The sequence below is a fragment of the Moschus berezovskii genome, chromosome 14, assembly GCF_049115385.1.
Source record: "Moschus berezovskii isolate FMDL1 chromosome 14, NW_MosBer_1.0, whole genome shotgun sequence".
Lineage (NCBI taxonomy): Eukaryota > Metazoa > Chordata > Mammalia > Artiodactyla > Moschidae > Moschus > Moschus berezovskii.
This window is the reverse complement of record NC_142473.1, coordinates 2,515,771-2,659,949: the sequence shown is the minus strand read 5'-3', so window position 1 is coordinate 2,659,949 and position 144,179 is coordinate 2,515,771. Positions and strand designations below refer to the sequence as shown.

Below are 144,179 nucleotides of genomic sequence, written 5' to 3'. Positions count from 1 at the left end.
TTGTCTCCGGGAAGTCAGAACGCCTTTCCATGTGCAAGGGATACCTCGGGATTCCATTTGAGTCGCTGCAGAGAAATAGGTCTGCATCTAGATTCGAGTCCATTTCCCTATGGATTCCTCTCCTGAAGCAACAGGGTCCTCCGTGTTGCTCTCCAAATTCCCCTGGGAGTCAGGCCTCGTCTCGTGTTCAGACATGGAACTCTGCTTTCATCTCAATTTCTAAAAGGGGTGTTAGGCCACAGTCGAGTTGGATTTGTACCTGGAGTTTGTATTGAGAATGTTCGGGTAGTCAGGTCTCCTCTCGTCTAGTGAGTTGATACCCGAGGATACATTTGAATCTGTGCAGTGGAAGTAGACAATATCTTGAGTGGGTGGGGAAATCGGTCCCTTTTCCAAGTGTGTCTTGAAATCCCGGGGATTCTGCTGAGTTTCACGATGGTAGCAACCTCCTCATAGTGTGCGACAGGAAAGTCTGGTTTCCATTGCAGACAAAGCAGTGAATTCGGCTGTCATCTGGAAAAGAGGACTGGAAATCAGGGCACTTTGTCATTTCTGGCGGGAAATTCGCTGTTCTTCTCTATTGGAGTGGAATAGGTTGGTGTAATTTTTGAGTCACATAAAGGATGTTAAGTAACGCTTCCTGTTTCATGCGGTGATATGGGCCTATTCTTGAGAATCCGCAACGGAAATGTTCCTCATTTCGCCTTGAGAGCAGAATATTGTGGTTTTTCTCGAGTTGCGGCGGGAACCTTGGGGTCTCTCTGGAATTGCGACGGAGACATAGGAACTCGCTCGTGTTGCTTCAGGGAAGTCAGGTCTCCTTTCATGTTGGAAGGGGTACTTCGGGATTACTCTTGAGACGTGGAATAAAAATAGAGCCTCATCTAGTGTTGAGCATGAAAATGGTGTCCTACTCTCTAGTGGGGTGGATATGTCGGGTGGTTTTTGAGTCACATGAAGGGTGTCAAGTACCCATTCGAGGTTGAAGCGGGAATGTGGGATTTCTCTTGAGACTATGCAGCGGAAATTTTCTCTATAAGCTTTGAGGGGAGAATCTTGTGGTTTTTCTCGTGTTGGGGCTGGAAGCTTGGGGTACTTCTCGAGTTGTGATGGGGATCTCAGAAACTCACTCGTGTTGATGAGGGAAGTCAGGTCTCCTATCGTGTTGGAAGGGCAACCTCGGGATTCCTCTCGAGGCACAACAGATAAATACGGACTCATCCAAGTTTGAGTCGATCCACTGTGTGTTGCTCTCCAGTTGGGAAAGGGATCTCAGGGTTGCTATGAAGGTTCTACTAGGGAGTCAGGTTTCGTCTTGATTTGAGGCATGGAATTCTGCTTTCCTATACAGTTGTAAAAGTGGAATCAATCCTCCTGTCGTGATAAGGTGGTTCAAAAGGCTTTTTGTACAGGCTCAGCATGACTGTCATGTGTCCCGTCATGTTGTGATGTCATAGTCGGTGTTCCCTTGGAGCTTTGCTAGATCACAGTAGCTACCTGGATTGGAGGAGGAACACATTGTCCTTTATACTTGCAGCAGGATCCACGGGTGTGCATTCTAGATTCATAGGAGAAAGAGGCCTCCTCTTTTTTGGGAGAAGAGGGAAGGATTCCTCTTGAGTTTAAGCATGGTTTGAATGCTCATATCATGAGGAGGTTGGGAATAAGGAGCCCTTCTTGAGGTGTGGAAAGAAACTAAAGTTTTCTCTCAATTGAAGACAGGTTTTCTGTGAGTCCCTTGAATTGTACATAGGAATTCAAACCACCTATCGTATGTCAAGAGTGAACTTCAGTCAGAATTGCTCTTTAGGCGCTTCAGGAAGTGAAGGGCCTCATGTGACGTTCTTGGGGGCATCTCGTGGGTTCTGGAGAGTTGCTGAGTGATGTTTGTCTTTCCTTTCGACTTACGATGGGCAACTCAGGTTGACACTCTGTTGCTTCAGGGAAGTCAAGTTGCGAGGGGATGGTCGTCATCGCTCTCCAGTCAATACAGAGGAATCGGGATTCAATTCTCATTGAAAGGGGTAATCCCATAGATTTTCTTGACATGGGGCAGGAAACTTTCGGAACCCATGTGTGGCAAAAGGGCCTCACGGATCTTCTCAAGTTGTCTTTGCGAAGACCAGAATCCTTTGAGTTGTGAGGAGGCTTTGGGATGCCTTTCGAGGCAATGCAGGGGAATAGGGTCTCTTGTGGATTTGAGGCGCCATCCTCAGGGTGCCTCTCCAGTTCCGACAAAGATCTCAGTAATCCTATGAAATTTCCTAAGGGCAGTCATGCCACGTCTCTATTTGAGACATGGAACACCGCTATATTTTCGAGTTATAAAAGAGGTGGGAGGCCTCATGTCGAGTTGCATTTCTGTCCTGGGGCTTTTTCTCCATGATGTACCTGGGAAGTCAGGCCTACCTCTGTGGTGTTAGTTGATCCCGGGGGTTCTCTTTGAATCGGTGCAGTGGAATCAGTCTTTATGTCGAGCGGATGGGGATGTCCGTGTCTTTTTGAATTGTGGCACAACTCCCCGGGGTCCTCTTGTATTTCAAGGGGAGATCGGCCTCCTCTTCAGATTCGAAGGGAACATCTGGATTAATTTCCAGACGAAGCAGGGGAATCAATTCACACCTGGAGATGACAAGTGGAATTCGGGTCACTTCTTGAGCTGTGGCAGGAACCTCGATGCTCCTCTCGAGTTGGTCCGGGTATCTCGGTTAACTTCTTGAGTACGGTATAGGGTGCCAAGTATCCTTTCGAGTTTGAAGAGCAAATGTGGGATTTCTCTGAAGACGCTGCACTGGAAAGGGGTGTCGTGTCTCGTCGAGTGGAGCATTTAAAAGTTTTTCGCGAGTTGCGTCTTGAAGCTTGGAGGTCTTCTTGAGACGACAGGAACCACTGGAACTCACTAGTTTTGCTTCAGAGAAGTCAGGTCGGCTATCCTGTGGAAAGTGGAACCTCCGGATTCCTTTCGAGTCGCTGCAGTGCATGAGGGCCTCATTTACACTGGAGTGGGTAAACTCAGCGTTCCTCTCCAGTGGCCACAGGGATCTGGGGGTTGCTATGAAGTTGCCACTGAAGAGTCAGGCCTAGTCTTTGTTGAGGATGCAACTCTGCTTTCCGCCTGGTTTAAGAGGATTGTCAGGTCTGCTGTCTTTTGAAGTGGGAAACTTGGGCTTTTTCCGAGAGTCGCAGCGGGGTATTCATGCCTCAAATCACATTGGGAGGTCAAACTCGGTGTTCCACAGGAGCAGCTTTAAGTGAAACATGACTCATCTCTAGTTGAGTGTTAACTCGGAGTCCTTTGACCTTGCTGCAGGATCCATGGAGTTGACATTGAGTGTCAATTGATGTGAGAGACTTGACACGTGGTGCGAGGACAAGTTGGAATTCCACTTCAGTTGAAAGTGGAATGGCCCATTATCTTCAGCTGAGGTGTGACCATGGGGCTTCTCTTAAATTGTGGCAGGAAATTCGGTTTTCTTCTCTCATTGGGACGGGTTTCTGTCGGCGACCTTATGTTGCTTCACGGAATTCAAAACTCATATCCAATTTGGAGAAGGAACTCTGGACTTCTGTCTATCTGCTGCAGAAAATAAAGGGCCTCATTCTGCTTTGAAAGAGGATCCTCGAGGTTTTTCTCCAGTTGCTGCTGGAAGTGTGCCGATCCTCTCGAGTAACAACGGGAATATCAGGGAGCCCCCCGAGTTGTCCCTGGGAAGTCAGAACGCCTTTCCATTTGCAAGGGGAACCTCGAGATTCCTTTGAAGTCTCTGCACAGAAATAGGTCTGCATCTAGATTCGAGTCCGTTTCACTCAGGATTCCTCTCCAGCATCAACAGGGTTCTCGGGTTTGCTCTCCAAATTCACCTGGGAGTCAGGCCTCTTCTCGTGTTCAGACATGGAACTCCGCTTTCTTCTCAATTTGTAAAAGGGGTGTTAAGCCACAGTCGAGTTGGATTTGTACCTGGAGATGGTATTGAGAATGCTCGGTGAGTCAGGTCTCCTCTCATCTAGTGAGTTAATACTCGAGGATACATTTGAATCTGTGCAGGGGAATTAGACAATATCTCGAGTGGGTGGGGAAATCGATCCCTTTTCCAAGTGTGTTTTGAAATCCCGGGGATTCTGCTGTGTTTCAAAATGGTACCAGCCTCCTCATACTGTGCGACGGTAATGTCCAGTTTCCATTCCAGACAAAGCATTGGATTCTGCTGCCATGTGGAAAAGAGGACTGGAAAACGGGGCACTTAGTCAGTTGTTGTGGGAAACTCACTCTTCCTCTCGATTGGGGCGGGGTAGGTCGCTGTAATTTGTGAGTCACATAAAGGATGTTAAGTAACATGTCCTGTTTCATGCGGGAATGGGGGACTTCTCTTGAGAATCTGCAAAGGAATTGTTCCTCATCTCGCCGTGAGGGCACAATCTTGTGGTTTTTCTCGAGTTGCAGAGGGAACCTTGGGGTCTCTCTCGAATTGAGCCGGGGACATAGGAACTCGCTCGTGTTTGCTTCAGGGAAGTCAGGTCTCCTTTCGTGTTGGAAGGGATACTTCGGGATTAATCTTGAGACGTGGAATAAAAATAGAGCCTCATCTAGTGTTGAGTTCGAAAATGGTGTCCTACTCTCTAGTGGGGACGGCTATGTCGGGCGGTTTTTGTGTCGCATGAATGGTGTCAAGTACCCATTTGAGGTTGAAGCGGGAATATGGGATTTCTCTTGAGACTCTGCAGCGAAAAATTTTCTCATCTCATTTGAGGGGAGAATCTTGCAGTTTTTCTAGAGTTGGGGCTGGAAACTTGGGGTACTTCTCGAGTTGCGATGCGGATCTCAGGAACTCACTGGTGTTGACGAGGGAAGTCAGGTCTCCTATCGTGTTGGAAGGGCAACCTCGGGATTCCTCTCGAGGCACAACAGAGGAATACGGCCTCATCCAGTTTTGAGTCGGTCCACTGTGTTCCTCTCCAGTGGCGAAAGGGATCTCGGGGTTGCTATGAAGGTTCTACTGGGGAGTCAGGTTTCGTCTCGATTTGAGGCATGAAATTCTGCTTTCCTATCGAGTTGTAAAAGGGGAAACAGTCCTGCTGTACTGATAAGGTGGTTCATAAGGTTTTTTCTACAGGCACAGCATGGTTTTCATGTATCCCGTCATGTTGTGATTTCATAGTCGGTGTTCCCTTGGAGCTTTGCTAGATCATCAAGACCTACCTCGATTGGAGGAGGAACTCAGAGTCCTTTATACTTGCAGCAGGATCACGGGAGTGCATTCGAGATTCCTAGGATAAAGCGGCCTCCTCTTGTGTGGGAGAAAAGAAAAGGATTCTTCTTGAGTTGAAGCAGGGTTTGAATGCTCCTATCGTGAGGAGTTTGGGAATATGGAGACCTTCTTGAGGTGTGGAAAGAAACTAAAATTTTCTCTCAATTGAAGACGGGTATTCTGGAGCCCCTTGAATTGCAAATAGGAATTCATTCCTCCTATCGTATGTCAAGTGAGAAGTCGACTCGGCATTGCTCTTCAGGCGCTGCAGGAAGTGAAGGGCCTCATGTGACGTTCTTGGGGGCATCTTGTGGTTTTTGGGAGTTGCGGGGTGACGTTTGGCTTTCCTTTCGACTTACAACGGGGAAATCAGGTTGACACTCTGTTGCCTCAGCGAAGTCAAGTTGCGAGGGGAAGGTCGTTATTGCTCTCCAGTCAATGCAGAGGAATCGGGCTTCAATTCACATTGAAAGGTGTAATCAAAAAGAGTTTCTCGAGATGGGGCAGGAAACTTTCGAAACCCATGCGTGGTAACAGGGCCTCACGGATCCTCTCAAGTTGACTCTGGGAAGACCGGAATCCTTTGAGTTGTGAGGAGACTTTGGGATTGCTTTCGAGGCAATGCAGGGGAATAGGGTCTCATGTGGGGTTGAGGTGCTATCCTCAGGGTGCCTCTCAGTTCCGACAAAGATCTCAGTGATCCTATGAATTTTCAACAGGGAAGTCATGCCATGTCTCTTGACGAGGCATGGAAATCCACTATCTTTTCGAGTTATAAAAGAAGTGGGAGGCCTTAGTCGATTTGCATTTCTGTCCTGGGGCTTTTTCTCCATAATGTACCTGGGAAGTCAGGGCTCTTTCTGTGGTGTTAGTTAATACCGGGGATTCTCTTTGAATCGGTACAGTGGAATCAGTCCTTATGTCGAGTGGATCGGAATGTCCGTGTCTATTTGAATTTTGGCACGACTCCCCGGGGTCCACTAGAGTTTCAAGGGGGATGGGCCTCCTCTTCAAATTCGATGGGAACATCGGGATTCATTTCCAGACTAAGCAGGGGAATTGATCCTCACCTGCAGATGACAAGTGGAAAACGGTTCTCTTCTTGAGCTGTGAGAGGAACCTCGCTGCTTCTCTCGAGTTGGGCTGGGTATCTCAGTTAACTTCTTTAGTTGTGTATAGGGTGGTGCCGAGTATTCTTTCGAGTTTGAAGAATGAATGTGGGATTTTTCTAAAGACGCTGCACAGGAAAGGGGCGTCCTGTCACGTGGAGTGTAGCATTTAATTGTTTTTCGCGAGTTGGGTCTTGAAGCTTGGAGGTCTTCTGGAGTTACGACAAAACCACTGGGACTCTCTAGTTTTGCTTCTGAGAATTCCGGTCTGCTATCCTGTTGAAAGTTGAAACTCGGCAATTTTTTTGAGTCCCTGCAGTGCATGAGGGTCTCATTTAGACTGGAGTGGGTAAACTCAGCGTTTTTCTCCAGTGGCCACAAGGATCATGTGTTTGCTACGAAGTTGCCACTGAGGAGTCAGGCCTAGTCTTCCTTGCGAATGGTACTCTGCTTTCCGCGTGAGTTTAAAAGGATTTTCAGGTCTGCTGTCTTTTCAAGTGGGATATTCTGAAATTTTCGAAAGTCTCAGCAGCGGATTCATGCCTCAGATCATGTTGAGAGGTGACACTCAGTGATCCACGGAGCTGGTTTAAGCACACATGACTCATCTCTAGTTGCGTGTGAACTTGGAGTCCTTTGACTTTCCTGCAGGATCCACGGGGTTGCCCTCTAGTGTCGATTGATGTGACAAGACTCGACACGTGGTGCGAGGGAATGTTGGGATTTCTCTTCAGTTGAAAGTGGAATGGCCCATTTTCTTCAGCTGAGGTGTGACCACGGGGCTCCTCTTAAATTATGGCAGGAAATTCGTTTTTCTTCTCTCATCGGGACGGGTATCTCTGGGCGACCCTTAAGTTGCTTCAAGGAATTCAAAACTCATATCAAATTTGGGGAAGGAACTCTGGACTTCTGTCTGTGCGCTGCAGGGACAAAAATGGCCTTATCTTGCTTTGAAAGAGGAACCTCGAGGTATTTCTCAAGTTGCTGCTGGAAGTGTGCTGATCCTCTGGAGTAGCAACGGGAATATCAGGGAGCCTCCCGTGTTGTCTCTGGGAAGTCAGAATGCCGTTCCACGTGCAAGGGGAACCTCGAGATACCTTTGGAGTCATTGCAGAGAAATAGGTCTGCATCTAGATTCTAGTCCATTTCACTCAGAATTTCTCTCCAGTAGCAACAGGGTTCTCGGGTTTGCTCTCAAAATTCACCTGGGAGTCAGGTCTCGTCTTGTGTTCAGATATGGAACTCCCCTTCCTTCTCGACTTGTAAAAGGGGTGTTAGGTCACAGTCGAGTTGAATTTGTACCTAGAGATTGTAGAGAGAATGCTCAGGGAGTCTGGTCTCCTCTCGTCTATTGAGTTGATCCTCGAGGATACATTTGAATCTGTGCAGGTGATTTAGAAAATATCTCGAGTGGGTGGGGAAATCGGTCCCTTTTCCAAGTGTGTTTTGAAAACACGGGGATTCTGCTGAGTTTCATGATGGTACCAGCCTCCTCATACTGTGCGACGGGAATGTCCGGTTTCCATTCCAGACAAAGCTTTGGATTCTTCTGTTATCTGGAAAAAAAGGACTGGAAAATGGGGCACTTTGTCAGTTGTGGCGGGAAACTCGGTGTTATTCTCGATTGGGGCTGGGTATGTCAGTGTAATTTTTGAAACACATAAAGGATGTTAAGAAACTTCTCGTGTTTGCAGCGGGAATGTGGGACTTCCCCTGAGAATCTGCAATGGAAATGCTCCTCATCTCGCCTTTAGGGCAGAATCTTGTTTTACTCGATTTCCGGATGGATGCTTGGTGTCTCTCTCCAGTTGCGAAGGGGACCTAGGAACTCGCTCGTGTTGCTTCAGGGAATTCAGGTCTCCTTTCATGTTGAAAGGGGTACTTTGGAATTACTCTCCAGACGTGGAATGGGAATAGGGCCTCCTCTGCTGTTGAGTCAGAAAATTGTGTGCTCCTCTCCAGTGGGTCAGCTATGTCGGGTAGTTTTTGAGTCGCATAAATAGTGTCAAGTACCCATTCGAATTTCAAGCGGGAATGTAGGATTTCTCTTGAGACTCTGCAACGAAAAATTTCCTCATCTGGCATTGAAGGGATAATCTTGTGGTTTTTCTCAAGTTGCGGCTGGAAATTTGGGGTTCTTCTTGAGTTGAGTTGGGGACCTCAGGAACTCTCTCGTGTTGCCCCATGGAAATTTCATCTCCTATAGTGTTGGAAGGGAAAACTCGGGATTCCTCTCTAGGCACAGCAGAGGAATAGGGCCGCATCTAGCGTTGAATTGGTCAACTGTGTGTTCCTCTCCAGTGGTGACGGGGAACTCAGTGATGCTATTAAGGTTCTACTGGGAGGTCAGGTTTTGTCTCGATTTGAGGCCTGGAATTCTGCTTTCCGTTCGAGTTGTAAAAGGAGAATCTGTCCTCGTGTCGTGATCAGGCGGTACATTAGGGCTTTTTCGATAGCCTCAGCATTGGTGTCAGGTATCCGTCCAGTTGTGATGTCATAGTCGGTTTTACCTTGGAGCTTTGCTAGATCCTCAGGACTTAGCTCGATTGGAGGGCGAACTCAGAGCAGCGGGTAGCTTGTGGTCTCTTTCGAGTTACGACGGGGACCTCCAGACTCGCTCGTGTTACTTCTTGGAAGTCAGGTCTCCTTACGTGTTGCAAGGAAAGCTTCCGGATTACCCTCGAGGCATGAAATGTGAATAGGGCCTCATCGAAGAATGAGTCTTTATATTGTGTTCTCCTCTTCTGTGGGGACTGCTATGTCAGAGCATTTTTGAGTCACATAAAGGGTGTCAAGTACCCCTACGAGTTTCAAGCGGGAATGTGGGATTTCTCTTGAGACTCTGCAGCGCAAAGTTCCTCATCTCGCATTGAGGGGATGATTTTTGGTGTTTCTCGAGATGCGGCGGGAAGTTTGGTGTTCTTCTCCAGTTGCAATGGGGACCTCAGGAACTTGCTCGTGTTGCCCCAAGAAAGCCAGGTCTCCTATCCTGTTGAAGGGGAACCTCGGCATTCCTCTCGAGGTGCAGCAGAAGAATAGGGCCGCATCTAGTGTTGAGGCTGTCAACTGTGTGTTCCTTTCCCGGGGCGCCAGGGATCTCAGTGTTGTTCTAAAAATTCACCTGCGCAGTCAGGCCTCGTTTCTTGTTCAGACATGGAACTGCGCTTTCTTCTCGAGTTGTAAAACGGATGTTAGGCCACTTTAGAGTTGAATTTATACCTGTAGATTTATCCAGTATGCTCTAGGAGTCAGGTCTCCATTTGTCTTGTGAGTTGATACTCGAGGATTCATTTGAATCTGTGCATTAGAATCAGACAATATCTCGAGTGGGTGGTGACCTCTGTACCTTTTCCATTTGTGTTTTGAACAACTGGGGATCCTCCCGAGTTTCAAAGTGGCACAAGCCTCCTAGGACTTTGCGACCAGAAAGTCCGAATTCCATTCCAGAGAAAGCAGAGGAATCGACTCTCTTCTGGAAAAGAGGACTGGACAACATGCAATTGGTCAGTGGGAAAGGAAACTCGGTGTTCCTCTCGATTGGGGGTGTGTATGTCGGTTTAATTTTTCAGTCACAAAAAAGGATGTTAATTAACCTTTCGAGATTCAAGAGGGAATGTGGAATTTCTCTCGAGAATCTGCAATGGAAATGTTCCTCATCTCCCCTTGAGGGCAGAATCTTGTGGTTTTTCTCGAGTTGCAGAGGGAAGCTTGGGCTCCCTCTGGAGTTGTGCCGGGGACCTCAGGAACTTGATCCTGTTGCTTCTTTGAAGTCAGGTACCTTTTTGTGTTGAAAGGGGAACTTCGGGATTTCTCTCGAGCAGTTAAATGGGAATAGGGCCTCATCTCGAGTTGAGTCTGTAAACTGTGTGCTCCTCTCCAGTGGGGACGGCTATGTTAGTGAACTTTATGAGTCGCATAAAGGGTGTCAAGTACCCGTTCGGGCTTCAAGCAGGAATGTGGGATTTCTCTTGCGATTCTGCAGCAGAAATGTTCCTCATCTCGCATTGAATGAGGAATGTTGTCGTTTTTCTCTAGTGGGCGGGGAGCTTGGGGTTCCTCTCGAGTTACAACGGGGAACTCAAGAACTCGCTCACGTTATTCCTCGGAAATTAGGACTCCTTTCGTGTTGGAAGGGGAACCGCGGGATTCCTCTCGATGAGCGATAGAGGTATATGGCCGCATGTAGTGTTGTGTACATAAATTGTGTGCTCCTCTTCAAAGTGGTGGGCTATGTCATGGAAGTTTTTGAGTCGCATAAAGTGTTTAAACTACCCCTTCGAGTTTCAAGCGGGAATATAGGATTTCTCTTGAGACTCTGCACCGGAAATATTCCTCATCTAGCATTGAGGGAATAATTTTGTGGTGTTTCTCGAGTTGCGGCGTGAAGCTTGGTGTTCTTCTCAAGCTGTGACGGGAACCACAGGAACTCGCTCGTGTTGTGTCAGGGAAATCAGGTTGGAAATGGAATTTCCTGTTGGAAGGGGAACTTCAGGATTCCTCTTGAGGTGCACCAGAGGAAGAGTACCGCATCTAGCGTTGAGTCGGTGAACTGTATGGTCTTTGCCAGTGGAGACAGGCATCTCGGTGTTACTCTAAATACTCACCAGTGGAGTCAGGCCTAGTCTCTTGTTCAAACATGGAACTGTGATTTCTCCTTGAGTTGTAAAACGGGTGTAGGCCACATTAGAGTTGAATTTGTACCTGGACATTTTATCGAGTATGTTCGGGGAGTCAGGTGTCCACTCGTCTTTTGAGTTGATACTCGAGGACAGTTGAATCTGTGCAGTAGAATCAGAGAATATTTCGAGTGGGTGGTGACATCCGTACCTTTTCCATTTGTGTTTTGAAAACCTAGGGATCCTCCCGAGTTTCAACGTGGTACCCTCCTCCTAGTACTCTGCGACCAGAAGGTCCAGATTCCATTCCATAGAAAGCAGAGGAATCGACTCTCATCTGGAAAATAGGACTGGAAATCGGGGTAATTTGTCAGTGTGGCAGATAACTCGGTGTTCCTCTCGACTGGGGTTGCATATGTCGGTTTAATTTCTGAGTTGCATAAGGATGTTACATAATCTGTCGAGTTTCAAGCGTGATGCGAAATTTCTCTTGCAAATCTGCAACAGATGTGTTCCTCATCTCGTCTTGAAGGTAGAATCTTTGGTTTTTCTCGAGTTACGGTAGGAAGCTTCAGTTCCCTCTCGAGTTGCAATGGGGACCTCAGGAACGCGCTCGTGTTGCTTCAGGGAAGTTATTTCCCTTTTTGTGTTGGAAGGGAAACTTCGGGATTACTCTCGAGCTGTTAATGGGAATAGGGCCTCATCTCGAGTTGAGTCCGTAAATTGTGTGCTCCTCTCCAGTGGCGACGGTTATGTTAGGGAACTTTGTGAGTCGCATAAAGGGTGTAATGTATCCGTACGAGTTTCAAGTGGGAATTTGGAATTTTTATTGAGATTCTGCAACAGAATTGTTCCTCATCTCACATTGATGTGGGAATGTTGTCGTTTTCCTCGAGTTGGGGCGGCGAGCTTGGGGTTCCTCTCGAGTTGCGACGGGGACCTCAGGAACTCACTCGCATTGTCCCAGTGAAGTGAGATCACCTTTGATTTTGGAAAGGGGACCTCAGATTTCCATCCAGGATTGGGAGAGAAATAGGGCCGCATGTAGTTTTTTGTTAGTAAATTGTGTGCTCCTCTTCAATGTGAAGGACTATTTCGGGGAAGTTTTTGGGTCGCAAAAAGTTGTCAAGTACACGTTCGAGTTTCCAGAGTTAATTTGGGATTTCTCTTGAGACACTGCAGCAGAAAATTTCTTCATCTCTCTTTGGGGGATAATTATCTGGTGTTTCTCGAGTTGCAGCGGGAACCTTGGGGTTTGTCTCGAGTTGCAACAGGGACCTCAGGAACTTGCTCGTGTTGGGCCCCACGGAAGTCAGGTCTCCAATAGTGTTGGAATGGGAATCTCGGATTTTACTCGAGGTGCAGCAGAGGAATAGGGCCGCATCTAGCGTTGAGTCGGTCAAGTTTGTGTTCCTTGCCAGGGGCGACAAGGAACTGGGGGTTGCTCTCAAAATTCACCTGGGGAGTCAGGCCTCTTCTCTTCTTCAGACATGGAACTGAACTTTCCTCTCGAGTTGTTAAACGGCTGTTAGGCCACTGTAGAGTTGAATTTGTACCTGGAGATTGTATCGAATATGCTCGGGGAGTCAGATCTCCACTCGTCTTCTCAGCTGATACTCGAGGATACATTTGAATATGTGCAGTAGAGTCACACAATATCTCGAGTAGGTGGTGACATCTGTACCATTTCCATTTGTGTTTTGAAAACCTGGGGATCCTTCCGAGTTTCAAATTGGTACCAACCTCCTCGTACTGTGCAACCTGAACGTCGGGATTCCATTCCAGGGAAAGCAGAGGAATCGTCTCTCATCTGGAAAAGAGGAATGGAAATCGGGCAGTTTGTCAGTGTGGCAGATAACTCGGTATTCCTCTCGAAGGGGGCTGTGTATGTCAGTTAAATTTGTGAGTCGCTTAAAGGATGTTAAGTAACCTGTCTTGTTTCAAATGGGAATGTGGAATTTCTCTTGCGAATCTGCACTGGAACTGTTCCTCATCTCGCCTTGAGGGGAGAATCTTTGTTTTCTCTCGAATAGCGGCGGGAAGCTTCGGCTCCCTGGATAGTTAGGCTAGGGACCTCAGGAATTCGCTCCTGTTGCATCAGGGAAGTCATTTCCCCATTTTTGTAGGATGGGGAACTTTGGGATTACTCTGCAGCCGTTAAATGGGAATAGGGCCTCATCTCCAGTTGAGTCCACAAACTGTGTGCTCCTCTCCAGTTGCGACCGCTATGCTCGGGAACTTTTTGAGTCACGAAAAGGGTGGCAAGTATCCGTTCGAGTTTCAAGTGATAATGTGGGATTTCTCTTGAGATTCTGCAGCAGAAATGTTCCTCATCTCGCATTGATGGGGGAATGTTGTCGTTTTCCTCGAGTAGCGGCGGAAAGCTTGGGCTTCCTCTCGAGTGGCGATGGGGACCTCAGGAACTTGCTTGCATTGTCCCAGGGAAGATAGCTCTCCTTTACTTTTGGAAGGGGAACCTCAGGATTCCTCTCCAGGATTGGGAGAGGAATAGGGCCTCATCTAGTGTTGTGAAAGTAAATTGTGGTCTCCGCTTCAATATGGACGGCTAAGAGACGCCGGCCCCGGCAGCGCAGACGCGACGCGAGAGACGCCGGCCCCGGAGCAACAAACCACGCAAAGAGGTGCGGCCGTGAGGAGCTAACCCACGCCTGAGGCCAGGGCCGGCAGCCGAGAGGAGCTACCCCACTTCCAACAGGCGGTGGCTGCGAGGGCACAGGAGGGCCGAGAGGAGCTACTCTGCGTTCAAGGTCGGGGGGGCGGCCTTGAGGAGATACCCTCTTCCAAGGTAAGGTACAGCGGCTGCACTTTGCTGGAGCGGCTGTGAAGAGATTTTCCACGAACAAGGTAAGAGAAACCCAAACAAGACGGTAGGTATTGCTAGGGGGCGTCAGAGGGCAGACACACTGAAATCATAATCACGGGAAACTAGTCAATCTGATCACATGGACCACAGCCGAATGTGGTCCACTGGAGAAGGGAATGGCAAACCACTTCAGTATACTTGCCTTGAGAACCCCATGAACAGTAACAAAGGGCAAAATGATAGGATACTGAATGAGGAATTCCCCAGGTCGGTAGGTGCCCAGTATGCTACTGGAGTTCAGTGGAGAAATAACTATAGAAGAAATAGAGGGATGGAGCAGGAGCAAAAGAAAAACCAATACCCAGCTGTGGATGTGACCAGTGATAGAAGCAAGTTCCGGTGCTGTAACGAGCAATATTGCATAGGAACCTGGAATGTTAGGTCCATGAATCAAGGCAAATTGGAAGTGGTCAAACGGGAGATGGCAAGAGTGAAAGTCGACATTTTAGGAATCAGTGAATTAAAATGGACTGGAATGGGTGAATTTAACTCGGATGACCATTATATCTACTACTGTGGGCAGGAAACCCTTAGAAGAAATGGAGTAGCCATCGTGGTCAACAAAAGAGTCCGAAATGCAGTACTTGGATGCAATCTTAAAAATGACAGAATGATTTCTGTTCATTTCCAAGGCAAACCATTCAATATTACAGTAATCCAAGCCTATGCCCCAACCAGTAATGCTGAAGAAGCTGAAATTAATCGGCTCTATGAAGACATACAAGACCTTTTAGAACTAACACCCAAAAAAGATGTCCTTTCCATTATAGGGGACTGGAATGCAAAAGTAGGAAGTCAAGAAACACCTGGAGTAACTGGCAAATTTGGCCTTGGAGCACGGAATGAAGCAGGGCAAAGGCTAATAGAGTTTTGTCAAGAGAATGCACTGGTCATAGCAAACACCCTCTTCCAACAACACAAGAGAAGACTCTACACATGGACATCACCAGATGGTCAACACCGAAATCAGATTGATTATATTCTTTGCAACCAAAGATGGAGAAGCTGTATACAGTTAGCAAAAACAAGACCAGGAGCTGACTGTGGCTCAGATCATGAACTCCTTATTGCCAAATTCAGACTTAAATTGAAGAAAGTAGGGAAAACCACTAGACCATTCAGATATGACCTCAATCAAATCCCTGATGATTATACAGTGGAAGTGAGAAATAGATTTAAGGGACTAGATCTGATTGATACAGTGCCTGATGAACTCTGGACGGAGGTTTGTGACATTGTACAGGAGACAGGGACCAAGACCATCCCCATGGAAAAGAAATGCAGAAGAGCGAAATGGCTGTCTGAGGAGGCCTTACAAATAGCTGTGAAAAGAAGGGAGGCGAAAAGCAAAAGAGAAAAGGAAAGATATAAGCATCTGAATGCAGAGTTCCAAAGAATAGCAAGGAGAGATAAGAAAGTCATCCTTAGTGATCAATGCAAATAAATAGAGGAAAACAACAGAATAGGAAAAACAAGAGATTTCTTCAAGAAAATTAGAGATTCCAAGGGAACATTTCATGCAAAGATGGGCTCGATAAAGTACAGAAATGGTATGGACCTAACAGAAGCAGAAGATATTAAGAAGAGGTGGCAGGAATACACAGAAGAACTGTACAAAAAAGATCTTCACGACCAAGATAGTCACGATAACGTGATCACTGACCTAGAGCCAGACATCTTGGAATGTGAAGTCAAGTGGGCCTTAGAAAGCATCACTACTAGCAAAGCTAGTGGAGGTGATGGAATTCCAGTTGAGCTATTTCAAGTCTTGAAAGATGATGCTGTGAAAGTGCTGCACTCAATATGCCAGCAGATTTGGAAAACTCAGCAGTGGCCACAGGACTGGAAGAGGTCAGTCTTCATTCCAATCCCAAAGAAAGGCAATGCCAAAGAATGCTCAAACTACCGCACAATTGCACTCATCTCACACGCTAGTAAAGTCATGCTCAAAATTCTCCAAGCCAGGCTTCAGCAGTATGTAAACCGTGAACTCCCAGATGTTCAAGCAGGTTTTAGAAAAGGCAGAGGCACCAGAGATCAAATTGCCAACATCCGCTGGATCATGGAGAAAGCAAGAGAGTTCCAGAAAAACATCTATTTCTGCTTCATTGACTATGCCAAAGCCTTTGACTGTGTGGATCACAATAAACTGTGGAACATTCTGAAAGAGATGGGAATCCCAGACCACCTGACCTGCCTCTTGAGAAACCTGTATGCAGGTCAGGAAGCAACAGTTAGAACTGGACATGGAACAACAGACTGGTTCCAAGTAGGAAAAGGTGTACGTCAAGGTTGTGTATTGTCACCTTGCTTATTTAACTTATATGCAGAGTACATCATGAGGAATGCTGGGCTGGAAGAAGTACAAGCTGGAATCTAGTTTGCTGGGAGAAATATCAATAACCTCAGATATGCAGATAACACTACCCTTATGGCAGAAAGTGAAGAGGAACTCAAAAGCCTCTTGATGAGAGTGAAAGAGGAGAGTGAAAATGTTGGCTTGAAGCTCAACATTCAGAAAACAAAGATCATGACATCTGGTCCCATCACTTCATGGGAAATAGATGGAAAAACAGTGGAAACAGTATCAGACTTTATTTTTTTGGGCTCCAAAATCACTGCAGATGCTGATTGCAGCCATGAAATTAAAAGACGCTTGCTCCTTGGAAGGAAAGTTATGACCAACCTTGATAGTATATTAAAAAGCAGACACATTACTTTGCCAACCAAGGTCCGTCTAGTCAAGGCAATGGTTTTTCCCGTGGTCATGTATGGATGTGAGACTTGGACTGTGAAGAAAGCTGATCGCTGAAGAATCGATGCTTTTGAACTGTGGTGCTGGAGAAGACTCTTGAGAGTCCCTTATACTGCAAGGAGATCCAACCAGTCCATTCTAAAGGAGATCAATCCTGGGTGTTCATTGGAGGGACTGATGCTAAAGCTGAAACTGCAATACTTTGGCCACCTCATGGGACGAGTTGACTCACTGGAAAAGACTCTGATGCTGGGAAAGGTTGGGGGCGGGAGGAGAAGGGGACGACGGAGAATGAGATGGCTGGATGGCATCACCGACTCTGTGGACATGAGTTTGAGTGTACTCCGGGAGTTGGTGATGGACAGGGAGGCCTGGCGTGCTGTGATTCATGGGGTCGCGGAGAGTCGGACACGACTGAGCGACTGAACTGAACTGAACTGATCATAATATGGATGATCTCTTATTGGCAGCTCCCTGTATCGCTGAACGTGATAAATTCTTCTGAAAAGTACAGGATGCTTTGAAATAATATAACTTGCTTATTGCGCCAGAGAAAATTCAAAAGGATTTTTCCCATTTCTTATTTAAGGACCATATTAGAACAACACCAAATTCGGCCTCAAAAATTGCAAATTAAAAGATACCATTTAAAAACTTTAAATGACTTCCAGAAATTATGAGGAGATATTAATTGGCTTCGCTTGGTACTTGGGATTCCTACTTATCAATTACGACACTTATTTTCTACTTTAAAAGGAGACACAGCTTTATGTAGTCCCCGAATCCTAACCCCCTTTGCTTTGCAAGAGCTTCAGTTTGCTGAACAAAGATTAAATGATGATTTTTTTAACATATATTTCTGCATCTCAACATACTGCATTCATAATATTTAATACCCCTCATTCTCCATCTGGTGCGATTGCTCAAGGAAAGGATTAATAAAATGAGGTTTTTTTACCTAATAGTTTCTCTAAAAAAATAACTATATATATGGATAAATTAGCCTTTCTTATACAAAAGGGTCACAATCATATTTTACAATTATCAGAAAAAAAACCACACCAAATTGTTACTCAGTTAACAAATGCTCAGATATCTTTATGTTTACAATTTAATAAAAATTGGCAAATCTCCCTTGCTTCATTTCCTGGTTCATTTGCAAATCATTATCCATCATCTAAATTGATTGATTTTCTTCGAGCCAACGCCATGAAATCTCCGATTTCAGATGTTCCAGTTAAAAGACCCAATGTTTTTAATGATGCAAATAAAAACACCGCTGGACATTGGACTTTTGAAAGTTCTAAAGTTCTTCCCCATTCATTCTCCTCTGTACAGCCTGCTGAGTTGTGGACTATTTATTTAGTTTTGAAAGATTTTCCTTAACTTCCTGTTAACATTGTTTCAAATTCTCAATATGCTGTTCTCTCTTGCCTTCAACTTCCTCAAGTTTCCCTGCCTATAACTCTTAAGACAGATATTGATAAATTATTTTATCAGGTGCAGCAATTGCTTCTACGACATTCAAAATCAATTTTCTTTACTCATATCCGTGCTCATTCCACCCTTCCTGGACCCTTGTCCTTCGGAAATGCGGCAATTCATGCATTACTTTATCATATAAAAGCAGCAAAGCAAGAGCATCATCCGCAACATTCTAACTCTAAAGGATTAAAAATATCTTATGATATTACTCAAAAACAAGTTGAAAATATTGTTCGCTCATGTCCCATATGTGCGCCTTTTACTTTACCATTTACCCCACCAGGTGTCAACATAAGAAGACTACAAGAAAATCAGATATGGCAAATGGATGCAATTTTTATTTCATATTTTGGGCAACAAAAATGCGTCCATCATACTATAGATACATGCACACATTTCCAATGGGCTACTGATTACATTCTGAAAAAGATGACACTGCTATTACTCATTTATTATCTTGTTTTGAAATTATGGGAATACCAATTGAATTAAAAACTGATAACGCACCTGCTTACCAATCGGCTAAATTAGCTCATTTTTTACCCCAATATCATATAACTCATACTTTTGGCATCCCTTATAATAGTCAAGTCTGAACTTCGCAATAAGGAGTTCATGATCTGAGCCACAGTCAGCTCCTGGTCTTGTTTTCGCTAACTGTATACAGCTTCTCCATCTTTGGTTGCAAAGAATATAATCAATCTGATTTCGGTGTTGACCATCTGGTGATGTCCATGTGTAGAGTCTTCTCTTGTGTTGTTGGAAGAGGGTGTTTGCTATGACCAGTGCATTCTCTTGACAAAACTCTATTAGCCTTTGCCCTGCTTCATTCCGTGCTCCAAGGCCAAATTTGCCAGTTACTCCAGGTGTTTCTTGACTTCCTACTTTTGTCCTTTTATAGGACAAAAGATGTCCTATAATGAAAAGGACATCTTTTTTGGGTGTTAGTTCTAAAAGGTCTTGTAGGTCTTCATAGAACCGATTAACTTCGGCTTCTTCAGCATTACTGGTTGGGGCATAGGCCTGGATAACTGTAATATTGAATGGTTTGCCTTGGAAACGAACAGAAATCATCCTGTCATTTTTAAGATTGCATCCAAGTACTGCATTTCGGACTCTTTTGTTGACCATGATGGCTACTCCATTTCTTCTAAGGGATTCCTGCCCACAGTAGTAGATATAATGGTCGTCTGAGTTAAATTCACCCATTCCAGTCCATTTTAATTCACTGATTCCTAGAATGTCGACGTTCACTCTTGCCATCTCCTGTTTGACCACTTCCAATTTGCCTTGATTCATGGACCTAACATTCCAGGTTCCTATGCAATATGGCATCTGGTCCCATCACTTCATGGGAAATAGATGGAAAAACAGTGGAAACAGTGTCAGACATTGTTTTTTTGGGCTCCAAAATCACTGCAGATGCTGATTGCAGCCATGAAATTAAAAGACTCTTGTTCCTTGGAAGGAAAGTTATGACCAACCTTGATAGTATATTAAAAAGCAGACACATTACTTTGCCAACCAAGGTCCGTCTAGTCAAGGCAATGGTTTTTCCCGTGGTCATATATGGATGTGAGAGTTGGACTGTGAAGAAGGCTCGTCGCCAAAGAATCGATGCTTTTGAACTGTGGTGTTGGAGAAGACTCTTGAGAGTCCCTTATACTGCAAGGAGATCCATCCAGTCCATTCTAAAGGAGATCAATCCTGGGTGTTCATTGGAGGGACTGATGCTAAAGCTGAAACTGCAATACTTTGGCCATCTCATGGGACGAGTTGACTCACTGGAAAAGACTCTGATGCTGGGAAAGGTTGGGGGTGGGAGGAGAAGGGGACGACGGAGAATGAGATGGCTGGATGGCATCACCGACTCTGTGGACATGAGTTTGAGTGTACTCTGGGAGTTGGTGATGGACAGGGAGGCCTGGCGTGCTGTGATTCATGGGGTCGCGGAGAGTCGGACACGACTGAGCGACTGAACTGAACTGAACTGATAATAGTCAAGGACAAGCTACTACTGAAGGAGCTAATCGTACTTTTCATAAATATATTGAAAAAATAAAAAAGGGTGAACAGGAGAGATTTATGAAACCAAAAGATATCTTGAATAAAACCTTCCGAACCTTCCGTTCTGTTCCGTTCCGTTCCGTCGCTCAGTATTGTCCGACTCTCTGCAACCCCAGGGACTGTAGCCTACCCGGCTTCTCCGTCCATGGGATTCTCCAGGCAAGAATACTGGAGTGGGTTACCATTTCCTTCTCCAGGGGATCTTCCCAACCCAGGGATCGCACCAGGGTCTCCCGGATTTGAGGCAGACGCTTTAACCTCTGAGCCACCAGGGAACCTTACTTACTTTAAATTTTTTGACTATTTGGCACAAAGAAAATCTATCAGCAGCAGAATTGCATTTTCGAAGAAAAGATGAGGATAAGAAGATCTTGAATACACTCATTTGGTATAAAGATAAAGAAAAAGGTTGGGTTCCAGCATCACTGATATATTTAGGATGAGGTTATGCTTTCATATCTGTTGATAATTTTAGGTTTTGGACACCAACTCGGTTGATCAAGATTCATCATGGATGACCGCTTTGTGTGAAAATTTGAAGAGCTTTCTGCACAGTGGAGCTTAACTTTCCCTACCCGATATGCGTCCCTTCCAACATGGGGGCAACTGAAGAAGCTTACACAGGAGGCTGAAAAAACCCTCGTTAATGCTGGTCAACCTCTCAATCCTACTCATTTGCTGTTGGTTATGATGGCTGTGGTTACCTGTCAGGTAACGTATGCGCAAGCGATAGAATATACTTATTGGGCTGATGTTCCTAATCCTCCTTTTGTGAGAGCTGTCTCTTGGGATGAACTTGAAGTACAGGTATGCACCAATGAAAGTGCATTCTTCCCACCACCGGCATGTGGATGAATTGAGCATTTGTATCATCATAATAATCAATATAACATAAATAATGTTACTGTTACAGTGGAGGGCCTCCCCTTCTGCATTAGAGGACATTCCTTTTGCCTTTCTACAAAAAAGCACAATCGTCACTCTTATAATACCTGGGGGGTACAATATAATAATTATCATCCTGCTGTCTTTACTGTGCTTGTTTCCACCAGGGTATTCAACACCTCTAAGACACCAATGAGTCATCATTCTGGTACCTTTATATCATTATGCCCTTCTAAATTTTTTATTTCTTCTCTAGAATCTTTGGAATGGGAAAGTTGCCGAGGTCATTGGCCTTTTAAGGTCATGAACTATTCTGTATTTGTTATTGTAGATAAGAGCCCTGATCATAGCCAAATTTTGGAAAAATGGTCTAACAAAACTCTCAAATGGCATCAAATTAATGGTACTTTAATGGGTAACGGTAATGAAACCGTAAAATTGAAGCAGTTTGCACTCGTTCCCCCTCAGTTGCAATTGTTAGGGTATCCCCACTTCCAAAGGAATATTTGGAAATTGTGGGCAGTTTCTGGAAATCTCACTATATGGTCGGAAAACTATACTTTGGATATGAGTGACAGTTCATTTCCCTTACATGTTAACTTGCATATTAAATATTAATCTGCTACGGCTTGTTTAAAATACCCGTTTGCATTGTTGTATGGGAATTGGACTTGGAATGCAACTGAGGAATCTATATCATGTAATCATTGAAATTTAACACAATGTGTAAATCAGTCATGGTGGAAAAATTTTGAAATACAAACTCGCAATTCTAAGTTTTCTATGGTGGTTGTTAAAACTCGAACCGACGTATGGCTACCTGTAAATTTGACAAGACCTTGGTCAGACTCTTTTGCTGTATCTCATTTTGTGACCGCTGTGCAGACTTTGCTTTGTCGATCCTGACGCATGCTTGGAGTAATCATAGCTTCAGTTCTTGCAGTGGCTTCAATTACTACAACCGCTGCTGTGGCTGGACTTGCTTTGCATCAAGGAATCCAAATAGCAGAATTTGTGCGGGAATGACATAAAGACTCTCATTTATTATGGCAACAACAACGAGATTTGGATACCCAACTTGCAACTGATGTGCACAATCTTCAACATACTGTTTCTTGGCTTGGGGATCAATTAGCTGTCTTATCCACAAGAAATGTGTTGAAATGTGATTGGAATTCCTCTCATTTATGTATAACACCTGTGCCTTTCAACATGAGTGAGGGTTGGGAAAAGGTGAAACGGTCTTTAACAGGGCATCAAAACCTAACCAGGGAAATTATGGAATTAGAGCAACAAATTTTGTCTACATTTAGCAAAACGCTACCTGACATTACTGTGTCTGATCTGTTAAAGGATTTGCAGGAAGGGATGAAAAATTTGAATCATTTTGGGCTTGTATCTAATCTAATTGGAACTGCTTTTGGGAATACTTTGTTCACAATACTATTATGCTGTTGTTATTCTAGTCTTCTGGTGCTGGTGGAGAAGGCAACAACTAAAAAAGGATAGACAACACATTATTGCTGCCTTACAGCTTGCTATTGCTTCTCAGAAAGAAGGGGGAAATATATGAGCCCGACAGTGACCACGAGAAAGAATGGTTAAGGAAACAGAGATGTGCCTGCAAACAAGACTCTCTGCTTGGGCAGAGCATGCTTGCAAACAGGATGTTCTGCCAGGAAGCCTGCACACAATATCCAAGGTTAATGGTCCGCTTGCATACGAGGGGACATGAGCTCCTTAAAAATAAGGAAGAGGCTGGAGTTCTGGGCAGGCTTCATAATAAACATGATGTTGTCACTTCCTCCCTTTCTTCCTCCCGTCCTTGAAATGTGCTTGGCTTTTTGTCCTCATTTGGTAGAAGAATGCATTGCTTAGATTTTGGTATGTGTCCAGCTACCGGGGTATAAAAATAAACCACAAGGGGTTTTGAGAAGAAATATTCCTCCGGCCAGAGTTGTGTCTTTGTCTGTCTTTTGTGTGTCTTGTCTTTGTGTCATTTCGCCCGCAACAACAGCAAGATCCCTGGCTCAACTGGAGAATAAAAAACAGTTGACAGACTCAGCGCTAGATGTGGCCCTATTCCTCTGCTGCTCCTTATAGAGGAATCCCGAGGGTCCCCTTCCAACACGATAGGAGACATGACTTCCTTGGGGGAACACGAGAGAGTTCCTGAGGTTCCCGTCGCAACTCGAGAAACACCACAAAATTATCCCCTCAATGTGAGATGAGGAATATTTCCGCTACAGAGTCTCAAGAGAAATCCCACATTCCCGATTGAAACTCGAACGGGTACTTGACACCCATTATGCGACCCAAAAACTTCCCAGACATAGCCGTCCACGTTGAAGAGGAGCACACAATTTATGTACACAACACTAGATGAGGCCCTATTCCTCTAACGTGCCTCAGGAAGAATCCCGAGGTTCCCATTCTAACACGAAAGTAGACCTAACTTCCCTGGCACAACGCGAACGAGTTCCTGAGATCCCCGACGCAACTCGAGAGGAACCCCAAACTTTCTGCCGCAATTCGAGAAAAATGACAACGTTCCCCCATCAATGAGAGATGAGGAAATTTTCTGCTGCAGAATCTCAAGAGAAATCCCACATTCCCGCTTGAAACTTGAACGGGTACTTGGCACCCTTTATGAGCCTTTAAAAGTTTGCTAACATAGCCGTCCCCACTGGAGAGGAGCACACAATTTATGGATTCAACTTGAGATGAGATCCTATTCCCGTTTAACGGATGGAGAGAGTAATCCCGAAGTTCCCCTTCTAACACAAAGGGGACCTGTCATCCCTGAAGCAACACGAGCGAGTTCCTGACGTCCCTGGCTCGACTCGAGAGGGAGCCCAAGCTTCTCGCCGCATCTCAAGAAAAACCACAGCATTCTGCCCTCAAGGCGAGATGAGGAACATTTCCGTTGAGATTCGCAAGAGAAATTCCACATTACCGCTTGAATCTCAACAGGTTACTTAACATCCTTTATGCGACTCAGAAATTAAACCGATATACACAGTACCAATTGAGAGGAACCCCGAATTTCCTGCCACACTGACAAATTGCCCCGTTTTCCAGTCCTCTTTTCCAGATGAGAATCAATTCCTGTTCTTTCTCTGGAATGGAATCCGGACGATCCAGTCACAAAGTACGAGGAAGTGTGTACCACGCTGAAACTCGGGAGAATCCCCAGGATTTCAAAACACAAATGGCAAAGGTACGGATGTCACCACCCACTCAAGATATTGTCTGACTCTCCTGAACAGTTTCACATGTATCCTCGAGTATTAACTCACAAGACGAGTGGAGACCTGTCTCACCGAGCATACTCGATACAATTTCCAGGTACACATTCAACTCTAATGTCGCCTAACACCCGTTTTACAACTCGAAACAAAGTGCAGTCACATGTATGAAAAAAAGACGACGCCTGAGTCCCCAGGTGAATTTTGAAAGCAACCGAGAGGTCCCTGTCACCTCTGTCAAGGAACACACAGTTGTCCGACCTAAAGCTAGATGCAGCCCTATTCCTCTGCTGCACCTCAAGAGGAATCCTGAGGTTCCCCTTCTGACAGGAGTGAGTTCCTGAGGTCGCAACTCTAAAAGAACCCCAAGCTTCCCGCCACAAATCGAGAAACACCACAAAATTTCCCCTCAATGCAAGATGAAGATCTTTTCCGCTGCAGAGTCTCAAGAGAAATCCCACATTCCCGCTTGAAACTTGAACGGGTACTAGACACGATTTATGCGACCCAGAAACTTCCCCGACATAGCTGTCCACATTGAAGTGGAGCACACAATTTACATGCACATCACTAAATGCTGCCCTATTCCACTCCGGTGCCTCGAGATGAATCCTGATGTTCCCCTTCCAACAGCAAAGGACAGCTAACTTCCCTGGCTCAACGCGAGTGAATACTGAGGTCCCTGTCGCAACTTGAGAGGAACCCCAAGCTTTCCACTGCAACTTTAGGAAAACGAGAACAATACCCCATCAATTGGAGATGAGGAATATTTCTGCTGCAAAATCTCAAGAGAAATTACAAATTCCCGCTTGAAACTCGAACGGGTACTTGACACCCTTTATGCGACTCAAAAAGTTCCCTAACATAGCCGTCCCCACTGGAGAGTAGCACACAGTTTATGGATTCAACTCGAGATGAGGCCCTATTCCCATTTAAGGGCTCGAGAGTAATCCTGAAGTTCCCCTTCCAACACAAAGGAGACCTCTCATCACTGAAGGAACATGAGCGAGTTCCAGACGTCCACGGCCCAACGTGAGTTGGAACCCAAGCTTCCCGCGGCAACTCGAGAAAAACCACAAGATTCTGCCCTCAAGGCGAGATGAGGAACATTTCCGTTGCAGATTCGCAAGAGAAACTCCACATTCCCGCTTGAAACTCGACAGGTTACTACTTAACATCCTTTATGCGACTCAAAAATTAAACCAACATGCACAGCTCAATCGAGAGGAACATCGAGTTACCTGACACACTGACAAATTGTCCCGTTTTACAGTCCTCATTTCCAGATGAGAGTCAATTCCTCCGCTTTCTCTGGAATGGAATCCAGACGTTCCAGTCGCAGAGTACGAGGAGGTATGTATCACGTTGAAACTCAGGAGGATCCCCAGGTTTTCAAAACACAAATGGAAAAGGTATGGATGTCACCACCCATTCGAGATATTATCTGTTTCTACTGCACAGATTCAAATGTATCCTCGAGTATCAACTCACAAGACGAGTGGACACCTGACTCAAGGAGCATACACGATACAATCTCCAGGTACAAATGCAAATCTAATGTGACCTAACACCCGTTTGACTACTCGAGAAGAAAGTGCAGTTCCGTATCTTAACATGAGACGAGGCCTGACACCCCAGGTGAATTTTGAGACCAAACCTGAAAACCCTGTCGTCACTGATAAGGAACACACAGTTGACCAACTTAACGCTAGATGCGGCCCTATTCCTCTGCTGCACCTCGAGAGGAATCCTGAGGTTCCCCTTCCAACATGATAGGAGACATGACTTATCTGGGGCAACACGAGGGAGTTCCTGAGGTCTCTGTCGCAACTCGAGGGGATCCCATAACTTTCTGCTGCAACTCAAGAAAAACGAAAATGTTCCCCATTAATGCGAGATGAGGAACATTTCTGCTGCAGAATCTCAAGAGAAATACCACATTCCCGCTTGAAACTCGAACGGGTACATGACACCCTTTATGTGACTCAAAAAGTTCCCTAACAAAGCCATCCCCACTGGAGAGGAGCATAATATTTAGGGACTCAACTCAAGATGAGGCCCTATTCCCATTTAACGGCTCGAGAGTTATCCTGAAGTTCCCCTTCCAACACGATAGGAGACCTGACTTCCCTGGGGCAACATAAGCGAGTTCCTGAGATTCCCGTCGCAACTCGAGAAGAACCCACAGCTTCCGGCCGCAACTCGAGAAACACGGCAAAATTATCTCCTCAATGCGAGATGAGGAATTTTCCACTGCAGAGTCTCAAGAGAAATCCCACATTCACGATTGAAACTAGAACGGGTACTTGACTCCATTTTTGAGAACCAAAAACTTCCCCAACGTAGCCATGCACATCTTAGGGGAGCACACAATTTAGGTAGACAACACTAGATGAGGCCCTATTCCTCTCCCGCGCATGGAGAGGAAACCAGAGGTTGCCCTTCTAACAGGAAAGGAGACTTAATGTGCCTAGGACAACGAGAGCAAGTTCCTGAGGTCCCCATCGCAACTTGAGAGGAACCCCAAGTTTTCAGCCGCAACTCGAGACAAATGACAACGTTCCTCCATCAATGCGAGATGAGGAACTTTTCTGCTGCAGAATCTCCAGAGAAATCCCACATTCACGCTTGAAAATCGAACGGTTACTTGACACCCTTCATGCGCCTCAAAAAGTTCCTTAACATATCCGTCCCAATTGGAGAGGAGCACACAATTTATGGACTCAACACGAGACGAGGCCCTATTCAATTTAACGGCTCGAGATTAATCCCCAAATTCCCCTTCCAATACAAAAGGGGACCTGACTACCCTGAAGCAACACGAACAATTGTCCACATGGCAACTAGAGAGAGAGCCCAAGATTCCCGCCGCAACTCGAGGAAAACTACAAGATTCTGCCCTGAATGCGAGATGAGGAACATTTCTGTTGAAGATTCGCAAAAGAAATTCCACATTCCGGCTTGAAACTAGACAGGATACTTAATATTCTTTATGTGACTCAAAAACTAAACCGACATACACAGCCCCAATCCAGAGTAACGCCAAGTTTCCTGCCACACTGACAACTTGCCCCGTTTTCCAGTCCTCTTTTCCAGATGACAGTCGATTCCTCTGCTTTCTCTGGAATGGAATCCGGATGTTCCAATCACACAGTACAAGGAGGCAGGTACCACGCTGAAACCCTGGAGGATCCCCAGGTTTTCAAAACACAAAGGGAAAAGTTACTTATGTCACAACCCACTCGAGATATTGTGTGATTCTACTGCACAGATTCAAATGTATCCTCTAGTATCAACTCACAAGATGATTGGAGAAATGACTCCCTGAGCTTACTCGATACAATATTGAGGTACTAATTCAACTCTAATGTTGCCTAACACCCGTTTTACAACTCAAGAAGAAAGCGCACTTCCGTGTCTGAACAATAGAGGAATTCTGACTCCCCAGGTGAATTTTGAGAGCAACTCCGAGATCTTTGTCGCCACTGTCAAGGAACACACAGTTGACAGACTCAACGCTAGATTCGGCCCTATTCCTCTGCTGCGCCTCAAGAGGAATCCTGAGGCTCCCCTTCCAACACGATAGGAGACCTGACTTCCCTGGGGCAACAGGAGCGAGTTCCTGAGGTGCCCGTCGCCAGTCACGAAAAACCCCAAGCTTCCCACCGGAATTCGAGAACCACAAGAAAATTATCCCCTCAATGCAAGATGAGGAAATTTTTCGCTGCAGATTCTCAAGAGAAATCCCACATTCCCGCTTGAAACTCGATCGTGTAACCCTTATGCGAACCAAAAACTTCTCCGACATACCCGTCCACAGTGAGCGGAGGACACCATTTACGTACACAACACTAGATGAGGCCCTGTTACTGTCCTGTGCATGGAGAAGAATCCTGAGGTTCCCCTTCCAAAATCAAAGGAGACCTACCTTGCCTAGGACAACGTGAGAAGGTTCCTGGGTCCCCGAAGCAACTCGAGAGGGAGCCCAAGCTTCCTGCCGCAACTCGAGAAAAAACACAAATTTCTGCCCTAAAGGAGAGATGAAGAACATTTCCATGGAAGACTCTCAATAGAAATTCCACATTCCCGCTAGAAACTCGACAGGTTACTTAACATCCTTTATGCGAATCAAAAACTAAATGGACATACACAGCCCCAATCGAGAGGAAAACTGAGTTTCTTACCACACTGACAAATTGCCCCGTTTTCCAGTCCTCTTTTCCAGATGAGAGTCGATTCCTCAGCTTTCTCTGGAATGGAATCCGGACGTTCTGGTCACAGAGTACAAGGATGCAGGTACCACATTGAAACTCGGGAGGATCCCCAGGTTTTCAAAACACAAATGGAAAGGTATGGATGTCACCAAACACTCGAGATATTGTCTGATCCTACTGCATAGATTCAAATGTATTCTCGAATATCAACTCACAAGACGAGTGGAGACCTGTCTCACCGAGCATACTCGATACAATCTCCAGGTACAAATTCAACTCTAATGTGGCCTAACATCTGTTTTACAACTCAAGAAGAAAGAGCAGTTCCATGTCTGAACAAGAAATGAAGCCTGAATTTCCTGGAGAATTTTGAGAGCAATGGCGAAGTACCTGATCGACTCAGGAAGAACAAACAGTTGACTGACTCAACACTAGATGCGGCCCTATTCCTCTGCTGCTCCTTATAGAGGAATCCCGAGGTTCCCCTTCCAATACAATAAGAGAACTGACTTCCGTGGGGCAACACGAGCGAGGTCCTGAAGTCCCCATCACAAGTCGAGAAGAAGCACAAGCTTCCCGCCGCAACTCGAGAAACACCACAAAATTATCCCTTCAATGCGAGATGAGGAATATTTCCGCTGCAGAGTCTCAAGAGAAATCCCACATTCCCGCTTGAAACTCAAACGGGTACTTTACACCCTTTATGTGACTCAAAAAGTTCCCTAACATAGCCGTCCCCACTGGAGAGGAGCACACATTTATAAGGCCTGAACTCGAGATGAGGCCTTATTCCCATTTAATGGCTCCAGAGTAATCCCGAAGTTCCCTTCCAACACAAAAGGGCACCGGACTTCCCTGAAGAAACTAGAGTGAGATCCTGAGGTCCCCATCGCAACTTTAGAGGGAGCCCAAGCTTCTGGCCGCAATTCGAGATAAAACACATGATTCTGCCCTCACAGCAAGGTGAGGAAAATTTCTGTTGCAGAATCACAAGAGAAATCACACGTTCCCACTTGAAACTCGAACAGGTAATAGACACCCTTTATGCGACCCAAAATCTTCCCCGACACAGCCGACCACATTCTAGAGGAACACACCATTTACATACTCAACACTAGTTGGGGCCCTATTCCTCTACCTCTAATGGATAGATATTCCGAGGTTCCTCTTCCAACACGAAAGGAGATCTAACTGCCCTGGGACAACACGACCTAGTTCCTGAGGTCCCCGTCACAAATGAGAGGAACCCCAAGCTTTCCACCGCAACTCGAGAAAAACGACAATGTTCCCCCATCAATGCGAGATGAGGAAATTTTATGCTACAGAATCTCAAGAGAAATCCCACATTCCCGCTTGAAACTCTAAAGGGTACTTGACAACATTTATGCCATTTAAAAAGTTCCCTAACATATCCTTCCCACCTGGAGAGGAGCACACAATTTATGGACTCAACACGAGATGAGGCCCTATTCCCATTTAACGGCTCGAGGTAAACCCGAAGTTCCCCTTCCAACACAAAAGGGGAACAGACTTCCCTGAAGCAACACGAGCAACTTCTTGCAGTCCATGGCACAACTCGAGAGGGAGCCCAAGTTGCCTGCCGCATCTCAGGAAAAACCACAAGATTCTGCCCTCATGGCGAGATGAGGAACATTTCCTTTGCAGATTCAAAAGAGAAATTCCACATTCCGGATTGAAACTCAACAGGTTACTTAATTTCCTTTATGTGAATCAAAAATGAAACCGACATACACAGACCCAGTCAAGAGGAACACCGAGTTATCTGCCACACAGTCAAATTGCCCCGGTTTCCTGTCCTCTTTTCCAGATGGGAGTCGATTCCTCTACTTTCTTTCGAATGGAATCCGGATGTTCTGGTCACACAGTAGGAGGAGCCATGTACCACGTTGAAACTCGGGAGGATCCCCAGGTTTTCAAAGCATAAATGGAACAGGTACGGATGTCACCACCCACTCGAGATATTGTCTGATTCTACCGCACAGATTCAATGTATCGTCGTGTATCAACTCACAAGATGAGCGGAGACCTGACTCCCGGATAATACCCGATACAATCTCCAGGTACAAATTCAACTCTAATGTGGTCTAGCACTCATTTTACAACCCGAGAGAAAGCTCAGTTCCATGTCTGGAGAAGAGACCAAGCCTGAATTCCCAGGAGAATTTTGAGAGTGACAGCGAGATCCCTGTCTGGACTGGAGAAAATAAAGAGTTGACCGACTCAATAATAGATTCAGCCTTATTCCTCTGCTGCTTCTTATATAGGAATCCCGAGGTTCCCCTTCCAACACGATAGGAGACCTGACTTTCCTGGGGCAAAACGAGCGAGTTCCAGAGGTCCCGTCACAACTCAAGAGCAACCGCAAGTTTCCAGCCGCAACTCGAGAAACACCACAAAATTATCCCCTCAGTGAGAGATGAGGAACTTTTCCGCTGCAGAGTCTCAATGGAAATTCCACATTCTTGCTTGAAACTTGATCGGGAACTTGACACCGTTATGCAACCCTAAAACTTCCCTATCAGAGCCTTCCACATTGAAGTGGAGCTCACAATTTCCGTACACAACACTAGATGCGGCCCTATTCCGCCTGGAGAGGAATCCTGAGTTTCCCCTTTCAAAAGCAAAGGAGACCTGACTTCCCTGGGACAATGCAAGCGAGTTCCTGAGGTTCCGGACGCAATTCGGGAGCAACCCCAAGTTTTCCGCCTCAACTTGAGAAAAACAAAAACATTACCTCATCAATGCGAGATGAGGAACATTTCTACTGCAGAATCTCAAGAGAAATCTCACATTCCCGCTTGAAACTCAAACGGGTACTTGACACTCTTTATGCAGCTCAAAAAGTTCCCTAACATAGCCTTCCCCACTGGAGAGGAACACACAGTTTACGGATTCAACTCGAGATGAGGTCCTATTCCCATTTAATGACTCGAGAGTAATCCCGAAGTTCCACTTCCAACACAAAGGAGACCTGACATCCCTGAAGCAAAACGAGCGAGTTCCTGACGTCCACGGTGCAACTCGAGAAGGAACCCAAGCTTCCTGCCGCAACTCGAGAAAAACCACAAGATTCTGCCTTCAAGGCTAGATTAGGAACATTTCCGTTGCAGATTCTCAAGAGAAATTCCACATTCCTGCTTGAAACTATACAGGTTCAGTTCAGTTCAGTTCAGTTCAGTCGCTCAGTCGTGTCCGACTCTCCGCGACCCCATGAATCACAGCACGCCAGGCCTCCCTGTCCATCACCAACTCCCGGAGTACACTCAAACTCATGTCCACAGAGTCGGTGATGCCATCCAGCCATCTCATTCTCCGTCGTCCCCTTCTCCTCCCGCCCCCAACCTTTCCCAGCATCAGAGTCTTTTCCAGTGAGTCAACTCGTCTCATGAGGTGGCCAAAGTATTGGAGTTTCAGCTTTAGCATCAGTCCCTCCAATGAACATCCAGGATTGATCTCCTTTAGAATGGACTGGTTGGATCTCCTTGCAGTATAAGGGACTCTCAAGAGTCTTCTCCAACACCACAGTTCAAAAGCATCGATTCTTCGGCGATCAGCTTTCTTCACAGTCCAACTCTCACATCCATACATGACCACGGGAAAAACCATTGCCTTGACTAGACGGACCTTGGTCGGCAAAGTAATGTTAACATCATTTATGCAACTGAAAAAATAAACCAACATACAAAGCCCCAATCGAGAGGAACAGCGATTTTCCTGCCACACTGACAAATTGCCCCGTTTTCAGGTCCTCTTTTCCAGATGAGAGTCGATTCCTCTGCTTTCTCTGGAATGGAATCTGGACGTTCCGGTCATACAGTACGAGGAGGCAGGTACCACGTTGAAACTCGTGAAGATCCCAAAGTTTTCAAACCACAAATGGAAAAGGTACGGATGTCACCACCCACTCGAGATATTGTCTGATTCTACTGCACAGATTCAAATGTATCCTCGAGTATCAATTCACAAGACGAGTGGAGTCCTGACTCGCCGAGCATACTCGATACAATCTCCACGTACAAATTCAACTCTAATGTGGCCTAACACCCTTTTTACAACTCGAGAAGAAAGCGCAAGCCCATGTCTGAACAACAGATGAGGCCTGATTTCCCAGGTGAATTTTCAGAGCAACCCCTAGATCCCTGTCATCTCCGTCAAGGAACACACAATTGTCTGTCTCAAAGTTAAATGCCGCCCCATTCTTTTACTGCGCCTTGAACATAATCCCGAGGTTCCCCTTCAAACACAATTGGACCTCACTTCCATGGGGCAACACGATTGAGTTCCTGAGATCCCCGTTGCAATTCTAGAAGAACCCCAAGTTTCCCGCCGCAACTGGAGAAACACCACAAAATTATCCCCTCAAAGCGAGATGAGGAACATTTCTGCTGCAGAGTCTCAAGAGAAATCCCACATTCCTGATTGAAAATCGAAAGGGTACATGACACCCTTATGCGACGCAAAAATTTCCCCTACATAGACGTCCACATTGAAGCGGAGCAAAAATTTACATACACAACACTAGATGCGGCCCTATCCCTCTCCCTAGATGGGAGCGGAATCCTGAGTTTCCCATCCAAAATCAAAGGAGAATGACTTCCCTGAGACAACCCAAGCGAGTTCCTGAGGTCCCCGACGCAAGTCGAGACGGAGCCGAAACTTTCCCATGCAACTCGAGAAAAACGAAAACATTCCCCCATCAATGCAAGATGAAGAAATTTTCTGCTGCAGAGTCTCAAGAGAAATTTCACATTCCCAATTAAAACTCGAACGGGTACTTGAGATCATGTATGTGACTCAAAAAGTTCCCTAACATATCCTTCCCACCTGGAGAGGAGCACACAATTTATGGACTCAACACAAGATGAGGCCCTATTTCGATTTAACGGATAGAGAGTAATCCGGAAGTTTCCCTTCCAGCATAAAAGGGGAAATGACTTCGCTGAAGCAACACGAGCAAGTTCTTGAGGTGCCCAGGGAAACTCCTGAGGGAGACAAACTTTCCCACCTCCATTCGCGAAAAACCAAAGATTCTGCCCTCAAGGCGAGATGAGGAACACTTCCGTTGAAGAGTCACAAGAGAATTTCCACATTCCCGCTTGAAATTCGACAGGTTACTTAACATCCTTTATGCAATTCAAAAATTAAACCGACATACACAGCCCCAATAGAGAGGAACGCCGAGTAATCTCCTACACTGACAAATTGCCCCGATTTCCAGTCCTCTTTTCCAGATGACAGTCGATTCCTCTGCTTTCTCTGGAATGGAATCCGGACATTCCAGTAGCACAGTACAAGGAGCCGGGTACCACTTTGAAATTGGGGAGGATCCCCAGGTTTTCAAAACACAAACAAAAAAGGTACTGATGTTGCCACCCACTCAAAATATTGTCTGATTCTACTGCACAGATTCAAATATATCCTCGAGTATCAACTCACAAGATGAGTGGAGACCTAACTCGCCGAGCATATTCTATTCAATCTCCAAGTATAAATTCAAATCTAATGTGGCCTAACACCCGTTTTACAACTCGAGAAGAAAGTGCAATTCCATGTCTGAACAAGAAACGAGGCCTGACTCCCCAGGTGAATTTTGAGAACAACCCCGAGATCCCTGTCGCCACTGGCAAGGAACACACAGTTGACCGACTCAACGCTTGATGTGACCCTATTACTTTCCTGCACCTCCAGAGGATCCCGTGGTTCCCCTTCCAATGCATAATCACCCCTCAATGCGAGATGAGGAACATTTCCGCTGCAGAGTCTCAAGAGAAAGCCCACATTCCCGCTTGAAACTCGAACGGGTACTTGACACCCTTTATGCTACCCAGAAACTTCCCTGACATAGCCTTCCACATTGAAGCGGAGCACACAATTTAGGTACACATCACTAGATGTGGCTCTATTCCTCTCCCGAGCCTGGAGAGGAATCCTGATGCTCCCCTTCCAACAGCAAAGGAGAACTAACTTCCCTGGGACAAGATGAGCAAGTTCCTGAGGCCCCCAGCGCAACTCGAGAGGGAACCGAAGTTTCCCTCCGCAACTCGATAGAAACCTAGGACTCGGCCCTCAAGGCGAGATGAGGAACACATCCGTTGCACATTCGCAAGAGAAATTCCACATTCCTGCTTGAAATTCGAAAGGATGCTTAACATCCTTTATGCGACTCAAAAATTAATCCGACATACACAGTCTCAATCCAGAGGAACACCGAGTTATCTGCCACACTGACACATTGCCCTGATTTCCAGTCCTCTTTTCCAGATGAGAGTCGATGCCTCTGCTTTCTCTGGAATCGAATCCGGACGTTCCGGTCGAACAGTACAGGAGGCAGGTACCACGTCGAAACTCTGGAGGATACCCAGATTTTCCAAACACAAATGGAAAAAGTACTGATGTCCCCACCCACTAGAGATATTGTCTGATATTACTGCACAGATTCAAATGTATCCTCGAGTATCAACTCACAAGACGAGTGGAGACCTGACTCCCGGAGCATACTCGATACAATCTCCAGGTACTAATTCAACTCTAATGTGGCCTAACACCCGTTTTACTACTCGAGAAAAAAGCAGAGTCCCATGTCTGAAAAAAAGACGAGGCCTGACTCCCCAGGTAAATTTTGAGAGCAACACAGCGATCCCTGTCGCCCCTGGCGAGGAACACACAGTTGACCGACTCAACAAAAGTTGCGGAACTATTCCTCTGCTGCGCCTCGAGTGGAATCCAGAGATTCCCCTTCCAACACGATAGGAGACCTGACTTCCGTGGAGCAACATGAGCGAGTTCCTGAGAGCCCTGTCACAACTCGAGAGAACCCCAAGCTTCCCGCCGCAATTCGAGAAACACCACATAATTATCCCCTCAATGCAAGATGAGGAACATTTCCGCTGCAGAGTCTCAAGAGAAATCCAACATTACCGCTCAAAACTCGAACGGGTACTTGATACCCTTATGCGACCCAAAAACTTCCCCAGCATAGTCGTCCACATTGAAGAGGAGCATACAATTTACTTACACAGCACTACATGTGGCCCTATTCCTCTCCCGAGCCTGGAGAGGAATCCTGAGGTTCCCATTCCAAAATTAAAGGAGACTTAACTTCCCTGGGACAATGCGAGTGATTTCCTGAGGTCCCCGTCGCAACTCGAGAGGAACCCCAAACTATACGCTGCAACTCGAGAAAAACGACAACATTCCTCCATCAGTATGAGATGAGGAACATTTTTGTAGCAGAATCTCAAGAAAAATCCCACATTCCCAATTGAAACTCGACAGTTTGCTTAACATCCTTTATGCGACTCAAAAATTAAACCAACATACACAGCCTCAATCGAGAGGAACACCGAGTTATCTGCCACACTGACAAATTGCCCTGATTTCCAGTCCTCTTTTCCAGATGACAGTCGATTCCTCTGCTTTTTGTGAAATGGAATCCAGACGTTCTGGTTGCACAGTACGAGGAGGCGGGTACCACCTTGAAACTCGGGAGGATCCCAGGATTTCAAAACACAGATGGAAAAGGTACGGGTATCACCACCCACTCGAGATATTGTCTGATTCTACTGCACAGATTCAAATGAATCCTCGAGTATCAACTCACAAGATGAGTGGAGACCTGACTCCCCGAGCATCCTTGATACAATCTCCAGGTAAAAATTCAACTCTAATATGGCCTAACAACCTTTTTACACCTCGAGAAGAAAGCACAGGTCCATGTCTGAACAAGTGACGAGGCCTGACTCCACAGGTGAATTTTGAGACCAACCCCGAGATCCCTGTTGCCACTTGCAAGGAATACACAGTTGACTGACTCAGTGCTAGATGCGGCCCTATTCCTCTGCTGCACCACGAGAGGAATCCCAAGGTTCTGCATCCAATACAATAGGAGACCTGACTTCCCTTGGGCAACTCGAGCTAGTTCCTGAGGTCCCCGTCGCAACTTGAGAAGAATCCCAGGCTTCCTGCAGCAACTCAAGAAACACCACAAAATTATGCCCTCAATGAAAGTTGAGGAATATTTCTGCTGCAGAGTCTCAAGAGAAATCCCCAATTCCCGCTTGAAACTCGACTGGGTACCTGACACCCTTTATGCGACCCAAAAACTTCCCCAGCATAGCTGTCCAGATTGAAGAGGCGCACACCATTTACATACTCAACACTAGATGGGGCCCATTTCCTCTACTGTGCTTCGAGAGGAATACCATGGTTCCACTTTCAACACGAAAGGAGACCTAACTTCCCTGGGACAACCGAGCAAGTTCCTGAGGTCCCCATCGCAACTAGAGGGGAACCCCTAGCTTTCCGCTGCAACTCGAGAGAAACGACAACATTTCCCCATCATCGCGAGATGAGGAAATTTTCTGCTGCAGATTCTCAAGAGAAATCCCACCTTCCCGCTTGAAACTCGAATGGGTGCTTGACACCCTTTGTGCGCCTCAAAATGTTCTCTAACATATCCGTCGCCTCTGGAGAGGAGCACACAGTTTACAGACTCAACACGAGATAAGGCCCTATTCCCATTTAACGGCTCGAGTTAAACCCGAAGTTCCCCTTCCAACACAAAAGGGGACCTGACTAGCCTGAAGCAACAAGATCGAGTTCCTGAGTTCCCCATCACAACTCGAGGGGGAACCCAAGCTTCCCGCCGCATCTCGAGAAGAACTACAAGATTCTGCCCTCAAGGCGAAGTGAGGAATATTGCCGTTGTAGATTCGAAAGAGAAATTCCACATTCCCGCCTGAAACGCGACAGGTTACTTAACATCCTTTATGCAACTCAAAAATTAAACCGGGGAGCACGGGAAGATGGCGGAGGAAAAGGACGGGACGACCACTTTCTCCCCTACAAAATCAACAAAAGAACATTTGAACGCTGATTAAATCCCACAAAACAACTTCTGAATACCGGCAAAGGACATCAGGCACTCAGAAAAGCAGCCCATTGTCGTTAAAAGGAGGTAGGAAATAGATAAAAAGATTAAAAGTGAGACAAAAGAGAGAGGGACAGAGTTCAGTCCTGGGAAGGGAGGCTTAAAAAAAGAAAAAGAAAAGTTTCCAAACACCTGGAAACACTGGCGAGTGTAATCTCAGAGGGCTGCATAACTGGGAGACAAAAGACATACATAATTAAAACTCACAGACTAAGTATCCAGAGGAAACTCTCAGCAGAGAAGCGGCTCAGACGTCCGAACCTCTCACTAGTAGGCGGGGGATGGGCAGGGAGGCGCGGGCAGTGGCGCTTAGAGTGAGAACAGGGCTTGAACGCCCCAGGGCAAACTGAGGGCTCAAACTTAAGATACCAAAGCAGAAATTACAGCTAAAAAGCTAAAAGGCTAGGAAAAGCCTGTGAAAAGCCCCAACCCAGAATTCCGCCAGCCCTGCCCACAGAACTGGGCGCTGAGTGGAGCGAGCCGCAGCAGGTGGCCCATCCCCCAGCTCCCGCTGACATGGGCGGGGAGGGCAGCCAGCGCTGGGGCGAGTGCAGCTGCGGCCCCAGAGAGGCTTCATGTGCCAAGTTGCAGGCAGGCTTCCTTGCTGGCTAGGACTTCTTGGGTTTGGGCCTGTCGATATCCGCCTGAGAAAGTGCTCCATTTGTACTCCCAGAAAACCGAGGGCAGGGACCATGATGGTGATAAGTTACAGCGACTGCGCTCTCCAAACGTCTGTTCACTGGGCTGCTAGGACCGGGGAAGGCACAAAACGCAGGCCCAGGCACATCTGTGCCTTTGTTGAGTACCCGAGGACCTGAACCTGAGCCGCTCAGACCTGGGAAGTGCATGCAACCCAGCGCCAGCCACGGACAGCTCCCAGCAGAGCAACCTAAAGCTTAAGCAGCATAAACAGGGAAAGCACACACGCTTCGAGTGGGAGCATTCCCAGTGTAGCCGAGACACTGCGAACACTCCCCACAGACAACAGGGATATTTGTTAGCTGTTCCTCCCTCCCCATAGCAGGACTGAATAGGTGAGCTGGGGAAAAAAAAAAAGTGTCCACCACTGCATCCTGGTGTCAGGACAGGAATTAGACTCGGAGGAAACCAGAAAACAGAAGAGCTTTTTCAACAGAAGGAACTGCCTTGGATGTAACAGAGGGAGAAGCCTTGAGCCTACTGCAAGAATAAGACTGAAAACCAGAGGCAGAGGCTTAAGGCCAAATCCTGAGAACACCAGAGTTCTCCTGTTCCAGAGAACATTAATTGATAGGTACTCATCAAATGCCTCCATACCTACACTGAAACCAGGCGCAACCCAAGATTCAACAAGTTTCAGTGAAAGACATACTAGGAAAACTATCCAGCAACACAGGGGAATAACACTAAGCTTCAATATACAGGCTGCCCAAAGCCACTCCAAACCCACTGACATCTCAAACTCATTACTGGACACTTCATTTCACTCCAGAGAGAAGAAATCCAGCTCCACCCACCAGAACATCGACACAAGCTTCCCTAACCAGGGAACCTTGACAAGTCACCCATCCAACCCCACACACAACCAGGTAACTACATAATAAAGAGAACTCCACAAACTGCCAGAAGACAGAAAAGTCACCCAGAACACAGCAATATAAGCAAGATGAAGAGGCAGAGAAATACCCAGCAAGTAAAGGAACAGGATAAATGCCCACCAACACAAACAAAAGAGGAAGATATAGGGAACCTACCCAATAAAGAATTTTGAATTTTACTTGTGAAAATGATTCAAAATCTGGAAAGAAAAATGGAGTTACAGATAAATAAACTGGAGAAAAGGATTGAGAAGATGCAAGAAATGTTCAATAAGGAATTAGAGGAAATAAAAGAGTCAAGATACAATGAATAATGCAACAGATGAGATCAGAAACACTCTAGAGGGAATAAACAGTAGAATAACGGAGGCAGAAGAAGGGATAAGCGAGCTAGAAGATAGAGCTGTAGAAATAAATGAAACAGAGACGGAAAAAGAAAAACGAATTAAAAGAAATGAGGACAATATTAGAGACATATGGGACAATATTAAATGCCCCAACATTCGAATCATAGGAGTCCCAGAAGAAGAAGACAAAAAGAAAGACCATGAGAGAATACTTGAGGAGATAATAATTGAAAATTTCCCTAAAATGGGGAATGAAATAATCACCCAAGTCCAAGAAACACAGAGAGTCCCTAACAGTTTAAACCCAAGGCGAAATACTCCAAGGCACATATTAATCAAATTAACAAAGATCAAACACAAAGAACAAATATTAAAAGCAGCAAGGGAAAAACACCAAATAACACACAAGGGAATACCCATAAGGATAAGAGCTGATCTTTCAGCAGAAACTCTTCAGGCCAGGAGGGAATGGCAAGACATACTTAAAGTGATGAAAGAAAATAACCTACAGCCCAGATTACTGTACCCAGCAAGGATCTCATTCAAATATGAGGGAGAAATCAAAAGCTTTACAGACAAGCAAAAGCTGAGCGAATTCAGCATCACCAAACTAGCTCTCCAACAAATACTAAAGGATCTTCTCTAGACTGGAAACACAGAAAGAGTATATAAACTCGAACCCAAAACAATAAAGAAAATGGCAACAGGATCATACTTATCAATAATCACCTTAAACATAAATGGGTTGAATGCCCCAACCAAAAGACAAAGGCTGGTTGAATGGATACAAAAACAAGACCCCCATATATGTTGTCTACAAGAGACCCACCTCAAAAAGAGGGACACATACAGACTGAAAGTGAAGGGCTGGAAAAAGGTATTCCACTCAAATAGAGACGACAAGAAAGCAGGAGTAGCAGTACTCATATCAGATAAAATAGATTTTAAAACAAAGGCTGTGAAAAGAGACAAAAAAGGAAACTAAATAATGATCAAAGGATCAATCAAAAAGAAGAAGATATAACAATTATAAATATTTATGCACCCAACATAGGAGCAACGCAATATGTAAGACAATTACTAACAAGTATGAAAGGGGAAATTAACAATAACACAACAATAGTGAGAGACTGTAATACCCCACTTACATCTATGGTTAGATCAACTAAACAGAAAATTAACAAGGAAACACAAACTTTAAATGATACAATAGAACAGTTAGACCTAATAGATCTCTATAGGACATTTCACCCCAAAACAATGAATTTCACCTTTTTCTCAAGCGCACACGGAACCTTTTCTAGGATAGATCACATCCTGGGCCATAAATCTAGCCTTGGTAAATTAAAAAAAAAAAACTGAAATCATTCCAAGCATCTTTTCTGACCACAATGCAGTAAGATTAGATCTCAATTACTGGAGAAAAACTATGAAAAATGCCAACATATGGAGGCTGAACAACATGCTGCTGAATAATGAACAAATAATAGAAGAAATCAAAAGAGAAATCAAAATATGCGTAGAAATGAATGAAAATGAAAATACAACAACTCCAAGCCTCTGGGACACTGTAAAAGCAGTGCTAAGGGGGAAGTTCACAGTAATAGAGGCACACGTCAAGAAACAAGAAATAAGTCAACTAAATAACCTAAAGCAACTAGAAAAGGAAGAAATGAAGAACCCCAGGGTCAGTAGAAGGAAAGAAATCATAAAAATTAAGGCAGAGATAAATGGAAAATAAACAAAAGAGACCATAGCAAAACTCAACAAAGCCAAAAGCTGGTTTTTGAGAAGGAAAATAAAATTGCCAAAGCACTAACCAGACTCATCAAGAAACAAAGGGAGAAGAACCAAATCAATAAAATTAGAAATGAAAATGGAGAGATCACAACCGACAACACAGAAATACAAAGGATTATTAGAGAATACTATCAGCAATCATATGGCAATAAAATGAATAACTTGGAAGAAATGGACAAATACCTAGAAAAGTACACCTTGCCAAAACTGAACCAGGAAGAAATAGAAAATCTGAACAGACCCATCACAAGCACTGAACTAGAGGAAGTAATCGGAAATCTTCCAGCAAACAAAAGCCCAGGTCCAGACGGCTTCACAGCTGAATTCTACCAAAAATTTAGAGAAGAGCTAACACCTATTCTACTCAAACTCTTCCAGAAAATTGCTGAGGAAGGGAAACTTCCAAACTCATTCTAAGAGGCCACAATCACCCTAATCCCAAAACCTGGTAAAGATCACACAAAAAAAGAAAACTACATGCCAATATCACTGAGGATTATAGATGCAAAAATCCTTAACAAAATTCTAGCAATCGGAATCCAGCAACACATTAAAAGATCATGCATCATGACCAATTGGGCTTTATCCCAGGAATGCAAGGATTCTTCAATATCCGCAAATCAATCAACATAATACACCACATTAACAAGCTGAAAACTAAAAATCATATGATTATCTTTATAGATGCAAAGAAAGCCTTTGAGAAAATACAACATCCATTTATGATAAAAACTCGCCAGAAAGTGGGAATAGAAGGGACATATCTCAACATAATAAAAGCTATATATGACAAACCCACAGCAAACAATATCCTCAATGGTGAAAAACTGAAAGCATTTCCCCTAAAGTCAGGAACAAGACAAGGGTGCCCACTCTCACCACGACTATTCAACATAGTTCTGGAAGTTTTGGCTACAGCAATCAGAGCAGAAAAGGACATAAAAGGAATACAAATTGAAAAAGAAGAAGTAAAACTTTCACTGTTCGCTGATGACATGATCCTCTACACAGAAAACCCTAAAGACTCTACCAGAAAACTACTAGAGCTAATCAATGAATATAGTAAAGTTTCAGGATATAAAATCAACACACAGAAACCCATTGTATTCTTATACACTAATAATGAGAAAATAGAAAGAGAAATTAAGAAAACTATTCCATTCACTGTTGCAACGAAAAGAATTAAATACTTAGGAATATATCTACCTAAAGAAACAATAGACTTGTACATAGAAAACTATAAAACACTAGTGAAAGTAATCAAAGAGGACACTTATAGATGGAGAAATATACCGTGTTCATGGATTGGAAGAATAAATATTGTGAAAATGAGTATAATACCTAAAGTAATTTATACATTCAATGCAATCCCTATCAAGTTACCAATGACATTTTTCACAGAACTAGAACAAATAATCTCACAATTTGTATGGAAATACAAAAAACCTCGAATAGTCAAAGCAATCTTGAAGAAGAAAATGGAACTTGAGGAATTAACCTGCTGGACTTCAGGCTCTGCTACAGAGCCACAGTCATCAAGACAGTATGGTAATGGCATATAGACAGAAACATAGATCAATGGGACAAAATAGAAAGCCCAGAGATAAATCCACGCACCTATGGACACCTTATCTTCGACAAAGGAGGCAAGAATATAAAATGAAGAAAAGACAGTCTCTTTAAAAAGTGGTGCTGGGAAAACTGGTCAGCCACTTGTAAAAGAATGAAACTAGAACACTTCCTAAGACCATACACCAAAATAAACTCAAAATAGATTAGAGAGCTAAATGTAAGACCAGATTCTATAAAACTCCTAGAGGAGAACATAGGCAAAACACTCTCCGACATAATTCACAGCAGGATCCTCCAAGACCCACCTCCCAGAATATTGGAAATAAAAGCAAAAATAAGCAAATGGGACCTCATTAAAATCAAAAGCTTCTACATAGCAAAGGAAACTATAAGCAAGGTGAAAAGACAGCCTGCAGAATGGGAGAAAATAATAGCAAATGAAGCAACTGATAAAGGATTAATCTCCAAAATATACCAGCAGCTCCTGCAGCTCAATTCCAGAAAAATAAGTGACCCAATCAAAAAATGGGCCAAAGAACTAAACAGACATTTCTCCAAAGAGGACATAAAGATGGCTTACAAACACATGAAAAAATGCTCAACATCCCTCATAATCAGAGAAATGCAAATCAAACCACAATGAGATACCATTTTACAACAGTCAGAATGGCTGCTATCCAAAAGTCTACATGCAATAAATGCTGGAGAGGGTGTGGAGAAAAGGGAACCCTCTTACACTGTTGGTGGGAATGCAAACTAGTACAGCCACTATGGAGAACAGTGTGGAGATTCCTCAAAAAACTGGAAATCGACCTGCCATATGATCCAGCAATCGCACTTCTGGGCATACACACTGAGGAAACCAAAATTGAAAGAGACACATGTACTCCAATGTTCATTGCATCACAGTTTATAATAACCAGGACATGGAAGCAACCTAGATGTCCATCTGCAGATGAATGGATAGGAAAGTTTTGGTACATATACACAATGGAATATTTTTCAACCATCAAAAAGAATGCATTTGAATCAGTTTTAATGAGGTGGATGAAATTGGAGCCTATTATACAGAGTGAAGTAAGCCAGAAAGAAAAAGATCAATACAGTATACTAACACTTATATATGGAATTTAGAAAGATGGTAACATTAACCCTATATACGACACTGCAAAAGAGACATAGGTATATAAAACAGTCTTTGGGACTCTGTGGGAGAGGGTGAAGGTGGGATGATCATGGCGAACGGCATTGTAGCATGTATATTATCATATGTGACCAGTCCAGGTTCGACACATGATACAGGATGCTTGGAGCTGGTGCATGGGGATGACCTGGAGGGAGGATATGGGGAAGAGGGAGGTGGGAGGGTGGTTCAAGAAAGGGAACACATGTACACCCGGGGCGGATTCGTGTCGATGGATGGCAAAACCAACCAATATATTAATGTAAGGTAATTTGCCTCCAAAAAGATAAATTTTACAAAAAGAAAAATTAAAAAAAAATTTAAAAAAATAAAAAATAAGAGAGAAAAAAAAAAAACACTATCACGAAAGAGGAAAAAAAAAATTAAACCGACATACACAGCCCCAATCAAGAGGAACACCGAGTTTCCTGCCCCACTGACAAATTGCCCCGTTTTCCAGTCCTCTTTTCCAGATGAGAGTCGATTCCTCTGCTTTCTCTGGAATGGAATGTGGACGTTCTGGTCGCACAATATGAGGAGGCAGGTACCAGGCTGAAACTCGGCAGGATACCTAAATTTTCAAAACACAAATGCAAAAGATATTCATGTCATCACCCACTCGAGATATTTTCTGATTCTGATTTCTGATTGTGATTCTGATTCTATCCTCAAGAATCAACTCACAAGACAAGTGGATACCTGACTTGCCAAGCATACTCGATACAATCACCAGGTGCATATCCCACTCTAATGTGGCGTAACACCCATTTTACAACTCGAGAAGAAAGCGGAGTTCCATATCTGAACAAGAGACGAGACTGACTCCCCAGGTGTATTTTGATATCAACCCCGAGAACCCTGTAGCCAATGGCAAGTAACACAGAATAGACCGACTCAACGCTATGTGCGGCCTTATGCTTCTGCTGGGCCTCGAGAGGAATCCCGAGGTTCCCCTTCCAACACGATAGGAGACCTGACTTCCCTGGGGCAACACAAGCGAGTTCCTTAGGTCCTTGTCGCAACACAAGAAGAAACCCAATCTTCCCACCACAACTCGAGAAACACGACAAAATTATCCCCTCAATGCGAGATGAGCAATTTTCCGCTGCTGAGTCGCAAGAGAAATCCCAAATTCCCGCTTGAAACTTGAAGGGGTACTTCACACCCTTTATGTGAACCAAAATCTTCCCTGACGTATCCATCCACATTGAAGCAGAGCACACAATTTACATACAAAACACTAGATGAGGCCCTATTCCTCTCCCGGGCATGGAGAGGTATACAGAGGTTCCCCTTCCAACAGCAAAGGAGACCTATCTTGCCTAGGTAAACTCGAGCGAGTTCCTGAGGTCCCCATCGAAAATGTTTCCCCATCAAAGGGAGATGAGAAAATTGTCTGCTGCAGAATCTCACAAGAAATCCCACATTCCCACTTATAACCCAAACATGTATTTGACACCCTTTATGCGACTCAAAAAGTTCCCTAACATAGCCTTCCCACCTGGAGAGAGGCACACAATTTATGGACTAAGCTTGAGATGAGGCCCTATTCCCATTTAAAGGGTCAAGAGTAATCCGGAATTTCCCCTTCCACAATAAAAGGGGAAATGACTTCACTGAAGCAACATGAGGAGTTGCTGAGGTACCTTTGGAAACTCCAGAGGGAGCCCAATGTTCCCGTCGCCACTCGAAAAATACAAAGATTCTGCTTTCAAATCGAGATGACGAACCCTTCCATTGCAGATTCGCAAGAGAAATTCCACATTCCCGCTTGAAACTCAACAGGTTACTTAACATCCTTTATGCAACTAAAAATTTAAACAGAAATACACAGCCCCCATGGAGAGGAACACCGAGTTATCTGCCACACTGACAAATTGCCCTGATTTCCAGTCGTCTTTTTCAGATGATGGTCGATTCCTCTGCTTTCTCTGGAATGGAATCCGGACATTCCAGTAGCACAGTAGGAGGAATCGGGTACCACATTGAAACTCGGGAGGATCCAAAAGTTTTCAAAACACAAATGGCAAAGATACGGATGTCACCACACACTCGAGATATTGTTTCATTCTACTGAACAGATATCCTCGAGTATCAACTCACAAGACGAGAGGAGACCTGATTCCCGAGCATACTCGACAATTCGCCAGGTACATATTCAACTCTAAAGTGGCCTAACACCAGTTTTACCACTCGAGAAGAATGGGAAATTCCATGTCTGAACAAGAAACGAGGCTTGACTCCCCAGGTGAATTTTGAGAACAACCCCAGATCCCTGTCGCCCCTGGCAAGGAACACACAGTTGACCCATTCAATGGTAGATGCGGCCCTATTCCTCTGCTGCGCCTCGAGTGGAAATCCGAGGTTCCCCTTCCAACAAGATAGGAGAACTGACTTCCCTGGGGCAACACGCGCGAGTTCCTGAGGTACCCGTCACAACTCGAGAACCCCAAGCTTCCTGCCGCAAATCGAGAAACACAACATAATTACCCCACAATGCAAGACGAGGATCTTTTCAGCTGCAGAGTCTCAAGAGAAATCCCACATTTCCACTTGAAACTCTATCGGGTATTTGACACCCTTTATGCATCCCAGAAACTTCCCCGACATAGCCTTCTACATTAAAGGGGAGCACACAATTTAGGTACACAACACTAGACACAGCCCTATTCCTCTCCCGAGCCTTGAGAGGAATCCTGAGGTTCCCCTTCCAACAGCACAGGAGAGCTAACTTCCGTGGGACAAGGCGAGACAGTTCCTGAGATCTCCATCGCAACTCGAGAGCAACTCGAAGCTTCCCGCCGCAAATCGAGAAACACCACAAAATTTTCGCCTCAATGAGAGATGAGGAATATTTTCACCACAGAGTCTCAAGAGAAATCCCAAATTCCCGCTTGAAACTCGATCGGGTACCTGACACCCTTTATGCAACCTGAAAACTTCCCCAAAATATCCGTCCAGATTGAAGAGGAGCACACCATTTACATACTCAACACTAGATGGGGCCCAATTCCTCTACCACACTTCAAGATGAATCCCGTGGTTCCCCTTCCAACATGAAAGGAGACCTAACTTCCCTGGGACAACGCGAGCAAGTTCCTGAGGTCGCCATCCCAACTCGAGAGGGAGTCGAAAATTTCCGCTGCAACTCCAGAAAAACGAAAACGATTCCCCATCAATGCGAAATGAGGACATTTTCTGCTTCAGAAACTCAAGAGAAATCCCACATTCCCACTTGAAACTCGAACAGGCAATTGACACCCTTTATGCGACTCAAAAAGTTCCCTAACATATCCGTCCCATCTGGAGAGGAGCACACAATTAATGGACTCAATTCGAGATGAGGCCCCATTCCCATTTAAAGGAACGAGAGTAATCCGAAAGTTCCCCTTCCAACATAAAAAGGGAAATGACTTCTCTGAAGCAATACGAGCGAGTTACTCTGGTACCCGGGGAAACTCCAGAGGGACCCCACGTTTCCCGCTGCCTCTCCAGAAAGACCAAAGATTCTGCCATCAAGTCGAGATGAGGAAAACTTCCGTTGCAGATTTGCAAGAGAAATTCCTCATTCCCGCTTGAAACTCGACAGGTTACTTAACATCCTTTATGCGACTCAAAAACTAAACCGACATACACAGGCCCAATCGGGAGGAACACCGATTTATCTACCACACTGACAAATTGCCCTGATTTCAATTCCTCTTTTCCAGATGAGAGTCGATTCCTCTGCTTTCTCTGGAATGGAATCCGGACGTTCCAGTCACACATTACGAGGAGCCGGGTACCACTTTGAAACTCGGGAGGATCCCCAGGTTTTCAAGACACAAATACAAAAGATATGGATGTCACCAACCACGCGAGATATTGTCTGAATCTACTGCATAGATTCAAATGTATCCTCGAATATCAACTCACAAGACGAGTGGAGACCTGACTCCACGAGCATACTCGATAAATCTCCAGGTACAAATTCAAATCTAATATGGCCTAACACCCGTTTTACAACTCGAGAAGAAACCGCAGTTCCATGTCTGAACAAGAGACGAGGCCTGACTCCCCAGGTGAATTTTGAGAACAACCCCGAGATCCCTGTCGCCCCTGGCAAGGAACACACAATTGACCGACTCAACACTAGATGCGGCCTCATTTCTCTGCTGCGCCTCGAGTAGAATCCCGAGGTTCCCTTTCCAACACGATAGGAGAACTGACCTCCCTGGGGCAAGAAGAACGAGTTCCTGAGGTACCTGTCACAACTCGAGAAGAACCCCAAGCTTTCCACCGCAACTCGTGAAACACCACATAATTATCCGTCAATGCGAGATGAGGAAATTTTCCGCTGAACAGTCTCAAGAGAAACCCCACATTCTCGCTTGAAACTCAAACAGGTACTTGACACCCTTTATGTGACCCGTAAACTTCCCCAACATAGCCATCCACATTGAAGCGGAGCACAATTTTACGTACACAACACTACATGCGGCACTATTCCAATACAGAAGTTTTCTTTCCAACAGCAAAGGAGAGCTAACTTCCCTGGGATGACGCGAGCAAGATTCTGAGGTCCCTGTGGCAAATCGAGAGGAACCCCAAACTTTCCCCTGAATCTGGAGAGAAACGACAACATTCCCCCATCAATGCGAGATGAGGAAATTTTCTGCAACAGAATCTCAAGAGAAATCTCACATTCCCACCTGAAATTCGAACGGGTACTTGACACCCTTATGTGACCCAAAAAAGTCCCCGACATAGCCGTCCACATAGAAGTGGAACACACAATTTACATATACAACACTAGATGCGGCACTATTCCTCTCCCGTGCCTCGAGAGGAATCCGGAGGTTCCCCTTCTAACAGCAAAAGAAACCTAACTTCATTGGGACAATGCGACTGAGTTCCTGAGGTCCCCGTCGAAACTCGAGAGGGAGCCGAAGCTTTCCGCTGCAGCTCGAAAAATGAAAATGTTTCCCCATCAATGCGAGATGAGGAAATATTCTGCTGCAGAATCTCAAGTTAAATCCCACATTCCCACTTGAAACTCGAACGGGTATTTGACACCATTTGTGTGCCTCAAATGTTCCCTAAAATAGCCGTCCCACCTGGAGAGGAGCACACAATTTACGGACTCAACTCAAGATGAGGCACTAGTGACATTTAATGGATCTATAGTAATCCGGAAGTTCCCCTTCCAACATAAAAGGGGAAATGGCTTCCCTGAAACAACACGAGCGAGTTCCTGAGGTACCCGGGGAAACTCCAGAGGATGCCCAATCTTCCCGCCGCCTTTCCAGAAAAAACAAAATTCTGCCATCAAGTCGAGATGAGGAACACTACCGTTGCAGATTCGCAAGAGAAATTCCACATTCCCGCTTGAAACTCGACAGGTTACTTATCATCCTTTATGCGACTCAAAAATTAAACCGACATACACAGCACCCATCGAGAGGAACACCGACATATATGCCACACTGACAAATTGCCCCTATTTCCAGTCCTCTTTTCCAGATGATAGTGGATTCCTCTGCTTTCTCTGGAAAGGAGTGCGGACGTTCTGGTTGCACAGTAGGAGGAGTCGGGTACCACATTGAAACTCGGGAGGATCCACAAGTTTTCAAAACACAAATGGAAAAGGTACGGATGCCACCACCCACTCGAGATATTGTTTGATTCTACTGCACAGATTCAAATGTATCCTCGAGTATCAACTCACAAGAAGAGAGGATACCTGATTCGCCGAGCGTACTCAACAAATCTCCAGGTACATATTCAACTCCAAAGTGGCCTAACACCCTTTTTACAACTCGAGAAGAAAGCGCAGATCCATGTCTGAACAAGAAATGAGGCCTGACTCCCCAGGTGAATTTTGAGAACAACCCCAGATTCCTGTCGCCCCTGGCAAGGAACACACAGTTGACCCATTCAATGGTAGATGCGGCCCTATTCCTCTGCTGCACCTCAAGTGGAATCCTGAGTTTCCCCTTCTAACACGATAGGAGAACTGACTTCCCTGGGGCAACACGCACAAGATCCTAAGTTACCCATCACAAGTCGAGAAGAACCCCAAGCTTCCCGCCGCAAATCGAGAAACACCACATAATTACCCCTCAATGCGAGATGAGGAACCTTTCCGCTGCAGAGTCTCAAGAGATATCCCACATTCCCACTTGAAACTCAATCGGGTACTTGACACCCTTTATGCGACCCAGAAACTTCCCCGACATAGCCTTCCACATTAAAGGGGAGCACACAATTTAGGTACACAACACTAGGCGTGGTCCTATTCCTCTCCCGAGCCTTGGGAGGAATCCTGAAGTTCCCCTTCCAACAGCACAGGAGAGTTAACTTCCCTTGGACAATGCGAGCGAGTTCCTGAGGTCCCCGTGACACATCGAGAGGAACCCCAAGCTTTCTGCTGCAACTCAAGAGAAACGACAACATTTCCCCATCAATGCGAGATGAGGAACATTTCTGCTGCAGAATTTCTCAACAGAAATCCCACATTCCCACTTGAAATTTGAATGGGTACTTGACACCCTTTATGGGACTCACAACATTCCCTAACATAGCCGTCCCCACTGGAGAGGAGCACACAATTTACGGACTCAACTCGAGATGAGGCCCTATTCCCATTTAATCCCGAAGTTCCCGTTCCGACAGAAAAAGGGAAATGACTTCACTGAAGCAACACGAGCGAGTTCCTGAGGTCTTCGGCTCAACTCGAGAGGGAACCAAAGCTTCCCTACGCAACTCGAGAAAAAACAAAGATTCTGCCCTCAAGGCGAGGTGAGGAACACTTCCATTGCAGTTTCGCAAGAAAAATTCCACATTCCAGCTTGAAACTCGACAGGATACTTAACATCCTTTATATGACTCAGAAATTAAAGCAAAATACACAGCCCCAATCCAAGGAACACAGAATTATCTGCCACACTGGCAAATTTCCCCAGTTTCCAGTCCTCTTTTCCAGATGAGAGATCATTCCTCTGCTTTCTCTGGAATGGAATCTGGACGTTTAGGTTCAACAGTACGAGGAGGCGGGTACCACGTTGAAACTCGGGAGGATCCCCAGGTTTTCAAAACACAAATGGAAAAGATACGGATGTCACCACCCACTCGAAATATTGTCTGATTCTACTGTGCAGATTCAAATGTATCCTCGAGTATCAACTCACACGATGAGTGGAGATCTGACTTCCGGAGTATACTCGATAAAATCTCCAGGTACAAATTGAATTCTAATGTGGCCTAACACCCGTTTTACAACACGAGAAGAAAGCGGAGTCCCATGTCGGAACAAAAGACGAGGCCTGACTCCCCAGGTGAAATTTGAGAGCAACCCAAAGATCCCTGTTGCCCCCGGGCAAGGAACACACAGTTGACCTACTCAACGCTAGCTGCAGCCCCATTCCTCTGCTGCACCTCGAGTGGAATCTCGAGATTCCCCTTCCAACACGATAGGGGAACTGATGTCCCTGGGGAAAAACGAGCGAGTTCCTGAGTTCCCCATCGCAACTCAAGAGAAGCCCAAGCTTCCCGCCACAACTCCAGAAATACCACATAATTATCCCCTTAATGAGAGATGAGGAACTTTTCCACTGAAGAGACTCCAGAGAAATCCCACATTCCCGCTTGAAACTTGAACAGGTACTTGAAACCATTATGTGATCCAAAATCATCCCCGACATAGCCATCCACATTAAAGCAGAACACACACTTTATGTACATAACACTAGATGAGGGCCTATTCCTCTCCCGAGCCTGGAGCGGAAATCCGAGTTTCCCCTTCCAAAAGCAAAGTAGACCTAACTTTCCTGGGACGACGTGAGCTAGTTCCTTAGATCCCCGTCGCAGCTTGAGAGGAACCCCAATATTTCCGCCGCAACTAGAGAAAAACGACAACATTCCCCCATCAATGAGAGATGAGGAAAATTTCTGCTGCAGAATCTCAAGAGAAATCTCAAATTCCCACTTGAAACTCAAACGGGTACTTGACACCCTTTATTCGGCTCAAAAAGTTACCTAACATATCTGTCCTCACTGGAGAGGAGCACACAATTAACGGACGCAAGGCGAGATGAGGCCCTATTCCAATTTAACTGCTCGAGAGAAAACCCGAAGTTCCCCTTCCAAAATAAAAGGGGAATTGACTTCCCTGAAGCAACACGAGCGAGTTCCTGGGGTCCCCAGTGCAACTCCAGAGGGAGCCCAAGCTTCCCGCCACCACTCGAGAAAAAACAAAAATTCAGTCATCAATGCAAGGTGAGGAACACTTCCGTTGCAGATTCGCAAGAGAAATTCCACATTGAAACTCGACAGGTTACTTAACATACTTTATGCAACTCAAATATTAAACCGACATACACAGCCCGAATCGAGAGGAACACCGAGTTTCCTGACACACTGACAAATTGCCCTGTTTTCCATTCCTATTTTCCAGATGAGAATGGATTCCTCTGATTTTTCTGGAATGGAATCCGAACGTTCCATTCACACAGTACGACAAGGTGGGTACCACGTTAAAACTCGAGAGGATCCCCAGGTTTTCAAAACACAAATGGAAAAGGTACAGATGTCACCACCCACTCGAGATATTTTGTGATTCTACTGCACAGATTTAAATGTATCCTCGAGTATCAACTCACAAGACGAGTGGAGACCTGACTCCCCGAGGATACTCGATACAATCTCCAGGTAGAAATTCAAATCTAATGTGGCCTAACACCCATTTTACAACTAGAGAAGAAAGCGCAGATCCATGTCTGAACAAGAGACGAGGCCTGAATACCCTGGAGAATTTTGAGAGCAACCGTGAGATCCCTGTCTAAACTGGAGAAGAACAAAGAGTTGACTTACTCAATGATATATGCGGCCCTATTCCTCTGCTGTTCCTTATAGAGGAATCCCGAGGTTCCCCTTCCAACACGATAGGAGACCTGACTTCCATGGGGCAACATGAGCGATTTCCTGATGTCCATGTCACAACTCGAGATGAACCTCAAATTTTCTGCCGCAATTCGAGAAACACCACAAAATTATCCCCTCAATGGTAGATGAGAAACTTATTCGATGCAGAGTCTCAATATAAATCCCACATTCCCAACTGAACCTCGAACGTGTACTTGATACGCTTTATGCGACCCAAAAACTTCCCGACATAGCCGTCCACATTGAAGAGGATCACACCATTTACATACTTAACATTGGATGGGGCCCTATTCCTCTACCGTGGCTTGAGAGGAATTCCGAGGTTCCCCTTCCAACACGAAAGGAGATCTAACTTCCCTAGGACAACGCAAGCGAGTTACTGAGCTCCCCGTCGCAACTCTAGAGGGAGCCGAAGTTTTCTGTTGCAACTCGATAAAAACGACAATGTTTCCCCATCAATGCGAGATGAGTAAGATTTCTGCTGCAGAATCTCATGAGAAATCCCACATTCCCGCTTGAAATTCGAAAGTGTACTTGACACCCTTTATGGAACTCAAAAAGTTCTCTAACATAGCCGTCCCACTGGAGAAGAGCACACAATTTACGGACTCAACTCAAGATGAGGGCCTATTCCCATCTAACGGCTAGAGAGTAATCCTAAAGTTCCCCTTCCAACACAAAAGGGAAAAAGACTTCCCTGAAGCAACACAAGCGAGTTCCTGAAGTCCCCGTCGCAACTCGAGAGGGAGCTCAAGCTTGCCGCCACAACTAGAGAAAAACCACGAGATTCTGCCCTCAAGGCGAGATGCAGAACATTTCCGTGGCAGATTCGCAAGAGAAATTCCACATTCCCGCTTGAAACTCGACAGGTTACTTAAGATCCTTTATGCGACTCAAACATTAAACTGACATACACAGCCCCCATCGAGAGGAACACCGAGTTATCTGCCACACTGACAAATCACACCGTTTTCCAGTCCTCTTTTCCAGATGAGAGTCGATTCCTCTGCTTTCTCTGTAATGGAATACTGATGTTCCGGTAGCACAGGACGAGGAGGCGGGTACCACCTTGAAACTCGGGAGGATCTCCAGGTTTTCAAAACACAAATGGAAAAGGTACCGATGTCAGCACCCACTCGAGATATTGTCTGATTCTACTGCACAGATTCAAATGTATCCTCGAGTATCAACTCACAAGAAGAGAGGAGAAATGACTCCCCGAGCATACTCGATACAATCTTCAGGTAACAATTCAACTCTAATGTGGCCTAACCCCCGTTTTCCAACTCCAGAAAAAGCGCACTTCCATGTCTGAACAAGAGACGAGGCCTGACTTCCCAGGTCAATTTTGAGAGCAACCCCGAGATCTCTGTCACCTCTGGCAAGGAACACAGAGTTGACCGAATCAAAGCTAGATGCAGCCCTATTCCTCTGCTGTGCCTCGAGAGGAATCCTGACCTTCCCCTTCCAACACGATAGGAGACCTGACCTCAATGGGGCAACACGAGCAAGTTCCAGAGGTCCCGTCGCAGCTCAAGAAGAACCCTAAGCTTCCCGCCGCAACTCGAGAAACACCACAAAATTATCCCCTCAATGCGAGATGAGGAACTTTCCCAATGCAGAGTCTCAAGAGAAATCCCACATTCCCAACTGAAACTCGAACGGGTATTTGACACCCTTTATGTGCCCCAAAAACTTCCCCGACATAGCCATCTACATTGAAGCGGACCACACAATTTACATACACAACACGAGATGCGACCCTATTCCTCTCCTGCTCCCCGAGAGGAATACTGAGGTTCCTCTTCCAACAGCAAAGGAGACCTAAATTCACTCGGACAACGCGAGCGAGGTCCTGAGGTCCCCCTCACAACTCAGGAGGGAGCCGAAGCTCTCCACTGCAACTCGAGAAAAACGACAACGTTTCCCCATCAATGAGATTTGAGGAAATTTTCTGCTGCAGAATCACAAGAGAAATCCCATATTCCCGCTTGAAACTCGAACGGGTACTTGACACCCTTTTGCGTGTTAAAAAGTTCCCTAACATAGCCGTCCCCACTGGAGAGGAGCACATAATTTACGGACTCAACTCGAGATGAGGCCCTATTCCCATTTAATGGCTCGAGAGTAATCCTGAAATTCCCCTTCCAACAAACAGTGGAATGGACTTCCCTGAAGCAACACGAGCGAGTTCTTGAGATCCCTGTTGCAACTTGAGAGAGAGCCCAAGCTTTCCACGGCAACTCGGGAAAAACTACAAGATTCTTCTCTCAAGGAGAGATGAGGAACAGTTTCGTTGCAGATTCGCAACAGAAATTCCACATTCCCGCTTGAAACACAAGAGGTTACTTAACATCTTTTATGCGACTCAAAAATAAAACCGACAAACACAGCCTCAATAGAGAGGAACACCGAGTTTCCTACCCCACTGGCAAATAGACCCGTTTTCCAGTCCTCTTTTCCAGATGAGAGTCAATTTCTCTGCTTTCTCTGGAATGGAATGTGGACGTTCTGGTCGCACAGTATGAGGAGGCGGGTACCACGCTGAAACTCGGGAGGATCCCCAGGTTTTCAAAGCACAAATGGAAAAGGAATGGATGTCACCACCCACTTGAGATATTTTCTGATTCTGATTTCTGATTCTGATTCTTATTCTATCCTCGAGTATCAACTCAAAAGACGAGTGGAGACCTGACTCCCTGAGCATACTGGATACAATCTCCAGGTATAAATTCAACTCTAATGTGGCCCAACACCCATTTTACAACTCGAGAAGAAAGCGGAGTTCCATGTCTGAACAAGAGACGAGCCTGACTCACCAGGTGAATTTTGATATCAACCCCGAGATACCTTTCGCCCATGGCAAGGAACACAGTGTAGACTGACTCAACGCTATGTGCGGCCCTATTCTTCTGCTGCGCTTTGAGAGGAATCCCGAGGTTCCCCTTCCAACATGATAGGAGACCTGACTTCCCTGGGGCAACACAAGAGAGTTCCTGAGGTCTCCATTTCAACTAAAGAAGAACCCTAATCTTCCCGCCGCAACTCTAGAAACACGACAAAATTATTCCCTCAATGTGAGATGAAGAATTTTCTGCTGCAGAGTCGCAAGAGAAATCCCACATTCCTGCTTGAAACTCGAAGGGGTACCTCACAACTTTTATGTGAACCAAAATCTTCCCTGTCATAGCCGTTCATATTGAAGCCGAGCACACAATTTACATACAAAACACTAGATGAGGCCCTATTCCTCTCCCGCTCATGCAGAGGTATCCTGAGGTTCCCTTTCCAACAGCAAAGGAGACCTAACTTGCCTAGGAAAACGCAAGAGAGTTCCTGAGTTCCCCATCACAACTTGAGAGGGAGCTCAAGCTTCCCTCCGCAACTCTAGAAAAAACACAAGATTCTGCCCACAAGGAGAGATGAAGAACATTTCCGTTGCAGATTAGCAAAAGAAATTCCACATTCCTGCTTGAAACGCGACAGGTTATTTAACATCCTTTATGTGACTCAAAAATTAAACTGACATACACAACCCCAATCGAGAGGAACACCGAGTTATCTGCCACACTGACAAGCTGCCCCAATTTTCAGTCCTCTTTTCCAGATGAGAGTCGATTCCTCTGCTTTCTCCGGAATAGAATCCTGACGTTCTGGTTGCAGAGAACGAGGAGGCAGTTACCACTTTGAAACACAGGAGGATACCCAGGTTTTCAAAACACAAGTTCAGTTCCATGTCTGACCAAGAGACGAGGGCTGACTCCCCAGGTGAATATTGAGTACAACAACGAGATCTCTGTCGCCCCTGTCAAGGAACACACAGTTGACCGACTCAACACTAGATGAGGCCCTATTCTTCTGCTGCGCCTCAAGTGGAATCCCGAGGTTCACTTTCCAACAGGATAGGAGACCTGACTTCCCTGGGGCAACACGAGCGACTTCCTGTAGCGACTTCCTGTAGTACCCGTTGCAACTCGAGAAGAATGCCAAATTCAGGCCACAACTCAAGAAACACCACCTAATTACCCTCGATGAGAGATGAGGAACTTTTCTGCTGCAGAGTCTCAAGAGAAATCCCACATTCCCACATGAAACTGGAAAGGGTACTTGACACCCTTTATGCGAACCAGAAACTTCCCTTATATATCCGTCCACATTGAAGCAGAGTCCACAATTTACGGACACAGCACTACTTGCGGCCCTATTCCTCCCCAGTGCCTCGAGAGGAATCCGGATATTCCCCTTCCAAAATGACAGGAGACCTAACTTCCCTGGGAAAACGTAAGCGAGTTCCTGAGTTCCCCGTCGCAAATCATGAGGGAGCCGAAGCTGTCCGCTGCAACTCGTGAAAAACGAAAACGTTTCCCCATCAATGAGAGATGAGGAAATTTTCTGCTGCAGAATCTCAAGAGAAAACCCACATTCGAACTGGAAACTGGAACGGGTATTTGACACCCTTAATGCGACTCACAAAGTTTCCTAACATAGCTGTCCCACCTGGAGAGGAGCACACAATTTATGGACACAACTCTAGATGAGTCCCTATTCCCATTTAACGGCTCTAAAGTAATCCCGAAGTTCCCCTTCCAACACAAAAAGGGGAAATGGCTTCCGTGAAGCAGCATGAGCGAGTTCCTGAGGTACCAGGGTAAACTCCAGAGGGAGTCCAACCTTCCCGCCGCCACTCGAGAAAAACCAAAGATTCTGCCCTCAGGAGAGATGAGGAACACTTCCCTTGCAGCTTCACAAGAGAAATTCCACATTCCCGCTTGAAACTGGAAAGGTTACTTAATATCCTTTATGAGATTCAGAAATTAAACTGACATACACAACCCCAATCGAGGGGAGCACCGAATTATCTGCCACACTGACAAATTGCCCCGATTTCCAGTCCTCTTTTCCAGATGAGAGTCGATTCCTCTGCTTTCTCTGGAATGGAATCCTGACGTTCCGGTCGCCCAGTTCGAGGAGGCGGGTACCACGTTGAAACTCGTGAGGATCCCAAGGTTTTCAAAACGCAAATGGAAAAGGTATGGATGTCACCACCCACTCGAGATATTGTGTGATTCTACCTCACAGATTCAAATGTATACTCGAGTATCAGCTCAAAAGACGAGTGGAAGTCTGACTCCCCGAGCATATTCTATATAATCTCCATGTACAAATTCATCTCTAATGTGGCCTAATAGCCGTTTTACAACTCAGGAGGAAAGCACAGTTCCATGTCTGAAAAAGAGACGAGGCCTGACACCCCAGGTGAATTTTGAGAGCAACCACAATATCCCTGTCACCCCTGGCAAGGAACACACTGTTGCCCGACTCAACGCTAGAGGAGGCCCTATTCCTCTGATGCGCCTCGAGTGGAATCCCGAGGTTCCTCTTCCAACATGATAGCAGACCTGACTTCCGTGGGGCAACAAGAGTGAGTTCCTGAGGTCCCCTTCACAACTTGAAAAGAACCCCAATCTTCCCGCTGCAACTCGAGAAACACCGAGCCTGGAGAAGAATCCTGAGGTTCACCTTCCAAAATCAAAGGAGACCTAACTTCCCTGGGACAACGTGAGCTAGCTCCTGAGTTCCCCGTTACAACTCTAGAGGAAGCCCAAGCTTTCCACCAAAACTCGAGAAAAACGACAATATTCCCCCATCAATGTGAGATGAGGAATATTTCTGCTGCAGAATCTCAAGAGAAATCCCACATTCCCGCATGAAGACGAACGGGTACTTGACACACTTTATGAAACTCAAAAAGTTCCCTTACATAGCCGTCCCCATTGGAGAGGAGCACACAATTTATAGACTCAAATCGAAACGAGGCCCTATTCCCATTTAATGCCTGGAGAGTAATCCCGAAGCTCTCCTTCCAACATTAAAGGGGAAATGACTTCCCTGAAGCAAAACGAGCAAGTTCCTGAGGTACCAGGGAAACTACAGAGGGAGCCCAAGTTGCTGGCAATCCAGAGAAACCAAAGATTCTGCCCCCAAGGCGAGATGAGGAACACTTCCCTTGCAGCTTCGCAAGAGAAATTCCACATTCCCTCTTGAAACTCAAAAGGTTATTTAACCTCCTTTATGTGACTCAGAAATTAAACCGACATACACAGCCCCAATTGAGAGGAACACCAAGTTATCTGCCCCACTGACAAATTGCCCCGATTTCCAGTCCTCTTTTCCAGATGAGAGTCGATTCCTCTGCTTTTTCTGGAATGGAATCCGGATGTTCAGATCGCAGAGTATGGGGAGCCAGGTACCACATTGAAACTCGCCAGGATCCCCGGATTTCCAAACACAAATGGAAAAGGTGCGGATATCCCCACCCACTCGAGATATTGTCTGATTCCACTGCACAGATTCCAATGTATCCTCGAGTATCAGCTCACAGGGCGAGTGGAGACCTGACTCCCCGAGCATACTCGATACAATCTCCAGGTACAAATTCAAATCTAATGTGGCCTAACATCCGTTTTACAACTCGAGAAGAAAGGGCAGTTCCATGTCTGAACAAGAGACGAGGGCTGACTCCCCAGGTGAAGTTTGAGAGCAACCACGAGATCAATGTCGCACCGGGCAAGGAACACACAGTTGACCGACTCAACCCTAGATGCGGCCCAATTCTTCTGCTGCGCCTAGAGTGGAATCCCGAGGTTCCCTTTCCAACATGAGAGGAGTCCTGACTTCCCTGTGGCAACATGAGCGATGTCCTGAAGTACCCGTTGCAACTCGAGAAGAACACCAAGCTTCAGGCCTCAACTCAAAAACACCACGTAATTAACCCTCAGTGGGAGATGAGGAAATTTTCCCCTGCAGAGTCTCAAGAGAAATCCCACATTCCCGCTTGAAACTCTAACGGGTACTTAACACACTTTATGTGACCCAGAAACTTCCCCTACATAGCTGTCCACATTGAAGTGGAGCCCACAATTTACATACACAACACTACATGTGGCCCTATTCATTTCCTGATCATGGAGAGGAATCCTGAGGTTCCCCTTCTAAAAGCAAAGGAGAGCTAACTTCCCTGGGACATCGCAAGTGAGTTCCTGAGGTAGCCATCGCAACTCGAGTGGAACACCAAGCTTTCCGCCGCTACTCGAGATGAACAACAACATTCCCCCATCAATGCGAGATGAGGAACATTTCTGCTGCAGAATCTCAACAGAAATCCCACATTCCCACTTGAAACTCGAAGGGATACTTGACACCCTTTATGCGACTCAAAATGTTCCCGAACATAGTGGTCGCCACTGGAGAGGAGCACACAATCTGCGGACTCAACTCGAGAAGAGGCCCTATTCTCATTTAACGGGTGCAGAGTATTCCCAAAGTTCCCCTTCCTACACAATAGGGGAAATGAATTCCCTGAAGCAACACGAGCGAGTTCCAGAGGTCCCCAGCGTAACTTTACAGGGAGCCGAATCTTCACGCCACTACTGGAGAGAAAACAAAGATTCTCCCCTCAAGGAGAGATGAGGAATATTTCCGTTGCAGATTGGCAAGAGAAATTCCACATTCCCGCTTGAAACTCGACAGGTTACTTAACATCCTTTATGTGACTCAAAAATTAAACCAACATACACAGCCCCAATCGAGAGGAACACCGAGTTATCTGACCCACTGACTAATTGCCTCGATTTCCAGTCCTCTTTTCCCTATGAGAGTCGATTCCACTGCTTTCACTGAAATGGAATCCAGACATTCCGGTCGCACAGTACGAGGAGGTGGGTACCACACTGAAACTCGGGAGCATCCCCAGGTTTTCAATGCACAAATGGAAAAGGTACGGATGTCACCATCCACTCGAGATATTGTGTGAATCTACTGCACAGATTCAAATGTATTCTCGAGTATCAACTCACAGACGAGTGGTGATCTGACACCCCGAACATATTTGATATAATCTCCAGGTACAAATTCATCTCTAATGTGGCCTAACAGCCGTTTTACAACTCGAGAGGAAAGCGCATTTCCATGTCTGAAAAAGAGAAGAGGCCTGACTCCCCAGGTGAATTTTGAGAGCTACCACAAGATCCCTGTCGTCCCTGGCAAGGAACACACAGTTGACTCACTCAACGCTAGATGCGTCCCTATTCCTCTCGTGCGCCTCAAGTGGAATCTTGAAGTTCCCCTTCCAACACGATAGGAGACATGACTTCCCTGGGGCAACACGAGGGAGTTCTTGAGGTCCCCGTCACGACTTGAGAAGAACCCCAAGCTTCCCGCTGCAACTCGAGAAACACCAGATAATATTATCCCCTCAATGAGAGATGAGGAACTTTTACCCTGTAGAGTCTCAAGATAAATCCCAAATTCCCTTTTGAAACTCATACGGGTACTTGACACCCTTATGCGACCCAAATCTTCCCCGATATAGCCGTCCTCATTGAAGTGGGGCACAAAATATACTTACAATACACTTCATGCGGCCCTATTCCTCTCCAGTGCCTGAAGAGGAATCCTGAGGTTCACCTTCCAAAATCAGAGGAGCCCTAACGTCCCTGGGACAATGCGAGCGAGTTCCTGAGGTCCCTGTGGCAACTCGAGAAGAAGTCCAAGCTTTCTGCCAAAACTCAAAATAAACGACATCATTCCCCCATCAATGCGAGATGAGGAATATTTCTGCTGCAGAATCTCAAGAGAAATCTCTCATTCCCGCATGAAAGTCCAACAGGTACTTGACACCTTTTATGCGTCAAAAAAAGTTCCCTAACATTGCTGTCCCCACTGGAGAGGAGCACACAATTTATGGACTAAACTCGAGATGAGGCCCTATTCCCATTTAAGGGCTCAAGAGTAATCCCGAAGTTCCCCTTCCAAAACAAAAAGGGAAATGACTTCCCTGAAGCCACACGAGCGAGTTCCTGAGGTACCCGGGGAAACTCGAGAGTAGCCCAAGCTTCCCGCCGCCACTCGAGAAAAACCGAAGAGTCTGCCCTCAAGTCGAGATGAGGAACACTTCCGTTGCAGATTCGCAAGAGAAATACTACATTCCGGCTTGAAACTCGAACGAGTAGTTGACATCCTTTATGCTATCCAAAAACTTCCCCGACAAAGCCATCCACATTGAAGTGGAGCACAAAATTTACTTACAAAACACTACATGAGGCCCTATTCATCCTCCGCACCTCGAGAGAAATCCGGATGTTCCCCTTCCAACAGGATAGGAGACCTAAATTCCCTGGGACAACTCGAGGTAGTTCCTGAGGTCCCTGTCGCAACTCGAGAGAAGCCAAAGCTGTCAGCTGCAACTCGAGAAAAACGAAAACGTATCCCCATCAATGCGAGATGAGGAAATATTCTGCTGCAGAATCTCAAGAGAAATTTCACATTCGAAAGTGAAACTCAAACGGGTATTTGACACCCTTTATGCGACTCACAAATTTCCCTAACATAGCTGTCCGACCTGGAAAGGAGCACACAACTTATGGACTCAACTCGAGATAAGGCCCTATTCCCATTTAAGGGCTCGAGAGTAATCCTGAAGTTCCTTTTCCAACATAAACGGGGAAATGACTTCCCTGAAGCAACACGAGCGAGTTCCTGAGGTACCGGGGGAAACGCCAGATGGATGCCAAGTTTCCCGCCGCCACTCCAGAAAAACCAAAGATTCTGCTCTCAACGTGAGATGATGAACACTTTCGTTGCAGATTGGCAAGAGAAATTCCACATTCCAGCTTGAAACTCGACAGGTTACTTAATGGCATTTATGTGACTCAAAAATTAAACCGACATACACAGCCCCAATCGAGAGGAACACGGAGTTATCTGCCACAATGACAGATTGCCCCTATTTCCAGTCCTCTTTTTCAGATGAGAGTCGATTCATCTGCTTTCTCTGGAATGCTATCCAGATGATTATGTCGCACAGTACGAGGAGGCTGGTACCACTTTGAAACTCGGGAGGATCACCAGGTTTTCAAAACACAAATGGAAAAGGTACAGATGTCACCACCCACTCGAGATATTGTCTGATTCTAATGCACAGATTCAAATGTATCCTCGAGTATCAACTCACAAGACGAATGGAGACATGACTCCCAGAGCATACTAGATAAATCTCCAGGTACAAATTCAACTCCAAAGTGGCCTAACACCCGTTTTACAACTCTAGAAGAAAGCGCACTTCCATGTCTGAACAAGAGAGGAGGCCTGACTGCCCAGGTGAATTTTGAGAACAACACTAAGATCATTGTCGCCTCAGGCAAGGAACACACAGTTAAACGACTCAACACTAGATGCGGCCCTATTCTTTTGCTGCACCTCGAGAGGATTGCCGAGGTTCCCCTCCAACAGGATAGGAGACCTGACTTCCCTGGGGCAACACGAGCAAGTTCCTGAGGTCCCCATTGCAACTGGAGAAGAACACCAGCTTCCCGCCGCATTTCGAGAAACACCAAAAATCATCCCCTCAATGTGAGATGAGGAAATTTTCCACTGCAGAGTCTCAAGAGAAATCCCACATTCAGCTGGAAACTCGAAGGGGTAGTTCACATCCTTTATGCTACCGAAAAAATTCTCCAACATAGCCGTCCACATTGAGCAGAGCACACAATTTACGTACACAACACTACATGCGGCCCTATTCCTCTACCGCTCATCGAGCGGAATCCTGCGGTTCCTGTTTCAACACGAAAGGAGACCTAACTTCCGTGGGATAACGCGAGCGAGTTCTTGAGTTCCCAGTCGCAAAACGAGAGGAACTCCAAGCTCTCAGCCCACTCGAGAAAAACGACAACATTCCCCAATCAATGCGAGATGAGGAACATTTCTGCTGCAGAATCGCAAGAGAAATCCCACATTCCTGCTTGAAACTGGAACGGGTATTTGACACCCTTTATGCGACTCAAAAAGTTCCCTAACGTAGCCATCCCCACTGGAGAGGAGCACACAGTTTACGGACTCAACTCGAGATGAGGCCCTATTCCCATTTACCGGCTCGAGAGAAAACCCGAAGTTCCCCTTTCAACACAAAAGGGTACCTGACTTCAAAGGAGCAACAGGATCAAGTTCCTGAGGTCCCCAGCACAACTCCAGAGGGAGCCCAATCTTTCCTTCGCAACTCTAGAAAAACCACAAGATTCTGCCCTCAAGGGGAGATGAGGAAGATTTTCGTTGCAGATTCTCAAGAGAAATTCCACATTCCCCCTTGAAACTCGACAGGTTACTTAACATCTTTTTTGAGACTGAAAATTAAACTGACATACACACCCCCAATCGAGAGGAACACCGAGTTTCCTGTCCCAATGACCAATTGCATGTTGTCCAGTCCTCTTTTCCAGAAGAGAGTCGATTCCTCTGCTTTCTCTAGAATGGAATTCGGACTCTCTGGTCGCAAAATCCTAGGAGGCTTGTGCCACGTTTAAACTCGGGAGGATCCCCAGTTGTTCAAAACACAAATGGAAAAGGTACAGATGTCACCACCCACTCGAGATACTGTCTGATTCTAATGCACAGATTCAAATGTATCCTCGAGTATCAACTCACAAGACGAATGGAGACCTGACTCCCAGAGCATACTAGATAAATCTCCAGGTACAAATTTAACTTCAAAGTGGCCTAACACCTGTTTTACAACTCGAGAAGAAAGCGGAGTTCCATGTCTGAATAAGAAAAGAGGCCTGACTGCCCAGGTGAATTTTGAGAAGAACACCGAGATCCCTGTCGCCCTGGGCAAGGAACACACAGTTGACCAACTCAACATTAGATGCGGCCCTTTTCTTCTGCTGCACCTCGAGAGGAATGCCGAGGTTCCCCTTCAAAAGGATAGGAGACCTGACTTCCCTGGGGCAACACGAGCAAGTTCCTGAGGTCCCCATTGCAACTGGAGAAGAACACCAAGCTTCCCGCCGCATCTCGAGAAACACCAAAAATGATCCCCTCAATGAGCGATGAGGAACTTTGCGCTGCAGAGTCTCAAGAGAAATCCCACATTCAGCTGGAAACTCGAACGGGAAGTTGACATCCTTTATGCTACCGAAAAAATTCCCCGACATAGCCATCCACATTGAAGCGGAGCCCACAATTTACGTACCCAAAACTACATGCAGCCCTATTCCTCCTCCGCGCCTCGAGAGGAATCCCGATGTTCCCCTTCCAACACAACAAGAGACATAACTTCCCTGGGACAACGCAAGCGAATTTTTGAGGTCCATATCGCAACTCGAGAGGGAGCAAAAGTTTTCTGCTTAAACTCGATACAAACGAAAACGTTTCCCCATCAATGAGAGATGAACAAATTTTCTGCTGCAGTATCTCAAGAGAAATTCCACATTCCCACTTGAAACTCGACAGGTTACTTAACATCCTTTATGCGACTCAAAAATTAAACCATCTTATACAGCCCCATTGAGAGGAACATCGAGTTATCTGCCACACTGACAAACTGCCCCGATTTCCAGTCCTCTTTTCCAGATGAGAGTCGATCATCTGCTTTCTCTGGAATGGAATCGGGACGATCCGCGCGCACAGTATGAGCAGGCGGATACCACTTAGAAACTCGGGAGGATGCCCAGGTTTTCAAAACACAAATGGAAAAGGTACGGATGTCACCAACCACTCGAGATAGTGTGTGATTCTACCGCACAGATTCAAATGTATCCTCGAGTATCAACTCGCAAAACGAGTGGAGTCCTGACTCCCTGAGCATACTTGATACAATCTCCAGGTATAAATTCAACTCTAATGTGGCCTAACACCCGTTTTACATCTCGAGAAGAAAGCGCAGGTCCATGTCTGAACAAGAGACGAGGGCTGACTCCCCAGGTGAAGTTTGAGAAAAAACCCGAGATCCCTGTCGCCCCTGGCAAGGAATGCACAGTTGACCGACTCAACCCTAGATGGGGCTCTATTCCTCTGCTGCGCCTCGTGTGCAATCCCGAGGTTCCCTTTCCGACACGAGAAGAGACCTGACTTCCCTGAGGCAACACGAGCGACTTCCTCATATACCCGTCGCAACTCGAGAAGAACCCCAAGCTTCAGGCCGCAACTCTAGAAACACCACGTAATTAAACCTCAATGCAAGATGAGGAATATTTCCGCTACAGAGTCTCAAGAGAAATCCCACATTTCCACTTGAAACTCAAACGTGTAATTGACACACTTTATGTGACACAAAAACTTCCCCGACATCAGTTCAGTTCAGTTCAGTCGCTCAGTCGTGTCTGACTCTCCGCGACCCCATGAATCACAGCACGCCAGGCCTCCCTGTCCATCCCCAACTCCCGGAGTACACTCAAACTCATGTCCACAGAGTCGGTGATGGCATCCAGCCATCTCATTCTCAGTCGTCCCCTTCTCCTCCCGCCCCCAACCTTTCCCAGCATCAGAGTCTTTTCCAGTGAGTCAACTCGCCTGAGGTGGCCAAAGTATTGCAGTTTCAGCTTTAGCATCAGTCCCTCCAATGAACACCCAGGATTGATCTCCTTTAGAATGGACTGGTTGGATCTCCTTGCAGTATAAGGGACTCTCAAGAGTCTTCTCCAACACCACAGTTCAAAAGCATCGATTCTTCAGCGATCAGCTTTCTTCACAGTCCAAGTCTCACATCCATACATGACCAACGGGAAAAACCATTGCCTTGACTAGACGGACCTTGGTTGGCAAAGTAATGTCTCTGCTTTTTAATATACTATCAAGGTTGGTCATAACTTTCCTTCCAAGGAGCAAGCGTCTTTTAATTTCATGGCTGCAATCAGCATCTGCAGTGATTTTGAAGCCCCAAAAAATAATGTCTGACACTGTTTCCACTGTTTTACCATCTATTTCCCATGAAGTGATGGGACCAAATGCCATGATCTTTGTTTTCTGAATGTTGAGCTTCAAGCCAACCTTTTCACTCTCCTCTTTCACTTTCATCAAGAGGCTTTTGAGTTCCTCTTCACTTTCTGCCATAAGGGTAGTGTCATCTGCATATCTGAGGTTATTGATATTTCTCCCAGCAATCTTGATTCCAGCTTGTGCTTCTTCCAGCCCAGCGTTCCTCATGATGTACTCTGCATATAAGTTAAATAAGCAAGGTGACAATATACAACCTTGACGTACACCTTTTCCTACTTGGAACCTGTCTGTTGTTCCATGTCCAGTTCTAACTGTTACTTCCTGACCTGCATACAGGTTTCTCAAGAGGCAGGTCAGGTGGTCTGGGATTCCCATCTCTTTCAGAATGTTCCACAGTTTATTGTGATCCACACAGTCAAAGGCTTTGGCATAGTCAATGAAGCAGAAATAGATGTTTTTCTGGAACTCTCTTGCTTTCTCCATGATCCAGCGGATGTTGGCAATTTGATCTCTGGTGCCTCTGCCTTTTCTAAAACCTGCTTGAACATCTGGGAGTTCACGGTTTACATACTGCTGAAGCCTGGCTTGGAGAATTTTGAGCATGACTTTACTAGCGTGTGAGATGAGTGCAATTGTGCGGTAGTTTGAGCATTCTTTGGAATTGCCTTTCTTTGGGATTGGAATGAAGACTGACCTCTTCCAGTCCTGTGGCCAGCGCTGTGTTTTCCAAATCTGCTGGCATATTGAGTGCAGCACTTTCCCAGCATCATCTTTCAAGACTTGAAATAGCTCAACTGGAATTCCATCACCTCCACTAGCTTGGCTAGTAGTGATGCTTTCTAATGCCCACTTGACTTCACATTCCAAGATGTCTGGCTCTAGGTCAGTGATCACGATAGAGAATATAATTAGGATATTCTTGACGGATAGATTGTAAGCAACAAGCTACAAACTCTTGATATAAGGTAGGATTATTTATCATTTCCTGTGGCAAGCCTGTCCAATGGAAGTGCTTAAAGGGGTGAGCGTGATAAAGAACAGGAAACGTGAAAGTAAATTTATCTCTATCTTGTAATTGTAAGGGAATAGTTAAAAAAAAAAACAATCTTTAAGATCTAATACCATTAAAGACCAATTTTGTGGAAAAAGAGCAGGAGAAGGAAGGCCTGACTGTAAGGCTCGCATGGGTTCAATACATTTATTAACTTCTCTTTAATCAGTCAACATTTTCCACTTTTCAGATTTCTTTTTTTATAACAAATACAGGAGATTTCCAAGGGGAAGTAGAAGGCTCTGTATGGCCAAGTTGAAATTGTTTGTTATTAATTACTCTAAGGCCTCGAGCTTCATTTTTGGTAATGGCCACTGCTCAACGCATTTAGGAGTATTAATTATCCATTTTAATGGGAGTGCTCGAGGAGTTTGAGCAGTGGCTATTAGTTTCCCGACGGAATGCTTACAGAGGCTCCCATGGGAGAGAGAAGATCTCTTCCCTATATATTAATAGGTATACTAACATTATAAAAAGTGACAAAAACTGTTTTTCCATTATGGAACTGGCATTGTAAAGGATGAACACTTTTTCAAACATCTGCAATGGAGCCTAATCCGGTCAACATTAGAGGATTCTTTTCTTTGCTCCAGTCTTGGGGCCATTGTTGGGAGGATATGACTGAAACATCTGCCCCGGTGTCTATTAGCCTTTCAAAGTTTTTTCCTTGTATGGTAAAGGAAAGGACAGGACGAGAATCCTTGATGAGCATCTCCCAAAATATATGTTGCTCAGTACTTCTAAAACCTCCTGACCTTTCAGTAGGAAGAGCAGAAAATGGAAGATAAGATAAAATAAGTATTTGTGCTATACGTTCTCCAGCCAATAGTGAAATTGTAACAGAAGTAGAGACCATAATTAAAATTTCTCCAACAAAATCAGAGTCTGTTACTCCAGGAATTATGGTTAGGTCTCTTAGAGCGGAACTATTGCGGCCCAATATTAACCCAAAAGTGCCTTTAGGCAATGGGCCAAATACGTTTGTTTTTAATTTATAAATGCCACAGCCTGGAGACAAAATAATATTTTCAGCGAGACGCAAATCAGCAGCAGCTCTTCTTGAAGTTGCAGAGCGTAAATCTGACACCATTAGAGGTTTGGTTATTCCTGTTGTAGTGGTCATCTCTAAGGATTGTTGGGAAACAAAGGAGGAGCAGGAGGCATGGTTAATTGCATTCCCGGCATTGTTCCTGGGCCCCGGGGACTGAGGCATGCTAAGTAGTTTTCAGAATGTGGGTTACCATTAGGATTGCCATATTTATTAGTTTTAGAGTGGCATTCATTGGTCCAATGAAGCCCTTTTCCACACTGGCAGCAAAGTCCAGGGGGCTTATTTTGTTTTGTATATCCTTGTTTTGCCTTTAATTTTTTGCAATCCTTTTTCATATGTCCAGGTTTCCCACAATGGTAACAATTTTTGCCCTTAGAGGGCTTCATAGTTTGAGCCAAAGCAGTAGCAAAAAGAGTAGCATTATGTTCAGTTCCTCCCACTCCAGAACAAGCTCCAATATATTTAGCTATAGAAGCCCCCTGTCCCCTTAAAGGACCTAAAACACGTTTACATTCCGGGTTTGCATTTTCGAAAGCAAGTGTTTGTAAATGTATCTCTGAAATTTCATCACGTCCAACAGCCCCTCAACAGCCACCCACAATCTAGCAAGAAAATCAGTATAGGGTTCATTGGGTCCTTGTAAAGTTTTTGTGAAAGAAGGCTGAGCGTGGCCAGTAGGTACAATATGGCGCCAAGCCCTAAGAAATACTTGGCGCACCTGTTGTAAATCCTGGTCAGAATATTGAGCCTTATCTCTTCAGTTCAGTTCAGTTCAGTCGCTCAGTCGTGTCCGACTCTCCGCGACCCCATGAATCACAGCACGCCAGGCCTCCCTGTCCATCACCAACTCCCGGAGTTCACTCAAACTCATGTCCACAGAGTCGGTGATGCCATCCAGCCATCTCATTCTCAGTCGTCCCCTTCTCCTCCCGCCCCCAAACTTTCCCAGCATCAGAGTCTTTTCCAGTGAGTCAACTCGTCGCATGAGGTGGCCAAAGTATTGCAGTTTCAGTATTAGCATCAGTCCCTCCAATGAACATCCAGGATTGATCTCCTCTAGAACGGACTGATTGGATCTCCTTGCAGTATAAGGGACTCTCAAGAGTCTTCTCCAACACCACAGTTCAAAAGCATCGATTCTTCGGCGGTCAGCCTTCTTCACAGTCCAACTCTCACATCCATACATGACCAACGGGAAAAACCATTGCCTTGACTAGACGGACCTTGGTTGGCAAAGTAATGTCTCTGCTTTTTAATATACTATCAAGGTTGGTCATAACTTTCCTTCCAAGGAGCAAACGTCTTTTAATTTCATGGCTGCAATCAGCATCTGCAGTGATTTTGGAGCCCAAAAAAACAAAGTCTGACACTGTTTCCACTGTTTTTCCATCTATTTCCCATGAAGTGATGGGACCAGATGCCATGATCTTTGTTTTCTGAATGTTGAGCTTCAAGCCAATCTTTTCACTCTCCTCTTTCACTTTCATCAAGAGGCTTTTGAGTTCCTCTTCACTTTCTGCCATAAGGGTAGTGTCATCTGCATATCTGAGGTTATTGATATTTCTCCCAGCACTCTTGATTCCAGCTTGTGTTTCTTCCAGCCCAGCGTTCCTCATGATGTACTCTGCATATAAGTTAAATAAGCAAGGTGACAATATACAACCTTGACGTACACCTTTTCCTATTTGGAACCAGTCTGTTGTTCCATGTCCAGTTCTAACAGTTGCTTCCTGACCTGCATACACGTTTCTCAAGAGGCAGGTCAGGTGGTCTGGGATTCCCATCTCTTTCAGAATGTTCCACAGTTTATTGTGATCCACACAGTCAAAGGCTTTGGCATAGTCAATGAAGCAGAAATAGATGTTTTTCTGGAACTCTCTTGCTTTCTCCATGATCCAGCGGATGTTGGAAATTTGATCTCTGGTGCCTCTGCCTTTTCTAAAACCTGCTTGAACATCTGGGAGTTCACAGTTTACATATTGCTGAAGCCTGGCTTGGAGAATTTTGAGCATGACTTTACTAGCGTGTGAGATGAGTGCAATTGTGCGGTAGTTGGAGCATTCTTTGGCATTGCCTTTCTTTGGGATTGGAATGAAGACTGACCTCTTCCAGTCCTGTGGCCACTGCTGAGTTTTCCAAATCTGCTGGCATATTGAGTGCAGCACTTTCACAGCATCATCTTTCAAGACTTGAAATAGCTCAACTGGAATTCCATCACCTCCACTAGCTTTGTTCGTAGTGATGCTTTCTAAGGCCCACTTGACTTCACATTCCAAGATGTCTGGCTCTAGGTCAGTGATCATGTTATCGTGACTATCTTGGTCGTGAAGATCTTTTTTGTACAGTTCTTCTGTGTATTCCTGCCACCTCTTCTTAATATCTTCTTCTTCTGTTAGGTCCATACAATTTCTGTCCTTTATCGAGCCCATCTTTGCATGAAATGTTCCCTTGGAATCTCTAATTTTCTTGAAGAGCTCTCTTGTTTTTCCTATTCTGTTGTTTTCCTCTATTTCTTTGCATTGATCACTAAGGAAGACTTTCTTATCTCTCCTTGCTATTCTTTGGAACTCTGCATTCAGATGCTTATATCTTTCCTTTTCTCCTTTGCTTTTCGCCTCTCTTCTTTTCACAGCTATTTGTAAGGCCTCCTCAGACAGCCATTTCGCTCTTTTGCATTTCTTTTCCATGGGGATGGTCTTGGTCCCTGTCTCCTGTACAATGTCACGAACCTCCGTCAAGAGTTCATCAGGCACTCTATCAATCAGATCTAGTCCCTTAAATCTATTTCTCACTTCCACTGTATAATCATAAGGGATTTGATTGAGGTCATATCTGAATTGTCTTGTGGTTTTCCCTACTTTCTTCAATTTAAGTCTGAAGTTCGCAATAAGGAGTTCATGATCTGAGCCACAGTCAGCTCCTGGTCTTGTTTTCGCTAACTGTATACAGCTTCTCCATCTTTGGTTGCAAAGAATATAATCAATCTGATTTCGGTGTTGACCATCTGGTGATGTCCATGTGTAGAGTCGTCTCTTGTGCTGTTGGAAGACGGTGTTTGCTATGACCAGTGCATTCTCTTGACAAAACTCTATTAGCCTTTGCCCTGCTTCATTCCGTGCTCCAAGGCCAAATTTGCCAGTTACTCCAGGTGTTTCTTGACTTCTCCCATCAATTTATCTTCTAAAGGACCAGGAGGGTTCTGTCCCTCATTAATTTGAGCCTGTGTTTGGGCTTTTTCTTCTGACCAACTCTTTAATTGCAACCATTGGGATCCTTTAACCACAGCCTGGGCTATGGACTCCAAATCGAAGGGAAGAATCAATTTTGTCTTCTCTACAGAATCTAACATAGCTAATACAAAAGGGGATTGGGGACCATATTGAGCAACAGCAGCTTTAAGATCCTTGAAAAATTTATATTTAAAAGGCGAATATTGAACTTTAATCATATTGTTGGGAGCTGCTTGCCATTAAATTGGAAATAACTGTGGAGGATCTGTAAAACCACCAGAGGGCGCAGGGATATCATCATCATAAATCATGGACTCGGGGAAATGAGAAAGAGGGCCCCTCTTGGCCTACATCTGGAGAACTATGTGATACCGGAAAAAGAGAAGCATAGGGAGGGTCTGTAGGAGTAGGAACTCTCTTTGTTCCTCATTCTGTGTTTTCCACCATTGTTGAAAATTTCGGGCCACTTTATCAACTTCGTCGTTCCCTTCGGACGAGGAGGAGGAATCACTAGCACTATCAGATTTGGTGTCTGATTCCCCATCCATGGAATGCAAAGCAGTCACCACGGAAGCGTCATTAAGCGGCAACATTTGATTTTTTTGTTTGTTTCTCAATAGGACTTCCTCATAAATTACCTCAGATTTTGTAGATTTAGTTTCACTATCGATGGAAAGCAATGCAAGTGCTTGAGTGATAGCACCACATAGAGTCCACAATTTCAAAGGAATTATGTTACCCTTCTGATGCTGTTGCCGTAATTCTTTCTGTATTAATTTCCATTCCTTTAAGTTTAATTGTACTTCAGGTTGGCACTTAAACCAATAACAATGCTGCTCCACAAGGTGAAATAACTCTGATAAACGATGACTAGATGCCTTTACCCAGATGGATTGAAGAAGTCCTTTGACTAGCTCCATGTATTGTGCCTTTGCTGATGGGGAATTCCCCATAATTTTCCCGAAAGTTCCCCTGCCTTGGACCTACAATCCCCGAGGGGGTACTCACCCTTTCAATTTCGCTTGGGCCCCATGTTGGGCGCCAGATGTTGTGGGCTAAATGACACAGAGACAAGACACACAAAAGACAAAGACACAACTCTGGCTGGAGGAAAAATTCTGCGCAAGGCCCCTTGCGGTTTAATTTTATATCCCGGTAGCTGGGCACATACCAAAATCTAAGCAATTCATTCTTCTACCAAATAAGGACAAAAAACTAAGCACATTTCAAGGACGGGAGGAACAAAGGGAGGAAGTGACCACATCATGTTTACTACAAAGCCTGCCCAGAACTCCTGCCTCTTCCTTTTTTTTAAGGAGGACATGTTCCCTCGTATGCGAGCGGAACATTAACCTTGGATATTGTGTGCAGGCTTCCTGGCAGAATATCCTGTTTGCAAGCAAGCTCTGCCGAAGCAGAGGGTCTTGTTTGCAGGCACTTCTCTGCTTCCTTAACCATTCTCTCTCGTGATCACTGTTGGGCTCCTAAACGCGGTTGCTCTCAAAATTCTCCAGGGCATTCAGGCCTTGTCTCTTGTTCAGACATGGAAATGCGCTTTCTTCTCGAGTTGTAAAACGGGTGGTAGGCCCCATGAGAGTTGATTTAGTGCCTGAAGATTGTATCGAGTATGCTCAGGGAGTCAGTTCTCTACTCGTCTTCTGAGTTGATACTCGAGGATACATTTGAATCTGTGCAGTAGAATCAGACAATATTTCCAGTGGGTGGTGACATCCGTACCTTTTCCATTTGTGTGTTGAAAACCTGAGGATCCTCCCGAGTTTCAAATTGGTACCCACCTCCTCGTTCTGTGCGACCAGAACATCCAGATTCCATTCCAGAGAAAGCAGAGGAATCGACTCTCTCATCTGGAAGAGGACTGGAAAAAGGGGCAATTTGTTCACTTTGGCAGGAAACTCGGTATTCCGCTGGATTGGGGTTGTGTATGTCGGTTTAATTTTTGAGTCACATAAAGGATGTTCAGTAACCTGTCGAGTTTCAAGTGGGAATGTGGAATTTCTCTTGCGAAGCTGCAACAGAAATGTTCCTCATCTTGCCTTGAGGGCAGAATCTTGTGGTTTTTCTTGAGATGAGACAGGAAGCTTGGGGTCCCTCTCGAGTTGCGCTGGGGACCTCAGGAACTCGCTTGTGTTTCTTCAGGGAAGTCTGGTCCCCTTTTGTGTTGGAAGGGGAACTTTGGGATTACTCTCGAGCTGTTAAACGGGCTTAGGGCCTCATCTTGAGTTGAGTCCGTAAATTGTGTGCTCCTCTCCGGTGGGGACGGCTGTGTAAGGGAACTTTTTGAGTCGCATGCTGCTGCTGCTGCTGCTGCTAAGTCACTTCAGTCGTGTCCAATTCTGTGCGATCCCATAGACAGCAGCCCACCAGGTTTCCCCGTCCCTGGAATTCTCCAGGCAAGAACACTGGGGTTGGTTTCCATTTCCTTCTCCAATGCATGAAAGTGAAACGTGAAAGCGAAGTCGCTCCATCTTGTCCAACTCAGCGACCCCATGGACTGCAGCCTACCAGGCTCCTCTGTCCATGGGGTTTTCCAGGCAAGAGTACTGGAGTGGGGTGCCATTGCCTTCTCCCTTGAGTCGCATAAAGGGTGTCAAATACCTCTTCGAGTTTCAACTGGAAATGTGGGATTTCTCTTGAGATTCTGCAGCAGAAAATTTCCTCATCACGCATAGATGGGGGAAATTTGTCGTTTTGCACGAGTTGTGGCGGAAAGCTTGGGGTTCCTCTCAAATTGTGATGGGAACCTCAGGAACTCGCTCGCATTGTTCCAGGGAAGTTGGGTCTCTTTGCTGTTGGAAGGGCAACCTCAGGATTCATCTAGAGGCGCGCGAGAGGAATAGGGTCTTTATCTAGTGTTGTGTAGGAAAATTGCGTGCTCCACATCAATGTGGACGGCTATGTTGGGGAAGTTTTTGAGTCGCATACAGGGTTTCAAGTACCCGTTCGAATTTCAAGCAGGAATGTGGGATTTCTCTTGAGACTCTGCAGAGGAAAATTTCCTCATCTCGCATTGAGGGCATAATTTTGTGGTGTTTCACGAGTTGCCGCGGGAAGCATTGGGTTCTTCTCGAGTTGCGACGGGGACCTCAGGAAATCGCTCGTGTTGCCTCAGGGAAGTCAGGTTTCCTATCTTGTTGGAAGGTGAACCTCCGGATTCCTCTCAAGGCGCAGGAGAGGAATAGGGCCGCATTTAGTGTTGATTCGGTCAACTGTGTGTTCCTTGCCAGTGGCAACAAGTGTCTCGGGGTTGCTCTCAAAATTCACCTGGGGAGTCAGGCCTCGTCTCTTGTTCAGACATCGAACTGCACTTTCTTCTCAATTTGTAAAACGGGTGTTAGGCCACATTAGAGTTGAATATGTACCTGGAGATTGTATCGAGTACGTTCGGGGAGTCAGGTCTCCACTCATCTTATGAGTTAATACTCGAGGATACATTTGAATCTGTGCAGTAGAATCAGACAATATCTCGAGTGGGTGGTGACATCCGTAGCTTTTCCGTTTGTGTTTTGAAAACCTGAGGATTCTCCTGAGTTTCAAGGCGGTACCCGCCTCCTCGTACAGTGCGACCAGAAGGTCAGGATTCCATTCCAGAGAAAGCAGAGGAATCTACTCTCATCTGGAAAAGAGGACTGGAAAACGGGACAATTTGTCAATGTGGCACAAAACTCGGTGTTCCTCTCGATTGGGCCTGTGTATGTCGGTTTAATTTTTGAGTCGCATAAAGGATGTTAAGTAACCTGTCGAGTTTCAAGTGGGAATGTGGATTTCTCTGGTGAATCTGCTACGGAAATATTCCTCATCTTGCCTTGAGGGCAGAATCTTGGTTTTTCTCCAGTTGAGGCGGGAAGCTTGGGTTCCCTCTCGAGTTGTGCCGTGGACCTCAGGAACTCGCTTGTGTTGCTTCAGGGAAGTCTTGTTCCCTTTTGGGTTGGAAGGGGAACTTCGGGGTTACTCTTGAGCCGTTAAATGGGAATAGGCCCTCATCTCGTGTTGAGTCCGTTTATTGTGTACTCCTCTCCAGTGGGGATGGCTATGTTAGGGAACTTTTGGAGTTCCATAAATTGTGTCAAGTACCCTTTCGAATTTCAAGTGGAAATTTGGGATTTCTCTTGATATTCTGCAGCAGAAAAGTTCCTCATCTCACATTGATGGGGGAACGTTGTCATTTTTCTTGATTTACAGTGGAACGCTAGGGGTTCCTTGCGAGATGCGATGGGGAACTCAGGAACTCATTCGCGTTGTCCCAGGGAAGTTAGTGCTCATTTGCTGTTGGAAGGGGAACCTCAGTATTCCTCTTGAGGTGCGTGGGAGGAAAAGGGCCACATCTAGTGTTGTGTACGTAAATTGTGTGCTCCAGTTCAAAGTGGAAGGCTATGTCCAGGAAGTTTTTGGGTCGCATAAAGGGTATCAACTACCTGTTCGAATTTCAAGCGGGAATGTGGGATTTCTCTTGAGACTCTGCAGCGGAAATATTCCTCACCTCTCCTTGAGGGCAGATTTTTATGGTTATTCTCTAGTTGTGGCAAGAAGCTTGGGCTGCCTCTCGATTTGCGACGGGGACCTCTGGAACTCGATGGTGTTGCTTCAGGGAAGTCAGGTCTCCTTTCGTGTTGAAGGGGAACCTCGGGATTCCCCTCGAAGTGCGGCAGAGAAATAGGGCCGCATCTAGCGTTGTGTACCTAATCTGTGTGCTCCTCTTCAGTGGGGACAGCACTGTCGGGGAAGATTTGATTCGCATAAAGGGTGTCAGGTACTTGTTCGAATTTCAAGCGGGAATGTAGGATTTCTCTTGAGACCCTGCAGCGGAAAATTTTCTCATCTCGCATTGACGGGAAAATCTGATGGTTTTTCTCTAGTTGCAGCGGGAAGCTTGGGGTTCTTCTTGAGTTGTGACGGGGACCATATGAAATCGCTCGTGTTGCCCCAGGGAAGTCAGGTCTTCTCTCGTGTTGAAACGGGACCTCGGGATTTCTCTCGAGGCACAGCAGAGGAATAGGGCCGCATCTAGCGTTGAGTCTGTCAACTCTGTGTTGACAGGGATCTCGGGGTTGCTATGATGGTTCTACTGGGGAGTCAGGTTTCGTCTCGATTTGAAGCATGGAATTCTGCTTTCCTTTCTAGTTGTAAAAGGGGAATCATTCTTTGTGTCTTGATCGGGAGGTTCATTAGGGCTTTTTCTCTTGGCTAAGCATGGGTATCAGGTTTCTCATCATGTTGTGAGGGGATAGTCAGTGTTCCATTGGAACTTGCTAGATCATCAGGACTTACCTCGAATGGAGATGGAACTCAGAGTCCTTTATCCTTGCAGCAGTTTCCGCGGGAGGGCACTTGAGTTTCAATAGGAGACAGAGGCCTCCTCTTATGGTGGGAGAAAAAGAAAGGATACATCTAGAGTTGAAGCAGGGTTTGAACGCTCATATCGTGAGGACATGGGGAATACAGAGCTCTTCTAGAGCTGTGCACGGAAACTGGGCTTTTCTCTCGATTGAAGATGGATATTCTGGGAGCCCCTTCAATTGTAAATAGGGATTCAAGCCTCCTGTGGTATCTTGAGAGAGAACTCGTGATTGCTCTCCGGGCGCTGTAGGAAAAAAGGGCCTCAAGTGACGTTGCCTGGGGCTTCTCGTGGTATATGGCGATTGCAAAGGGAAGTTTGGCTTTCCTTTCGAGTTACGCCAGGGAACTCAGGGAGACACTCATATTGCCTCAGGGAAGAAAAGTTGCGAGGGGAAGGTCGTGATTGCTCTCTAGTCAATGCAGAGGAATCGGGCTTCAGTTCACATTGAATGGGGGTCATCCCAAATTGTTTCTCGAGTTTTGGCAGGAATTTTCGGAACCCTCGAGTTGCAAAAGGGGCCTCACGGATCCTCTCAAGTTGTCTGTGGGAAGTCCGGAAACCTTTTGTAGTGTGGAGAGCCTTTGGGCTGCCTTTCGTGACCCTAAGGAATAGGGTCTGATCTGGAGTTGAGGCGCTAACCTCAGTATGCCTCTCCAGTTCTTACATGGATCACAGTGTTCCTATGAAGTTTCAAAAGGGGAGTCATGCCAAGTCTCTTGTTGAGGCATGGAACTCCGCTAACTTTTCGAGTTGTAAAAGGGGTGGTCGGCCTCCTGTTGTGTTGATTTTCTGTCCTGGGGCTTTTTCTCCACGAGGTACCTGGGAAATCAGGCCTCCCTGAGTGATGTTACTTGATCCTGGGAGTTCCCTTTGAATCGGTATGGTGGAATCAGTCCTTATATCGAGCGGATGGGTAAATTGGTGTCTTTTTGAATTATGGCACGACTCCCCGGCGTCCTCTCGTGTTTTAAGAGGACATAGGCCTCCTGTTCAGATTCAACAGAAACATCGGGATTAATTTCCAGACGAAGCAGGGCAATCGATCCTCACCTTGAGATGACGAGTGGAAAACGTGTCTCTTCTTGAGCTGTGGCAGGAACCTCGCTGCTCCTCTTGAGTTTAGCTGGGTATCTCGGGGAATCTCTTCAGTTGCACATAGGGTGCCGAGTATCCTTTCGAGTTTGAAGAGGGAATGTGGGACTTCTCTTAAGACGCTGCAGCAGAAAAGCGTGTGCTGTCACGTGGAGTGGAGAATTTCATGGTTTATCTGGAGTTGCGGCTTGAAGCTTGGAGGTCTTCTCGCATTATGACGGGAACCACTGGGACTTGCTAGTTTTGCCTCAGGGAAGTCAGGTCTCCTTTCCTGTTGAAAGTGGAACTTAGGGATTCCGTTGGAGTCACTGCAGAGCATGAGGGCCACATTTAGACTTGGATGGGTAAACTCAGTATTCCTTTCAAGTGACCACATGGATCTTGGTGTTTCTCTGACGGTTGCACTGGGGAGTCAGGCCTAGTCTTTGTTGAGGAGGGAGCTGTGCTTTACCCCCGAGTTGTAAAAGGACTGTCAGGTCTGCTTTCTGTTTTAGCGGGAAATTTGCGCTTTTTCGAGAGTCTCAGCAGGGAATTCACGCCTCCGATCATGTTGCGAGTTGATACTCCGTGTTCCACTGGAGCTGCTGCAAACACAACATGACTCATCTCTAGTTGAGTGTGAACTCGGAGTCCTTTGAACTTGCTGCAGTATCTACAGTGCTGCCCTCAAGTGTAAATAGATGTGACAGGACTCGTCCTGTGGTACGAGGTGAAATTGGGATTCCTCTTTAGTTGAACAAGGAACACATTATTTTCAGCTGAGGTGTGATCATGGGCCTTTTCTTAAATTATGGAGGGGAAAACCGGTTTTCTTCTCTCATTGGGACTGGTAGCTCTGGGCGATACTTAAGTTGCATCAAGGAACTCAAGCCTAATTGAATTTGGAGAAGGAACTTGGGACTTTTGTCTACGTGCTGTAGGAAAAAAAAAAAAGACATCATCTTGCTTTAAAAGAGGAATCTCGAGTTTATTCTCGAGTTGCTGCGGGGAATGTGGTGATTCTCTCGAGTGATGATGGATATATCAGGGAGCCTCCCTTGTTGTTTCTGGGAAGTCAGAACGCCTTTCCATTTGCAAGGGGAACCTCGGGATTCCTTTGGAGTCGCTGCAGAGAAGTAGGTCTGCATCTAGATTTGAGTCCGTTTAACTCAGGATTCCTCTCCAGTAGCGACAGAGTTCTCAGGGTTGCTCTCAAAATTCTCTTGGGGAGTCAGGCCTCGTCTCGTGTTCAGACATGGTACTCCGCTTTCTTCTCGAGTTGTAAAAGGAGTGTTAGGCCACAGTCGAGTTAAATTTTACCTGGAGATTTTGTTGAAAATCCTCAGGAGACAGGTCTCCACTCGTCTTGTGAGTTGATATTCGAGGATATATTTGAATCTGTGCAGTGGAATCAGACAATATCTCGAGTGGGTGGGGACATTGGTACCTTTTCCAATTGTGTTTTGAAACCCGGAATTCTCCCGAGTTTCAAGTGGTTACCGGTCTCCTCATACTGTGCGATGGGAACGTCCGGATTCCATTCAGAGAAAGCAGGGGAATCGACTTTCATCTGGAAAAGAAGACTGGAAAACGGGACAATTTGTCAGTTGTGACAGGAAATTCGGTGTTCCTCTCGATTCAGTTCAGTTCATTTCAGTTGCTCAGTCCTCTCCCACTCTTTGTGACTCCATGATTCACAGCACGCCAGTCCTCCCTGTCCATCACCCTTTCCCGCAGTTCACTCAATCTCATGTCCATAGAGTCGGTGATGCCATCCAGCCATCTCATTCTCCATCTTCTACGTTTCCTCCCACCCCCAATCCCTCCCAGCATCAGACTCTTTTCCAGTGAGTCAACTCGTCACATGAGGTGGCCAAAGTATTGGAGTTTCAGCTTTAGTATCAGTCCTTCCAATGAACACCCAGGATTGACTTCCTTTAGAATGGACTGGTTTGATCTCCTTGCAGTCCAAGGGACTCTCAAGAGTCTTCTCCAGCACCACAGTTCAAAAGCATGAATTCTTCAGCGATCAGCTTTCTTTACAGTCCAACTCTCACATCCATACATGACCACGGGTAAAATCATAAGCTTGACTAGACGGAACTTGGTTGCCAAAGTAATGTCTCTGCTTTTTAATATGCTATCTAAGTTGGTCATAAATTTCCTTCCAAGGAGTAAGCATCTTTTAATTTCCAGGCTGCAATCAGCATCTGCAGTTTTTTTGGAGCCCCCCAAAAATGAAAGTCTGACTCTGTTTCAATGGTTTCCCCATCTATTTCCCATGAAGTGATTGGACGAGATGCCATGATCTTCGTTTTCTGAACGTTGAGCTTCAAGCCAAATTTTCACTCTCCTCTTTCACTTTCATCAAGAGGCCTTTGAAAATCCTCTTTACTTTCGGCCATAAGGGTGGTGTCATCTGCATATCTGAGGTTATTGATATGTCTCCCGGCAATCTTGATTCCAGCTTGTGCTTCTTCCAGTCCAGCGTTCCTCATGAGGTCCTCTGCATATAAATTAAATAAGCAGGGTGACAATATACAACCTTGACGTACTCCTTTTCCTATGTGAAACCAGTCTGTTGTTCCATGTACAGTTCTGATTGTTCCTTCCTTACCTGCATACAGGTGTCTCAAGAGGCAGGTCAGGTGGTCTGGTATTCCCATCTCTTTCAGAATGTTCCACAATTTATTGTGATCCACACAGTCAAAGGCTTTGGCATAGTCAATGAAGCAGAAATAGATGGTTTTCTGGAACTCTCTTGCTTTCTCCATGATCCAGCGGATGTTGGCAATTTGATCTCTGGTGCCTCTGCCTTTTCTAAAACCTGCTTGAACATCTGGAAGTTCACGGTTCACATATTGCTGAAGCCTGGCTTGGAGAATTTTGAGCAGGACTTTATTAGCGTGTGAGATGATTGCGACTGTGCGGTAGTTTTGAGCATTCTTTGGCATTGCCTTTCTTTGGGATTGGAATGAAGACTGACCTTTTCCAGTCCTGTGGCCACTGCTGAGTTTTCCAAATTTGCTGGCATATTGAGTGAAACACTTTCACAGCATCATCTTTCAGGATTCGAAATAGTTCAATTGGAATTCCATCACCTCCGCTAGCTTTGTTTGTAGTGATGCTCTCTAAGGCCCACTTGACTTCACATTCCATGATGTCTGGTTCCAGGTGAGTGATTATCTTAGTCGTGAAGATCATTTATGTACAGTTCTTCTGTGTATTCTTGCCACCTCTTCGTAATATCTTCTGCTTCCGTTAGGTCCATACCATTTATGTTCTTTATTGAGCCCATCTTTGCATGAAATGTTCCCTTGATATCTCTAAATTTCTGGACTGGTTATGTCAGTGTCATTTTTGAGTCGCCTAAAGGATGTTAAGTAACCTGTCGACTTTTAAGCGGGAATGTGTGGTTTCCCTTGAGAGTCTGTAACGGAAAAGTTCGACATCTTGCCTTGAGAGCAGAATCTTGTGACTTTTCTCGAGTTGCGGTAGGAAGCTACGGGTCCCTCTCACGTTGCAACGAGGACCTCAGGAACTCATTCGTGTTGCTTTAGGGAATACAGGTCTCCTTTCATGTTGGAATCGGAACTTCGGGATTCCTCTGGAGGCGTGGATTTGGAATACAGGCTCATCTAGAGTTGAGTCCCTAAATTGTGTGCTCCTCTCCAATGGGGACGGCTATGTCAGGGAACTTTTTGAGTCGCATAAAGGGTGTAAAGTATCCGTTCGAGTTTCAAGCGGGAATGTGGGATTTCTCTTGAGACTCTGCAGCAGAAATATTTCTCTTCTCGCATTGATGGGGGAACGTTTTCGTTTTTCTCGAGTTGCGGCAGGAAGCTTTGGGTTCCTCTTGAGTTGCGACGGGGAACTCAGGAACTCGCTCGTGTTGTCCCAGGGAAGTCAGGTCTCATTTTGTGTTGGAAGGGGAACCTCGGGATTCCTCTCGAGGTGCGGCAGAGGAATAGGGACGCATCTAGTGTTGTGTACATAAACTGTGTGCTCCTCTTCAGTGGGGACGACTATGTCGGGGAAATTTTGAGTTGTATAAACGGTGTCAAATACCCATTCAAATTTCAAGCGGGAATTTTGGATTTCTCTTGAGACTTTGCAGTGGAAATGTTCCTCATCACGCATTGCGGGGAGAATCAGGTTGTTTTTCTCGAGTTGCGGCGGGAAGCTTGGTATTCTTCTCGAATTGTGACGGGGACCTTATGAACTCGCTCGTGTTTCCTCAGGGAAGTCAGGATTCCTCTCGTGTTGAAAGAGGAACCTCAGGATTTCCCTGAAGGCGCAGTAGAGCAATAAGGCCCCATCTTGTGTTGAGTCGGTCAACTGTGTTTTCCTCTCCAGTGGCGACAGGGATCTTGGGGTTGCTATGAAAGTTCTACTGGGGAGTCAGGTTTCGTCTCGATTTGAGGCATGGAATTCTGCTTTCCTTTCGAGTTGTAAAAGGGGAACCAGTACTCTTTTCGTGATCAGGCTGTTCATTAGGGCTTTTTTTTATAGGCTCAGCATGGGTGTCAGAATTCCCATCACCTTGTGAGGGGATCGTCGGTTTTCCATTGGAGCTTTGCTAGATCATCAGGACCTACTTTGATTGGAGGTGGAACACAGAGTCCTTTATCCTTGAATCAGGACCCTCGTGAGTGCCCTCGAGTTTCAGTAGGAGACAGAGGCCTTCTCTTGTGGTGGGAGAGGAAGAAAGAATTCCTCTAAATTTGAAACAGGGTTTTAACGATCATATCATGAGGAGGTGGGGAATACAGAGCTCTTCTTCTACAGTGGATGGAAACTCAGGGTTTCACTCGATTGAAGATGGGTATTCTGTGAGCCACTTGAACTGAAAATAGGGATTCAAGCCTCCTATGTTATCTTGATAGTCAACTCTGGATTGCTCTCTAGGCGCTGCAGGAAAAAAAGGGCCTCATGTGAAGTTGCCTGGGGCTTCTCGTGATTTTTGGCGAGTTGCGAACGGAAGTTTGGATTTCCTTTCGAGTTACGCCAGGAACTCAGGGAGACACTCATGTTGCCTCAGGGAAGTCAATTTGCAAGGGGAAGATCGTGATTTCTCTACAGTCAATGCAGAGGAATCGGACTTCAATTCACATTGAAAAGGGTAATGCCAGAGTGTTTCTAGTTTGGGGCAGGAAACTTTCGGATCCCTCGAGTTGCAAAAGAGGCCTCATGGAGCATCTCAAGTTGTCTCTGAGAAGTCCGGAATCCTTCTGTGCTGTGAGAAGCCTTTGGGATGCCTTTCGATTCACTGCAGGGGAATAGGCCCTGATCTGGAGTTGAGTCGCTAACCTCAGGGTGTCTCTCCAGTTCTGACATGGGTCTCAGTCTTCCTATGAATTTTCAACAGGGGAGTCATGCCACATCTCTTGTTGAGGCTTGAAACTCCGCTATCTTTTTGAGTTGTCCAAGGGGTGGGAGGCCTCCTGTTGAATTAAATTTCTGTCCTGGGGCTTTTTCTCCATGATGCACCTGCGAAGTCAGGCCTCCCTTATTGGTGTTACTTGATTTCGGGAGTTCTCTTTGAATCAGTACAGTGGAATCAGTCATTATGTTGAGCGGATGGGATAATCCGTGTCTTTTTGAATTGTGGCACGACTCCCCAGGGTCCTCTCGAGTTTCAAAGGGATATAGGCCTCCTCTTCACATTCAACGGGAACATCGGGATTATTTTCCAGACGAAGAAGGGGAATCGATCCTCATCTCGACATGATGAGTGGAAAATTGATCTCTTCTTGAGTTGTGGCAGGAACCTCGCTGCTCCTCTGGAAGTTGATCGGGTATCTCAGGGAACTTTTTGAGTTGCATTTAGGGTGCCGAGTATCCTTTCAAGTTTGAAAAGGGAATGTGGGATTTCTCTTAAGATGTTAAGCAATTAGACTATACCTGCTGCTAGAGCTGCTGCATCCATTCAACTGTGGAAATGCAGGCTAAAAAAACCCGCATCTTTCCGAGAAGTTCTCCAAATGGGTTTAGGAGCAACGCGTTTGCAAACCAGAGTTGATGACATGCATGTCCATGGAAACTTGACACCTCTCAACAAATGCACTACAAATGATTCCTAGACATACATTCCATGCAAAACGGATCACAAATCCAGAAGGAAATGGAGCAGACATTAGACATGAGCTCTGAGTCTTCACACACAATACAGAATGGCACTACACAAAGAGTAACCAGGGAACAGTGAACTTTGTCAAATCCAAGATTTGGACTCAGGGAAAGACCTTCTGAAAAACGCGAACGACACATCCCAAGTTGGGAGACAACTGTTTGCATACACAGAGCTTAGGCAGGATTTGGCTCTTAATACACAAAACACATGATCACAAACGAGTCTGAAGGAGGGGTCTGAAGGGACACCAGGCGAAGGAAGGGACACGGAGAGTACACCGAATGATGCCCAGCACTGAGGGCCTGAGAAATACTGTCTAGCTGCACTTCCCGAGACGCGTGGGACCCTAGACTTGGCCTGTTCTACCTGGAGGCTCAGAGAGATGGACAGTGAGGAAGGGGGATAGAAATCCTTGGCATTTCTATCACTCACAGCAAACACTTAGAAGGAGAAGGCAAGTATCAACCCCACTGACTGTGACATTCCCTGAAAGGCAATAGCTAGGAGTACATCTCAACCAGGAGGGAAGCCCCTCTTCTCAGAGAACTGCAAGAGATGAAGGAAAGAAGGTGAATCCCACCAATCCAATGGAAAATAAGCTGTGCTCACGGATCAGAAGAATTCCTCCTGGTAAGATGATGTCAGTTCCCCCTCCCCACGACCCCCACCGTGGGGCAATCCAGAGTTTCCACGCTATTCCTCTCAAAATACCAACAGCTGTTCTCAGGATAATATAACAAAAGAATTCCAAAATGTCTATGGAAATATTCGGAGTCAAAGGAGTCAATGCAATCTGCCACAAAGCCGTGAAATGGACATCACAGGCTGCCTGATAGCCTGTTAGACTATCACACTAGGATCATCAGGACAGCATGGTACTGGGAAGAAATCAAACACGCAGAACCAGATACATGGAAGGGAATTGAGGGTCCAGAAATAAACCCAAGCTTCTATGGTCAATTCCATCGACACCAAAGGAGGGGACACAATACGAATGGGAACAAAAGCCTCTGCAACGAAAGACAATGGGAATAGGAGATGGTTCCATCTGAAAAATCATATTGGCTTTTGGTCTCATAACACCTCAAATTCAGTGAAACACATCAACGAAAAACTGAAGAGATGAAAGTCCTGGAAATAAACAAGGACATTGGCTCCTTAATGTCAGGGACTTCTCAACATGTGTGGGGGGTGAAGCAAAATTGGGTGTCTTCAAGTCAAGGAAACAGGAAACCAAATGACACCAAAGGGCTTACATCCATTTGAACAGCTATGCAACAGAAAAGCTAAGCATTCACAAATCAAAATGGTAACAAACTGAACACAAAAGAATATTTGCAAGCAGAATATCGGAGAAGGGGTTCCTTCGCAAAAAAGAGTGAGAAATCCCACCACTAAGTCTCCCAGAATTATCCCCAGACGAATCCCTTCCCTTCACACAAACTCCAGCCCCAAATCATTACCTCACTCGAAAGGAAAACCTATAGCTTCACCGTAGGTCAATATTATACATGTGTACATGCATTCACAGGTTGTAAGCATTCACAGGAGAGACACAGAGAAGAAGAGACAGACTGAATTTGGACAGGTCGTAAAAGAGACGGAACGAGGGACAGAGACTGAATAATGGAGAGAGGAAATGAGTCAATTTCACAGAATTTGCACGAATCTCTCTTGAGGTTGGAAACAATGACAGTGCCTATTCCCCCTCAATGATGAGACTCAAAGACAAGGATGCGGGGAGCCACTGTTGGAACAGCCTCCCCCACCCCTCGAGGCTGAGTGGGACACTTGAGTAGGACAAGGAAGGTTGATATCAGAGGGGGCGATGTCTGAATATGACCTTCCGGTCCTCCCAACGTAGGGGTCAAGAAATAGGCAGGAAGGGGGCTGCCTTCACCCAGGTCCCAGAGCCCATCCAGGCCTGATTCTGCCCTATTCTGTGCTAGGTCAGCCCTGTGTGGAATCCGTCCTTTGGGAAGTCTGTATACAAGCTCCTTTTGATGGCGGCTCAAAGTTTGAACAGGGCCTGGAGCTCTTCGTAGGCTGACAGATCTAGGCAGGAGATGGGAGAGGGACCCCCACTCTGCACACGGAGAGACTGAGGAAACCCTGCAGGGCACATGTCTTGCCTAGGGCCACATCACTCCTGAGAAGAAGGAGCCTGGGCTGAAAGCAGCTCTGTCCCCAACGCTGTGGGATGGGGTGTGTAGGTGTCACTTTGCCTGCACGTGGACTAAGGGCATTGGGCAACAGCCAGAAACCAGAGGTTCCCTTTGGGAGCTTGTGGAAGGGACCTCAGCCACGAACCCAGGAAATGATGTCACTTCCTGGCAACAGAATCCAACAGAACCCGCAACCCATGTATCCAGGCCTCCACAGCGGAAAGGAGCCCCAAGCCAGATCACTTGCTGTCAAGATGTTCTGCTGCTTGCCCCTACTAAGAGGCCGGGGCCTCAGAAGAGCTCACAGGCAGAGTGTGTGGGAATGCGGTTGATGTTGGCTCAGGCACCCTCACCCCCCTCGAGAGGCCTCTGGCCCTTTTCCCGAAGGAACAGAAAGGTACCACGGGAGCCACAGACCGGGTCCAGCCACATCTCCCTTTCCACGCGGGGAAGCCTGAGGCCTTTCCCTGTGTGTGGATGGGGGTTTCTCCGGGTGTGTCGAACTCAAGCAAGCCCAGCCACATGAGGGTCAGGAGCCCATGGGCTGCTTTTGGCCACACCCCAAGGGAGAGCAGCCTGGGTGGCATGAGGAGAGTCCGGGCAGTTCCAGCTGCCCATGCTGACTGCACACCGTCATGAGGGTCTCCGTCCTCCCGGGTGGGTATCTGAGCAGACACTCGTGTCTCTGGTCTTTCTTGGAGCAGAAGGGCAGGCAGGCAGAAGCAGCAGCCATCCTGGCCAGGCACAGCTCAGAAATATCGAAGCAGGGCTGGCTGATGGTCACTATCATTGCAGATCGTCCCAACTGAGGTGCCCCTGAGGGGCACACCCTATCCACCTCCCAGAGGGAGGGCTCAGTGCACCAGCCCCCTGCCCTGGAGGCTAAGTACAGGCTCCAGGTGAGAATGGCCACAGAGGGCTCAGCCCAAATAGCGTTGAAGAGGAAGAGGGCAAGGCCTGCTGCTCAGACACCACCCAGCACACAACCAGGGGCCCAGTCTTAGGCTGCCACGGAGCACAGCACAGCTGGCTCTGACCCAGAGCTCTGAGAAGCCCTGCCTCGGAGGCAGCTGGAGGACCTGGAGCCCAGCAGGGAAGAGAACAGAGGTGAGGCGGCTGGGGCTGCTGCATGTAAGTATGGGGAGGCGGTGCTGAGCCACAGAGAGAGGAGTCTCCCAGAGCTGGGGCTGGGTTTGGACCAAAGCCTGGCCTCACACCAACCATCTTGGAGACTGCAGAGAAGACTCCGATGCTGGGCCTTCTTAGCGAAACTCTAGGAAGCTTTCTGGCCCACTTAAGCACATGGCAAGGCTGGCCTGTGGCAAACTCTTCTTCTCCCCCAGCTCTAGCTCTGGCCGTCAAACTCAGCCAGCCTCCAAGTCCAAGACCTGTCACTAAGGAGGAGTAGCGAGGTCCAAGTGCAGGACCAAGGAATCCAGTGAGGGGAGACCGAGACCTGAGACGTCCCCTCCCAATGACTCGGGGCCAGTCGGGAACTGTCCAGCACCCTCAGCACATCGGATTTCTGTGCCAGGATGACCCCCCGACCCAGGCCCCGACGTCCCACCCGACCTTCCAGAAACTCCACCTCCACATGCACTTGCACTACTCAGGCTTTGGCGGCAGAACACCAGTCAAGGCCTGAGTGACCATATGTACAGGGGCAGCCTTCCCTGGCTCCTGCAAAGGACTCAGACGCCCACCATGACTGTCCCACCCCTACAGGGAGAACAGGCCCCTACTTTGGACAGAGACCCAGAGCCGTTCAGCAACCACATCATCCAGGGGCGCGGTTGGCTCTGCAGCCTCCATCGCTGTGTGTTCTCCATGGATGCTGTTCACTCCCTCCCCACCCAGGCGAGACTGACTTTCCTTAACCTGAGCTAATTTTCATCAGGGTCCTAAGCATTTTTCTCCTCATCTTTTATGTCTTTTATAGCTTTCTGTATATTTTGCTCCCAAGTGTGTGTCAATAAAGCTTCCCTCGTTGATGCCAGTTGGTAATATGGAGGCCTTCACAATGCTGTGTAAGCATCACCACTGTCTACACTGGGACACCCTCACTCTATCCACCCTCACTTCAAAAAACAAAGCCTCGATTCATGGCAAGCAGTCCCCATTCAACTCTCCCCCGCCTGACAACATTGAGTCGTCTTCTATCTGCATTTCTTCCCATCCTTTCGGGATCCCCAGTCAATTCCAATCAATAAAATGAGAGGAAACTGGATTTTGCTCTGAGTAAAGGTGAACGTTATAGTCTCTCAGTATTGTTAGTCTTGGCATCCCCATGAATTCTACACTCCATGGAATTCTCTAGGCCAGAATCCTGGAGTCAGTAGCTTTTCCTTTCTCCAGCGGATTGTGCTGACTCCCCACATGTTGGAAGACCAAACTGGAGAATTCTGGTTTCTATGTCATTTGAAGGATCCTTTGGGTATCTGATAGGACCGGGTAAGTCCTTTCAAGATGTCATCTGCCAAACGAAGCCCTCTCGGCAAATGTGTTCAGAATCGCCAGGTAGCATTGCTGTTGCAAGTGGGACACCTCAGGCACAAGAGAAAGGCTGAGTTCTTCTGCCGGTACAAACAAACTCACAGCAATAAACCAGGCAGGAGAAATGGAAAGATAAACCCACACCAACAAAGGGACAAATATTCCTCAGAACACAAGGCCAGAGAAAAACCCACCATTCTTGTGGCCCCACACGGTGGAGAAAATCAGTGATCGGGAAGGAAACAGAGGAAACATGCACAGGTCCAATGAGAGGCAATGCACATGGCTAGTGTAGCTCAGAGACAGCCTGATGCTTCACATGGACACGCGGGCAAAGGGAACACAGTACAGGTGGCAGTGGTCATCATCTCAGAATTAGGTGCTCAGGATGGTGACAACCAGGCTTCAGGACCACAAGAGGGAGCGGAGGGCATTGCAGAGCCCATAGACATTTCTCTCGCTCTTTGGCAGAAGAGTGTGACAGACCCATCAAAGTTCCATGGGAGCATCTCTTGACGATAAGTGCCCACCCTCAGGGTGGATCCCACTCCACTTCTGGCACGGTTGTTCCTGTCCTCTGAAATGCTCACCTCTGGCGGAACGAAACCGCAGGCCTGCTGGGTGCCTGCGGAGTCAAAACTCACTTCAGCTGCTCACACAGCCAAGGACACTCAGGATGTCTGTGGCCTCTGGCTCAAAGATGGAAGCTCAGTGCTCTGTCAACCCGACCTGGGGATTGGTGCTGAAAGGGAGGCCACACCCGACTCCCCTTTCACTGGACACAGCGTCCCTGCTGCTAGAGCTGCTGAATCCATTCATCTGTGGAAAAGCAAGCTGAAAAACACCCATCTTTCCTAGAAGGTCTACAAAAGAGTTTAGGAGCAACGCATTTGGAAACCAGAGGGGATGACATGCATGTCCATGGAAACTTGACACCTCTCAACAAATGTACTTGAAATGATTCCTAGACATATGTTCCATGCAAAACGGTTAACAAATCCAGAAGGAAATGGAGCATACTTTAGACATGAGCTCTGAGTCTTTACACACAATACAGAAAGGCACTACACAAAGAGTAATCAGGGAACACAGTGAACGTTGTCTAACCAAGATTTGGACTCTGGGAAAAACGGTCTGTAAAACACAAACGACACCTCCAAAGCTGGGAGACAACTGTTTACAGACACATAGTTTAGGCAGGATTTGGCTCCTAATATGCAAACAACATGAACACAAATGAGCCTGAAGGAGAGGTCTGAAAGGACACCAGGCAAAGGAAGGGACACGGAGAGTACATCGAGTGATGCCCAGCATTGAGGGCCTGAGAAACACGGTCTAGATTCACTCCCCGAGACACGTGGGACCCTAGACTTGGCCTGTTCTACCTGGAGGCTCAGAGAGATGGACAGTGAGGATGGGGAAGAGAAATCCTTGGCATTTCTAACACTCACAGAAAATGCTTAGAAGGACAAGGCAAGGATCAACACCACCGACAGTGACATTCCTTGAAAGGCAATAGCTAGGAGTACATCTAACCCAGGAGGGAAGCCCCTCTTCTCAGAGAACTGCAAGAGATGGATGAAAGAATGTGAAGCCCACCAATCCAATGGAAAATAAGCTGTGCTCACGGATCAGAAGAATTCCTCTTGGTAAGATGATGTCAGTTCCCCATCCCCCCGATCCCCACAGTGGGGCATTACAGAGGTTCCACGCTATTCCTCTCAAAATACCAACTGCTGCTCCAGGGCATTATAACCAAAGAATTCCAAAATGTCTATGGAAACACAAGGGAGTCAAAAGGGTCAATGCAATCTGCCACAAAGCCCTGAAATGGACATAGCAGGCTGCCTGATAGCCAATTTGATTATCACACCAGGATAAAAGGACAGCATGGTACTGGGAAGAAATCAAACACGCAGAACCAAATCGATGGAATGGAATTGAGGGTCCAGAAATAAATCCAAGCTTCTGTGGTCAATTCATTGACGCCAAAGGAGGGGAGGCGATATGAATGGAACAAGAGGCTCTGCAACGAAAGGCCTTGGGAAATGGAGATGGTTCCATCTAAACAATCACATTGCCTTTTGGTCTCAGAACATGTCAGAGTCAGTGAAACACATCAACGCAAAGCCTGCAGTGATGAAACTCCTGGAAATAAGCAGGGGCCATAGGGTCCTCCTTGTCAGGGATTCCTCAACATGTGTGTGTAGGAGGGAAGCAAAATTGGGTCTCTTCAATTCAAGGAAACAGGAAACCAAAGGACACCCACCAGCTTCCATCCACTTGAACAGCTTTGCAAGAGAAAAGCTAAGCATTCACAAATGAAAATGGTAGCAAAGTGAACACACAAGCATATTTGCAAGCAGAATATCAAAGAAGGGGTTATTGTTTAAGAGAATGAGAACTCACACCACTACGTCTCCCAGAACAAACCCCAGACCTAACCCTTCCCCTAACACCAACTCCAACCTCAAACCTTTACCTCACTCAAAACGAAACCCTAAAGCCTCAGCCTAGGTCAAAAATATACATGCATACATGCTTTCACAGGCATGCGAGAATCCACAGGAGAGACACAGAGTGGAAGAGACTGAATTTGGAAAGGTCAAGCAAGAGAGGAAACGAGGGAGAGAGACTGAACAAGGCAGAGAGGAAATGAGTCGACTTCACAGAATTTGCATGAATCTCTCTTGAGGTTGGAAAAAATGACTGTGACTATTCCCTTGGAAGGGGTAAAATGACCCACAATGATGGCACTCAAAGACAAGGATGCGGGGAGCCACTGTTGGGGAGGCCTCCCCTCCCCTAGAGGCTGAGTGGGACACTTGAGTAGGACGAGGAAGGTTGATATCAGAAGGGGCGATGTCTGAATATGACCTTCCGGTCCTCCCAATGTGGGGGTCAAGAAATAGGCAGGAAGGGGACTGCCTTTTCCCAGGTACCATAGCCCATCCAGGCCTGATTCTGCCCTATTCTGTGCTAGATCAGCCCTGTGTTGGATCCATCCTTTGGGAAGTCTCAGTGTCCAAGCTCCATGTGAAAGTGGCCCAAAGTTTGAACAGTCACTGGAGCTCTTCGTAGGCTGACAGACCTAGGCAGGAGACGGGAGAGTGAGCCCCACTCTGCAGATGAACAGACTGGGGAAACCCTGCAGGGCACATGGCTTGCCCAGGGCCACATCACTTCTGAGAAGAAGGAGCCTGGGCTGAAAGCAGCTGTGTCCTCAGAGCTCAGGACCTGGCTGCACCCAGGTCTCCCCAAGGCTGTGGGGTGGGCTGTGTGGGTGTCACTGTGCCTGAACGTGGCATAAGGACATGGGGGAACAGCCAGAAACCCAGAGGTTCCTTTGGGGAGCTTTGTGGAAGGGACCTCAGCCACGAACCAGGAAATGATGTCACTTCCTGGCAACAGAACCCAACAGAACCCGCAACCCGTGTATCCAGGCCTTTCCAGTGGAGAGGAGCCCCTGGCCAGATCGCTTGCTGTCAAGATGTTTTGCTGTTTGCCCCTGCCCCGAAGCCGGGGCCTCAGGTGAGCTCACAGGCAGAGTGTGTAGGAATGCAGTCAATGCTGGCTCAGGGGCCCCCCGAGAGGCCTCTGGCCCTTTACCCGAAGGGACAGAAAGGTAACAGGAGAGGCCCAGGCCGGGTCCGGCCACCTCTCCTGTCCCTCCCGGGGAAGCCTTAGGCCTTTCCCTGTGTGTGGATGGGGGTTTCTCAGGGTGTGTCTGCCTCAAGCATGCCAGCCGCATGTGGGGCAGGAGCCCGTGGGACGCTTGTGTCCACACCCCAGGGGAGAGCAGGCTGGGTGGCATGGGCAGAGTCCGGGAAGAGCTGGCTGCCCAGGCTGACCTCACGCCCTCAGGGGGGTCTCCGACTTCCCGGGTGGGTGTCTGAGCAGACACTCGTCTCTCTGGTCTTTCTGGGAGTAGAAGGGCAGGCGGGCAAAAGCAGCAGACATCCTGGCCAGGCTCAGCTCAGAAATATAAAAGCAGGGCTGGCTGATGGTTACTGTAATTGCAGATCGTCCCAACTGAGGTGCCCCTGAGGGGCACACGACATCCACCTCCAGAGGGAGGACTCAGAGCACCAGCCCCCTGCTCGGGAGGCCCAGTGCAGGCTCCAGTTGAGCGTGGTCATGGAGGGCTCAGCCCACTTGGCGATTAGGAGGAGGCGGGCAAGGCTTGCTGCCCAGACGCCACCCAGTACACACCACAGGGCCCAGTCTCAGGCTGCCATGGAGCTCAGCACAGCCGGCTATGACCCAGAGCTCCGAGAAGCCCTGCCTCGGATGCAGCAGGAAGACCTGGAACTCAGTACGGCAGAGCACGGAGGTGAGTTGGCTGGGGCTACTGCCTGTGAGCGTGGGGAGGCGGTGCTGAGACACACAGGGAGGAGTCCCACAGAGCTGGGACTGGGCCTGGATCAAAGGCTGGCCTCACAGCAACCATCTTGGAGACTGCAGAGAACACTCTGATGGTGGGCCTTCTTAGCGAATCTCTAGGAAGCTTTCTGGCCCACTTAGGCACATGGCAAGTCTGGCCTGTGGCAAACTTTTCTTCTCCCCCAGCTCTAGCTCTGGCCATCAAACTCAGCCAGCCTCCACGTCCAAGACGTGTCCCTATGGAGGTGGGAGCTCAAGGAGCAGGACCCAGGGATCCATTGAGGGGAGATAGACACCTGAGACATCCCCTCCCAATGACACAGGGCCAGCCGGGTACTGGCCAGCACCCTCAGCACATCCAAACTCTGTGCCTGCACGACCGCCAACCCCAGGCCCCGATGTCCCACTCCGCCTTCCAGAAACTCCACCTCCATGTGCACTTGCACCTGCTCGGGTTTTGGTGGCAGAACCCGAGTCAGGGCCTGAGTGACTACTTTCACAGCGGCAGCCTGCCTGCCTCCTACCAAGAACTCAGACGCCCACCATGACTGTCCCACCCTTGCAGGGAGAACAGGCCCGTGATCTGGACAGAAGCCCAGAGACCTTCGGCAACCACATCATCCAGGGGTGCGGTTTGCTCTGCAAGCTCCATCCCTGTGTGTTCCCCATGGACGCCGTCCACTCCCTCCCCACCCAGGGGAGATTGACATTCCTTACCCTGAGCTGATTTTCATCAGGGTCCTAGGCATTTTTCTCCTCATCTTTTATGTCTTTATAGCTTTCTGTATATTTTGCTCGTAAGTGTGTGAATAAAGTTTTCTTCCTTGATGCCAGTTGGGAATATGGAGGCCTTCGCAATGCTGTGTAAGCATCAACACTGTCTACATTTGGACACCCTCATTCTATCCCCCCCACTTCCAGCAAAGCCTGGATTCATTGCAAGAAGTCCCCGTTCCACTCTCCCCCGCCTGACAACATTGAGTCTTCTTCTCTCTGAATTTCTTCCCATTTTGGGGGGTTCCCCAATCAATGCCAATCACTAAAATGAGAGGAAACTGGATTTTGATCTGATTGAAGGTGAACGTTATAGTCTCTCAGTATTGTTAGTCTTGGCATCCCCATGAATTCTACAGTCCATGGAATTCTCTATGCCAGAATCCATGAGTTGGTAGCTTTTCCCTCCTCCAGGGGATAGTGCTGACTCCTCACATATTGGAAGACCAAACTGGAGAATTCTGGTTTCTATGTCATTTGAAGGATAATTTGGGTACCCGAAAGGACCGTGTAGGTCCTTTCAAAATGTCATTGGCCAAACGAAGCCCTCTCAGCAAATGTGTTCAGAATCTCCAGGTAGGCATTGCTGTTGTAAGTGGGACACCTCAGGCACAAGAGAAAGGCTGAGTTCTTCCACCGGCACAAACAAACTCACAGCAATAAACCAGGCAGGAGTAATGGAAAGACAAACCCACACCAACAAAGGGACAAGTGTTCCTCAGAACACAAGGCCAGAGAAAGACCCACCATCCTTGTGGCCCCCACATGCTCAAGAAAATCAGTGATCGGGAAGGAAACAGAAGAAACATGTGCAAGTCCAATGAGAGGCAATGCACATGGCTAGTGTAGCTCAGAGACAGCCTGAAGCTTCACATGTATACGCGGGCAAAGGGAAACACAGTGCAGGTGGTGGTGGTCATCATCTCAGAGCTAGGTGCTCAGGATGGTGATAAACAGCCTTTGGGACCCAAAGAGGGAGCGGAAGGCCTAGCAGAGCCCACAGACATCTCTCTCACTCTCTGGAAGAAGAGTGTGCCGAACCCATCAAAGTCCCACAGAAGCATCTCTTGACGATCAGTGCCCAACTTCAAGGTGGATCCCACTCCTCTTCTGGCACGGTTGTTCCTCTCCTTTGAGATGCTCACCTCTGGCGGTCCGAAGCTGCAGGCAAGCTGGGCGCCTGTGGAGACGAAACTCCCTTCAGCTGTTCACACAGACAAGGGGACACAATGATGCCTGTGGTCTCTGGCTCACGGATGGAAGATCAGCACCCTGTCAACAGGAAATGGGGATTGGTGCTGAAGAGGAGGCTGCACCGGACTCCCCTTTCACTGGACACAGCGTCCCTGCTGCTAGAGCTGCTGAATCCAATCATCTGTGGAAATGCAAGCTGAAAAACACCCATCTTTCCAAGAAGGTCTCCAAAAGATTTTAGGAACAATGCATTTGGAAACCAGAGGGGATGACATGCATGTCCATGAAAACTTGACACCTCTCAACAATTGCACTTCAAATGATTCCTAGACATATGTTCCATTCCAAACGGTTCACAAATCCAGAAGGAAATGGAGCAGACATTAGACATGAACTCTTAGTTTTCACACACAATACAGAAAGGCACTACAAAAAGAGTAACCGTGGAACACAGTGAAATTTTTAAAATCCAAGATTTCGCCCATTTTTTGATTGGGTCACTTATTTTTCTGGAATTGAGCTGCAGGAGATGCTTGTGTATTTTGGAGATAAATCCTTTATCAGTTGCTTCATTTGCTATTATTTTCTCCCATTTTGAATGCTGTCCTTTCACCTTGCTTATAGTTTCCTTTGCTCTACAGAACTTTTTGATTTAATTTAAATCCCATTTGTTTACTTTTGCTTTTATTTCCAACATTCTGGGAGGTGGGTCATGGAGGATCCTGCTGTGATTTATGACGGAGAGTGTTTTGCCTAAGTTCTCCTCTTAGAGTTTTATAGAATCTGGGCTTACATTTAGCTCTCTAATCCATTTTGAGTTTATTTTGGTGTGTGGTGTTCGGAAGTGTTCTAGTTTCATTCTTTTACAAGTGGCTGACCAGTTTTCCCAGCACCACTTGGTAAAGAGACTGTCTTTTCCCCATTTTATATTCTTGGCTCCTTTGTCAAAGATAAGGCATCCATAGGTGCATGGATTTATCTCTGGGCTTTCTATTTTATTCCATTGATTTATGTTTCTGTCTTTATGCCAGTACCATACTGTCTTGATGACTGTGGCTTTGTAGTTGAGCCTGAAGTCCGGCAGGTTAATTCCTCCAGTTCCATTTTTATTCTTCAAGATTGCTTTGACTATTCGAGGTTTTTTGTATTTCCATACAAATTGTGATATTATTTGTTCTAGTTCTGTGAAAAATATCATTGGTAGCTTGATAGGGATTGCATTGAATGTATAAATCACTTTGGGTAGTATACTCATTTTCACAATATTTATTCTTCCAATCCACTAACACGGTATATTTCTCCATCTATTAGTGTCCTCTTTGATTACTTTCACTTGTGCTTTATAGTTTTCTATGTACAAGTCTGTTGTTTCCTTAGGTAGATATATTCCTAAGTATTTATTATTTTCGTTGCAACAGTGAATGGAATAGTTTCCTTAATTTTTATTTTCTCATTATTAGTGTATAGGAATGCAATGGATTTCTCTATGTTGATTTTATATCCTGCAACTTTACTGGATTCATTCATTAGCTCTAGTAGTTTTATGGTAGAGTCTTTAGGTTTTTCTGTGTAGAGGATCATGTCATCATCGAACAGTGAAAGTTTTACTTCTTCTTTTCCAATTTGTATTCCTTTTATATCTTTTTCTGCACTGATTGCTGTAGCCAAAACTTCCAGAACTATGTTGAATAGTCGTGGTGAGAGTGGGCACCCTTGTCTTGTTCCTGACTTGAGGGGAAATGTTTTCAGTTTTTCACCATTGAGGATAATGTTTGCTGTGCGTTTGTCATACATAGCTTTTATTATGCTGAGATATGTCCCTTCTATTCCCACTTTCTGGAGGGTTTTTATCATAAATGGATGTTGTATTTTGTCAAAGGCTTTCTCTGCATCTATGGAGATAATCATATGATTTTTATTTTTCAGTTTGTTAATGTGATGAATTACGTTGATTTGCGGATATTGAAGAATCCTCGCTTTCCTGGGATAAAGCCCATTTGGTCATGATGTATGATCTTCTTAATGTGTTGTAGGATTCTGATTGCTAGAATTTTGTTAAGGATTTCTGTATCTATGTTCATCAGTGATATTGGCTTGTAGTTTTCCTTTTTTGTGGGATCTTTAGCAGGTTTTGGGATTAGGGTGATGGTGGCCTCATAGAATGAGTTTGGAAGTTTCCCTTCCTCAGCAATTTTCTGGAAGAGTTTGAGTAGAATAGGTGTTAGCTCTTCTCTAAATTTTTGGTAGAATTCAGCTGTGAAGCCGTCTGGACCTGGGCTTTTGTTTGCTGGAAGTTTTCCGATTACTTCCTTTAGTTCCGTGCTTGTGATGGGTCTGTTCAGATTTGCTATTTCTTCCTGGTTCAGTTTTGGCAAGGTGTACTTTTCTAGGAATTTGTCCGTTACTTCCAGGTTATTCATTTTATTGCCATATAATTGCTGATAGTATTCTCTAATAATCCTTTGTATTTCTATGTTGTCGGTTGTGATCTCTTCATTTTCATTTCTAATTTTTTTGATTTGGTTCTTCCTCCTTTGTTTCTTGATGAGTCTGGCTAGTGGTTTGTCAATTTTATTTACCTTCTCAAAGAACCAGCTTTTTGCTTTGTTGATTTTTGCTATGGTCTCTTTTGTTTCTTTTGCATTTATCTCTGCCCTAATTTTTATGATTTATTTTCTTCTACTAACCCTGGGGTTCTTATTTTCTTCCTTTTCTAGTTGCTTTAGATGTTGAGTTAGGTTATTTAGTTGACTTTTTTCTTGTTTCTTGACGTGTGCCTCTATTACTGTGAACTTCCCCCTTAGCAGTGCTTTTACAGTGTCCCAGAGGTTTGGAGTTATTGTGTTTTCATTTTCATTCATTTCTATGCATATTTTGATTTCTCTTTTGATTTCTTCTATTATTTGTTCATTATTCAGCAGCGTGTTGTTCAGCCTCCATATGCTGGCATTTTTCATAGTTTTTCTCCTGTAATTGAGATCTAATCTTACTGCATTGTTGTCAGAAAAGATGCTTGGAATGATTTCAGATTTTTTTTAATTTACCAGGGCTAGATTTATGGCCCAGGATGTGATCTATCCTGGAAAAAGTTCCGTGTGCTCTTGAGAAAAAGGTGAAATTCATTGTTTTGGGGTGAAATGTCCTATAGAGATCTATTAGGTCTAACTGGTCTATTGTATCATTTAAAGTTTGTGTTTCCTTGTTAATTTTCTGTTTAGTTTTTATATCCATATATGTAAGTGGGGTATTAAAGTCTCCCACTGTTATTGTGTTATTGATAATTTCCCCTTTCATACTCGTTAGTAATTGTCTTACATATTGCGGTGCTCCTATGTTGGGTGCATAAATATTTATAACTGTTATATCTTCTTCTTGGATTGATCCTTTGATCATTATGTAGTTTCCTTCTTTGTCTCTTTTCACAGCCTTTTTTTTAAAGTCTATTTTATCTGATATGTGTATTGCAACTCCTGCTTTCTTTTGGTCTCTATTTGTGTGGAATATTTTCTTCCAGCCCTTCACTTTCAGTCTGTATGTGTCCCTCGTTTTGAGGTGGGTCTCTTGTAGACAACATATATCGGGGTCTTGTTTTTGTATCCATTCAGCCAGCCTTAGTCTTTTGGTTGGGGCATTCAACCCATTTATGTTTAAGGTGACTTTTGATAAGTATGATCCCATTGCCATTTTCTTTATTGTTTTGGATTCTAGTTCATATACACTTTCTGTGTTTCCTGTCTAAAGAAAATCCTTTAGTATTTGTCGGAGAGCTGGTTTGGTGATGATGAATTCTCTCAGCTTTTGCTTGTCTGTAAAGCTTTTGATTTCTCCTTCATATTTGAATGAGATCCTTGCTGGGTATAGTAATCCGGGCTGTAGGTTACTTTCTTTCATCACTTTAAGTATGTCTTGCCATTCCCTCCTGGCCTGAAGAGTTTCTGCTGAGAGATCAGCGGTTATCCTTTTGGGGATCAACTTGTGTGTTATTTGTTGTTTTTCACTTGCTGCTTTTAATATTTGTTTAAAGACATAAAGATAGCTAACAAACACATGAAAAAATGCTCAACATCTCTCATAATCAGAGAAATGCAAAGCAAAACCACAATGATATACCATTTCACACCAATCAGAATGGCTGCTATCCAAATGTCTACAAGCAATAAATGCTGGTGAGGGTGTGGAGAAAAGGGAACGCTCTTACAATGTTGGTGGGAATGCAAACTAGTACAGCCACTATGGAGAACACTGTGGAGATTCCTCAAAAAACTGGAAATAGAACTGCCATATGATCCAGCAATCGCACTCCTGGGCATACACACGGAGGAATCCAGAATTGAAAGAAACAGATGTACTCCAATGTTCATCGCTGCACTGTTTATAATAGCCAGGACATGGAAGAAACCTAGATGTCCATCTGCAGATGAATGGATAAGAAAGCTTTGGAACATATACACAATGGAATATTTTTCAGCCATCAAAAAGAATGCATTTGAATCAGTTTTAATGAGGTGGATGAAATTGGAGCCTATTATACAGAGTGAAGTAAGCCAGAAAGAAAAAACACCAATACAGTATACTAAGAGTTATATATGGAATTTAGAAAGATGGTAACATTAACCCTGTATACGACACTGCAAAAGATACATAGGTATATGAAACAGTCTTTGGGACTCTATGGGAGAGGGAGAGGTGGGATGATTGGGGAGAACGACAATGCAGCATATATATTATCATATGTGAAATGAATCACCAGTCAAGATTCGACACATGATACAGGATGCTTGGGGCTGGTACATGGGGATGACCTGGAGGGAGGATATGGGGAAGAGGGAAGTGGGAGGGACTTTCAAGAAAGGGAACAGATGTACACCCGGAGCGGATTCATGTCAATGTATGGCGAAACCAACTAATATATTAATGTAAGGTAATTTGCCTCCAATAAAATAAATTAAAAAAAAAATAAAATCCAAGATTTGGACTCTGGGAAAGACCTTCTGAAAAATGCAAATGACACATCCCAACCTGAGAGACAACTGTTTACAGACACAGAGCTTTGGCAGGATTTGTCTCCTAATACACAAACGACATGAACACAAATGAGCCTGAAGGAGAGGTCTGAAGGGACACCATGCGAAGGTAGGGACACAGAGAGTACACCGAATGATGCCCAGCACTGAGGGCCTTAGAAACACTGTCTAGCTTCACTCCTCGAGTCCCTGAACTAGGCCTCTTCTACCTGGAGGCTCAAAGAATATAATCAATCTGATTTCGGTGTTGACCATCTGGTGATGTCCATGTGTAGAGTCTTCTCTTGTGTTGTTGGAAGAGGGTGTTTGCTATGACCAGTGCATTCTCTTGACAAAACTCTGTTAGCCTTTGCCCTGCTTCATTCCGTGCTCCAAGGCCAAAATTGCCTGTTACTCCAGGTGTTTCTTGACTTCCTACTTTTGCATTCCAGTCCCCTATAGTGAAAAGGACATCTTTTTTGGGTGTTAGTTCTAAAAGGTCTTGTAGGTCTTCATAGAACCGATTAACTTCAGCTTCTTCAGCATTACTGGTTGGGGCATAGGCCTGGATTACTCTAATATTGAATGGTTTGCCTTGGAAACGAACAGAAATCATCCTGTCATTTTTAAGATTGCATCCAAGTACTGCATTTCGGACTCTTTTGTTGACCATGATGGCTACTCCATTTCTTCTAAGGGATTCCTGCCCACAGTAGTAGATATAATGGTTGTCTGAGTTAAATTCACCCATTCCAGTCCATTTTAATTCACTGATTCCTAGAATGTCGACGTTCACTCTTGCCATCTCCTGTTTGACCACTTCCAATTTGCCTTGATTCATGGACCTAACATTCCAGGTTCCTATGCAATATTGCTCTTTACAGCACCGGACCTTGCTTCTATCACTGGTCACATCCACAACTGGGTATTGGTTTTGCTTTTGCTCCATCCCTTTATTCCTTCTATAGTTATTTCTCCACTGAGCTCCAGTAGCATACTGGGCACCTACTGACCTGGGGAATTCCTCATTCAGTATCCTATCATTTTGCCCTTTGTTACTGTTCATGGGGTTCTCAAGGCAAGTATACTGAAGTAGTTTGCCATTCCCTTCTCATGCGACGAGTTGACTCACTGGAAAAGACTCTGATGCTAGGAAAGGTTGGGGGTGGGAGGAGAAGGGGACGACGGAGAATGAGATGGCTGGATGGCATCACCGACTCTGTGGACATGAGTTTGAGTGTACTCCGGGAGTTGGTGATGGATAGGGAGGCCTGGCGTGCTGTGATTCATGGGGTTGTGGAGAGTCGGACACGACTGAGGGACTGAACTGACTGACTGACCTGGAGGCTCAGAGAGATGGACAGTGAGGAAAGGGAAGAGAAATCCTTGGCATTTCTAACACTCACAGAAAATGCTTTGAAGGAGAAGTCAAGGAACAACCCCACCGACAGTGACATTCCCAGAAAGGCAATAGCTAGGAGTCCATCTAACGCAGGAAGGAAGTCCCTCTTCTCAGAGAAGTACAAGAGATGGATGAAAGAAAATGAAGACCACAAATCCAATGGAAAATAAGCTGTGCTCACGGATCAGAAGAATTCCTCCTGGTAAGATGATGTCAGTTCCCCATCCACCTTATTCCCACCGTGGGTCAATCCAGAGGTTCCAGGCTATTCCTCTCAAAATACCAACTGCTGCTCTCAGGACATTATAACCAAAGAAATCCAAAATGCCTATAGAAACACAAAGGAGTCAAAAGGGTCAATGCAAAATGCCGAAAAGCCCTGAAATGGACATAGCAGGCTGCCTGATAGCCAATTTGATTATCACACCAGGATAACAGGACAGCGTGGTACTGGGAATAAATCAAACATGCAGAACCAGATCCATGGAATGGAATTGAAGGTCCAGAAATAAACCCAAGCTTCTATAGTCAATTCATTGACGCCAAAGGAGGGGAGGCGATATGAATGGGAACAAGAGCCTCTGCAACGAAAGAACATGGGAAATGGAGATGGTTCCATCTGAACAATCACATTGGCTTTTGGTCTCAGAACACCTCAGATTAAGTGAAACACATCAACGCAAAACCTGAAGTGATGAAACTCCTGGAAATAAGTAGGGGCCATAGGCTCCTACATGTCAGGGACTTCTCAACATGTGTTGGGGGGGAAGCAAAATTGAGTCTCTTCAATGCAAGGAACAGGAAACCAGAGGACACCCACGAGTTTCCGTCACTTGAAAAGCTTGGCAACAGAAAAGCTAAGCATTCACAAATCAAAATGCTATCAAACTGAACACACAAGAATATTTATAAGCAGAATATCGAAGAAGGTGTTCCTACGTAAAAGAGACTGAGAACTCACACCAGTAAGTCTCCCAGAACAAATCCCAGATGTATTCCTTCCCCTAACAGCACTACAAACACCAAAACTTTACCTCACTCAAAACGAAACACAAAAGCCTCACCCTTGCTCAAAAATATACATGCATACATCATTCAAAGGCATGCAAGCATCCCCTGGAGAGACACAGAGAGGAAGAGACAGACAGAATTTGGAAAGGTCAAGAAAGAGAGGAAATGAGGGAGAGAGACTGAACAATGCAGAGAGGAAATGAGTCAATTTCACAGAATTTGCATGAATCTCTCTTGAGGTTGGAAAGAGTGACAGTGAATATTCCCCTGCAAGGGGGAAAATGACCCATGATGATAAGACTCAAAGACAAGGATGTGGGGAGCCACCTTTGGGGCAGATTCCCCCAACCCTCGAGGCTGAGTGAGACATATGAGTAGGACAGGGAAGGTTGATATCAGAGGGGGTGATGTGTGAATATGACCTTCCAGTCCTCCCAATGCAGCGGCCATAAATAGGCAGGAAGGGGCCTGCTTTTTCCCAGGTCCCAGAGCCCATCCAGGCCTGATTCTGCCCATTCTGTGCTAGGTCAGCCCTGTGTGGAATCCATCCTTTGGTAAGTCTGTGTCCAAGCTCCACGTGAAAGCGGCCCAAAGTTTGAACAGGCACTGGAGCTCTTCTTAGCCTGACAGACCTAGGCAGGAGATGGGAGATTGTGACCCACTCTGCAGATGGAGAGACGGGAAACCCTGTGGGGCACGTGGCTTGCCCAGGGCCACAACAATTCTGAGAAGAAGGAGCCTGTTCTGAAAGCAGCTCTGTCCTCAGAGCTCAGGCCCTGGCTGTAACCAGGTCTCCCCAAGGCTGTTGGGTGGGCTGTGTGGCTGTCACTGTGCCTGCACTTGGCCTAAGGTTGAGGGGGAACAGCCAGAAACCCAGAGGTTCCTTTTTGGAGCTTTGTGGAAGGGACCTCAGCCACGAACCAGGAAATGATGTCACTTCCTAGCAACAGAACCCAACAGACCCTGCAACCTGTGTATCCAGGCCTGGTCAGGGGAGAGGAGACCCTGGCCAGATCGCTAGCTATGAAGATATTCTGTTGTTTGCCCCTGCCCAGAGGCCAGGGTCTCAGGCTAGCTAACAGGCAGAATGTGTGGGAATGCGGTCGACGCTGGCTCAGCCCCCGACCCCACCCCGAGAGACCTCTGACCCTTTGCCGAAGGAAAAGAAAGGTAACAGGGGAGCCCCAGACCGGGTCCGGCCACCTCTCCCGTCCCAAACGGGGAAGCCTGAGGCCTTTCCCTGTGTGTGGATGGGGGTTTCTCGAGGTGTGTCTACCTCAAGCAAGCCCAGCCGCATTTCAGTCAGGAGCCCGTGTGCTGCTTGTGTCCACACCCCAGGGGAGAGCAGGCTGTGTGGCATGGGGAGTGCCGGGCAGAGCCAGATGCCCAGGCTGACCTCATGCCCTCAGGGGGTTCTCCATCCTCCCGGGTGGGTATCTGAGCAGACACTCGTGTCTCTGGTCTTTCTTGGAGCAGAAGGGCAGGCAGGCAGAAGCAGCAGCCATCCTGGCCAGGCTAAGCTCAGAAATATCGAAGCAGGACTGGCTGATGGTCACTGACATTGCTACCGTCCCACCCGAGGTGGCCTCTGAGGGGCACACCCCATCCACCTCCCAGAGGGAGGACTCAGAGCACAAGACCCCTGCTCGGGAGGCCCAGTGTAGGCTCCAGGTGAGGGTGGCCACGGAAGGCTCAGTCCAACTGGCGATGAAGAGGAAGTGGGCAAGGCCTGCTGTGCAGACTCCACCCAGCACACACCACGGGACCCAGTCTCAGGCTGCTACAGAGATCAGCGCAGCCGACTCTGACGCAGAACTCCGAGAAACCCTGCCTTGGAGGCAGCAGGAAGACCTAGAGCCCAGCACAGATGAACACAGAGATGAGTTGGCTGGGGCTACTGCCTGTGAGCGTGGGGAGGCGGTGCTGAGCAACACAGGGAGGTGTCCCCCAGAGCTGGGGCTGGGCCTGGAACAAAGGTTAGCCTCACACCACCCATCTTGGAGACTGCAGAGAAGACTCCGATGCTGGGCCTTCTTAGCGAATCTCTAGGAAGCTTTCTGGACCACTTAGGCACATGGCAAGGCTGGCCTGTGGCAAACTTTTCTTCTCCCACAGCTCTAGCTCTGGCCGTCAAATTCAACCAGCCTCCATGTCTAAGACCTGTCCCTACGGAGGTGAGAGCTCCTGGTGCAGGACTCACGGATCCACTGAGGGGAGATCGAGACCTGAGACGTCCCCTCCCAATGACACGTGGCCAGCCGGGTATTGGCCAGCACCCTCAGCACATCAGATCTCTGTGCCTACACAACATCCAGCGCCAGGCCAAGATGTCCCACCCGGCCTTTGAGAAACTCCACCTCCATGTGCACTTGCACCTGCTCGGGCTTTGGCAGCAGAACCCGAGTCAGGGCCTGAGTGACCATCTTTGGAGCGGCAGCTTGCTCTGCCTCCTACCAAGGACTCAGACGCCCACCATGACTGTCTAACCCGTGAAGGGAGAACAGGCCCCTGCTCTGGACAGAAGCCCCGAACCCTTTGGCAACCACAACATCCAGGGGCGCAGTTGGCTCGGCAGCCTCCAGCCCTGTGTGTTCTCCGTCGATGCCGTCTTCTCCCTCCACACACAGGGGAGATTGAATTTCCTTCCCCAGAGCTCATTTTCATCAGGCTCCCAGGCATCTTTCTTCTCATCTTTTATGTCTTTTATGGCTTTCTGTATATTTTGCTTGCAAGTGTGTGTCAATAAATTTTCCTTCTTTGATGCCATTTGGGAATATGGAGGCCTTCACAGTGCTGTCTAAGCGTCACCACTGTCTACATTCAGACACCCTCATTATATCCCCCCCCCCACTTCGCAGCAAAGCCTGGATTCATGGCAAGCATTCCCCATTCCTCTCTCCCCTGCCTCTCAACATTGAGTCCACTTCTCCCAGCATTTTTTCTCATCCTTTCGTTGTTCCCAATCAACGCTATTCACTGCAATGATAGGAAACTGGATTTTGCTCTAATTGAAGGCGGAAGTTATAGTCTCTAAGTATTGTTAGAGTCTTGGCATCCCCATGAATTCTACCGTCCATGGAATTCTCTAGGCCAGAATCTTGGGTGGGTAGCTTTTCCCTTCTCCAGAGGATTGTTCTGACTCCCCACATATTGGAAGACCAAAGTGGAGAGTTCTGGTTTCTACGTCATTTGAAGTAGCCTTTGGGGATCTGAAAGGACTCTCTAGGTCATTTTAAAATGTCATCTTCCAAATGAAACCCTCTCCGCTAATGTGATCAGAATCTCCAGGTAGGCAGTGCTGTAAGTGGGACACCTCAGGCACAAGGGAAAGTCTGTGTTCTTCTGCCAGCACAAACAAACTCACAAGAATAAACCAGGCAGGAGAAATGGAAAGATATGCCCACACCAACAAAGGAACAAGTGTTCCTCAGAACACAAGGCCAGAGAAAGACCCACCATCCTTGTGGCCCCCACATGCTCGAGAAAATCAGTGATCAGGAAGGAAACAGGAGAAACATGTGCAGGTCCAATGAGAGGCAATGCACATTGCTAGTGTAGCTCAGAGATGGCCTGACTCTTCACATGGACACATGGGCAAAGGGAAACACAGTGCAGGTGGCGGTGGTCATCATCTCACAGCTAGGTGTACAGGATGGTGACAACCAGGCTTCGGGACTCAAAGAGGGAACGGAGGGCCGGCAGAGCCAATAGACATCTCTCTCGCTCTCTTGTAGAAGAGATTGCCGGACCAATCAAAGTCCCACAGAAGCATCACTTAATGATCAATGCCAATCCTCAACGTGAATTCCAATACTTCTGGCATGGTTGCTCCTGTCCTCTTAGATGCTCTCCTGTAGCGGTCCAAAGCCACAGGCCTGTTGGACGCCTGTGGAGTCGAACCTCACTTCAGCTGCTCACACAGACAGGGGCACACAGGATGTCAGTGGCCTCTGGCTCAGAGATGGAAGATCAGGGCCCTGTCAACCCGAACTGGGGAACGGTGTTGAAAGGGAGGCCGCACCCGACTCCCCTTTCATTGGACACAGCGTCCCTGATGCTCGAGCTGCTGAATCCATTCAACTGTGGAAATGCATGCTGAAAAACACCCATCTTTCCAACAAGGTCTCTAAAAGGGTTTACAAGCAACGCATTTGGAAACCAGAGGGGATGACATAAATGTCCATGAAAATTGACACCTCTCAACAAATGCACTTCAAATGATTCCTAGACATATGTACCATGCAAAACGGTTCATAAATCCAGAAGTAAATGGAGCATACATTAGACATGAGCTCTGAGTCTTTACACACAATACAGAAAGGCACTACACAAAGAGTAACCAGAGAACACAGTGAACTTTGTCAAATCCAAGATTAGGACTCTGGGAAAGACCGTCTGAAAAACGCATAGGACACCTCCCAAGCTGGGAGACAACTCTTTGCCTACACAGAGTTTAGGCAGGATTTGGCTCCTAATATGCAAACGACATGAACACAAATGAGGCTGAAGGAGAGGTCTGAAGGGACACCAGGCGAAGGAAGGGACACGGAGAGTATACCGAATGATGCCCAGCACTGAGGTCCTAAGAAACACGGTCTAACTGCACTTCCCGAGGCCCGTGGGACCCTGGACTAGGTCTCTTCCACCTGGAGGCTCAGAGAGATGGACAGTGAGGAAGGGGAAGAGAAATCCTCGGCATTTCTAACACTCACAGAAATTGCTTAGAAGGAGAAGGCAAGTATCAACCCCACCAGCAGTGAATTCCCTGAAAGTCAATAGCTAAGAATCCATCTAACCCAAAAGGGGTGCCCCTCTTCTCAGAGAACGACAAGAGATGGATGAAAGAAGGTGAAGCCCACAAATCCAATGGAAAATAAGCTGTGCTCACGGATCAGAAGAATTCCTCATGATAAGATGATGTTACTTCCCCCTCCCCCGGACCCACACTGTGGGGCAATCCAGAGGTTCCATGCTATTCCTCTCAAAATAAAAACGGCTGCTCTCAGGGCATAAAAACCAAAGAATTCCAAAATGTCTATGGAAACACTATGGGGTCAAAAGAGTCAATGCAATCGGCCGCAAAAACCTGAAATTGACATAGCAGGCTGCTGATAGCCAATTAGACTATCACACTAGGATCATCAGGACAGCATGGTACTGGGAAGAAATCAAACATGCAGAACCAGATCCATGGAATGGAATTGAGGGTCCAGACATAAACCCAAGCTTCTATGGTCAATTCCTCGACGCCAAAGGAGGGGAGGTGATAAGAATGGGAACAAGAGTCTGTGCAACGAAAGACCGTGGGAACTGCAGATGCTTCCACCTGAACAATCACATTGGCTTTTGGTCTCATAACACCTCAGATTCAGTGAAATACATCAACGCAAAGCCTGAAGTGAAGAAACTCCTGGAAATAAGCACGGGACATAGGCTTTTAATGTCAGGGACTTCTCAACATATGTGGGTGGAAAAGCAAAACAGGGTCTCTTCAAGTCAAGGAAAAACAGGAAACCAAAGGACACCCACGAGTTTCCGTTCACTTGAACAGCTTTGCAACAGGAAACCTAAGCATACACAAATCAAAATACTAACAAACTGAACACAAAAGGATATTTGAAACAGAATATCGGAGAAGGGGTTTCTACGTAAAAGAGACTGAGAACTCACACAAGTAAGTCTCTCAGAAAAAAACCCAGACCTATCCTTTCCCCTAACACCAACTCCAACCCAAAATCATTACATCACTCGACATGAAACCCTAAAGCCTCACACTAGGTCATCACTAAACATGTTTACATGCATTCACAGACATGCGAGCATCCACAGGAGAGACACAGAGAGGAAGAGACAGACTGAATTTGGAAAGATCAAGAAAGAGACGGAACGAGGGAGAGAGACTGAACAATAGAGAGAGGAAATGAGTCAATTTCATAGAATTTGCATGAATCTCTTTTGAGGATGGAAATAATGACAGTGCCTATTCCCCCTGCAAGGGGGAAAATGACCCAAGTTGATGAGGCTCAAAGACAAGGATTCAGGGAGCCACTGTTGGGGCAGCCTCCCCCAGGCCTCGAGGCTGAGTGGGACACTTGAATAGGACGAGGAAGGTTGATATCAGAGGTCGCGAAGTGTGAATATGATCTTCCGGTCCTTCCAATGCAGGTGTCAAGAAATAGGCAGGAAGGGGACTGCCTTTTCCCAGGTCCCAGAGCCCATCCAGGCCTGATTCTGTCCATTCTGTGCTACGTCAGCCCTGTGTTGAATCCGTCCTTTGGGAAGTCTCAGTGTCTAAGTTCTATGTGATAGCAGCAGAAAGTTTGAACAGGTACTGGAGCTGTTTGTAGGATGAGACACCTAGGGAGGAGATGGAAGAATGACCCTCACTCTGCAGATGGAGAGACTGGGGAAACCAAGGGGGGCACATGTCTTGCCCAGGACCACATCACTTCTGAGAAAAGGGAACCTGGGCTGAAACCAGCTGTGTCCTCAGAGCTCAGGCCCTGGCTGCAACCAGGTCTCCCGAAGGCTGTGGGGTGGGCTGAATGGGTGTCACTGTGCCTGCACGTGGCATAAGGGCATGGGAGAACAGCCAGAAACCCAGAGGTTCCCTTGGGGAACTTTGTGGAAGGGACCTAGGCCACGAACCAGGAAATGATGTCACTTCCTGGCAACAGAACCCAACAGAACCCACAACCCGGGTAACCAGTCCTCCCGAGTGGAGAGGAGCCCCCAGCCAGATCGCTTACTGTCAAAATGTTCTGCTGTTTGCCCCTGCCCAGAGGCCAGGTCCTCAGGCGAGCTCACAGGCAGAGAGTGTGGGAAGGCGGTCGACGCTGGCTCAGGGCCCGTCCGAGAGTCCTCTGGCCCTTTGCCCGAAGGAACAGAAAGGTAAGAGGGGAGGCCCAGGCCGGGTCCAGCCACCTCTCCCGTCCCACCCGTGGAAGCCTGAGGCCTTTCGCTGTGTGTGGATGGGGGTTTCTCGGGGTGTGTCTGCCTCAAGCAAGCCCAGCCACAGGTGGGTCAGGAGCCCGTGGACCACTTGTGTCCACACCCCAGGGGAGAGCACGCTTGGTGGCATGGTGAGCATCTGGGCAGAGCCATGTGCCCAGGCTGTCCTCAAGCCCTCGGGGGGGGGGGTCTCCATTCTCCCTGGTGGGTATCTGAGCAGGCATTCATCTCTGTTCTTCCTGGGAGCAGAAGGGCAGATGGGCAGAAACATTATACATCTTGGCCAGGCTCAGCTCAGAAATATCGAAGCAGGGCTGGCTGATGGTCACTGTCATTGCATAGCATCCCACCCGAGGTGGCCTCTGAGGGGCACACCCCATGCACCTCCCAGAGGTCAGGTTCAGAGCACCACCCCCTGACCAGGAGGCCCAGTGCAGGTTCCAGGTGAGCATGGCCACGGAGGGCTCAGCCCAACTGGCAATGAAGAGCAAGCGGGCAAGACTTGCTGTCCAGGCACCACCCAGCACACAAACCGGGGCCCAGTCTAAGGCTGCCATGGAGCTCAGCACAACTGGCTCTGACACAGAGCTCCAAGAAGCCCTGCCTCAGAGGCAACAGTAGGACCTGGAGCCCAGCACGGCAGAGCTCAGAGGTGAGGCGGCTGGGCTTCTGCATGTGAGTGTGGGGAGGCGGTGCTAAGCCACACAGGGAAGAGTCCCACAGAGCTGGGGCTGGGCCTGGACCAAAGGCTGGCCTCAAACTACCCATCTTGGAGACTGCAGAGAAGACTCTGATGCTTGGCCTTCTTAGCTAATCTCTAGGAAGCTTTCACGTCCACTTAGGCACATGGCAATGATGGCCTGTGGCAAACTTTTCTTCTCCCCCAGCTCTAGCTCTGGCCGTCAAACTCAGCCAGCCTCCATGTCTAAGACCTGTCCCTACAGAGGTGGGAACTCCAAGTGCAGGACCCAGGGATCCACTGAAGGGATATTGAGACCTGAGACGTCTCCACCCAAAAATACGGGGCCTGCCATGTAAACTGGCCAGCACCCTCAGCACATCGGATCTCTGCCTGCATGACGCCCAGCCCCAGGCCCCGATGTCCCACCACGCCTACCAGAGCCTCCACCTCCCCCGGCACTTGCACCTGCTAGGGCTTTGGCGGCAGGACTCAAGTCAGGGCCTGAGGGACCACCTGCACAGAGGGAGCCTGTCCTGGCTCCTGCCAAGGACTCAGATGTCCACCATGACTGTCCAACCTCTGCAGGGAGAACAGACCCCTGCTCTGGACAGAGACCCAGAGCCCATTCGGCAAATACCTTATCCAGGGGTGCAGTTGGCTCTGCAGCCACCATCCCTGTGTGTTCCCCATGGACGCCGTCCACTCCCTCCCCACCCAGGGGAGATTGACTTCCCTTCCCCTGAGCTCATTTTCATCAGGCTTCTAGGAATCTTTCTTCTCATCTTTTATGTCTTTTATGGCTTTCTGTATATTTTGCTCGCCAGTGTGTGTCAATAAATTTTCCTTCCTTGATGCCATTGGGAATATGGAGGCCTTCAATGCTGTGTAAGCATCACCAATGTCTACATTCGGACACCCTCATTCTCCCCCCCCCTCCACTTCAAAGCAAAGCCTGGATTCATGGCAAGCAGTCCCTGTTCCTCTCTCCCCTGCCTGACAACATTGAGTCTACTTCTCTCTGCATTTCTTCCCATTCTTTCGGGGTCCCCAATCAATGCCAATCACTGAAAAGATAGGAAACTTTATTTTGGTCTGACTGAAGGTGAAAGTTATAGTCTCTCAGTATCGTTTGAGTCTTGGCATTCCCATGAATTCTACAGCACATGGAATTCTCTGGGCCAGAATCCTGGAGTGGGTAGATTTTCCCTTCTCCAGGCAATTGTTCTGACTCTCCATATGTTGGAAAACCAAACTGAATTATTCTGGTTTCTATGTCATTTGAGGTAGCCTTTGGGTATCTGAAAGGACCGTGTAGGTCCTATCAAGAAGTCATCTGCCAAATGAAGCCCTCTCGGCAAATGTGCTCAGAATCTCCAGGTAGGCAGTGCTGTTTCAATGGGAAACCTCAGGCACAAGGGAAAGTCTGAGTTCTTCCGACGGCACAAACAAGGGCTGACCTAGCACAGAATGGGGCAGAATCAGGCCTGGATGGGCTCTGGGACCTGGGAAAAGGCAGTCCCCTTCCTGCCTATTTCTTGACCCCCTCATTGGGAGGACCGGAAGGTCACTTTCAGACATCGCCCCCTCTGATATCAACTTTCATCCTCCTGCTCAGGTGTCCCACTCATCTTCCAGGGGTGGGGGAGGCTGCCCCAACAGTGGCTCCCCACATCCTTGTCTTTGAGCCTCATCAACTAGGGTCATTTTCCCCTTTGCAGGGGGAATAGGCACTGTCATTGTTTCAAAACTCAAGAGAGATTCATGCAAATTGTGTGGAATCGACCCATTTCCTCTCTCCATTTTTCAGTCTCTCTCCCTCCATCTGTCTTTATTAAACTTTCCAAATTCAGTCTGTCTCTTCCTCTCTGTGTCTCTCCTGTGGATGCTCGCATGCCTGTGAATGAATGTAAGCATGTATATTGTTGACCTAGAGTGAGGCTTCAAGGTTTCCTTTCCAGTGAGGTAAAGGTTTGGGGATGGAGTTGGTGTTAGGGGAATGGATAGGTTTGGGGTTTGTTCTGGGAGACTTAGTCGTGTCAGTTCTTGTCTCTTTTACTTAGGAAACCCTTCTTCTATATTCTGCTTACACATATTCTTTTGTGTTCAGTTTGTTACCATTTTGATTTGTGAATGCTAAGCTTTTCTGTTGCAAAGCTGTTCAAGTGAATGGAAGCTTGTTGATGTTCTTTGGTTTCCTGTTTCCTTGACTTGAAGAGATGCAATTTGGCTTCCGCCCCCACACATAAGTCGTGAAGTCCCTGACATTAAGGAGCCTATGGCCCGTGCTTATTTCCAGGAATTTCATCACTTCAGGCTTTGCGCTGATGTGTTTCACTGAATCTGAGGTGTTATGAGACCAAAAGCCAATGTGATTATTCAGATGCAACCATCTCCAATACCCATGGCTTTTCGTTGCAGAGGCTCTTGTTCCCATTCATATTGTCCCTCCTCCTTTGGCGACAATGAATTTACCATAGAAGCATGGGTTTACTTCTGGACCCTCAATTCCATTCCATGGATCTGGTTCTGCATGTTTGTACCATGCTGTCCTGATGATCCTAGTGTGATAATCTAATTGGCTATCAGGTAGCATGCTATGTCCATTTCAGAGCTTTATGGCAGATTGCATTGACTCTTTTGACCCCTTTCTGTTTCCATAGACATTTTGGAATTCTTTGGTTATAATGCCCTGAGAACAGCCTTTGGTATTTTGAGAGAAATAGCATGCAACCTCTGGATTTTCCCAAGGTAGGGGTCCGGGGGAGGGGGAAGTAGCATCATCTTATCATGAGGAATTCTTCTGATCCAGGAGCACAGCTTATTTTCCATTGGATTGGTGGGCTTCACCTTCTTTCATCCATCTCTTGCAGTTCTCTGAGAAGAGGGCCTTCCCTCCTGGCTTAGATGGACTCCAAGCTGTTGCCTTTCAGGAAATGTCATTGTCGGTGGGGTTGATCCTTGCCTTCTCCTTCTAAGCGTTTGCTGTGAATGTTTGAAATGCCAAGGATTTCTATTCCCCTTCCTCACTGTCCATCTCTCTGAGCCTCCAGGTAGAACAGGCCTAGTCCAGGATCCCAAGGGTCTCGGGGAGTGCAGCTAGATCGTGTTTCTCAGGTGCTCAGTGCTGGGCATCATTCGGTGTACTCTCCGTGTCCCTTCCTTTGCCTGATGTCCCTTCAGGCCTCTCCCTCAGGCTCCTTTGTGTTCATGTCATTTGTGTATTAGAAGCTAAATCTGCCCAAGCTCTGTGTATGCAAACAGTTGTCTCCCAGCTTGGGATGTGTCTTTTGCGTTTTACAGACCGTTTTTCCCAGGGTCCAAATCTTGGTTAGATAACGTTCTGTGTTCCCTGGTTACTCTTTGTGTAGTGTCTTTCTGTATTGTGTATGAACACTCAGAGCTAATGTCTAATGTCTTCTCCGTTTCCTTCTGGTTTTGTGAACCGTTTTCCATGGAACGTATGTCTAGGAATCATTTCAAGTGCATTTGTTGAGAGGTGTCAAGTTTCCATGGACATGCATGTCATCCCCTCTGGTTTCCAAATGTGTTGCTCCTAAACTCTCTTGGATATCTTCTCGGAAAGATGGGTGTTTTTCAGCTTGCGTTTTCACAGTTGAATGGATTCAGCAGCTCTAGCAGAAGGGACGCTGACTCCAATGAAGGGAGTCGGGTGCGGCCTCCCTTTCAGCACAAATACCCAGGTCGGTTTGTCAGGGGGCAGATCATCCATCTGTGAGCCACAGGCCACTGGCATCTTTGTGTGGCCTTGGCTGTGTGAGCAGCTGAAGGGAGTTTCGTCTCGGCAGGCGCCCAGCAGGCCTGTGGCTTCGGACCGCCAGATGTAAGCATCTCAGAAGACAGGAGCCACTGTGCCAGAAGTGGAGTGGGATCCACCCTGAGGGTGGGCACTGATCGTCAAGAGATGCTCCTATGGGACTTTGATGGGTCTGGCACACTCTTCTCCCAGACAGCGAGAGAGACGTCTATGGGCTCTGTTAGGCCCTCCACTCCCTCTTGTGGTCCCAAAGGCTGGTTGTCACCATGATGAGCACCTAGCTATAGATGATGACCACTGCCACCTGCACTGTGTTTCCTTTTGCCGGCATGTCCACGCAAAGTGTCAAGCTGTCTCTGAGCTACACTAGCCATGTTCATTGCCTCTCATTGGACCTGCATATGTTTCTTCTGTTTCCTTCCCCATCATACATTTTCTCGAGCATGTGGGGACCACAGGGATGGTGGGTCTTTCTCTGGCCTTGTGTTCTGAGGAACAGTTGTCCCTTTGTTGGTGTGGATTTATCTTTCCATTTCTTCTGCCTGGTTTATTGTTGTGAGTTTGTTTGAGCCGGGAGAAGAACTCAGCATTTCCTTGTGCCTGAGGTGTCCCATTTACAATAGCACTGCCTACCTGGAGATTCTGAGAAGTTATCGAGAGGGCTTCGATGGGCAGATGATATCTTGAAATGACCTACACTGTCCTTTCAGATACCCAAAGCTCCTTCAAATGACATAGAAACCAGAATTCTCCAGTTTGGTCTTCCAATATGTGGGGACTCAGAACAATCCCCCGGAGAAAGGAAAAGCTACACACTCCAGGATACTGGCCTAGAGAATTCCATGCACTGTAGAATTCATGGGCATGTCAAGACTCTAAAAATACTGAGAGACTATAACGTTCACCTTCAGTCACAGGAAAATCCAGTTTCCTTTCATTTCAGTGATTGCATTGTTTGGGGACCCTGAAAGGATGGGAAGAAATGCAGAGAGAAGTAGACTCAATGTTTTCAGGTCGGGGAGAGAGGAACGGTGAGTGCATGCCATGAATCCAGGCTTTGCTGGGAAGTGGGTGGGGGGATAGAATGAGGGTGTCTGAATGTAGACAGTGGTGATGCTTACACAGCATTGTGAAGGCCTATATATTCCCAAATGGCATCAAGGAAGGAAAATTTATTGACACACACTTGCGAGCAAAACATACAGAAAGCCATAAAAGACATAAAAGATGAGAAGAAAGATGCCTAGGAGCCTGATGAAAATCACCTCACGGGAAAGGAAGTCACTCTCCCCTGGGTGGGGAGGGAGTGGACGGCGTCCACAGGGAACACACAGGGATGGAGCCTGCAGAGCCAACCACGCCCCTGGACTAGGTGATTGCCGAACGGGCTCTGGGTCTCTGTCCAGAGCAGGGGCCTTTTCTCCCTGCAGGGGTGGGACAGTCATAGTGGGTGTCTGAGTGCTCAGCAGGAGCCAGGGCACGCTGCCCTTGTGCAGGTGGTTACTCAGACCCTGACTCAGGTTCTGCCACCAACGTCCGAGCAGGTGTAAGTGCACGTTGAGGTGGAGGATCTGGAAACAGGGTGGGACATCGGGTCCTGGGGCTGTGGGTGGTGCAGGCACACAGATCCGATGTGCTGAGTGTGCCTGCCAGTACCCGGCTGGCCACGTGTCTTTGGGAGGGGACTTCTCAGGTCTCGAACCCCTCTTAATGGATCCCTGGGTCCTGCACCTGGAGCTCCCACCTCTGTAGGGACAGGTTTTAGACGTGGAGGCTCGCTGAGTTTGACGGGCAGAGCTAGAGCTGGGGGAGAAGAAAAGTTTGCCACAGGCCAGACTTGCCATGTGCCTAAGTGGGCCCGAAAGTTTCCTAGAGATTCGCTAAGAAGGCCCAGCATCGGAGTCTTCTCTGCAGTCTCCAAGATGGGTGGTGTGAGGCTAGCCTTTGTTCCAGGCCCAGCCCCACCTCTGGGGGACTCCTACCTGTGTGGCTCAGCACTGAATCCCTACACTCATATGCAGCAGTCCCAGCTGCCTCATGTCTGTGCTATGCCGTGCTGGGTTCCAGCTCCTCCTGCTACTTCAGGGCCAGGGCTTCTCAGAGCTCTGGGTCAGGGCCGGCTCTGCGGAGCTCCGTGGCAGCCTGAGACTGGGCCCCATGGTGTATGCTGGCTGGTGTCTGGGCAGCAGGCCTTGCCCGCTCCATCTTCATCAACAGTTGGGCTGAGCCATCCTTGGCCACACTCACTTGGAACCTGCACTGGGCCTCCCGCGCATGGGCCTGGTGCTCTGAGCCCTCCTTCTGTGAAGTGGATAGGGTGTGCCCCTCAGGGGCCAACTCAGGTGGGACGCTCTGCAATGATAGTGACCATCAGCCAGCCCTGCTTCGATATTTCTGAGCGGAGGCTGGCCAAGATGGCTGCTGCCTCTGCCTGTCTGCCCTTCTGCTCCTAGAAAGAGCAAAGACAACGATCTGCTTAGATACCCACCCTGGAGGACAGAGACACCCCTGAGGGTGTGAGGTCAGCCTGGGCACACGGGTCTACCTGGACACTAGCCATGCCACCCAGGCTTCTCTCCCCTGGGGTGTGGACACAAGCGACCCACGGTCTCCTGACTGAAATGCGGCTGGGCTTGCTTGAGGCAGACACACCCCGAAAAACCCCCATCCACACACAGCGAAAGGCCTCAGGCTTCCCCGGGTGGGACGGGAGAGGTGGCCGGACCTGGCCTGGGGCTCCCCTGTTACTTTTCTGTTCCTTCGGGCAAAGGGCCAGAGGCCTCTTGGAGGGGGCCTGAGACAGCGTCAACCGTGTTCCCACACACTCTGCCTGTGAGCTCGCCTGAGGTCCCGGCATCTGGGCAAGGGCAAGCAGCAGAACATCTTGACAGCAAACGATCTGGCTGGGGGCTCCTCTCCGCTGGGGAGGCCTGGATACCCGGTTTGTGGGTTCTGTTGTGTTCTGTTGCCAGGAAGTGACATCATTTCCTGGTTCGTGGCCGAGGTCCATTCCAGGAAGCTCCCCAAGTGAACCTCTGGGTTTCTGGCTGTTCTCCCACGTCCTTAGACCACGTGCAGGCACAGTGACACCACACAGCCCACTCCACAGCATTGGGGAGACCTGGGTGCAGCCAGGGCCTGAGCTCTGGACACAGCTTCTTTCAGCCCAGGATCCTTCTTCTCAGAAATGATGTGGCCCTGGGTAAGGCATGTGCTCTGCAGGGTAACCCAGTCTCTTGATCTTCAGAGTGGTGGACACTCTCCCATCTCCTGCCTAGGTTTGTCAGCCTATCAACAACTCCAGTTCCTGTTCATACTTTGGGCCGCTATCACATGGAGGTAGGACACTGAGACTTCCCAAAGGACGGATTCAGCACAGGGCTGACCTAGCACAGAATGGGGCAGAATCAGGCCTGGATGGGCTCTGGGACCTGGGAAAAGGCAGTCCCCTTCCTGCCTATTTCTTGACCCCTGCATTGGGAGGACTGGAAGGTCATATTCAGACATCGCCCCCTCTGATATCAACATTCTTCGTCCTACTCAAGTGTCCCACTCAGCCTCGAGGAGTGGGGGAGTCTGCCCAAACAGTGGCTCCCCACATCCTTGTCTTTGAATCTCATCATCTTGGGTCATTTTACCACTTGCAGGGGGAATAGGCACTGTCAATGTTTCCAACCTCAAGAGAGATTCATGCAAATTCTGTGAAATCGACTCATTTCCTGTCTCCATGGTTCAGTCTCTCTCCCACGTTCCGTTTCTTTCTTGACCTTTCCAAATTCAGTCTGTCTTCCTCTCTGTGTCTCTCCTGTGGATGTTTGCATGCATGTGAATGTATGTAAGCATGTAAACTGTTGAACTAGCGTGAGGCTATAGGGTTTTGTGTCGAGTGAGGTAAAGGTTTGGGGTTGGAATTGGTGTTAGGGGAAGGGTTAGGTCTGGGGTTTGTTCTGGGAGACTTAGTGGTGTGAGTTCTCAGTCTCTTTTACGTAGGAACCCCTTCTCCGATATTCTGCTTGCTAATATTCCTTTTTATTCAGTTTGTTACCATTTTGATTAACGAATTCTTAGCTTTTCTGTTGCAAAGCTGTTCAAGTGGACGGAAGCCCGTGGGTGTCCTTTGGTTTACTGTTTCCTTGACTTGAAGAGAACCAATTTTCTTCCCCCCTACACACATGTTGAGAAGTCCCTGACATTAAGGTGCCTATGGCCCGTGCTTATTTCCAAGAGTTTCATCACTTCAGGCTTTGGGTTGATGTGTTTCACTGAATCTGATGTATTATGAGACCAAAAGCCAATGTGATTGTTCAGATGGAACCATCTCCAATTCCCCCGGCCTTTCATTGCAGAGGCTCTTGTTCCCATTCGTATCGCCTCCCCTCCTTTGGCGTTGAGGAATTGACCTTAGAAGCTTAGGTTTATGTCTGGAACCTCAAATTGATTCCATGGATCTGGTTCTGCGTGTTTGATTTCTCCCCAGTACCATGCTGTCCTGATGATCCTAGTGTGATAGTCTAATTGGCTATCAGGCAGCCTGCTCTGTCCATTTCTGAGCTTTACGGCAGATTGCATTGACTTTTTTGACGCCTTTGTGTTGCCATAGACATTTTGGATTCTTTGGTTATAATGCCTTGAGAAAAGCCATTGGTATTTTGAGAGAAATAGAGTGGAACCTCTGGATTGCCCCACAGTGGGGGTCCGGGGGATGGAGAATTGACATCATCTTACCAGGAGGAATTCTTCTGATCCTTGAGCACAGCTTATTTTCCATTGTATTGGTGGGCTTCAACTTCTTTTATCCATCTCTTGCAGTTCTCAGAGAAGAGGGGCTCCCCTCCTGGTTTAGATGGACTCCTAGCTATTGCCTTTCAGGGAATGTAACTGTTGGTGATGTTGATAATTGCCTTCTTCTAAGCGTTTGCTGTGAGTGTTAGAAATGCCAAGTATTTCTCTTCCCCTTCCTCACTGTCCATCTCTTTGAGCCTCCAGGTAGAACAGGCCTAGTCCAGGGTCCCACGGGCCTCGGGGAGTGCAGCTAGACCCTGTAGATCAGATCCTCAGTTCTGGGCATCATTCATTGTACTCTCCATGTCCCTTTCTTCGCCTGGTGTCCCTTCAGATCTCTCCTTCAGGCTCCTTTGTGTTCATGTCATTTGTGTATTAAAAGCCAAATCCTGCCTAAGCTCAGTGTATGCATACAGGGTCCTGCCACCTCTCCCGTCCCACCCGCGGAAGCCTGAGGCCTTTCCCTGTGTGTGGAAGGGGTTTTCTCGGCGTGTGTCTGACTCAAGCAAGCCCAGCTGCATGTGGGTTTGGAGCCCTTTGACTGCTTGTGTCCACACCCCAGCGGAGAGCAGGCTGCGTGTCATGGGGAGCGTCCAGGCAGAGATGGCGGACCAGGCTGACCTCACGCCCTCAGGGGTGTCTCCGTCCTCCCGGGTGGGTATCTCAGCATATCTTTGTGGCTGCTTCTTCTCGGAGAAGAAGGGCAGACAAGCAGAAGCAGCAGGCATACTGGTCAGTCTCAGCTCACAAATATCAAAGCATGGCTGGCTGATGGTCTCTATCATTGCAGAGCGTCCCACCCGAGGTGGCCCCTGAGGGGCACACCCTGTCCACCTCCCAGAGGGAGGGCTCAGAGCACCAGCCCCCTGCCCAGGAGGCCCAGTGCAGGCTCCAGGTGAGCGTGGCCACGGAGGGCTCAGCCCAACTGGCAATGAAGACGGAGCAGGCCAGTCCTGCAACACAGACACCACCCAGCATGCACCACGGGGCCCAGTCTCAGATACCACGGAACTCAGCAGAGCCTGCCATGACCCAGATCTCTGAGAAGCCCTGCCTTGGAGATAGCAGTAGGACCTGGAACCCAGGAGGCCAGAGCAAATAGATGAGACATTTGTGACTGCTGCATGTGAGTGTAGGGAGGTAGTGCTGAGCCACACAGGGAGGTGCCCCCAGAGCTGGGGCTGGTCTGGGACCAATGGCTGGCCTCACACTACGCATTTTGGAGACTGCAGAGAAGAGTCCGATGCTAGGCCTTCTTATATAATCTCTAGGAAGCTTTCGTACCCACTTAGGCACATGGCAAGGCTGGCCTGTGGCAAACTCTTCTTCTCCACCAGCTCTAGCTCTGACCGTCAAACTCAGCCAGTCTCCACGTCCAAAACCTGTCCCTACAGAGGTTGGAGCTCCAGGTGCAGCACCCAGGGATCCACTGAGGGGAGATCGAGACCTGAGACGTCCCCTCCCAAAGAAATGGGACGAGCCGGCTACTGGCCAGCATCCTCAGCACATCCGAACTCTGTGCCTGCACAAACCAGAGCCCCAGGCCCCGATGTCCCACCCCGTTTTCCAGAACCTCCACCTCCACGTGAACTTACACCTGCTCGGGCTTTGGTGGCAGAACCCAAGTCAGGGCCTGAGTGACCACCTGCAGAGGGGCAGCCTGCCCTGTCTCCTGCCAAGGACTCAGACGCCCAACATGCCTGTCCCACCCCTGCAGGGAGAACAGGCCCATGCTCTGGACAAAGACCCAGAGCCGTTTCATCAAAAAACTCGTCCATGGATGCGGTTGCCTCTGCATGCTCCATCCCTGCGTGTTCCCTGTGGTAGCCATCCACTCGCTCCCCAAATAGGCGAGATTAACTTCCCTTCCCCTGAGCTGATTTTCCTCAGGCTCCTAGACATCTTTCTTCTCATTTTTTATGTCTTTTATGGCTTTCTGATATTTTGCTCGCAAGTGTGTGTCAATAAATTTTCCTTCCTTGATGCCATTTGGGAATATGGAGGCCTTCACAATGCTGTCTAAGCATCACCACTGTCTACATTTGGACACCCTCATTCTATCCCCCCCCACTTCCCAGCAAAGCCTGGATTCATGGCAAGCACTCCCCGTTCTTCTCTCCCCGCCTGACAACATTAAGTCTACTTCTCTCTGCATTTCTTCCCATCCTTTCGGGGTTCACAATCAATGCCAATCACTGAAATAAAAAAAACTGGATTTTGCTGTGACTGAAGGTGAAAGTTATAGTCTCTCAACATTGTTAGAGTCTTGGCGTCCCCATGAATTCTACAATCCATGCAATTCTCTAGGTCAGAATCCTGGAGTCGGTAGCTTTTCCCTTCTCAGTGGATTGTTCTGACTCCCCACATATTGGAAGACAAAACTGGATAATTCTGGTCCCTATGTCATTTGACGTAGCCTTTGGGTATCTGAAAGGACTGTGTAGGTCTTTTCAAGTTCTTATCTGCCAAACGAAGCCCTCCCGGCAAATGTGCTCAGAATCTCCAGGTAGCAATGCTGTTGTAAGTGGGACACCTCAGGCACAAGGGAAAGTCTGAGTTCTTCCGCCGGCACAAACAAACTCACAAGAATAAACCAGGCAGGAGAAATGGAATGATAAACCCACACCAACAAAGGGAGAAGTGTTCCTCGGAACACAAGGCCAGATCCAACGTCCTTGTGGCCCCCACATGCTCGAGAAAATCAGTGATCGGGAAAGAAACAGAAGAAACGTGCAAGTCCAATGTGAGGCAATGCACATGGCTAGTGTAGCTCAGAGACGGCCTGATGCTTCGCATGGACATGCGGGCAAAAGGAAACAGTGCAGGTGGCAGTTCTCATCATCCCAGAGATAGGTGCTCAGGTTGGTGTTAACCAGCCTTCGGGACCAAAAGAGGGAACAGAGGGCATAGCAGAACCCATAGACATCTGTCTCGCTCTCTGTCAGAAGAATGTGCTGGACTCATCAAAGTCCCACTGGAACATCTCTTGGCGATCAGTGCCCACCCTCAAGGTGGATCCCATTCCACTTCTTGCACGGTTGATCCTGTCTTCTGAGATGCTCACCTCTGGTGGTCCAAAGCTGCAGGCATGCTTGGTGCCTGCGCAGACGAATCTCCCTTAAGCCGCTCACACGTCCAAGGGCACACAAGAATGCCTGTGGCCTCTGGTTCAAAGATGGAAGATCAGCGCCCTCTCAACCAGACTTGGGGATCGGTGCTGAAAGAGAGGCCGCACCCGACTCCCCCTTTCACTGGACAAAGTGTCCTTGCTAATAGAGTGGATGAATCCATTCAATTGTGGAAATGCAAGCTGAAAAAACACCAATCTTTCCCAGAAGGTCTCCAAAAGAGTTTAGGAGTGACACATTGGAAACCAGAGGGGATGACATGCATGTCCATGGAAACTTAACACCTCTCAACAAATGCAATTAAAATGATTCCTAGACATACTTTCCATGCAAAATGGTTCACAAATCCAGAAGGAAATGGAACAGACATTAGACATGAGCTCTGAGTTTTCACACACAATACCGAAAGGCACTACACAAAGAGTAACCAGGGAACACAGTGAACTTTGTCAAATCCAAGATTTGGGCTCTGAGAAAGACCGTCTGAAAAACGCTAACAACATATCCCAAGCGGGAAGACAACTGTTTTCATACACAGAACGTAGGCAGAATTTGGCTTCTAATACACAAACGGCATGAATACAAGCTTGAAGGAGAGGTCTGAAGGGAAACCAGGCGAAGGAAGGGACATGGAGAGTACACCGAATGATGCCCAACACTGAAGGCCTGAGAAACACGGTCTAGCTGCACTCCCCGATACCTGTGGGACCCTGGACTAGGCCTGTTCTACCTGGAGGCTCAGAGAGATGGACAGTGAAAAAGGGGAAGAGAAATCTTTGGCATTTCTAAAATTCACAGCAAAAGCTTAGAAGGAGACGGCAAGTATCAACCCCACCGACAATGACATTTCCTGAAAGGCAATAGCTAGGATTCCATATAATCCAGGAGGGAAGCCTCTCTTCTCAGAGAACTGCAAGAGATGGATGAAAGAAGGTGAAACCCACCAATCCAATGGAAAATAAGCTGTGCTCCAGGATCAGAAGAATTCCTCCTGGTAAGAGAATGTCACTTCCCCCTCAACCCGACCCCCACCTTGGGGCAATCCAGAGGTCGCACGCTATTCCTCTCAAAATACCAACGGCTACACAAATACAAAGGATTATTAAAGAATACTATCAGCAATTATATGGCAATAAAATGAATAACCTGGAAGAAATTGACAAATTCCAAGAAAAGTACAACTTTACAAAACTGAACCAGGAAGAAATAGAAAATCTGAACAGAGCCATCACAAGCTCGGAACTAGAGGCTATAATGAAAAATCTTCCAGCAAACAAAAGTCCCGGTCCAGAAGGCTTCACGGCTGAATTCTACCAAAAATTTAGAGAAGAGCTCACATCTATTCTACTCAAACTCTTCCAGAAAATTGCTGAGGAAGGGAAAATTCCAAACTCTTTCTATGAGGCCACCATCACCCTAATCCCAAAACCTGCTAAAGATCCCACAAAAAAAGAAAACTACAGGCCAATATCATTGATGAACATGGATAAAAAATCCTTAACAAAATTCTAGCAATCAGAATCCAACAACACATGAAGATCATACATCATGACCAAGTGGACTTTATCCCAGGAATGCAAGGATTCTTCAATATCCGCAAATCAATCAACGTAATACACCACATTAACAACCTCAAAACTAAAAATCATATGATTATCTCAATAGATGCAGAGAAAGCCTTTGAGAAAGTAAAACAATCATTTATGATAAAAACTCGCCAGAAAGTGGGAATAGAAGGGACATATCTCAACATAATAAAAGCTATATATGACAAACCCACAGCAAACAATATCCTCAATGGTGAAAAACTGAAAGCATTTCCCCTAAAGTCAGGAACAAGACAAGGGTGCCCACTCTCACCACGACTATTCAACATAGTTCTGGAAGTTTTGGCTACAGCAATCAGAGCAGAAAAGGACATAAAAGGAATACAAATTGAAAAAGAAGAAGTAAAACTTTCACTGTTCGCTGATGACATGATCCTCTACACAGAAAACCCTAAAGACTCTACCAGAAAACTACTAGAGCTAATCAATGAATATAGTAAAGTTTCAGGATATAAAATCAACACACAGAAACTCATTGTATTCCTATACACTAATAATGAGAAAATAGAAAGAGAAATTAAGAAAACTATTCCATTCACTGTTGCAACGAAAAGAATTAAATACTTAGGAATATATCTACCTAAGGAAACAATAGACTTGTACATAGAAAACTATAAAACACTAGTGAAAGTAATCAAAGAGGACACTAATAGATGGAGAAATATACCGTGTTCATGGATTGGAAGAATAAATATTGTGAAAATGAGTATAATACCCAAAGTAATTTATACATTCAATGCAATCCATATCAAGCTACCAATGATATTTTTCACAGAACTAGAACAAATAATCTCACAATTTGTATGGAAATACAAAAAACCTCGAATAGTCAAAGCAATCTTGAAGAAGAAAATGGAACTGGAGGAATTAAGCTGCTGGACTTCAGGCTCTGCTACAAAGCCACAGTCATCAAGACAGTATGGTAATGGCATATAGACAGAAACATAGATCAATGGGACAAAATAGAAAGCCCAGAGATAAATCCACGCACCTATGGACACCTTATCTTCGACAAAGGAGGCAAGAATATAAAATGGAGAAAAGACAGTCTCTTTAACAAGTGGTGCTGGGAAAAGTGCTCAGCCACTTGTAAAAGAATGAAACTAGAACACTTCCGAACACCATATATCAAAATAAACTCAAAATAGATTAGAAAGATAAACGTAAAACCAGGAACTATAAAACTCCTAGAGGAGAACATAGGCAAAACACTCTCTGACATAAATCACAGCAGGATCCTCCAAGACCCACCTCCCAGAATATTGGAAATAAAAGCAATAATAGACAAATGGGACCTAATTAAAATCAAAAGCTTCTGCACAGCAAAGGAAACTATAAGCAAGTTTGAAAAGACAGCTTTCAGAATGGGAGAAAATAATAGCAAATGAAACAACTGATAAAGGATTAATCTCCAAAATATACAAGCAGCTCATGCAGCTCAATTCCAGAAAAATAAATGACCCAATCAAAAAATGGGCCAAAGAACTAAACAGACATTTCTCTAAAGAATTCATAAAGATGGCTAACAAACACATGAAAAAATGCTCAACATCCCTCATAATCAGAGAAATGCAAATCAAAACCACAATGGTATACCATTTCACACCAGTCAGAATGGCTGCTGTCCAAAAGTCTACATGCAATAAATGCTAGAGAGGTGGTGGAAAAAAGGGAACCTTCTTACACTGTTGGTGGGAATGCAAACTAGTACAGCCACTATGGAGAACAGTGTGGAGATTCCTCAAAAAACTGGAAATCGACCTGCCATATGATCCAGCAATCGCACTCCTGGGCATACACACCGAGGAAACCAGAATTGAAAGAGACACATGTACTCCAATGTTCATTGCAACACTGTTTACAATAGCCAGGACACGGAAGCAACCTAGATGTCCATCTGCAGACGAATTGATAAGAAAGCTTTGGTACATATACACAATGGAGTATTCAGTTCAGTTCAGTTCAGTCGCTCAGTCGTGTCCGACTCTCTGCGACCCCATGAATTACAGCACACCAGGCCTCCCTGTCCATCACCAACTCCCGGAGTACATTCTCAGCCGTTAAAAAGAATGCATTTGAATCAGTTCTAATGAGGTGGATGAAACTAGAGCCTATTATACCGAGTGAAGTAAGCCAGAAAGAAAAACACCAATACAATATACTAACACATATATCTGGAAGTTAGAAAGATGCAAATGATAACCCCGTATACGAGACATCAAAAGAGACACAGATGTATAAAACAGTCTTAGGGGCTCTGTGGGAGAGGTTGAGGATGCGATGGTTGGGGAGAATGGCATTGAAACATGTATATTATCATATGTGAAACGAGTCACCAGTTCAAGGTCGAGGCATGTTACAGGATGTTCAGCACTGTTATGACCCAGAGGGAAAATAAAGGAAGGAGGGAGGTGGGAGGGCGGTTCGGGAGAAGGACCTCATGTACACCCGAGGCGGATTCATGTCAATGTATGGCAAAACCAACCAATATAATATTGTAAAATAATTAGCCTCCAATAAAAATAAAAAAATACCAACGGCTGTTCTCAGGGCATTATAACCAAAGAATCCAAAATGTCTATGGAAACACAAAGGAGTCAAATCAGTCAATGCAATCTGCCACAAAGCCGTGAAATGGACAGAGCAGGCTGCTTGATAGCCAATTAGACTATCACACTAGGATCATCAGGACAGCATGGTACTGGGAAGAAATCAAACACGCAGAACCAGATCCATGGAATGGAATTGAGGTTCCAGAAAATAACCCACGCTTCTACGGTCAGTTCCTCGACGCCAAAGGAGGGGAGGCGATATGAATGGGAGCAAGAGGCTCTGCAATGAAAGGCCGTGGGAATTGGAGATGGTTCCATCTGAACAATCACATTGGCTTTTGGTCTCATAACACGTCAGATTCAGTGAAACACATCAACGCAAAGCCTGAAGTGATGAAACTCTTGGAAATAAGCACGGGCCATAGGCTCCTTCATGTCATGGACTTCTCAACATGTGTGTGGGGGGAAGAGAATTGGGTCCCTTCAAGTCAAGGAAAGAGTAAACCAAAGGACACCCACGGGCTTCCATCCACTTGAACAGGTTTGCATCAGAAAAGCTGAGCATTCACAAATCAAAATTGTAACAAACTGAACAAAAAAGAATATTAGCAAGTAGAATATCGGAGAAGGGGTTCCTAGGCGTCTCCCAGAACAAACCCCAGACGTATCCCTTCCCCTAACACCAACTCCATCCCCAAACCTTTAACTCACTCCACAGGGAACCCTAAAGCCTCAAACAAGTTCAACAACATACATGCATCCATGCATTCACAGGCATGCGAGCATCCAGAGGAGAGACACAGGGAGGAAGAGACAGACTAAATTTGGAAAGGTCAAGAAAGAGAGGGAACGAGGGAGAGAGACTGAACAATGGAGAGAGGAAATGAGCCGATTTCAAAGAATTTGCATGAATCTTTCTTGTGGTTGGAAACAATGACTGTGCCTATTCCCCCTGCAAGGGGGAAAATGACCTAAGATGATGAGATTCAAGGACAAGTATGCGGGGAGCCACTGTTGGGGCAGACTCCCCCAGCCTTCGAGGCTGAGTGGGGCAATTGAGGAGGACGGGGAAGATTGATATCAGAGGGGGCGATGTCTGAATATTACTTGCCGGTCCTCCAAATGCAGGGTTCAAGAAATAGGCAGAAAGGGGACTGCCTTTTCCCAGGTCCCAGAGCCCATCCAGGCCTGATTCTGCCCCATTCTGTGCTAGGTCAGCCCTGTGTGGAATCCATCCTTTGTGAAGTCTCAGTGTCCAAGCTCCATGTGATAGCGGCCCAATGTTTGAACAGGCACTGGAGCTTTTCGTAGCCTGACAGACCTAGGCAGGAGATGGGAGAGGGACCCCCACTCTGTAGATGGAGAGACTGGGGAAAACCTGCAGGGCACATGCCTTGCCCAGGGCCACTTCACTTCTGAGAAGGAGCCTGGGCTGAAAGCAGCTGTGTCCTAGGAGCTCAGGCCCTGGCTGCACCCAGGTCTCCCCAATGCTGTGGGGTGGGCTGTGTATGTCACTGTGCCTGCACGTGGCCTAAGGGCGTAAGGAAACAGCTGAAAACCCAGAGGTTCCCTTGGGGAGCTTTCTGGAAGGGACCTCGGCACGAACCAGGAAATGATGTCACTTCCTGGCAACAGAACCCAACAGAACCGGCAACCCTGGTATTCAGGGCTCCTCAGCAGAGAGGAGCCCCCAGCCAGATCACTTGCTTTCACGATGTTCTGTTGTTTGCCCCTGCCCAGAGGCTGGGGCCTCAGGTGAACTCACAGGCAGAGCATGTGGGAACGTGGTCGACACTGGCTCAGAGACCCCCGAGAGGCCTCTGGCCCTTTGCCCTAAGGAACAGAAAGGTAACAGGGGAGGCCCAGGCCGGGTCTGGCCACCTCTCCGGTCCCACATGGGGAAGCCTGAGGCCTTTCCCGGTGTGTTGATGGGGGTTTCTCCGGGTGTGTCTGCCTTAAGCAAGCCCAGCCGCATATTGGTCAGGAGCTCGTGGGTCGCTTTTGTCCACACCCCAGGGGAGAGCAGGCTGATGGCATGGGAAGCATCTGGGCAGAGCTGGCTTCCCAGGCTGACCTCACTCCCTCAGGGGTATCTCCGTCCTCCTGATTGCGTATCTGAGCAGACACTCGTCTCTGCTCTTTCTGGGAGCAGAAGGGCAGTTGGCAGAGGCAGCAGCCATCCAAGCCAGGCACAGCTCAGAAATATCGAAGGAGGGCTGCTGATGGTCACTGTCATTGTAGAGCGTCCCACCCGAGGTGGCCCCTGAGGGGAACACCCCTACCACCACCCTGAGGGAGGTTTCAGAGCACCAGCCCCCTGCCCGGGAAGCCCAGTGAAGGCTCCAGGTGAGCATGGCCACGGAGGGCTCAGCCAAACTGGCGAAGAAGAGGAAGCGGGCAAGGCCTGCTGCGCAGACCCCACCAAGCACACACTCCGGGGCCCAGTCTCAGGCTCCCACGGAGCTCAGCACACCCGGCTATGACCCAGAGCTCCAAGAAGCCCCTCCTAGGAGGCAGCAGGAGAACCTGGAGCCCAGCAGTGCAGAGCACAGAGTTGAGGCGCCTGGGGCTGCTGCATGTGAGTGTGGGGAGTCGGTGCTGAGCCACACAGGGAGGAGTCCCGCAGAGTGGGGCTGGGGCTGGGCCTGGACCAAAGGCTGGCCTCACACCACCCATCTTGGAGACTGCAGAGAAGACTCCGAAGCAGGGCCTTCTTAGCGAATCTCTAGGAAGCCTTCACGTCCCCTTAGGCTCATGGCAAGGCTGGCATTTGGAAAACTCTTCTTCTCTCCCAGCTCTAGCTCTGGCCGTGAAACTCAGCCAGCCTCCACGTACAAGACCTGTCCCTGCAGAGGTGGGAGTTCCAGGTGCAGGATGTAGGGATCCAATGAGGGGAGATCTAGACCTGAGACAACCCTCCCAAAGTTACAGGGCGAACCGGATACTTGACAGCCCCTTTAGCACATCGGAAATCTGTACTTGCGTGACTCCCAGCTCCAGGCCCCGATGTCTTACCATGCCTTCCAGAACCTCCACCTTCACGTGTACATGCACCTGCTTGGGCTTTGGCGGCAGAACCCGAGTCAGGGGCTGAGTGATCACCTGCACAAGGGCAGCCTACCCTGGCTGCTGCCAAAGACTCAGACGCCCACCATGACTGTCTGATCCCTGCAGGGAGAACAGGCCTCTGCTCTGGACAAACACCCAGAGCCCTTTCGGCAAACACATCATCCAGGGGGGCGGTTGGCTCCGTCCCCTCCATCCGTGTGTGTTCCCCATGGACGCCGTCCACTCCCTTCCCACCCAGGGGAGATTGAATTCCCTTCCCCTGAGCTGATTTTTGTCAGGCTCCTAGGCATCTTTCTTCTCATCTTTTATGGCGTTCTGTATATTTTGCTCGCAAGTGTGTGCCAATAAATTTTCCTTCTTTGATGCCATTTGGGAAGATGGAGGCCTTCACAATGCTGTGTAAGCATCACCGCTGTCTACATTCAGACACCCTCATTCTATCCCCCTCCCACTTCCCAGCAAAGCCTGGATTCATGGCAAGCACTCCCCGTTCCTCTCTGCCCCAACTGAAAACATTGAGTCTAATTCTCTCTGCATTTCTTCCCATCGTTTCGGGGTCCCCAATCAATGCCAATCACTAAAATGAGAGGAAACTAGATTTTGTTCTGACTGAAGGTGAAAGTTATAGTCTCTCAGTATTGTTGGATTCTTGGCATCCCCATGAATTCTACAGTCCATGGAATTCTCTAATCCAGAATCCTGGAGCTTTTCCCTTCTCCGGGGGATTGTTCTGACTCCCCACATATTGGAAGACAAAACTGGAGAATTCTGGTTTCTGTGTCATTTGAAGGAGCCTTTGGATATCTGAAAGGACTGTGTAGGTACTTTCAAGATATCATCTGCCAAATGAAGTCGTCACGGCAAATGTGCTCAGAATCTCCAGGTAGGCCGTCCTGTTGTAAGTGGGATGCATCAGGCACAAGTGAAAGGCTGAGTTCTTCCACCGACACAAACAAACTCACAACAATAAACCATGCAGGATAAATGGAAAGATAAACCCACACCAACAAAGGGAGAGGTGTTCCTCAGAACACAAGGCCAGAGAAAGACAAACCATCCTTGTGGCACCCACATGCTCGAGAAATTAAGTTATCAAGAAGGAAACAGAAGAAACATGTGCAGGTCCAATGACAGGCAAAGCACATGGCTAGTGTAGCTCAGAGACAGCCTGACACTTCGCATGGACACGTGGGAAAAGGGACATACATTGTAGTTGGAGGTGGCCGTCATCTCAGAGCTAGGTGATCAGGATGGTGACAACCAGCCTTCGGGACCACAAGAGGGAGCGGAGGGCCTAGTAGATCCCATAGACATCTCTCTCGCTATCTGGGAGAATAGTGTGCCGGACCCATCAAAGTCCCACAGGAACATCTCTTGACGATCAGTGCCCAACCTCAGGGTGGATCCCACTCCACTTCTGGCACGGTGGCCTTGTCCTCTGAGATGCTCACCTCTGGCGGTCTGAAGCCGCAGGCCTACTGGGCACCTACAGAGACGAAACTCCCTTCAGCTGCTCACACAGCCAAGGGCACACAAGGATGCCTGTGGAATCTGGATCACAGATGGAAGTTCAGAGCCCTGTCAACCTGAACTTGGGATTGGTGCTGAAAGGGAGGCCACACCCAACTCCCTTTTCACTGGACACAGCGTCCCTGCTGCTAGAGCTGCTGAATCCATTCATCTGTGGAAATGCAAGCTGAAAAACACCCATCTTTCCGGGAAGATATCCAAAAGTGTTTAGGAGCAACACATTTGGAAACCAGAGGGGATGACATGCATGTCCATGGAAACTTGACACCTCTCAAAAAATGCACTTGAAATGATTCCTAGACATATGTTCCATGCAAAAGGGTTCACAAATCCAGAAGGAAATGGAGCAGAGATTAGCATGAGCTCTGTGTCTTCACACACAATACAGAAAGGCACTACACAAAGAGTAACAAGGGAACACAGTGAACTTTGTCAAATCCAAGATTTGGACTCTGGGAAAAACCTTCTGAAAAGTGCAAATGAAACATCCCAAGCTGGGAGACAACTGTTTGCATACACAGAGCTTAGGCAGGATTTGGCTTTTAATACACAAATGACATGAACACAAATGAGCCTGAAGGAGACACCAGGCGAAGGAAGGGACACGGAGACTACACCGAATGATGGCCAGCACTGAGGCCTGAGAAATACGGTCTAGCTGCATTCCCCAAGCCCCGTGGGACCCTGGACTAGGCCTGTTCTACCTGGAGGCTCAGAGAAATGGACAGTGAGGAAGGGGAAGAAAAATCCTTGGCATTTCTAACACTTCCAACAAATGCTTAGAAGAAGGCAATTATCAAACCCACCGACAGTGACATTCCCTGAAAGGCAATAGCTAGGAGTCCATCTAACCCAGGAGGGAAGCCCTTCTTCTCAGAGAACTGCAAGAGATGGATGAAAGAAGGTGAAGCCCACCAATACAGTGGAAAATAAGCTGTGCTCACAGATCAGAGGAATTCCTCCTGGTAAGATAATGTCACTTCCCCCTCACCCCAACCCCCACCGTGGGGCAATCCAGAGTTTCCACGCTATTCCTCTCAAAATACCAACGGATGTTCTCAGGTCATTACAACCAAAGAATTCCAGAATATCTATGGAAAAACAAAGGATTCAAAATAGTCAATGCAATCTGCCACAAAGCCCTGAAATGTACATAGCAGGCTGCCTGATAGCCAATTAGACTATCACACTAGGATCATCAGGACAGCATGGTACTGGGAAGAAATCAAACACGCAGAACCAGATCCATGGAATGGAATTGAGGTTCCAGAAATAAACCCAAACATCAACGGTCAATTCCTCAATGCCAAAGGAGGGGAGGCGTTATGAATGGGAACAAGAGCCTCTGCAACAAAAGGCCATGGGAATTGGAGATGGCTCCATCTGAACAATCACATTAGCTTTTTTTCTCATAACATTTCAGATTTAGTGAAACACGTCAATACAAACCTGAAGTGATGAAACTCCTGGAAATAAACAAGGGCCATTTGCTCCTTAATGTCAGGGACTTCTCAACATGTATGTGGGAGGGAAGCAAAATTGGGTCTCTTCAAATCAAGGAAACAGGAAACCAAAGGACACCAACTTGCTTCCATCCACTTGAACAGATTTGCATCAGAAAAGCTAAGCATTCACTTATCAAAATGGTAACAATCTGGACACAAAAGAATATTTGCAAGCAGAATATCAGAGAAGGGGTTCCTTCATAAAAAAGACTGAGAACTCACACCACTAAGTCTCCCAGAACAAACCCCAGACATATCCTTTCCCCTAACACGAACTCCAACCCGAAACCTTTACCTCACTAGAAATGAAACCCTAAAGCCTCACCCTAGGTCAACAATATACATGCGTACATGCATTTCTCAGGCATGCGAGCATCCAGAGGAGAGACACAGAGAGGAAGAGACAGACTGAATCTGGAAAGGTCAAGAAAGAGAGGGAACGAGGGAGAGAGACTGAACAATGCAGAGAGGAAATGAATCGACTTCACAGTATTTGCATGAATCTCACTTGAGTTTGGGAAAAATAACAGTGTTAATTCCCCCTGAAAGGGGGAAAATGACCCAAGATGATGAGACTGCAGAGTTCGACACTTGAGTAGGACGAGGTAGGTTGATATCAGAGGCGGCGATGTCTGAATATGACCTTCCGGTCTTCCCAATGCTGTGGTCAAGAAATAGGCAGGAAGGGGACTTCATTTTCGAAGGTACCAGAGCCCATCTAGGCCTGATTCGGCCCCATTCTGTGCTAAGTCAGCCCTGTGTGTAATCCGTCCATTGGGAAGTCTCAGTGTCCTAGCTCCATGTGAGAGTGGCCCAAAGTTTGAACAGGCACTGGAGCTGTTCGTAGGTTGATAGACCTAGGCAGGAGATGGGAGAGTGATCCCCACTCTGCAGATGGAGAGACTGTGGAAACCCTGCTGGGCACATGGCTTGCCCAGGGCCACATCACTTCTGAGAAGAAGGAGCCTGGGCTGAAAGCAGCTGTGTCCTCAGAGCTCAGGCCCTGGCTGCACCCTGGTCTCCTCAAGGCTGTGGGTTGTGCTGTGTGGGTGTCAAGTTGCCTGCACGTGTCCTAAGGGCATGGGGGAACAACCAGAAACACAGAGGTTTCCTTGGGGAACTTTGCGGAATGGACCTTGGCCACGAAAGCAGGAAATGATATCACTTCCTGGAAACACAACCCAACAGAACCCGCAACCCGGGTATCCAGGCCTCCCCAGCAGAGAGGAGCCCCCAGCCAGATCGCTTGCTTTCAAGATGTTCTGCTGTTTGCCCCTGCCCAGAGGACAGAGTCTCAGGTGAGCTCACAGGCAGAGTGTGTGGGAACGTGGTCGACGCTGGCTCAGGGCCCCCCCGAGAGGCCTCTCGTCCTTTGCTGAAGGAACAGAAAGGTAAAAGGGGAGACCCAGGCCAGGTCAGGCCTCCTCTCCCGTCCCATATGGGGAAGTCTGAGGCCTTTCCTTGTGTGTGGATGGGGGTTTCTTGGGGTGTATGTGCCTCAAGCAAGCCCAGCCACATGTGGGTCAGGAGCCCGTGGGTCACTTGTGTCCACATGCCAGGGTAGAGCATGCTGGGTGGCATGGGGAGCGTCCGGGCTGAGCCGTGTGCCGAGGCTGACCTCACACCTTCATGGGGGGTCTCCATCCTACCCGGTGGGTACTGAGCAGACACCCGTATCTGTTCTTTCTGTGAGCAGAAGGGCAGATGGGCAGAAACTTTAGACATCCTGTCCAGGCTCAGCTCAGAAATATTGAAGCAGGGCTGGCTGATGGTCACTATCATTGCATAGCATCCGACCCAAGGTAGCCCCTGAGGTGCACACCCTATCAACGTCCCACAGGGAGGTTTCAGAGCACCACCCCCTGCCCTGGAGGCCCAGTGCAGGCTCCATGTGAGTGTGACCACGGAGGGCTCAGGCGAACTGGTGATGAAGAGAAAGCAGGCAAGATCTGCTGCACAGACACAACCCAGCATACACCCGGGTACCCAGTCTCAGGCTGCCACTGAGCTCAGCACAGCCAGCTCTAAACCAGAGCGCTGAGAAGCCCTGCCTCGGAGGCAGCAGGAGGACCTGGAACCAAGCACAGCAGAGCACAGAGGTGAGGCAGCTGGGGATGTTGCATGTGAGTGTGAGGAGGCGGTGCTGAGCCAAACAGGGAGGAGTCCCCAAGAGCTGAGGCTGGGACTGGATCAAAGGCTGAACTCAAACCACCCATCTTGGAGACTACAGAGAAGACACCAATGCTGGGCCTTCTTAGAGCATCTCTAGGAAGCTTTCATGCCCACTTAGGCACATGGCAAGGCTGGCCTGTGGCAAACTCTTCTTTTCCCCAAACTCTACCTCTGGCCATCAAATTCAGCCAGGCTCCATGAACAAGACCTGTCCCTACAGAGGTGGGAGCTCTAGGTGCACAACCCAGGGATCCACTGAGGGGAGATCAAGACCTGAGACGTCCCCACCCAAAGACACGGGGCAAGCCGGGTACTGGCCAGCACCCTCAGCACATTGGATCTCTGTGCCTGCAGTACCCCCAGCCCCAGGATCTGATGTCCTACACCACATTTCAGAACCTCCACCTCCATGTGCACTTGCACCTGTTTGGACTTTGGTGGCAGAACCCTAGTCAGGGCCTGAGTGACCACCTGGGTAGGGGCAGCCTGCCCTGGCTCCTGCCAAGGACTCAGATGCCCACGATTTCTGTCCCTCCCCTGCAGGGAGAACAGGCCCCAGTTCTGGACATAGACTCAGAGCTCTTTTGGCAAACACCTGGTCCAAGGGCGCGGTTGGCTTTGCAGCCTCCATCCCTGTATATTCCCTGTGGACGCTGTCCACTCCCTCCCCACCCAGGGGAGATTGAATCCCCTTCCCCTGAGCCGATTTTCATCAGGCTCCTAGGAATCTTTCTTCTCATCTTTTATGTCTTTTGTGGCTTTGTGTATATTTTGCTCGTAAGTGTGTGTCAATAAATTTTCCTTCCTTGAAGCCATCTGGGAATATGGAGGCCTTCACAATGCTCTGTAAGCATCACCACTGTCTACATTCAGACATCCTAATTCTATTGCCCCTACTTCCCAGCAAAGCCTGGATTCATAGCAAGCACTCCCCGTTCCTCTCTCCCCCTCCTGACAACAATGAGTTTACTTTTCTCTGCATTTCTTCCCATCCTTTTGAGGCCACAATCAATGCCAATCACTGAAATGAAAGAAAACTGGATTTTCCTCTGACTGAAGTTGAAAGTTGCAGTCTCTCAGTATTGTTAGAATCTTGGCATCCCCGTGAATTCTACAGCCCATGGAATTCTCTAGAGCAGAATCCTGGACTGGGTAGCTTTTCCCTTCTCCAGGGGAGTTTCTGACTCCCCACATATTGGTAGATCAAACTTTAGAATTCTCGTTTCTATGTCATTTGAAATAGCCTTTGGGTATCTGAAAGGACAGTGTAGGTCCTTTCAAGATGTCATCTGCCAAACGAATCCTCTTGGCAAATGTGCTCAAAATCTCCATGTAGACAGTGCTGTGGTAATTGGGACTCCTCAGGAACAAGGGAAATGCTGAGTTCTTCTGCTGGCACAAACAAACTCACAACAATAAACCAGGCAGGAGAAATGGAAAAATAAACCCACACCAACAAATGGAGAAGTGTTCCTCAGAGCACTAAGCCAGAGAAAGACCCACCATCCTTTTGGCCCCCATATCCTCAAGAAAATCAGTGATCGGGAAGGAAAGAGAAGAAACATATGCAGGTCCAATGAGAGGAAATGCACATGTCTCGTGTAGGTCAGAGATGGCCTGACACTTTGCATGGAAACGCAGGCAAAGGGAAACACAATGCAGGTGGCAGTGGTCATCATCTCAGAGCTAGGTGCTCCAGATGGTGACAACCAGCCTTTGGGACCACAAGAGGGAGCCGAGGGCCTAGCAGAGCCCATAGACATCTCTCTCGCTCTCTGGGAGAAGAGTGTGCCGGACCCATCAAAGTCCCACAGGAGCATCTCTTGGCGATCAGTGTCCACCCTCAGGGTGGATCCCATTCCACTTCTGGCACGGTTGCTTCTGTCTGCTGAGATGTTCACCTCTGGTGGTCCGAAGCCACAGGCCTGCTGGGCGCCTCGGAGACTAAATTCCCTTCAGGTGCTCACACAGCCAAGGGCAAACGAGGATACCTGTGGCCTGTGGCTCACAGATGGATGATCAGAACACTTCAACCCGACCTGGGGATCGGTGCTGAAAGGGAGGCTGCACCCGTGTCCCTTTTCACTGGACACAGTGAAAGTCTGATTGGCTATTGGTCGTCGGGGACATCCAGAAAGTCTAATTAGCAGATAGTGGCGACTTGTACGTGGAGTGCAGAATTTCATGGTTTTTCTCGAATTGCGGCTTGAAGCTTGGAGGTCTTCTTGAGTTACGACGGGAACCACTGTGACTCGCTAGTTTTGCCTCATGGAAGTCAGGTCTCCTATCGTGTTGTAAGTGGAACTTGGTGATTCTTTTCGAGTCGTTGCAGGGCTTGAGGGCCACATTTAGACTTGAGAGGGTAAACTCAGTTTTCCTCTCCAGTGGCCACAGGGATCTTGGGGTTGCTATGAAAGTTTCCCTGGGGAGTCGGGCCTAGTCTTTGTTGAGGAGGGAACTAAGATTTCCCCCCAAGTTTTAAAAGGATTATCAGGCCTGCTATCTGTTTGAGTGGGAATTTTGGGCTTCCCCTCCCCACCGAGAGTCTCAGAGGGGGAGTAATGCCTCCAATCACGTTGGGACTTTATACTAACTGTTCCACTAGAGCTGCTGCAAACACAACTCGACTCATCTCTAATTGAGTGTGAACTCGGAGTCCTTTGATCTTGCTGCAGTATCTATTGGGTTGCCCTCGAGTGTCAATAGATGTGACAGGACTCGTCAAGTGGTGCGAGTGGAAGTTGGGATTCCTCTTCATTTGAAAGTGGAATGCCCCATTATCTTCAGCTGAGGTGTGATCACGGGCCTTCTCTTAAATTATGGCGGGGAAATTCAGTTTTCTTCTCTCATCGGGATGGGTATCTCTGGGCGACCCTTAAGTTGCATCAAGGAACTCAAGCCTCATATCCAATTTGGAAAAGGAACTCGGGACTTCTGTCTATGTGTTTCAGGAAAAAAGATTGCCTCATCTTTCTTTGAAAGAGGAATCTCGAGGTTTTGCTCGAGTTGCTATGGGAAGTTTGGTGATCCACTCGAGTAACAACGGGAATATCAGGGAGCCTCCCGTGTTGTCTCTGGGAAGTCAGAACTCCTTTCCATTTGCAAGAGGAAACTTATGATTCCTTGGAGTTGCTGCAAAGAAATAGGTCTGCATCTAGATTAGCATCGGTTTAACTCAGGATTCCTCTCCAGTAGCAGCAGAGTTCTCAAGATTGCTCTCAAATTTCACCTGGGGAGTCAGGCCTCCTCTCGTTTTCAGACAAGGAACTCCGCTTCCTTCTCGATTTGTAAAAGGGGTGTTAGGCCACAGTCGAGTTGAATTTGTACCTGGAGATTGTATTGAGAATGCTCGGGGAGTCAGGTCTCCACTCTTCTTGTGAGCTGATCCTCGAGGATACATTTTAATCTGTGCAGTGGAATCAGACAATATCTCGAGCGGGTGGGGACACCGGTACCTTTTCCAATTGTGTTTTGAAACCCTGTGGATACTCCCGAGTTTCAAGGTGGTACCGGCCTCCTTGTACTGTGCGACGGGAACGTCCGGATTCCATTCCAGACATAGCAGGGGGATCGACTGTCATCTGGAAAAGAGAACTGTAAATGGGGCACTTTGTCAGTTGTGGCAGGAAACTCGGTGTTCTTCTCGATTGGGGCGGGGTAGGTCAGTTTAATTTTTCAGTCACATAAAGGATGTTAAGAACCTTCTCGAGTTTCCAATGGGAACGTGGGACTTCCCTTGAGAATCTGCAACGGAAATGCTCCTCATCTCACCTTTAGGGCAGAATCTTGTTGTTTCTCTCGAGTTGCGGAGGGAAGATTGGTATCTCTCTCCAGTTGTGAAGGGAACCTAGGAACTCGCTCGTGTTGCTTCAGGGAATTCAGGTCTCCTGTCATATTGGAAGGGGTACTTCAGGATTACTCTTGAGACATGGAATGGGCATAGGGCCTCCTCTGCTGTTGAGTCGGAAAAATGTGTGCTCCTCTCCAGTGGGGACAGCTATGTCGGGTAGTTTTTGAGTCGCATAAAGGGTGTCAAGTACCCATTCGAATTTCAAGCAGGAATGTGGGATTTCTCTTGAGACTCTGCAACAAAAAATTTCCTCATCTGGCATTGAAGGGATAATCTTGTGGTTTTTCTCGAGTTGCAGCTGGAAGCTTGGGGTTCCTCTCGAGTTGCGACTGGGACCTCAGGAACTCTCTCGTGTTGTCCCATGGAAGTCAGGTCTCCTGTCATGTTGGAAGGGAAACATCGGGATTCCTCTCTAGGCACAGCAGAGGAATAGGGCCACATATAGCGTTGAGTCGGTCAACTGTGTGTTCCTCTCCAGTGATGACAGGGATCTCAGCGTTGCTATGAAGGTTTTACTGGGGGGTCAGGTTTCGTCTCGATTTAAGGCACGGAATTCTGCTTTCCTTTCGAGTTGTAAAAGAGGAATCTGTCCTCGTGTCGTGATCAGGCCATTCATTAGGGCTTTTTCTATAGCCTCATCATGGGTGTCAGGTATCCTGTCCTGTTGTGATGTCATAGTCGGTTTTACCTTGGAGCTTTGCTAGATCCTCAGGACCTACCTCGCTTGGAGGGGGAACTCAGAGCAGCAGGTAGCTTGTAGTCTCTCTCGAGTTACGACGGGGACCTCAGGAACTCGCTCGTGTTGCTTCTTGGAAGTCAGGTCCCCTTTCGTGTTGCAAGGAGAGATTCGGGATTACCCTCGAGGTGTGGAATGGGAATAGGGCCTCATCTAAGAATGAGTCTGTATATTGTGTTCTCCTCTCCTGTGGGGACTGCTATGTCAGGGAATTTTTGTGTTGCATAAAGGTTGTCAAGTACCCCAACGAGTTTCAAGCGGGAATGTGGGATTTCTCTTGAGACTTTGCAGCAGAAAATTTCCTCATCTCGCATTGATGGGCGAATCTTTTAGTTTTTCTCCAGTTGCGGCGGGTAGCTTGTAGTGTCTCTCAAGTTGCGACGGGGATCTCAGTATATTGCTGATGTTGTCCCAGGGAAGTCTGGTCTCCTTTCGTATTGGAACGGGAACCACGGTATTCTTCCCGTGGCGCAGCAGAGTAATAGCGCTGAATCTAGCGTTGTGTAGGTAAATTGTGTGCTCTTCCTCAGTGGGGCCGGTTATGTCAGGGAAGTTTTGAGTTGCATAAAGGGTGTCAAGTATTCCTACGAGTTTCAAGCGGGAATGTGGGATTTCTCTTGAGACTTTGCAGCAGAAAATTTCCTCATCTCGCATTGATGGGCGAATGTTTTGGTTTTTCTCCAGTTGCGGCAGGTAGCTTGTAGTCTCTCTCTAGTTGCGATGGGGATCTCAGGATATTGCTGGTGTTGTCCCAGGGAAGTCTGGTCTGCTTTTGTTTTGGAACGGGAACCACAGTATTCTTCCCATGGCGCACCAGAGGAATAGGGCAGAATCTAGCTTTGTGTAGGTAAATTGTGTGCTCTTCCTCAGTGGGGCCAGTTATGTCGGGGAAATTTTGAGTCGCATAAAGGGTGTCAAGTACCCTTTCGAGTTTCAAGCGGGAATGTGGAATTTTTCTGAGACTCTGCATTGGAAAAGTTCCTCATCTTGCCTTGAGGTCTGAACCTCTTGGTTTCTCTCGAGTTGTGGCGGTAAGCTTGTCACTTGTGGTCTTCAGGGACATCAGTTCTCCTTTTGTATTGCAAGGACAGCTTCGGGATTACTGTCGAGGCATGGAATGGGAATAGGGCATGACCTAAGTTTGAGTCCGGAAATTGTGTGCTCCTCAGTACTGGGGACAGCTATGTCAGGGAACGTTTTGGGTCGCATAAAGGGTGTCAAGTACCCGTATGTGTTTCAAGCGGAAATGTGGGATTTCACTTGAGACTCTGCAGCAGAATAGTCCCTCATCATGCCTTAAGGGCAGAATGTTGTGGTTTTTCTTGAGTTGTGGCGGGAAGCTTGGGGTCCCTCTCGAATTGCGACGGGGACCTCAGGAACTCGCTCCCATGGACCCTGGAAAGTCAGGTCTCCTTTCGTGTTGGAAGGGGAACTTAGAGATTCCTGTTGAGGCGTGGAAGGGAATTGGGCCTCATCTAGAGATGAGTCCGTTAATTGTGTGCTCCTCTCCTGTGGGGACGTCTTAATCAGGGAGCTTTTTGTGTCGCAGAAAGGGTGTCAATTATCAATTCGAATTGAAACCGGGAATGTGGGGTTTCTCTTGAGACTCTGCAGCAGAAATATTCCTCATCTCGCCTTGATGGGGAATCTTTTGGTTTTTCTCGCTTTGCGACGGGAAGCATGTGGTGTCTCTCGAGTTACGTTGGGGAACTCAGGAACTCGCTTGTGTGGTTTCAGGGAAGTCAGGTCTCCTTTTGTGTTGCAAGAGAGCTTCTGGATTACTCTGGAGGTGTGGAATGAGAATAGGGCCTCATCTAAGAATGAGTCTGTAAATTATGTTCTCCTCTCCATGCGGGCAGCTTTATCATGGAACTTTTTGAGTTGCATAAAGGGTGTCAAGTACCCGTACGAGTTTCAAGTGGAAATGTGGGATTTCTCTTGAGACTCTGCAGCGGAAAATTTTCTCATCTCACATTGAGGGTAGAATCTTGTGGTTTTTCTTGAGTTGTGCCGGGAAGCTTGGGGTCCCTCTCTAGTTGAGCCGGGGACCTCAGGAATTCGCTCGTGTTGCTTCAGCGAAGTCAGGTCTCCTTTCTTTTTGCAAGAAGAGCTTCAGGATTACTCTCGAAGCGTGGAATGGGAATAGGGCCTCATCTAACATTGAGTCCGTAAATTGTGTGCTCCTCAGCACTGGGTACTGCTATGTCAGGGAACTTTTTGAGTTGCCTAAACGGTGTCAAGTACCCGTTCGAGGTTCAAGTGGGAATGTGTGATTTCTCCTGAGACTCTGCAGCAGAAAAGTTCCTCATCTCGCATTGAAGGGGGAATCTTGTGGCTTTTCTCGAGTTGCGGCGGGAAGCTTGGGGTTCTTCTCGAGTTGTCACGGGGACCTCAGGAAATCACTCGTGTTGCCCCAGTGAAGAAAGGTCTCCTATCATGTTGGAAGGGGAACCTCGGGATTCCTCTCCAAGTGCAGCAGATGAATAGGGCCTTATCTAGTGTTGATTTTGTCAACTGTGTGTTCCTCTCCAGTGGGGATATGCATTTTGGGGTTGCTCTCAACATTCACCTGTGGAGTCAGGGCTCTTCTCGTGTTCAGGCATGGAACTCCACTTTCTTCTCGATTTATAAAAGGGGTGTTACACCACAGTCGAGTTGAATTTGTAACTGGACATTGTATCGAGAATTCTCAGGGAGTCATGTCTCCATTCTCCATGAGTTGATACTCGAGGATACATTTGTATCTGTGCCGTGGAATCATACAATATCTCGAGTGGGTGGGGACATCGGTTCCTTTTCCAATCGTGTTTTGAAACCCTGTGTATCCTCCCTAGGTTCAAGGTGGTACCAGCCTCCTCCTAGGGTGCGACGGGAACGTCTGGATTCCATTCCAGACAAAGCAGGTGAATCGACTGTCATCTGGAAAACAAGACTGTATAACGGGGCACTTTGTCAGTTGTATTAAGAAACTCGGTGTTCCTCTCAATTGGGGCGGTGTATGTTGGTGTAATTTTTGAGTCGCATAAAGGATGTAAATTTACCTGTCATGTTGGAAGCTAGAAAGTGGGATTTCTTTTGAGAATCTGCAACGGAAATGTTCCTCATCATGCCTTGAGCGCAGAATTTTGTGGTTTTCCTCGAGTTGTGACGGGAAGCTTTGGGTCCCTCTGGAATTGCGACGGGGAACTGAGGAACTCGCTTGTGTTTCCCCAGGAAAGCCAGGTGTCCTTTCGTGTTGGAAGAGGAATTTCAGGATTCCTCTGGAGGCGTGGAATGGGAATTGGGCTTCAGATAGAGATGAGTTCGTTATTGTGTGCTATTCCCCTGTGGGTTCGGCTTAATTAGGGAGTTTTTGTGTCACAGAAAGGGTGTCAAGTAGCAGTTCGAGTTTCAAGCGAGAATGTGGGATTTCTCTTAAGACTCTGCAGCAGAGAAGTTCCTCATCTCGCATTGATGGGGGAATCTTGTGGTTTCTCTCGAGTTGTGGAGGGAAGCTTGTAGTCTCTAGCGAGTTATGACCAGGACCTCAGGAACTCACTCGTGTTGCTTCAGGGAAGTCAGGTCTCCTTTCGTGTTGCTAGGAGAGCTTCGAGATTACTCTCCAGGTGTGGAATGGGAATAGGGCCTCATCTAAGAATGAGTCTGTATATTGTGTTCTCCTCTCCAGTGGGGACAGCTATGTCTGGGAACTTTTTGAGTCGCATAAAGGGTGTCAGGTATCCCTACGAGTTTCAAGTGGCATTGTGGGATTTCTCTTGAGACTCTGCAGCAGAACACTTCCTCATCTCGCATTGATGGGGAATCTTGTGGTTTATTTCGAGTTATGGCGGGAAGCTCAGGGTTCCTCTGGAGTTGCCGCAGGGATCTCAGGAACTCTCTCGTGTTGTCCCAGGGAAGTCTGGTCTCCGTTAGTGTTGGAAGGGGAACCACGGTATTCTTCCCATGGCGCAGCAGAGGAATAGCGCCGAATCTAGCATTGTGTAGGTGAATTGTGTGCTCTTCCTCAGTGGGGCTGGTTATATCAAGGAAGTTTTGAGTCGCATAAATGGTGTCAAGTCCTCCTACGAGTTTTAAGCGGGAATGTGGGATATCTCTTGAGACTCCGCAGCAGAATAGTCCCTCATCATGCTTTGAGGGCAGAATGTTGTGGTTTTTCTTGAGTTGCGGCGGGAACCTTGGGGTCCCTCTCGAATTGCGACGGGGACCTCAGGAATTCGCTCCCATGGACCCTGGAAAGTCAGGTCTCCTTTCGTGTTGGAAGGGGAACTTAGAGATTCCTGTCGAGGCGTGGAAGGGAATTGGGCCTCATCTAGAGATGAGTCCGTTAATTGTGTGCTCCTCTCCTGTGGGGACGTCTTAATCAGGGAGCATTTTGTGTCGCAGAAATGGTGTCAAGTATCCGTTCGAATTTAAACCGGGAATGTGGGGTTTCTCTTGAGACTCTGCAGCAGAAATATTCCTCATCTCGCATTGATGGGGAATCCTTTGATTTTTCTCAAGTTCCAGCACTAAGCATGTGGTCTCTCTCGAGCTACGTCGGGGATCTCAGGAACTCGCTCCTGTTGCTTCAGGGAAGTCAGGTCTCCTTTCGTGTTGCAAGAGAGTTTCTGGATTAACTGGAGTCGTCGAATGAGAATAGTGCCTCATAAAGGAATGAGTGTGTAAATTGTATTCTCCTCTCCGTGCAGGTAGCCGTTTCATGGAACTTTTTGAGTCGCATAAATGGTGTCAAGTACCCGTACAAGTTTCATGTGGAAATGTGGGATTTCTCTTGAGACTTGGCAGCGGAAAATTTCTCATCTCACACTTAGGGTAGAATCTTGTATTTTTTCCCAAGTTGTGGCAAGAAGCTTGCGGACCCTCTCAAGTTGTGCCAGGGACCTCAGGAAT

General features: G+C 47.1%; 1 protein-coding gene across 1 annotated transcript; it reads left to right on the top strand.

The window, feature by feature from the left end:
- Positions 1 to 104,498: 104,498 nt before the first annotated feature.
- Positions 104,499 to 105,436, top strand: LOC148775527 (uncharacterized). Its single transcript, XM_088843607.1, has 2 exons — positions 104,499 to 104,827; positions 105,064 to 105,436. The coding sequence occupies exons 1-2, from the start codon at positions 104,499 to 104,501 to the stop codon at positions 105,434 to 105,436; spliced, it is 702 nt and encodes a 233-aa protein (XP_088699733.1).
- The last annotated feature ends 38,743 nt before the right edge of the window (positions 105,437 to 144,179 follow it).

What these genes read in the sequence shown, in the direction of transcription:
- LOC148775527 (XM_088843607.1), top strand. Translation starts at nt 104,499, where the DNA reads ATGGTCACTGACATTGCTACCGTCCCACCCGAGGTGGCCTCTGAGGGG. An exon ending in CCCAGCACAGATGAACACAG is followed by an intron (nt 104,828 to 105,063) that starts AGATGAGTTGGC and finishes TTCTTCTCCCAC; the next exon opens with AGCTCTAGCTCTGGCCGTCA.